The sequence below is a fragment of the Amblyraja radiata genome, chromosome 19 (genome assembly GCF_010909765.2).
Source record: "Amblyraja radiata isolate CabotCenter1 chromosome 19, sAmbRad1.1.pri, whole genome shotgun sequence".
Taxonomy (NCBI): Eukaryota; Metazoa; Chordata; class Chondrichthyes; order Rajiformes; family Rajidae; genus Amblyraja; species Amblyraja radiata.
This window is the reverse complement of record NC_045974.1, coordinates 9,362,452-9,505,984: the sequence shown is the minus strand read 5'-3', so window position 1 is coordinate 9,505,984 and position 143,533 is coordinate 9,362,452. Positions and strand designations below refer to the sequence as shown.

Below are 143,533 nucleotides of genomic sequence, written 5' to 3'. Positions count from 1 at the left end.
AATTCGCTTGGGCAACTTACAACCCAGCGGTGTAGATTAGTGACTCAAGTTATGTCATGCATTTGTAGTTACGCCCACTAGCTTGTTGGCATCGCGGTCTGCTGCATTCCTTTAGTTTAAAGTGGAACTCTTACGAGAGAAGTTGTATTGCTTTGTAATCAAGAAAGTCTATATATATCCTGATCTTGGTATAAGGCCACTGTTATTATAAGGACTACAAACGACATGGTGTCAGAGTGTATGGACTCACTCCTCAATTGATTCTATTGTTTTTATCTTAGTTTTTTTTTATACTGCGGTTATGGCTGCTGCTCTCAGGAAGCCGGAGTTCTTGGTGTTTGATGCTGACCTTGCAGAGCGATGGCGTGTATTCGAGGAGGATTTCTCAATCTACATTGATGCGGCGTATCCAGCTGCTGACCCTGCTCTTCGTGCATCAATTCCCCTAAATTTGGCGGACACTGAGGCTGCTCGACGTGCCAGAAGATTTCACTATGAACCGGCTAGACCTGACGCTAATGGTGTACAGATTGCTGCAGTCTATCCGTGATCCTGAATGACTCCTGCGTAAATTCTGACAATTATGTGAGTTACAAATTAATGTGAGCATTGAACGCCATAAATTTTTTTCAATGTGTCAAAAACAAGGTGAACCTGTGGAGCTATATGTTAATGCACTGAAGCATGTCGCTAGTCGATGCGATTTCAGAACGATTCAAGATAGTTTGGTATGAGATCGTTTGATACATGGCATATTCAGTGATAAACTACGCGATGAATTGTTGCGAGAAGTTGACCTGACCTTAGCAGCTGTTGAAAACTGCTGTCGCATAGCTGAATTAACCAATGCTCACATTAAATCACTGACACATTCTGCTGTTTGTGAAGTCAATGCAGCCAGCGTGTCTAATGAAACTCCTGCTCGCCCGTTACAAGGGCCAGCTAATAACCCGAGGTGGATTGCTAATTGCTTTAATTGTGGCAGTTCACACACTGCAGTTTGCGACCGGTGCCCTGCGTATGGAAAACTGGATTTTGCAATAAAATAAACTATTTCGCCAAATGCTGTCATTCACGCAATAACAGATTTCAAATGAGACAGTCTCAACTCGTTAAACCAGGATTAATGTCCAAGCTCCGAGTTCGCACAAACAGATGGTGATAGCACAGAGATTGATGTACATGCTTTCTCTGGCTCAGCATAACGCTGGATCCCAAGGTCGCTTTGTTCATTAACGGCAAAATTCTTTATCTTAAGGTGGATAGTGGAGCACGCTGTAATGCTATATCGTTGGCTGTCTTCCAACAGCTGAAAAACACAGAAACTCTAACTCGGACAACTGCATCACTTATCTTGTTTAATGGTTCACTACACCCTATCAGCCAAGTAAAGTTACGTTGCAGTCTCAACGCGCGTGACCACATCCTGGATTTCCACGTGGTACGCGATAAGGTATCATCCATACAGGGTGCTGATGCATGCCATGACATGGGTTTGATATCCTTCAGCCCTTCTGTCTGTCCACTGACTATAGACTGTGATTTTACACATCACATTTTTACACAATACAAGGATTTGTTTAATGACAAGCTGGGCAGGTTGCCTGTGAGATACACGATTACTATTGACCCTGAGGCAATCCCAGTTGTTCGTCCGGCTCACAAGATTCCCCATGCTATGCGGGATTGAGTACAAAGTGAATTTAACAGATTGGTGACTCTTAGTGTGATTACTCCTGTAACTCAACCCTCAGACTGGTCTCCTCAATGGTTGTCGCTACTAAGAAGAACAAAGGTGAGATACGGATTTGTATCAACCCCAAGGACTTAAATACAGTAATTAAACGACCGCGTTATCCAATGCGGTCTGTGGATGAGATTGCGGCGCAGATGTTTGGAGCAACTGTATTCACAGTGCTAGATGCCAAGAGTTCATTCTGGCAGATTCAACTGGAACATAATCCTCCAAGCTGACAAATTTCAGTACTTCGTTCGGATGTTATACATTTCTGAGGATGCCCTTTGGTATAAATTCTGCCAGTGATGTATTTCAACAATCCATGGAACAATTGTTCATGACTCAATCCCGCATAGCCAGAAGTGGCGGCGCTGGGAACGGCTGCGGCTCGCCTGCAGTCCGTTTGTTTTTACTTTTTTGTGTTGTTTTTTTTTCGTTTTGTCTAGTTGTGTTTTTGGTTTTTAGGTTGTGTTTATGTGGGGGGGGGGGTTGAAACTGGGTTTGCTGTCTCTCCCTTGGGGCGAATATGACTTTTTCGTCGTATCCCCCCTCACTGCCTCCGTCTGCGCTGAGGCCTAATGGCGGAGCTGGCGACTTCGGGACTCCGGAGGCAGCCTGTCAGGACTCGCCCTGGGTTTGCTCCCGTGAGGGCGGCCCAGCTCGGGGCTGGAACTGCGCTCCCGTGAGGACAGCCTGGCGAGGGGCCGGGACTCTCCCGTGAGGGGCTGTGGCACTCCCGTCGGAGTGGCCCAGCCCGAGGGAGGAACGGCACTCCCGTCGGAGTGGCCCAGCCCGAGGGAGGAACGGCACTCCCGTCGGAGTGGCCCAGCCCGAGGGAGGAACGGCACTCCCGTCGGAGTGGCCCAGCCCGAGGGTGGAACGGCACTCCCGTCGGAGTGGCCCAGCCCGAGGGTGGAACGGCACTCCCGTCGGAGTGGCCCAGCCCGAGGGTGGAACGGCACTCCCGTCGGAGTGGCCCAGCCCGAGGGAGGAACGGCACTCACGTGAGGGCGATCCGGCTCGGGGCTGGAACGGTGCTCCGGGGGCTGGGACGGCGTTCTGGCGGCGGTGACCTGAGTCCTGGGTTCAGCTGCGGGCCAGTGGCTGCGTCCGCTGGACTGGAGGGCGGCAGCTTCGACCACCCCGGGCCGCGGTGTTTGAGCCGGCCCGTTGCGGGGTTCGGTGAGCCGCGGGACTGATTTACCATCGCCCGGTGGGGTATCGCCTCAGCGCACAGGGAGAAGAGGAGGGAAGAGACTGCAGCCCTAAGATTTTTGCCTCCACCACAGTGAGGTGCTTGGAGGACTCACTGTGGTGGTGTTAATTTGTGTTTATTGTTGTTATTATTGTATGATTGTATGTATGACTGCAGGCACGAAATTTCGTTCAGACCGTAAGGTCTGAATGACAATAAAGGCATTCAATTCAATTCAATTCAATGGTCCATCGTAGTGGACGATATCCTTATTGCTGGAAAAACGATCGAGGAACACAATGCCAGTCTGACAAAAGTATTGAAGCGTGCTGAGGCCATCCATCACAAGTTCAATCTCGAAAAATGCAGATTCAGAGTGAACGAGGAAAAACACTTAGGCCATATATTTTCCAAGGACGGCCTGAAAACCGATCTAGCGTAAACCAGTGCTATTAATGAGCTTCCAGCACCCACGAATGTGCCCAGTTTGCAGAGGTTCCTTGGCATAGCTAACTATTTGAGCAAATTAATTCCGGATTGCAATGAAATATCAGCCCCATTGCACCAACTCACACACAAAGACTGCTTGGACTTGGCATGAACAACAACAGACAGCATTCGACACTCTTAAACGGCAGATGTCTGGTACTCCTACTCTAGCATACTTTGATCCTATACTACCTATTACACTTACTTGTGATGCCTCACAACACGGGATGGGCACTGCATGTCTTCAGAATGATGGCCATGGCAATAATCCTGTCGCTCATGCCTCGCGCACCATGTCTGACACAGAACAACAATACGCCCAAATTGAAAAAGAGCTGTTAGCGGTTGTATTTGCCTGCAAAAAAATTCAACGATTTCATCTTTGGCCACACTTACAATTGGAAACCGACCACCAACCTCTGATCAGCATTTTCTATAAACCTATTCATAGCTCTCCAGCACGCCTACAACGGATGTTACTGCAGCTTCAAAAATATGACATCGTTCTGACCTACAAACGCGGTAAGGATATGCACCTGGCGGACACTCTCACGTTCACCATGGGAGACCTGCGAGGATCTGCTCTCGCAGGATGATGACTTTATTGTGATGACTGTATCCTTTATCCCTTCATCTTGGATGGAGGACCTGGTTGCCCACACTGCCACCGACAAGACCCTACGGTTGTTAACTTCTGTCATTAAGCACGGCTGGCCAGACACACTACAACGTTCCATTGCCAGTCCGGCCATTCTTCCCTGTTCGAGATGAGCTGGTGCTACATGACGGGATTGTTTTAAAAGGACACAAGGCCGTGTTTCCTGTTTAGCTGCATCACCGGTATTTTGACGCTGTTCGTGCAGGACACCCAGGTGGTGAAGCCACTGTTTCACAGGCAAAAAGCATGTTTTACTGGCCTGGCATGGCCGAATACATCAACGAAAATGTGGTAGCTTGTGCTGTGTGCAATAGTCTGGTGCCTCATCAACAAAAGTAACCACTTCTGCCACATCCTGTACCTGCGCTCCCGTGGTCTACAGTGGCAGCTGATTTATTTGAATGGCACGGCAAGCAGTACCTGGTGCTCGTGGATTCGTATTCAGGATGGTTCGACATTGATTTTCTCAGCAGCCCCACTTCCAGCGGTGTGATTCCGAAATTATCTCGTCACTTTTCCATCCACGGATCTCCAGGCAAGCTGCTGACTGACAATGGCAGTCAGTTCACCAGCCAACAATTCAGAGAGTTTGCCAGATGCTGGAATTTTCACCACATCACCAGCAGCCCTGAATATCCACCGTCTAACATGCAAAACAGCTCATGGAATGCTCTCACAGAGCTAAATCTGACATATTCCTGGATTTACTCAATTTACGCAACATTTCCCGTGACCCTACCTTGGGTTCACCTGCTCAACGATTATTGTCAAGGCAGACCCGTACCACACTGCCTGTAGCAGATCAAGTATTAATCCCACAAGTTTTTCCGCCTGAGGAGGTTCAATCCAGGTTGCAACAGATGCGTGGCATTCAAAAGAAATGGTTCGACAAGGCGAGTATGCCACTGCCACCGCTGACCAAGGGACAGGAGGTTCGCTTACAGACTGACAAAGGCCACGACCGTATTGGGGTACTTTCTGGTCTTGCTTCGGAGCCACGCTCGTACATTGTTAGCGCCGATGGCGGCACCTACTGACGCAACAGGCAACATCTTCTGCCTGTGAACGGGCCAGCCCCTCCTCCATATTATCCGGATCATGCAAGTTAATTTCAATCTGCATCTAGTGACCCTCGAATGCTCTTGCCAGCACAACAATCCATGCCTGTGACAGTTACTCTGTCTGTTCCATCTTTGCCTGCGCCACAGTCTCCTGCTTCACCTCCAGGGACGTTGGTCCACTCCCCCTCGGCGGTGAAGTCGCCTGCTCTTTCCCTGGAGAAAAAAATGGAGATGGCCTCTATCGTACATGTGCCGGTCGTGTTTGCAGGCCGGTCGTGAAGTATCCGGACTATGACTTTCCACCAGTCTGTCATCGGTTGTGATACTTGCGTCGCTTAGTTATGGGTCTATATTGCCATTGATTCTTTAAGAGGGGGATGTAGATTAGTGACTCATGTTATGAGACATGCATTTGTAGTTACACCCACTAGCTTGTTAGCATCGCGGTCTGCTGCATTCCTTTAGTTTAATGTGGAACTTTTAAGAGAGAAGTTGTATTGCTTTGTAACCAATAAAGTCTATATATATCCTGAACTTGGTGTAAGGCCACTGTTATCATAAGGACTACAATCGACAAGCAGTATGATTTTTGATTTCTCTAATTTCAAGTAACCCTTTCATCACCTCTCCTTCCCTCCCAATCCTAGTTGTCTTGCTAGTTTCACTGTATTCCTTCATTACCACTTCCACAGCCAACAAGGGACCATTGTGGAATCCATTTTTCTTGATTCATTGGTGCTGCCTCTGTTTTATTCTGTACCTTTTCATACCTCTCATTTCCCTCTCCCCTGATCTCAGTCTGAAGAAGGGTCTCGGCCCAAAACGTCACCTATTCCTCGAGAAACGAATGAGCTCTTGTTACCATTGGACTTTGGACTCCTTCCCATGGGGGAGTGCAACAAACTATTGCTATACAGTTCAAGTTCAGAACTTCTTGAAGCAGAATTAGGTGTAATTCTATCAATTACCCCTGACACCCTTACTTACTAATCAAGAATCTGTCAATCTCTGCCTGAAAAATTTCCAGTAACTTGGCCTCCACAGATATCTGTGGCAATGAATTCCACAGATTCGCCACCCTCTGACTAAAGAAATCCTCCTCATCTCCTTTCTAAAAGAACGTCTTTCTGTTCTGAGGCCATGACCTCTGGTCCTAGAACCTTCCACTAGTGGAAACATCTTCTCCACATTCACTCTATCCAAGCCTTTCGCTGTTTGATAATAGGATGGATATAGATGGTCCAGTATCTGAAGAAGGGTCTCGACCCGAAACGTCACCCATTCGGTCTCTCCAGAGAGTTACTCCAGCGTTCAGTGTCTATCTTCAGTTTAAACCAGCATCTGCAGTTCCTTCCTACACATACATTAATTATTGGATTGTGTTCCTACCACGGCGAGGCACGATGAGAACATAGCGTTCAGCACTAACTGTAAAAGAAACCTCAAGCAGAAATATTGATCTCAATACCCTTAAAGTTCCAGTGACTCGATGATGCTGCAAGACCAAACTTTCGACAGTAAAATCGCGCTTTGACAGGCGTCGATCATCCAGTTCTTCGAATCGCGTTTCCTGGACTTGGTTGAGCCGCTTCCAGCTTTGCAGTTGCTACTACATGCCCTTCGCTCATTGTTTCAAATTCCAAAGTGTGAGGCAGTGTTTTATTTTTGTATCACTCGAGAAGAGTAATAACACACGCATGCCAGCGCACACACTCGCACCTAATCGGTTTCATTATAGCGAGAGTGATACGTTGTAACGATCTTATCGAGCCACATACCAAATATCTGTCTAATTCGCGTGTGCGCGTCCAAATTTGAAATTTACGTTTTTTTTAAAAACGCGTTACAACAACTTGTTACATTGTACGCACACCGGTGAAGACATTCCATCGGCACACGAAATATTAACAGTTTTCCCAGAAGATAGACACAAAAAGCTAGAGTAACTCAGCGGGACTGGCAGCATCTCTGGAGAGAAAGAATGAGTGAAGTTTCGTGTCGAGACCCATCTTCAGACTCAACGCGAAAGTCACCCATTCGCTCTCTCCAGAGATGCTGCCTGTCCCGCTGAGTTACTCCAACTTTTTGAGTCCATCTTCGGGTTCAACCAGCATATGCAGTTCCTTACACATTAACAGTTTCCCCAACGTTGTAGGTGCAATCTGACCCGAGAGCTTTTAGGTTTTTTTTGTTTTTTGTTTGCTGTTCTCTGTCTTGAAGATTCTCTCTCTTGGAGAATCTGCTTCAATCCTCCAAAGTTGATGGGGAGAATGATCTAACCGCCCCTCCTTTTCCTATGTCAATGTATCAGGGCAATGTTTAATTGCATCATATTTAGTTTAATTTATTGTCACGGGTACCGAGGTACAGTGAAACGTTTTTTGTTGTTGTTGCATACTATCCAGTCGGCGGAAAGATTACAACGGTTACAAAATTACCTGGTTACAATCAGGCCGCCCACAGTGTACAGATGCAGGATAAAGGGAATAACCTTCATCATAACATAAAGCAGCTGGGCTTGTATACTCTGGAGTTTAGAAGGATGAGAGGCTATCTCATTGAAACATATAAGATTGTTAAGGGCTTGGACACACTAGAGGCAGGAAACGTGTTCCCGATGTTGGGGGTGTCCAGAACCAGGGGCCACAGTTTAAGAATAAGGAGTAAGCCATTTAGAACGGAGACGATAAAACACTTTATCTCACAGAGAGTGGTGAGTCTGTGGAATTCTCTGCCTCGTGGGGCTGTGGAGGCGGGTTCTCTGGGTGCTTACAAGAGAGAGCTAGTTAGGGCTCTTAAAAATATCGGTCAGGGGATATGGCGAGAAGGCAGGAACGGGGTACTGATTGGGGATGATCAGCCATGGTCACATTGAATGGCCTACTCCTGCACCTATTGTCTATTGTCTATAAAGCCTGGTAAAGTCCGATTACAGATAGTCCGAGGGTCTCCAATGGGGTAGGCGGTAGGTCAGGACGTCTCTCTGGTTGGTGATAGGATCAGTGTAAATGCTAGATAGTTCAATTAAAAAAATAGCTTGCTGGATAGTAAAGAACAAAATCTATAAATACCATGAGGGTCTGACAGAAAAATATATGATTGCGCGCGCTTTAATGCACCAGGACTAAAAATAGAGTGGATTGCAATGTACAACGTCTACAATGATTGAAACATTTGACTTTCCTGGCATTTCACAGGGTTCAATTGTACGGGCCTCGGGATACCTTTTGTACACCTTTCCCCCACTTCACCGCATTTTCCATAACAATCAAAAATAAAATACATTTTAAAATTACTTGTTTTATTTATTTTTTCATCTCCTTGCACCTTCTTGCAATTCTGATTTGAAACATTGCACTATCACTTTGCCCAATCCCTGTATTGAGTTTTATTCCAGAAAAAAAAGAAGGTCCCTGCCACTTTTTGTTTTGCTTTATAAGGCGTGGAATGAGGGTGGGCGGCGGCCGGTGGTTGAGTGCCGGAATCTGTATGTGGGGCATGGTCTGTGGACAGTTGGTCTACTCCACGACGGGTCCAGCCAGCTTTCCAACACGCAGTGGCGTAACCAGCCCGAATACTCTGTCCTTCTTGGCTTCGGTGTCTCGCCTGACGTGTGTTGCTCGAAACAGACCATGCCTTCATACATTGTTGCAAGAGGGGCGAGCACATGATACATCTCAGCCCAGGGGGCGGCTTTAAAAGTTACCTGCAGGAAACCGGACATCCATTCGGCCGCTTGGTGGGACTGGTGCAACTACAGAGAGACTTCGCCTTGGTGGGACTAGTACAAGTTGGGTCTGTTAGAACTACCGAGAGACCTCGCCTTGCTCGGGCTAGTGCAAGTTGGGTGTGTTAGAACCACCGGGAGACCTCGCCACCATGTCCCAGTTCGGTTACAGGAAAGAGCTGGAGAAGTACGAGGACATAGACGAGGATGAAATCCTTGCCTCCCTGACTTCAGACGAGTTGAATGAGTTAGAGAGGGAGCTGGACAACATCGACCCCAACCAGTATGTTCCCATTGGGCTGAGGCAGAAAGACCAAACGGACAAAACCCCACAAGGGACCTTCAGCAGAGAGGCACTGATGGCATACTGGGAACACGAGACTCAGAAACTACTGGAGAACGAGCGACTTTGTGCCGAGCCAGGCCAGGTGAGTTGTAAACCCAAACTACTCCAGTACTTTGTGTTTGGGTTAAGATCCCAGCATGTGCAGAATTTTGTGTCTCCAATGCATAGCTTTATGCTTAAATGTAAACATCCTTTCTAATTTAAAGTATTCTTTACAGGAAGGTTCCCCGTGTGACTTTTAGGTTTGTATGTTAATTGGCTTGATAAATGTAAAAATTGTCCAGTATAAAATTGTCCAACTTCCAGTATAGTCCCTGGTGATTCTTCGCAAGGTACAAGGTATCATTTAACAGTAGGTCTGCTATTAACCATAAGTTTCTGCCCGTGAATGTTCTCGAGTGCAATATGCACCATAATCTCCTGTGCTGTGCTCTCTTCTCAAGTCAAGAATGTTTTATAGTCATATGTCTCAAACAGAACAATGAAAATCTTACTTGCAGCAGCACAAAAAGAATATGGAAACATAGTACTCTGCAAACAATATAAACAAAAGAAAGTCAAAGAGCTGGACTAACTCAGTGGGTCAATTGATATATATACAATTTTAGGGAGAGCTGTTCATTTAATGCTCGTAGCTAATTGTTCTTAAACCATCAGCCTGAACCACTGCAGTACTCCAGTGTTTGTCCGATTGTCCTAGAGTGATACAGTGCGAAAACAGGCCCTTCATCCAAACTTGCCCACACTGGCCAACATGTCCCAGCTACACTATTTCCATCTACCCATCTTTGCTCCGTATCCCTCCAAACCTGTCCTATCCATGTACTCAACTATCCCAGCCTCAACCGCCTCCTCTGGCAGGTTGTTCCATACACCCACCACCTTTTTGTGCAAAAATGTTACCCCTCAGATTCCTATTAAATCTTTTCCCCTTCACCTTGAGCCTACAGTATGTCCTATGGCTTCTGTAAATTGTCCGTCATAGGATAGAACCAGTGAACTGGTAATCGCTGAAAAAGTTCTCATACTAAAACAATTATACTGTTCCAAAACTGCATCATTCTGCCACACTTGTGAATGATTCTTCAAACCTTCTCAATAGTGGACTGCGGTGGAATGGCACACATCCTAACTGATCTGAACATAGTTTACATGAATTGCACAGCACTGCCTTGAAGAAAGGAGATTACAGATAGTGGTAAACACTGCCCGGTTCATCACAGATACTGACCTACCCACCATCAAAGAGGTCTATAGTCTGTATGGAGTTTGTACCTTCTTCCTGTGACTTGCGTGGGTTTTCTCCGAGATCTTCGGTTTCCTCCTGCACTTCAAAGACGTGTAAGTTTGTAGGTTAATTGGCTTGGTGTAAATGTAAGACTGTCTCTTAGTGCGTGTAGGGTAGTGTAAATGTGCGGGGATCGCTGGGCAGCGCGGACTTGGTGGGCCGAAGGGCCTGTTTCCACGATGTATCTCTAAAACTTAAAAAAAAACATAAAAAACTTAAATAACCCCTTCTCATATCCTTTCTAAATCTTAAGTCTCAATAAATGAGCTTCTCAATAAATAGGCAAGAGGCTTAAAGAGTACAGTGTCATCTACTTTTGAGCGTTCCTCATTAACTTATAAAGGATATGCAGCCAAATGTGTTAAGACCCAGAATTGTAGCCAGGGCTATACAGTATCTGTAGTGGTGGAAGTGGTGGAAGTGGCGGCGCTGCCTTGCAGTCCGTTTGTCTTTTCTGTTTTTTTGTTTTCTTTTGTCCTGTTTTTACAGTTTATTTCGGTTTGTTTGGCTGTGTGTGTGGGGGGGGGGGGGGGGGGGGGGGGGTGGGTGTAATGTTTTTTGACTCTTCCTTCGGGGGGATGCGACCTTTCCTGCCGTATCCCCGTCTCCGTGTCCGTCTGCGCTGAGGCCTATCGCGGAGCTGGCGGCCTCCAACTGCGACCGACCTCGAGGCTGTGGAGGCAGAGCCAGGACTTACCGGCGAGCCTGGCCGACTTCGGGGCTGTGGTTGCGGTGCGACACGGCTTCCGACCCGACTTTGGAGCCTCGGAGGCTCGGCCGCGGGCCAGTGGACGACATGATCGGGAGCTCGAGTTCTGTTTTCCGGAGCTCCCGCAACTACAGCTGCGTCCGCTGGACTGGAGGACGGCAGCTTCGGCAGCTTCGACCGCCCCGGGCCGTGGAGTTTGAACCGGCCCGTTTGCGGAGCTCGGATTCAGCCTGCGGGACTTACCTACCATCACCCGGTGGGGTCACAACATCGGAGGCTTGGATTGCCTCAGCGCAGAGGGAGAGCAAGGAGGGAAGGGACAGTGACTTTGGGACTTTAAACTGTGTTATGTGTTTGTTATTTATTCTATGACTGCAGGCTAAACCATATTGTTTGTTTTGTTTTGTTTTTGTCTTTTGTTTTGTCTCTTTTCTTATTGATTGATTGTGTTGTGATGTGTTTACCTTGTTTACCCGAGGGACTAAAGATGGAAATTAGCTACTGGCTACAATCTTGCGTATTACATGTAAATGTTTATTAATATGCACTGTCCCTGTACAAATAAAACTTAAACTAAACTAAACTATCCATTTGGATGATGCCAATTTCAATAGCAAAGCTGTAATAAATTAATTGGTAACCCAGTAATGAAGATTGAAGCAAATCAACTGTTAAATCTATTCTGGGCAGTTTTACCGAATCCCTCACGGGCCCTAAACAGAACAAGTTATTCTTTTGACTATAAATAAAGCTGGAAAAAAACCCTTGGTACGTGTATCACAGTGACTTGCAATCAACTTCTTCCGAGACTTTTGACTGCTCTGTTAATGGCCTTCATTGCCTTTTGACACGTCTGATTTCTACCCAATTTCTTAAGAGCTACTATTTAAATCACTAACTTATCCTTGAAAATAATAAACTTGTCACTTTGGCATTATTTTACCATGTACCTTTCTTCAGCTAAAATGACGTTGGTTGTTTCGTTCCTGGGATTTTGCATTAAACTAATTTTTCAGCTCATTAGGACTAAATCAACCATAACTTAGGGTGGCACAGTGGTGCAGCGGTAGAGTTGCTAACTTACAGTGTCAGAGACCCGGGTTCGAACCTCATTACGGATGCTGTCTGTACGGAGTTTGTACGTTCTCCCTGTGACCATGTGTGTTTTATCTGGGAGCTTCGGTTTCCTCCCACATTCCAAAGGCGTTTAGGATAATTGGCTTTGGTAAAATTGTAAATTGTCCCTGGTGTGTAGGATAGTGCTAGTGTATGGGGTGACCGCTGGTCAGTGCGGACCCGGTGGACTGAAGGGCCTGTTTCCGCGCTGTATATCTAAAGTCTAAAGTGTAACTACATATGGTCTTTGACGATCTTCGTAAACCTACATGATTTTAAATCCGTGCCGGCATTGTGTTTTGTTTGTGTAATGAAATCACAATCATTTTAATAATATAGTTCCAACCAAAACTGGGATTGTAACTGATAACTTGTGTAGTTTAGTGTATTATTGTCACGTATACCGAGGTACAGTGAAAATATTTTGTTTGCGTGCTATCCAGTCAAAGAAAAGACTGCATAAGATGACAATCAAGGTATCCACAGAGCACTGATAAAGGATAAAGGGTCCAACATGAGTACACGGTGAAGTCCGATTAAAGATAATTCTGGTCTTAAGAACACAAGGACCCAAGTCACCTGAAGAAATTCTCATACTAAAACAATTATACCGTTCCGAAACTGCACCATTCTGCCACACTTGTGAATGATTCCTCAAACCTTCTCAATAGCGGACTGCGGTGGAATGGCACACATTGTGCATTCATTCTTCGCTGATTCGAACACAGTTTACGTGACTTACACTTCACAGAGAAGGAGATTACAGAGAGTGGTAGACACTGCCCGGTCCATCACAGATACTGACCTACCCACCAGATCTATAGGAGGTGCTGCCTCAAAAAGGCGGCCAATATCATCTAAAGCCCCTGTCCCACGATGCGAGTTTACCCAAGAGCTCTCCCGAGTTAAAAAAAAATCAAACTCGTGGTACTTCATCACGAGTATTTTTTTACTCTTGGAAATTTTTCACACTGTTGTAAAAATGTCACGAGTTTCCGCGTTTCCCGAGTACCTGCCGTTAGCATTACGAGCCGCTACGAAACATCCACGAGCTCCGACGTACCCGCTACGTACATTCCACGTACTTACCACGAGTTTGATTTTTTTAAACACGGGAGAGCTCTTGGGTAAACTCGCATCATGGGACGTAGCCTTAAGGCCCACACCACCGTGAGCACGCTTTCACTACCAACATCAGGAAGAGATACAGGAGCATGAAAACCGTGACGGCCAGATTATAAAAAAAAGCTTCTTCATCAGGTCACATTGACATAAGTAATAGGAGCAGAATTAGGCCATTCGGCCCATCAAGTCATGGAGAAACAAACAGCACCTCATATTTTGCTTGGGCAGCTTGCACCCCAGCGGTATGAACATTGACTTCTCTAACTTCTAATAGCCCTTGCTTTCCCTCGCTCTCCATCCCCTCCCCTTCCCAGTTCTCCCACCAGTCTTACTGTCTCCGACTACATTCTATCTGTGTCCCGCCCACTCCCCTGACATCAGTCTGAAGAAGGGTCTCGACCCGAAACGTCACCCATTCCTTCTCTCCTGAGATGCTGCCTGTCCCACTGAGTTACTCCAGCATTTTGTGTCTTCCTTCGATTTAAGCCAGCATCTGCAGTTCTTTCCTACAAATATTCATATTAATATTGTATTGACGATACAGTACAGCTTTACAAAGCCCAGTGCCATTAATTTACATCCTGCCAAAGATCAGATGTAAATGAAAAGAAGATAGTTGGAATAGAATTAGTAAACTTAATGTATATAAATAAGGTATATAATATTTCAAAATGTCATATTTAAAATCCTATTTATGAACTGGATCAAGTTCATAGCCTCAAAATAAAAGATGGTAGTTTTAGAAAGGAGACAAGGACATTCTTTACTCAGAGGGTAGTGAATCTGTGGCATTCATTGCCACAGAAGGCTGTGGAGGCCATCAATGGGTATCTTTAAGACGCAGTTTGACAGATTCTTGATTAGCACGGGTGTCAGGGGTTATGGGGAGAATGGGGTTGAGAGGGGAAGACAGATCAGCCATGATTGAATGACGGAGTAGACTAGATGGGCCGAATGGCCTAATTCTCCTCCTATGACTTATGAACTCGTGAAGTCACGCCACTTACAGTATTTTTCAATGTTAATTTCAGGCAGAAACCAGTGAAGCCAGCAAAGGTGATGATGAAGATGACACTGAAACTGAAAGTGACAATGACGAGTTAGAGAATGATCTGGACACAGAAGAAGATACATCGGAAACAACGAGTGATGAAGATGATATTGTAACTGAGGAGGAGGAGGAGGAAGAGGAGGAGGGAGAGCAAGGGAAGCAGAACGTACAAGAAATCGTTCCTACCAGATCAACGAGCAGCATTGGACAGGTTGGATCACAAAGATGCAACGGGCATATTGATAACCAGCCAGTAATGAATGGCTTCAACAAAGAAAAAATCACGGATGATGATCCAAATCACAAAGTGGTCTCAAGCCTAACAGAAGATGATCCCAGTCTCAAAGCTAACAGCCACCAAAATGGAAACACAACTGTTGTTGAAGATGCTCTCGAGAGTATCCGAAATAATGACGCTGACAAAACAGACATCAATCTGAATAACATTGACAATATAAACTCCGAGACCTTCAAACATATTGCAGAAGCACTGAAGCACAATACAGTCGTTAAAAACGTGAGCTTGGCCAACACCCATGCAGATGACCGCGTGGCTTGTGCAATAGCGGATATGCTACAAGTTAATAGGACAATCACAAACCTAAATATGGATTCCAACTATATCACGGGCAAGGGGATTTTGGCCCTCATAAAAGCCATACAGCACAATGGCATATTAGCAGAACTTCGATTCCACAATCAAAGACACATTTGCGGAGGGCAGGTTGAAATGCAAATCGCCAACCTTTTGAAAGAGAACACAACTCTTGTGAAATTGGGCTACCACTTTGACCTACCTGGTCCACGAATGACAATGACGAGTGTCCTAACCAGGAATCTGGACAAACAAAGGCAAAAACGCCTCCAGGACCAAAAGCAGCAGCAGGAACTGGACAGACGCCTTGGTCTTGAGGGGCCAGCGAACCCAAGGACAAGTGCTCTGCAGAAGGACTCGCCCAGATCCTCCCCCCGCCCGTCTCCCAAGAGCTCTCCTTGGTCATCTCCCAAAGTGGCCAAGAAGGTCCTTTGCCTGAAGCCCGGCACTCCTCCTCCTCCTCCTCCTCCTCCACCACCACCCCCGCCACCTCTCCCGGAGAAGCTGGCTCTTCCCGCCCCGCCACCACCTCCTCCGCTCCCGGTGCAGCTCACCCCGAGCAGGAACATTGCCGAAGCCATCAAGCTGCAAGAGCTGAAGCTCAACAACGTCTATCAAAACGGTAAAGTCAGGAAAAGCAAGAGCGCCAAGAAGAAGCATCACAGAGAAAACAACCTGCTGAGACAGCTCAAAAACTCTCTCAAACCAATTTCGGACCAAAGATTGGAGATCGGATCAAGACCAGCGACCCCCCAGAGAACATTACACGATGATCTAATGTCAGCAATCCAGTCAAGCAGCGTAAAACAGCTAAGATCAGTAAGTTAGAATGAAGAGGAAAATGCAATGTGGTAAAATAAGAGAAAATACTTTTAACCAATTTACAGTATATAACTAAGTCCTTGGGTGTGTATAACTGGAGGTACTGTACTGTTGACATACGCTGCTAAATTGAAATGTAAATATATTAAGATCTATCCTAATAACACTGGTTCAGAAAGAATTCAAATCCTTCATGGGGTATGGAGAGATGGCAGGTACAGGATACTGAGTTGGATGATCAGCCATGATCATATTGAATGGCGGTGCAGGCTCGAAGGGCCGAATGGCCTACTCCTGCACCTATTTTCTATGTTTCAGTAAGAGGCATGTTATTGATTTAAAACTTAAATGGGGGTTCAGGTCCCATTTTGCCATATTAAGAATAAACCTGTGCAGGAAGGAACTGCAGATGCTGGTTTACACCGAAGATAGACGCAAAATGCTGGAGTATCCCCACGAGACATGGAGAGAAGGAATGGGTGACATTTCGGGTCGGGACCTAGCTTCAGAAAGAAATTTCAAACATTGATAACTCAGTGATCAAGACTGAGAGACCCGAAACGTCACCCATTCCTTCTCTCCAGGCATGCAGCCTGTCCCGCTGAGTTACTTGAGCATTTTGTGTCTATTTTAGGAATAAACTTGTCTTGCACATGTGATAGGTTCCTTGGGTGGCTTCATCTGAGCAACGTGGTTTAGTCCGAGCTTCAGAAAAGTGTTAGATGCCAAAACATTGTCTTTTTCTCATATCAGAAATTCCTCTGGCTACTCGGTTCAAAGCTCACAGATTATTCAGTGGTTCAAAAGCTAAATTGGTATTAGCCACACGATAATAATGAAGATCTATTGCCCAATTTAGTAATTCCAAATTATTAACTGTACACCTGCAATTGTTACACTACCAAAGATTTTGGAACACACTCTGATTCTTGTAACATTAGAATGGAGAACATTTTATGTCTGTGATATTTAAATCCATTAATCCCGTACAATGGTAGAGCGTGGATTGAAAGGGCTGAAAGGCCTGTTTCCATGCTATATCACAAAACTAAATTAAACTAACGAGTCGTCGCTCAAAACCAGTGGAGGTGGTACAGGCAAATACAATTGCAATGTTTAAAAAAGTATTTGGACTGAAACTTGGATAGTAGAGGAGTGGATGGATGTGGGCCAAGAGTGGGAAAGTGGGATAGTATGGATAAGCATTACAGTCAGGCTGAAGGGACAGTTCCCGTGCTGTAAAACTATAACTCCAATATATGCAATTATTTTTAATTTACTGTAACATGCCATAAATGTCTGAGTTGGAATATCGGACTTGTCTGATCATCAGCATATCTTTCATATCGGCATTTCCTCTGGCTCAAAGTTCTCAGATTATTCAGTGATTTAAAAGCAGGGCAGCACGGTGGCGTGGTGGTAGAGTTGCTACCTTGCAGAACCAGAGACCCGGGTTTGATCCTGGCCACGGGTGCTGTCTGTACAGAGTTTGCACCTTCTTCCTGTGACCGTATGGGTGCTCCGGTTTCCTCCCACACTCTAAAGACGTGCAGGTTTGTAGGTTAATTGGCTTCTGTAAAATTGTAAATTGTCCCTAGTGTGTAGGATGGTGTTAATGTACAGGTGATCGCTGGTGTGGCGCGGTTCCACCTGTTTCCACCCTGTATCTCTCAAGTCTAAAGTAATGTCTGAAGCTAATTGGTGTTAGCCCCATGATGATAAAGAGAACCTATTGTCTAATTCATTCATTCCAATTTATTAACTGTACATGCTTCTTGTTTAGGTTGATATTCCAGAATATCTTCGATGAATAAACAAGATGTATTTTCAGCAACAAGCAATGATGCTCTTCAAGAACAGCTCCTGAAAATGTGAAAACAACTGCAATGATGGAACAAAAACCAGCACCAATCTCCTCGGAAGTTCAGTAGAGCATTGTGTACACTTGTCAAGCTCACAACTCCATTAGAGCTGAGTATTCTAACGTGTGAAGTGGCCCATGACGTTTTTTGTTTTGTTTAGTTGTAGTCAAAGGACGCAATGCGTCTTAACGAGAAAATGATTATCGGAAAGTAAATGTATTTATATGTAAATAGAAACATAGACATAGAAATTAGGTGCAGGAGTAGGCCATTCGGCCCTTCGAGCCTGCACCTCCATTCAATATGATCATGGCTGATCATCCATCTCAGTATCCCGTACCTGCCTTCTCTCCATACCCTCTGATCCCCTTACCCACAAGGGCCACATCTAACTCCCTCTTAAATATAGCCAATGAACTGGCCTCGACTTCCCTCTGTGGCAGAGAGTTCCAGAGATTCACCACTCTCTGTGTGAAAAAAGTTCTTCTCATCTCGGTTTTAAAGGATTTCCCCCTTATCCTGAAGCTGTGACCCCTTGTCCTGGACTTCCCCAACATCGGGAGCAATCTTCCTGCATCTAGCCTGTCCAGCCCCTTAAGAATTTTATAAGTTTCTATAAGATCCCCTCTCAATCTCCTAAATTCTAGAGAGTATAAACCAAGTCTATCCAGTCTTTCTTCATAAGACAGTCCTGACATCCCAGGAATCAGTCTGGTGAACCTTCTCTGCACTCCCTCTATGGCAATAATGTCCATCCTCAGATTTGGAGACCAAAACTGTACGCAATACTCCAGGTGTGGTCTCACCAAGACCCTGTACAACTGCAGTAGAACCTCCCTGCTCCTATACTCAAATCCTTTTGCTATGAAAGCTAACATACCATTCGCTTTCTTCACTGCCTGCTGCACCTGCATGCCTACTTTCAATGACTGGTGTACCATGACACCCAGGTCTCGCTGCATCTCCCCTTTTCCTAGTCGGCCACCATTTAGATAATAGTCTGCTTTCCTGTTTTTGCCACCAAAATGGATAACCTCACATTTATCCACATTATACTGCATCTGCCAAACATTTGCCCACTCACCCAGCCTATCCAAGTCACCTTGCAGTCTCCTAGCATCCTCCTCACAGCTAACACTGCCCCCCAGCTTAGTGTCATCCGCAAACTTGGAGATATTGCCTTCAATTCCCTCATCCAGATCATTAATATATATTGTAAATAGCTGGGGTCCCAGCACTGAGCCACAATTTATAAAGATTTAATAGGAAGCTGAGGGGCAACTTTTTCACACAGAGGGTGGTGGGTATATGGAATGAGCTGCCAGAGGAGATAATTGAGGGAGGTACTATCACAACATTTAAAAGACATTTGGACGGGAACATAGATAGGAAATGTTTAGAGGGATATGGGCCAAACATGGACAGGTGAGACTGGTGAAGATGGGTCTATGTACATTGGTTGTCATGTGCGAGCTGGGCCGAAGGGCCTGTTTCCTAATGAACCTGTCCCACTTACGTGATTTTTTTCGGCGACTTGCCGGAACCCGTCATAGTTGCAGCAGGTCGCCGAAAATGTTCAACATGTTGAAAATCCAGCAGCGACCAGAACAAGGTACGGCTCTGTAGGCGACTACTCACGATCACACAGGCTTCACCCCCACAACATGTCGCCAGGTCGTGTATGGTCGTGAGTAGTCTCCTTAGTCGCCCAAAAAGTCGTAGCGTCTTTCTGGTCGCCGCTGAATTTGCAACATGTTGAAAATTTTCGCCGACCTGCAACGTCCTATGACAGGTGCCGGCAGTCGCCGAAAAAGTTGCGTGAGTGGGACAGGCCCATTAGTCTTCGACTATGACATTTACCGTTAAAACTTTCAATACTCAAGTTCAACTTTGAATTTATTGTCACATGCACCAATGAAGGAACAGTGATATTTGAGTTACAGTGATACTGTTACATAAGTAGTTTTTATTCTAGTGTCTGCAACATATCCTTTGGAATATATGATTTAAAATGTGTTTTCATGCCTTTCATAAATATGTAGTCATAAATAAATGTGTCTTGGAATAATACCTTGGAAGTGCAGCGTCTTTCAGTTTTGTAGTTTTACAAGCCTTTCTCAGGCATCAAGTGCCTCCCATAAATAGCTGGTTGCTACGCACCAGTCCATTGAGGAAGAGCTGTTTGTTGGACCAGGTGGAGATTCATAGCCATGTAAGGCACGACATTGAGTAAAACTCAAAGTGCTGGAGTAAAGTGCCTGTCCCACGAGCATGCGACCTGCATGCGGCAAGCACGACCTAAAGGGCCGGTCCCACCAGCATGCGCCTGCATGCGGCAAGTGCGACCTAACGTGGTCGCTTGAGCCGTACGGCCTCGCGGGGCTGGTCCCACTTTGATCGCCGGAGCCGTATGGAGTTGCGCGGAGTTGGTCCCGACATCGCGCGGGGCTCCGAAAAACTGACCGTGTTTAAAAATTCCGCGCGGAAACGGCCTTCCGGCCCGCAGCCGCCTCGACGCCGTGTCACTCACTCGACCTCCGTGCGGCTCCCGCTTCTGGTTTGGTCGCGCTTGCCGCATGCAGGCGCATGCTGGTGGGACCGGCCCTTTAGGTCGCGCTTGCCGCATGCAGGTCGCATGCTCATGGGACAGGCCCTTAACTCAGCAGGTCATGCAGAATCAGTGGAGTCAATGTGTAGGAAGGAACTGCAGATGCTAGTTTACCCTGAAGATAGCCACAAAATGCTGGAGTAACTCGACGGGACAGGCAGCATCTCTGGAGAGAAGGGATGGGTGACGTTTCGGGTTGAGACCCTTCTTCAGGCTGGGAGTCAGGTGAGAGGGAAACTAGAGGTACGAAAGGGGACAAAGAGCATGTAAGGTGTGAAAAGGACAGATCAAAGCGGACGATGAGCAATGAAAGGTATAATGGTTCATTGTTGGGTGAGGGGAAGGGGCCAACGAGGCCCACAAATGGTAAAATTAATCAGGAGGACAGTGAAACTAGTTGGAGAACTTGAGTGGGGAAGGGGTGGAGGGAGAGGGAATGCCGGGGTTACTTTAAGTTAGCGGAAATCAATATTAATATCACTGGGGTGTAAGCTGCCCAAGCGAAATATGAGGTGCTGTTGCTCCAATTTGCGTTTGGCCTCACTCTGACAGTGGAGGAGGCCCAGGATGGAAAGGTCAGTGTTGGAATGGGAAGGAGAGTTAAAGTGTTTAGCAACTGAGAGATCGCGTAGGCCAAGGCAGGTGGAGTGAAGGTGTGCAGCGAAACGATCTCCCAGTCTGCGCTGGGTCTTGCCGTTATGTAGGAGCCCACACATGGAACACTGGAAGCAGTAGGAATGGACAGACTTAATGAATGTGTGCTGCCTTTAGGTCTAGGACATAGCCTCAGCATTGAAGGACGTTCTTTTAGGAAGGATTTGGAATACATGATTTAAGGTCAGTTCCTTGGCTATATTTAAGAGGGAGTTAGATGTGGCCCTTGTGGCTAAAGGGATCAGGAGGTATGTAGAGAAGGCAGGTATGGGATACTGACTTGGATGATCAGCCATGATCATATTGAATGGCGGTGCAGGCTCGAAGGGCTGAATGGCCTACTCCTGCACCTATTTTCTATGTTTCTATGTTTCTATGAAGGAGATGAGGAGGAATTTCTTTAGTCAGAGGGTGGTGAATCTGTGGAATTCTTTGCCACAGAAGGCTGTGGAGGCCAAGTCAGTAGATATTTTTAAGGCAGAGATACATAGATTCTTGATTAGTACGGGTGCCATAGGTTAAGGGGAGAAGGCGGGAGAATGGGATTAGAAGGGAGAGATAGATCAGCCAAGATTGAATGGCAGAGTAGACTTGATGGGCCGAATAGCCTAATTCTACTCCTATCGCCTATGGTCTTAATTTGACCAAAACGCATTTCACGTGTGGCAAGGAAGAACTGTAAGCAGGTCCTATTAATGCATCCATGACACAAGTGACCTGATTTCACCTGATAGGGTGTAATCTGTGGTAATTCAATGGTTAAACATGCGTTAGATTTATCAGCGATTCCATGTACTTCTAATCCCCACCGTGCCATCTGGTGAATGTTCTGACCCTGACATCTGAGAGGTTGCTCTATAAATCTCTGAACAAAATGGTGGGGCGGGAGGGGTGCCAGAGGACAAAGGAATGGCAGAGGGAGAAGGGAGGCGGTGAGAGTGGGAGTGAACCGGGGTGGGGGGGTGGGGGGGGGGGGGGGGAAACAACGCAAGAGGAAACAGGAAAAAGCAGGACAAATAAAGGCAGAGAAACACTGAGTGCAATTTGTCACAAAAAAAACAAAAATAAACACACGAGGAAAAAGAACCCCAAGTGCTCTTCCTGCAGTGAACGCGCAGATTTGTGGGAAAATCCTCTTCAGAGTTTGTAGATCAGTGTGCCAGGGTTTCGGAGAACACTGCGCGCTGGGTTAGCTGCCTCAAGCGTTGAAACCAAAACACTGCAGAGCAGGTAGAATCTCAGGCAAACAAAGGCGGACTGAGCGAAGGTGTTCAGTGTAACGATCGCCCAGTCTGCGCTTGGTCTCGCCGATATACAGAAGGACAGCCTCGACCCGAAACATCACCTATTTCTTTTCTCCAGAGATGCTGCCCGACCTGCTGAGTTACTCCAGCATCTTGTGTCTATCTCAGGCAAACAAAGTAAGTTTCCTTTTATTCATTTGCCATATTTGAGTCTCACTGTCAGCATTTAATGTATATTCCCTAAATTCCCCTCTGGAGCTGAATATACTAGTGTTATATTGTGCATTCTAGTATTTTTTAGTTTTAGTTTTTAGTTTTAGAGAAAAGGCGTGGAAACAGGCCCTTCGGCCCACCGAGTCCATACCGACCAGCGATCCCCGCACATTAACACTATCTTAACACTAGATATGTGAAAAGAAAGAGATTAGTTAAAACAAATGTAGGTCCCTTGCAGTCAGAAGCAGGTGAGTTGATCATGGGGAACAAGGATATGGCGGACCAATTGAATAACTACTTTGGTTCCGTCTTCACTAAGGAAGACATAAATAATCTGCCGGAAATAGCAGGCGACCGCGGGTCAAAGGAATTGAGTGAAATCCAGGTTAGCCGGGAAGTGGTGTTGGGTAAATTGAATGGATTAAAGGCCGATAAATCTCCAGGGCCAGATAGGCTGCATCCCAGAGTACTTAAGGAAGTAGCTCCAGAAATAGTGGATGCATTAGTAATAATCTTTCAAAACTCTTTAGATTCTGGAGTAGTTCCTGAGGATTGGCGGGTAGCAAACGTAACCCCACTTTTTAAGAAGGGAGGGAGAGAGAAAACGGGGAATTACAGACCAGTTAGTCTAACATCGGTAGTGGGGAAACTGCTAGAGTCAGTTATTAAAGATGGGATAGCAGCACATTTGGAAAGTGGTGAAATCATTGGACAAAGTCAGCATGGATTTACGAAAGGTAAATCATGTCTGACGAATCTTATAGAATTTTTCGAGGATGTAACTAGTAGCGTGGATAGGGGAGAACCAGTGGATGTGGTATATCTGGACTTCCAGAAGGCTTTCGACAAGGTCCCACATAAGAGATTAGTATACAAACTTAAAGCACACGGCATTGGGGGTTCAGTATTGATGTGGATAGAGAACTGGCTGGCAAACAGGAAGCAAAGAGTAGGAGTAAACGGGTCCTTTTCACAATGGCAGGCAGTGACTAGTGGGGTACCGCAAGGCTCAGTGCTGGGACCCCAGCTATTTACAATATATATTAATGATCTGGATGAGGGAATTGAAGGCAATATCTCCAAGTTTGCGGATGACACTAAGCTGGGGGGCATTGTTAGCTGTGAGGAGGATGCTAGGAGGCTGCAAGATGACTTGGATAGGCTGGGTGAGTGGGCAAATGTTTGGCAGATGCAGTATAATGTTGATAAATGTGAGGTTATCCATTTTGGTGGCAAAAACAGGAAAGCAGACTATTATCTAAATGGTGGCTGACTAGGAAAAGGGGAGATGCAGCGAGACCTGGGTGTCATGGTACACCAGTCATTGAAAATAGGCATGCAGGTGCAGCAGGCAGTGAAGAAAGCGAATGGTATGTTAGCTTTCATAGCAAAAGGATTTGAGTATAGGAGCAGGGAGGTTCTACTGCAGTTGTACAGGGTCTTGGTGAGACCACACCTGGAGTATTGCGTACAGTTTTGGTCTCCAAATCTGAGGAAGGACATTATTGCCATAATGGGAGTGCAGAGAAGGTTCACCAGACTGATTCCTGGGATGTCAGGACTGTCTTATGAAGAAAGACTGGATAGACTTGGTTTATACTCTCTAGAATTTAGGAGATTGAGAGGGGATCTTATAGAAACTTATAAAATTCTTAAGGGGTTGGACAGGCTAGATGCAGGAAGATTGCTCCCGATGTTGGGGAAGTCCAGGACAAGGGGTCACAGCTTAAGGATAAGGGGGAAATCCTTTAAAACCGAGATGAGAAGAACTTTTTTCACACAGAGAGTGGTGTATCTCTGGAACTCTGCCACAGAAGGTGGTCGAGGCCAGTTCATTGGCTATATTTAAGAGGGAGTTAGATGTGGCCCTTGTGGCTAAGGGGATCAGAGGGTATGGAGAGAAGGCAGGTACGAGATACTGAGTTGGATGATCAGCCATGATCATATTGAATGGCGGTGCAGGCTCGAAGGGCCGAATGGCCTACTCCTGCACCTAATTTCTATGTTTCTATCCTACACACACTAGAGGCAGTTTACCAAGCCAATTAACTGACAAACGTGTTTGTCTTTTGAGTGTGGGAGGAAACAGAAGATCCCGGAGAAAATCCACGCAGTCACGGGAAGAACGTACAGACTCCGTACAGCCAGCACCCGCAGTCGGGATTGAACCCGGGTCTTCGGCGCTGCAAGGGATGTAAGGCAGCAACTCGACCGCTGCGCCACAGTGCCACCCTGTTTGGCGGGCAGCACTCAAACAAAAGCTTTTCAACGTATCTCGATACACGGGGCAATAATGCATCCACAAATCTGAAAAGTTGAAGAACCATCACATACATAACACCAAAACATACACTATCTTTAAGTTCCAAGGGAGAATTTTATCAGGATGCATCACAACATGGTTTGGGAACCGCTCCATCCAAGACCGCGTGAAATTGCAGACAGTTGTTGACATAGCCCAGACCATCACACAAACCAACCTCCCTTCCATTGACTCCATCTACACTTCACGCTGCCTTAACACCCGTCACTTCCTCTTCTACCCTCTCCCATCAGGCAAGAAGTACAGGAGTTTGAAAACGCACACCTCCAGATTCAGGGACAGTTTCTTCCCAGCTGTTATCAGGCAACTGAGAGAGTGACCCTGACCTCCCATCTACCTCATTGGAGATCTTCGAACTATCTTTAATCAGACTTTACTGAACTCTATTCCCTTTATCCTGTATCTGTGCACTGTGGATGTCTTGATTGCAATCATAGATAGTTTTTCACCCGACTGGTTAGCACGCAACAAAAAAGCTTTTCACTGCAGCTCGGCACGTAACAATAATAATAAAACACCAAGATATATGATGTAAATGATGTATATATCACTTAATGGTATAAAACCATCCCTCTATGGTAGCTGGCTTTAAATGCTGTATTCATGCCCTGCATGTCTGTGATGATACCTTCACTCAGAGGACTGCAGTGGTTCAAGGTGATCACCAACTCCTTTCCAAGGGTAACTTAGAATGGCCCCTAAATACTGTAATGTTTGGGGTAAAGGGTGGGGAGGGGAGGCAGTAGCTTTGAAACGTAACTGAAGTGAATTTTGCTGATGGTACATAATGATGTCGCAGTGTGTCAATGGTGGAGGAAGTGAGTTTTTAGACTGCGATGTGGAGAGTCTATCCAATTAACTTTTTTTAATAAAGTTTTTCCAGAATAAAAATACACAAAACAGAAAATCTGCAAATTCTCTTCATATATTCTCAGTGTCTCTACATTCAATAGTGTCATACTCAGTAGTGTTTGCATCTGGCTTCAAAACAAATCACCCTCTTTAGTTTAGTTTAGGGATACAGCATGGAAACTCTTCGACCAACCATGTCGACCAACGATCGCCCGAACACTAATTATCCCAGTTTCACATCCTACACACGAGGGGTAATTTACAGATGAAAAATAATTATAGAAACTTATAGAAACTTACAAAATTCCTAAGGGGTTGGACAGGCTAGATGCAAGAAGATTGTTCCCGATGCTGGGGAAGTCCAGGGCAAGAGGTCACAGCTTAAGGATAGAGGGGAAATCCTTTAGGACCGAGATGAGAAAAACATTTTTCACACAGAGAGTGGTGAATCTCTGGAACTCTCTGCCACAGAAGGTAGTCGAGGCCAGTTAATTGGCTATATTTAAGAGGGAGATAGATGTGGCCCTTGTGGTAAAGGGATCAGGGGGTATGGAGAGAAGGCAGGTACAGGATACTGAGTTGGATGATCAGCCATGATCATATTGAATGGCGGTGCAGGCTCGAAGGGCCGAATGGCCTACTCCTGCACCTATGTTCTATGTTTCTATGTTTCTATAACCTACAAACTTGCAAGTCTTTCGAGTGTGGGAGGAAACCGGAGCACCAGGTGAAAGCCCACGCAGTCACAGGGAGAACGGGCAAACTCCAGACGGACGGCACCCAATGTTAGGACCGAACCTGGGTCTCTGGCGCTGTGAGGCAGCAGCTCTACCAGCTGCGTCACTGTGCCACACAGGGCTTTTTAATGATTCCCATGACTCTGAGCACCAAAGATGCAGCAGGTGCAACTTCTGCAGGCAACTGCATTTGGGAGCTACACGTTGCATTTTAATGTACTGATTCGAACATAGCACATAAAACTGTACAAAACAGGAACAGGCCTTAACAGGAGCTGTTCTTATCTGTGCAGGAGATAAGACCAACTTATCTGCCAGCACTTAACCCATATCCCTCCATTCCCTGCATATGCATGTGCCTATTTGAAAGCCTCTTAAACACCATTCTCCTATCTGCCTTCACCACCGTCCCTGGCAGCATGTTCCAGGCACGTACTATGTAAAAAAAAACTCTCTATGTTAAAAAAAAAAGCTCTGCATTTCTCCTCCGAACATTGCCCACCTCACCTTGAAACCATAATGTGTAATCCAGTTCAGTTCAGTTTAGTTTATTCTCACGTATACCGAGGTACAGTTCAGGAACTGCAGATGCTGGTTTACAAAAAAGGACACAAGTTGCTGTGCCTTCTACTCTTTGACATTTCCACCCTGGGATAAAAGGTTCTGTGTCTACCCGATCAATGCCTCTCAAAATGTTATATACTTTCTATCGGATCTCCCCTCAACCTCCGGCGTTCCAGAGGTGTCTGTCCAACCTCGCCCTGTACCTTATACTCCCTAAAGCAGGCATCATTCTTCCTCTGCACCTTATCCAAAGCCTTCACATCCTTCATTTATTGCTGCGACCAGAACTGCCCTCAATACTCCAAATACAACTGAACTATTAAGTCTTAATAAAGCTGTATCATGATTTTGCAACCTTTATACTCAATGTCCTGACCAGTGAAAGCCAGTTTGTCATATGCCTTCTTTACCTACTCTCTGCTTTTGTTGACTCTTTCAGAGAGTTATGAGAGAAAATAAAATCTCCTAATTAAAAGCCAATTTTCCTAATGTTGCCATTGTTTTGAATCTCTCACTAAGCAAAACATATCTCAAATCCTTCAAATAGGAGTAAAATCCAATTTCCAGGCAAGATGTCCTTGTTTTAATTTATAGTATGAATATAGATTTTATAATAAAATGCAAGCATTTATTCTTGTCCCCATTCCAATTAATCTTGAAATAAAGCTGGGATAATTCTAATCAAATGAGAATTTCTTGGTATAACATCCACTCTTAACTTCCTCAACAATATGTGTCACAAGGAACTCAACCTGTTCCAAAAAATCTATTCCAATGTGATTATATCAATTATATCAAAATTAAAAATGGGCTGTAATATAATAGATGACATGGAAATTAATACAATAATGCTCGAGTCAACTTTAGCTTTCCAGTTTCGACAATCTGCACGGTGGGGCAGCAGTAGAGTTGCTGCCATACAGCGCCAGAGACCCAGGTTTGATCTTGACTACAGGTGCTGTCTGTTATGGAGTTTGTACGTTCTCCCTGTGACCATGTGGGTTTTCTCCGGGTGCTCGGGTTTCCTCCCACACTCCAAAGGCATACGGGTTTGTAGGTTGATTGGTTTTGGTAAGTTCTAAAATGGGCGGCATTGGGTGGCGCAGCGATAGAGTTGCTGCCTTACAACATCAGAGACTTGTGTTCGACCCTGACTACTGTATGCTGTCTATATGTAGTGTGTATGTCTGTACAATCTCCCCATGCATGAGTTTCCACCAGGTGCTCCAGTGTCCTCCCATACTTCAAAGACATGCAGGTTTGTAGGTTCATTTGGATTCGGTAAAAAAACTGTAAATTGTCCCTAGCATGTAGGACAATGCTAGTGTCTGCGAATCGCTGGTTGGTGCGGACTCGGTAGTCAAAGGGTCTGCTTCCGCGATGCATCTCATGAAGCTAAACTAAAAATCAAAAGCATCCTCTGGCTATGCCGTTGTTGATGGGCTTTATCTCTTAGTGAAGTGTGACGTAACCAAAACACAAAAATAAATTCTTTATCTGAGCTGTACTCAATTTTAGCTGCTGTTAGTAAGTGAACTGGTATGTTGTGCCTTCCACTTGCATGGACTAGACGAGGACAAACATTCCACCGCTGTCTGATTTTGTCATGACCTTCCTTTCCATGGACATCCTTTATACTGGTCCCAAATAAGTTGCTAGAATTAATGTTCCCTGACCCACATTTGTGTTCTTTCCCCCCCCCCCTTCCCAGTTCTCCCACCAGTCTTACTGTCCCCGACTACATTTTATCTCTGTACTGCCCACTCACTCCCCTGACATCAGTCAGAAAAGTGGTGTCGGCCCGAAACGTCACCCATTCCTTTTCTCCAGAGATGCTGCCTGTCCCTCCGTTGCGTTACTCCAGCATTTTGTGTTCTACCTTCGATTTAAGCCGGCATCTGCAGTTCTGACCTGCACATTTTGTTGATGAACACATCGTTAATTCTTGAAGATAATTCATGAGCATAATTACCTGCCCCGAGTGTTTAGGGAGTGGGATCAAATAGAATTAGTGTGAACGGGCGATCGATGGTGGACAGAAGGGCCTGTTCCCGAGTTGTGAAACTGGACTCAAATAATCATAGTCTTGCCACTGCACACAAATCCCTGACAGTTGATCCATTTGCGACCTTGACTTTGCCTTTGTTTTGCACGGGGCTGCTTAGACTGCTTAATCCTGTCAGCAGCTGCCACTTCAGTTGATAGGATGTGGTGTGACATTCCTTTGCTTTACATTTCACTCAGCAGAGCTGGCCAATTTTCCAGTCGCCCCGAGGCCAGCCCCTGGCCGTTGAGACAGAACATATTCTGACTGAAGAAGGGTCTCGACCCGAAACGTCACCCATTCCTTCTCTCCAGAGATGCTGCCTGTCCTGCTGAGTTACTCCAGCATTTTGTGTCTATCTGGAGGTCATGTTCATCACTGAACCCACCCCTTTGCACGCTTGCAAGGGATGTTACAACTCGGGTGATGGACTCAAGATTCAAGATTCAAGAGAGTTTATTGTCATGTGTCATAGGACAATGAAATTCTTGCTTTGCTTCAGCACAACAGAACATAGTAGGCATGACTACAGAACAGATCAGTGTGTCCATATACCATTATATCAATATATATACACATGAATAAATAAACGGATCAAGTGCAAATAACACTTGACCACTTAGCAGCATGGTGCGCTGACAACAACCTGGCCCTTAACTCCAAGAAGACCAAGGAGCTCATTGTAGACTTCAGGAGTACGGAGGATGCCATCTCAACGGCACTTCACTCCGCCCTCTCCCACCTTGACAACAGAGACACTTACATAAGAATGCTGTTCATCGATTACAGCTCAGCATTCAACACCATTATACCATCAAAACTGATCACCAAACTCGGTAACCTGGGCATCGACCCCTCCCTCTGCAACTGGATACTGGACTTTCTAACCAACAGACCCCAGTCTGTTAGGTTAGACAAGCACACCTCTTCAACCCTCACCCTGAACACCGGCGTTCAACAGGGCTGTGTGCTGAGCTCCCTCCTCTACTCCCTCTTCACCTATGACTGCACACCTGTACATGGTACTAACACCATCATCAAGTATGCAGATGATACAACGGTGATTGGCCTCATCAGCAACAACGATGAGTCGGCCTACAGGGAGGAGGTCCAGCACTTAGCAGCATGGTGCGCTGACAACAACCTGGCCCTTAACTCCAAGAAGACCAAGGAGCTCATTGTAGACTTCAGGAAGTCCAGGGGCGGCACGCACACCCCCATCCACATTAACGGGACGGAGGTGGAACGTGTTTCTAGCTTCAGGTTCCTGGGAGTCAACATCTCCGATGACCTCTCTTGGACCCACAATACCTCAACTCTGATCAAGAAGGCTCACCAGCGTCTCTTCTTCCTGAGGAGACTGAAGAAGGTCCATCTGTCTCCTCAGATCCTGGTGAACTTCTACCGCTGCACCATCGAGAGCATCCTTACCAACTGCATCACAGTATGGTATGGCAACTGCTCTGTCTCCGACCGGAAGGCATTGCAGAGGGTGGTGAAAATTGCCCAACGCATCACCGGTTCCTCGCTCCCCTCCATTGAGTCTGTCCAAAGCAAGCGTTGTCTGCGGAGGGCGCTCAGCATCGCCAAGGACTGCTCTCACCCCAACCATGGACTGTTTACCCTCCTACCATCCGGGAGGCGCTACAGGTCTCACCGTTGCCGAACCAGCAGGTCCAGGAACAGCTTCTTCCCGGCGGCTGTCACTCTACTCAACAACGTACCTCGGTAACTGCCAATCACCCCCCCACCCCCCGGACACTTATTATCACTTATTATTATTTATTCAAATCATTTGCTATGTCGCTCTTCCAGGGAGATGCTAAATGCATTTCGTTGTCTCTGTACTGTACACTGACAATGACAATTAAAATTGAATCTGAATCTGAATCTGAATCTAACAGATAATGGGCTATTAATGTTCAGAGTTTTGTCCGAGCCAATTTTAATAACCTGATGGCTGTGGGGAAGTAGCTATTCCTGAACCTGGTCGTTGCAGTCTTCAGGCTCCTGTACCTTCTACCTGAAGGTAGCGGGGAGATGAGTGTGTGGCCAGGATAGTGTGGGCCTTTGATGATACTGCCAGCCTTTTTGAGGCAGCGACTGCGATAAATCCCCTCGATGGAAGGGAGGTCAGAGCCGATGATGGACTGGGCAGTGTTTACTACTTTTTGTAGTCTTTTCCTCTCCAGGGCGCTCAAGTTGCCGAACCAAGCCACGATGCAACCGGTCGGCATACTCTCTCTGGGTTACTCTGTTCTCTTAGCGTGTGTCAATTAATATTGTTCTGGAATTATTTGCGTTTGCAAAATGGAAAAAAGTTCTGGCCAGGCATAATGGTGATGATGGGTGATCTTCCTGACAATCTAGCTTGTCATTTACTCTGAGATAAGAGGTTGTGATTCATTTTATCGAACCGTCCTCCATTGATTGAACTGTTTTGGAGAAAGTACCTTGCATTAATTGGGGTGGCACAGTGGCGCAGCGGTAGTGTTGCTACCCCACACCGCCAGGGACCTGGGTTCGATGCTGACTACGGGTGATGTCTGTATGGAGTTTGTACGTTCTCCCTGTGACCTGCGTGGGTTTTCTCCAGGTGCTCCGGTTTCCTCCCACACTGCAAAGATGTATAAGTTTATATGTTAATTGGCCTCGGCAAAATTGTAAATTGTCCCTAGTGTGTAGGATAGTGCTAGTGTACGGGTGATCGCTGGTCGGCACGGATTCGGTGGGCCATAAGGACTGTTTCCACGCTATATCTCTAAAGTCTAAAGATAACAAAGGCTTGGAATGTCCCGACCCAAACCGTCACCTATCCATGTTCTCGAGAGATGCTGCCTGACCCGCTGAAACAAAGAAACATAGAAAATAGATGCAGGAGGAGGCCATTTGGCCCTTCAAACCTGCACCACCATTCATTGTGATCATGGCAGATCATCCACAATCAGTAACCCGTGCCTGCATTCTCCCCCATATCCCTTCATTCCGCTAGTCCCTAGAGCTCTATCTAACTCTCTTTTAAATTCATCCAGTGAATTGGCCTCTACTGCCTTCTGTGGCAGAGAATTCCACAAATTCACAACTCTCTGGGTGAAAAAGTTGTTTCTCATCTCAGTTTTACATGGCCTTCCCTTTATTCTTAGACTGTGGCCTCTGGTTCTGGACTCCCCCATCATTGGGAACATTTTTCCTGCATTTAGCTTGACCAGTCCTTTTATAATTTTATAAAGTGCTGATGCTCCCGCACTTTGTGTCCCGTCTGCGTAAATATCCTCACTCTTAACCTTTGAGTCCTCATTTAGGTAGTTAATATCTATGCACTGTGCAAGAGAACTTACCATGGGGATTCCTACATACAGAAATGGAAACAAACTTTGTGAACTGGTAATGTATGCAGAGATAAATATAGGCAAGCACGTCGTCCCATGTTCCAATTATATGTGATTCCTCTCTGGGGTGTAAATGTATATGTCTGGGTTAATTGGGAAAGATGTTCATGTGCGTGTGGGAAAGGTGTGTGTGTGTAGAAACATAGAAATTAAGTGCAGGAGTAGGCCATTCGGCCCTTCGAGCCTACACCGCCATTCAATATGATCGTGGCTGATCATCCAATTTAGTATCCCATCCCTGCCTTCTCCCCTGATCCCTTTAGCCACAAGTGCCACATCTAACTCCCTCTTAAATATAGCCAATGAACTGGCCTCAACTACTGTGTGTGTGTGTGTGTGTGTGTGTGTGTGTGTGTGTGTGTGTGTGTGTGTGTGTGTGTGTGTGTGCGTGTGTGCGTGTGTGCGTGTGTGCGTGTGTGCGTGTGTGCGCATCAGCTGGGAGCTAATCCACATTTTTAAAGTTTGGGAAGAATATGTTGGCCAGATAATTCTCAGGTTTGATCTGAAAAGAGTATCACTCATCAGGAAGAGTTAAAAAATAATATATTTTAAAAAAATGATTCTGGGAACGAAAATAGTTTGTTTGTTATTTGGCAAGACTGACCTGTAACAGGACACACACAGCAGCATGGGAATAGCCACCGACTGCATGTTAGGAATGCCGAGAATGAGGGGCAGATATTTTGACTTCATCGGGCAGATCAATGCACAGCTCTGCAAAATGTTGAGATTATGTTGTTGTCTGTTGTATCCCAGACAACATGCTAACACATTGTGTCAAGAATTTCACTTGTCACTGGGCAACCAAAATGAGACGGCAAGGTAGTTTGTAGTTTGGTCTTTTGAAACAAATATTTGAAATGGATAATTTGTTGGCTATAAATAAATATCTGGTGAATTCACATTGGTGCAGTACCACTTCACAGAACAACTTTGATCAATCCATGTTCTCCAGAGATGCTGCCTGACCCACGAGTTACTCCAGCACTTTGTGTTCTTTTTTTTGTAAAACAGCATCTGCAGTTAGACTGGGGTGGACGGGCCGCAATGCGGAGAACAAGAGGGATCCGACATGGGGGGGGGGGGGGGGGGGGGGGTGGAGGGGGATGACGAGGGTGAAGAAGGGACCAACAATATTTAAGGGAACTTTTGTAACTTTGTCGGCAGCTCATGGCGACTCATCTGTGTACACAAAAAACAATTTCCCTGTACCTTGACAGTATATTTAACAATAAAGTATCTCTCTCTATCTATCTATCTATCTATCTATCTATCTATCTATCTATCTATCTATCTATCTATCTATCTATCTATCTATCTATCTATCTATCTTATCTATCTTATCTATCTATCTATCTATCTATCTATCTATCTATCTATCTATCTATCTATCTATCTATCTATCTATCTATCTATCTATCTATCTATCTATCTATCTAACTATTGTATCTATCTATCAACTTTGAAGTTCCTTATGTTTCAATAACGTGTAACTCAGAGACGGACCGCACATTATATTTTTTTGTGAGCCTTGGGCAGTCAGTTACAATGAGCCCTTGTGTTCTATCTACACCTGCTGATGGGAGGCGAGCAATAAAGCCGCAGCAAGCATGTGCTGTCAATTTGGGCGCGAACTTGGTCTTGTAAAACCACTCGTTTCAAGCGAAATGTTTCAGCAGCAGGAATATGTAAAGCCAACCTGTAGTACAATAGACAGGACCAGTTTCAATGCTTTCTGTTGAATCACAGTTGGCGATTTCACAAATTCACTGGGAGGGTAGGAAATTATTAATACTGCTTTGAGACCAACTCAGCTGCTTGCATAGTCATGAATAAATCTGTTTCAAATAAATCACCAAAACAAGGAAACACACTGAAGATATAATGAGGTTTTATGAGAACAGCTGGGGGACAGCTTTGCTCAGAGAATGGATCAATTAGTCCCCATATTAGTAGGCACCATGTCCAGCAGAGACAATGCGGGCCGAAGGGCCTGTGTCTGTGCTGTACTCTTCAAAGTTCCATATTTTATGTACAAGTCATGCTTAAGCGTGATTTAACCAGATTAGATTGTAAAGGAAATCATTTCCAGATTAAAACAAGTTCCACAGGGAATTAGATGAGCAAGCCTAATATTTCATAGTGTCACCTAGAGACGGCACAAGGAATCACAGATGTTGGAATTGAAAAAAATTGGAAGCAAAACAGAATGTGATGGAGGGACTCATGACATCAGGCATCTCCTCCACCCTAGTCATCCTACTAGTTCCACTGTTCGCATCCCTGTCATTAGCACATCTTCCCCAGCCAACTATGGGCCGTTATAGACTCCACCCTTACTGAGATCATCAGTTCCTGAGGGCGGCACGGTGGCGCAGCGGAAGAGTTGACACCAGAAACTGCAGATGCTGGAATTTAGTTTAGTTTAGTTTATCTTAGAGATACAGAGTGGAAACAGGCCCTTCGGCCCACCGAGTCCGCGCCGACCAGCGACCATCTGTACACTAGCCCTATGTTATATACAAGGGGCAATTTACAGAAGCCAATTAATCCACAAACTTGCACGTCTTTGTAGTGTGGGAGGACCCGGAGAAAACCCACGCAGGTCACAGGGAGAACGTACAAACTCCACACAGACAGCACCCGAGGTCAGGATCGAACCCGGGTATCTGGCGCCGTGAGTCAGTAGTTCTACCACTGCGCCGAGGTGCAGTGTGAAATGTGAAGGCCCTGATTTGGCACGTCTTTCAGGGTGTAAGCAACCATCATGCTGCTTCAAACTTCTTTCCCCTTCAATTTTACAATGGCTTAATGCATCAAAAATAGATAAAGCCCAATTTCTAGGCGATTTAATGAGCAGAGGGCGCTCGTGAATAAACAAGAGGTAATTGGATAGCAATGAGAGGAGATTGAGTTTTAGTTGCAAACACCAAATGTGTGCATTACATTGACTTCTATGGGACTGAATTCAGTTAAGTTCAGTTCAATACTAATGGTAGCTGACATTCCCCCAGTAGTTTAGTGACACTACCACAAACAAATATCTGTTCCTGCATTCATATTTTCACGGTGACACAGTGCAGTGCCCAACTTCATATTTAGGGTAACATTTAGATACCAGTGATACAATGCTACTGGATTCAAACTGGCCAGCAAAATAAAGGATGCCGAAACTTAAATTCTACTACCAGAATTCGCGGTGGGTGGCTAGATCTGCAGAGGATGGATTGACCACAAAGTTGAAATTAGTTGGATAATGTCATTTGGCAGGGTATAATCAATATAAAAGTGTACTCATGAACTAACGAGCCTAATTAAAGTCATTGAGTAATACAGCACGAAAACAGGCCCTTCGGCTCAATTTGCCCCTATGTGAACAGGATGCCCCATCTATGTTAGTCCCATCTGCCTGTGTTGGGCCCATGGCTTCCAAATGTTCACTATCTATGTACGTCCAAATGTATTTTAAATGATGGTACACAAAAATCATTGTCAGCGGGTGCAGCAGCATCTATGGAGCAAAGGAAATAGGCAACGTTTCGGGCCAAAACCCTTCTTCAGACTGATGGGGGGCGGCGGGGAGAAGAAAGAAAAAAGGAGGAGGAGCCCGAGGGCTGAGGAAGGGGAGGAGACAGCAAGGGCTAACAAAATTTTAAATGATGTTATTGTACCTGCCTCGACTACTGCCCCTGGCATCTTATTCCATGTACCCATCCCTCTCTACGTGAAAAAGTTGCCCCTCTGGTTCCTAGTAAACCATTTCCCCTCTCATTATAAACCTATGTTATATAATCTTGATTCTCCTAGCCCAGGGAAAAGACTGTAATATTTATCTATTCCTCTCCTGATCTTATACACCATATAAGATCACCCATCAGCTTTCTGCACTACAAGGAATATAGTCCTATCCTGCCCAAACTCTCCCTGTAGCTCAGGCCCTCGAATCCTGGCAACATCGTTGTAAATCTCCTCTGGACTCTCCCCCGCTTAATAGCATCTTTCTCAGAGCAGGGTGACCATAAATGAACACAATTCTCCAAGTACGGACTCTCCAACGTCTTGTACATCTGTAACATAACATACTAAAACCTTTGTGTTGGAAGGATCTGCAGGTGCTGAATTAAACCGAAGACACAAAACGCTGGAGCGACTCAGCGGGACAGGCAGCATCTCTGCTGCAGAAGGGTCTCGACCCGAAACGTCACCCATTCCTTCTCTCCAGAGATGCTGTCTGTCCCGCTGAGTTACTCCAGCATTTAATGTTTATCTTCACACTAAAGCCTATCCTATCTATGTATCTCAAATTTTCTATCCATCCATCATATTTTCTATTTAAGTCTTCTTGAATGCAGAATGAAGAATAATGCAAAACACCATGAAATTCAGAGTAAGCTTCCAATTTATTAAATGCTAGTTCTATGAATAAAATTAAGTCGTGTTTTTAAAGAAATAATACTCAATTCTAGAAGCATGCACGCCGGTTTAATGAATAGGTTCCAACTAAGTATTTCATCAGGTGGTGCAGCAGTAACGTTGCTGCCTTAAAATGCTTGTAGCACCCGAGACCCGGGTTCAATCCCGACTACCCGTGCTGTCTGTACGGAGTTTGTACGTTCTCCCCGTGATCGGTTGGGTTTACTCCGAGATCTTCGGTTACCTTCCACACTCCAAAGACGTACAGTTTTGTAGGTTAATTGGCTGGTAAACGTGTAAATTGTCCCTGGTGTGTGTGTGTAGGCTGGAGTTAGTGTGCGGGGTTCGCTGGTCGGTGTGGACTCGGTGGGCCAAAGGGCATGTTTCCACGCTGTATCTCTAAACTAAACTAAATCAACATGGAGGTCTGGAATATACAAGTGTCCAACAAGCCCTGAAACCATTAGTCTCGCACTCCGTTGCAATAGCAAAGTGAGGATTAATTTGCTGTGGACTATGACTGACCTGCTATTACAGGACCAGTGGCACGAAGACATTAATTACACCAAAATATATCCTTTCAGTCTGGCACTCCAAATGCATGCACTGGTTGAGTATCTGGCTCCCTTGCTTGCATGCTTAAAATTGTCCACCCAGATTCAGTTACAGCTGTCAGGGAAGTTTTAACATTTACATGAAACACCACAGCTGGCGGGGCAGCGACGCAACTGGTAGTTACTGCCTCACAGTGCCAGAGACCCGCACCCGATCCTGACCTTGGGTACAGTCTGTACGGAGTTTGCCTACATTCTCCCTGTGACCACGTGGGTTTCCTCCGGGTGCTCTGGTTTCCTCCCTCACCCCTAACACGTGCGGGTTGTACATTAATATGCCCCTGGGTAATTGCCCCTAGAGTGCAGGGAGTGGATGAGAAAGTTGAATTAGATGGAAGCAGTGTGAATGGGCGATTGATAGTCTCGGTGGGCTGAAGGGCTTGTTTCCGTGCCGTATCACTAAACTAAAAATGAAATGCTGGAGGAACTCAGCGAGTCAGGCAACATCTATGGAGGGATTGGGCAGGCAACATTTCGGTCTGAAGATGAGTCCTGACCCGAGACACAACTACAACTATGGCACGTGATGATTATAGTTCACATTCCTAACACAGTGGATCAAGACCTCTTCCATATAAGTCATATTCCTTATACAAGAGATAATCCACAAGCGCTGGAGGGAGCGGAAGCAATGCCAAACACGTTGGGTCCTGCAGCTGTCTTTGTCCCATACTTTTCCGTATTTTCAGTCGGCACAAATGCTTCAAAAGTCGAGGGTTTTCTGCAATGATAGGAAAGGTGGCTTTAGTGTTGTTTTGCTACGGTGCGACTTTTAAATGCTGGAAAAATATACCACTGAGATACCGATACCGCAGACCAGAATCTGACAGGGCGGGTTTGCATTAGTGCAGCATGACATTAGCATATTGTTCTTTACATATTTCTGAATGCAAATCGATGAGCAGGTATGCGGTTCTTGTCTCTTGGAGCAGACAAAAAGGCACCAAATGACACAAACATAATTTAGAAATCCATTAAACACTGAGCAATGGTTACAGCTTTGGTTTTGCGATCAGTTCCAGCAATATGTTGAACTTGTTAGTCAAAGCTTAGGCTGTTAATTAAATCCTTTAGACTTTAGAGATATAGCATTGCAACAGACCCTTCGGCCCACTGAGTCCGCACCAACCAGCGATCAACCCGTGCACTAGTACTATCCTATGCACTAGAGACAATTTACAATTAACAGAAGCCAATTAACCTACAAACTTGCATGTCTTTGGAGTGTGGGAGGAAACTGGAGCACCTGGAGAAAACTCACGCAGTTGCAGGGAGAACATGCAAACTCCATACAGACAGCACCGGTAGTCAGGATCAATGGGTCTCTGGCGCTGTAAGGCAGCAGTTCTAACGTTGAGCGATAGATTAATTGGCCCTCTGTAAATTGCCCCTAGTGTGATCCGAGTGGATGTACAAGTGGAACAGCCAAGAACCAGTGCGAATGCGTGATCGATGGACAGCATGGAGTCTGTTGGCTAAAGAACCTGTTTCCAAGTTGTATTTTGAAACTAGACTCAAGTAATCACAATCTTACGACTGCACTTAAATCCCCAGCAGCAACTCTATTACTGCACCACTGTATAACTATGCCAGACTTGGTGAGCAGAGACGCGGTCACAGGAAGACCGTGCAAACTCCACACAGACAGCACCCGAGGTCAGGATCGAACCCGGGTCTCTAACAGCTGCGCCACTGTCATTATTGAACATTCTCAAATGTTACGACGGTCTCTACTTCGGTCGGCGACTCTGGTAAATGCATTCCCCAGTCTCACACTCTATGCACGGAGAGGTTGAGAGATTGAGAAGGAGTTTCTTCCCAGAGGCCATTTGGACTGTAAACTCCTATCTCACCAGGGACTAACTTTACTGTGCCACTCTACTGCTTTTTTTTAAATTGCTGTTTTTTTCCCTTTTTCCTTCCGCCCACAATATGTAAAAGAATATACCTGATGGTATACCGGGTCGTGTTCTAAAAACCTGTGCGGACCAACTGGCAGGAGTTTTTACGGACATTTTCAACCTCTCACTTCTGAGGTCTGAGGTCCCCAACTGCTTTAAAAGGGCATCAATTATACCGGTGCCCAAGAAGAGTAAGATGACCTGCCTCAATGACTATCGACCAGTGGCACTAACGACGGTGGTGATGAAGTGCTTTGAGAGGTTGATCATGGAGCAAATCAACTCCTACCTCGACAAAAACCTGGACCCACTGCAGTTCGCGTACCGCCACAACAGATCAACGGTGGATGCGATCTCGCTGGCCCTCCACTCCGCACTGGACCACTTGGACAACAAAAACTCATATGTCAGGCTGTTATTCATTGATTACAGCTCGGCATTTAACACAATCATCCCCTCCAAACTGGTTACCAAACTCGCAGAACTGGGTCTCTGCGCATCCCTCTGCAACTGGATCCTCGATTTCCTCATCCACAGACCACAGTCTGTTCGTATTGGTGGAAATGTGTCAGCCTCGATAACAATCAGCATGGGAGCACCTCAAGGCTGCATGCTCAGCCCTCTGCTGTACTCACTCTATACCCATGACTGCGTAGCGAACCACAGTGGGAACTCCATCATCAAGTTCGCTGATGACACCACTATTGTGGGGCGTATCACTGATGGGGATGAGTCAGAATATAGAAGAGAGATCGAGCAACTGTCCATATGGTGCCAGCGCAATAACCTGGCCCTCAACACCAGCAAAACCAAGGAACTGATTGTGGACTTTGGAAGGAGTAGGAGGGGGACCCACAGCCCCATTTATATCAACGGGTTGATGGTTGAAAGGGTCAAGGACTTCAAATTCCTGGGCGTGCACATCTCTGAAGATCTTTCCTGGTCCGAGAACACTAACGCAATTATCAAAAGAGCTCATCAGCGCCTCTACTTCCTGAGAAGATGACGGAGAGTCGGATTGTCAAGGAAGACTCTCTCTAACTTCTACAGGTGCACAGTCGAGAGCATACTGACTGGTTGCATCGTGGCTTGGTTCGGCAATTTGAGCGCCCTGGAGAGGAAAAGACTACAAAAAGTAGTAAACACTGCCCAGTCCATCATCGGCTCTGACCTTCCTTCCATCGAGGGGATTTATCGCAGTCGCTGCCTCAAAAAGGCTGGCAGTATCATCAAAGACCCACACCATCCTGGCCACACACTCATCTCCCTGCTACCTTCAGGTAGAAGGTACAGGAGCCTGAAGACTGCAACAACCAGGTTCAGGAATAGCTACTTCCCCACAGCCATCAGGTTATTAAACCTGGCTCGGACAAAACTCTGATTATTAATAACCACTTTCTGTTATTTGCACTTTACCAGTTTATTTATTCATGTGTGTATATATTTATATCATGGTATATGGACACATTTATCTGTTTTGTAGTAAATGCCTACTATTTTCTGTGTGCTTAAGCAAAGCAAGAATTTCATTGTCCTATACAGGGACATATGACAATAAACTCACTTGAACTTGAACTTGAATATGTGATTCTGTTCCATTCTGTTTGTAGTTTGTTTGGTTGTTTGTTTGTTTGTCTTTTTGCACAAAGTCCGCGAGCATTGCCACTTTTCATTCCACTGCACATCTCGTATGTGTATGTGACGAATAAACTTGACGTGACTTGGGTTGCTTCTCTCGCTCTCTGCCCTAATCTCTTGCATTTAATTTTTACATCTCCAGTCTGAACTAAACTAAATTTTACAACTCCAGTTTGAATTTGTCTCCTAGTTCTGGACCCTTTACTGCAAATGTGCCGCAGAAGAGTTAATAATCCCAATAATGTGAGAGCAACCTGAAATAACAGCAGACAAAACGGTTATAAGCCTGAGCTTTGTTCCAGTTGCCTGTGTACATTCACAGCACCGTCACAGCGATTAGCTGAGCTCAATTCTCAAATGACATTATGAGGGACTTACTATTTAAAAATAAATATTCAGAATGAACTACAAAAACAATGTCAATGATAATGGCGATTCGTAAAGCAGCTTTGATCTGGAATTCTGCAGTTTAATAAACATACTGTCAGCAAACAGCGAGATGGGTAGTAACTCCAATCTTTCAACGAGTCCTAGTTTTACAGACAGGTCACCCTTTCTCCATCTGGTGAAACATTCGTGTGCACCGGAATGGAAATTTACCCTGGTTTTTCTGCGTTATATAGTCTTGTTGAAATCGGAAATAAGAGAAGAAATATACATCATAATGATGGTGTGGATTTTGGAGATATTGTATCTGGGAGTGGGGGAGAAAAATGTTCTATTTTAAAATTCATAGACATGAATGGGGAGGAACAAAATGGCCAGAATTGATTGATTGATTGATTGATTGATTGATTGATTGATTGATTGATTGACCGATACAGCACGTGAAGAGACCTTTTCGCCCACCGAGTCCACGCTGACCATCGATCACCCAGACACACTAGTTCCATGTTACCCACTTTCGCATCCACTCCCTCCTGACTAGGGGCAATGTTACTGAGGCAAATTAACCTACAAACCCACACATCTTTAGGGTGTGGGAGGAAACAGGAGTATCTGTCGGAAGCCCACAGTGATAGAGAGAATGTGCAAACTCCACATAGACAGCTCCCGAGGTTGGAGTCGAACCCGGGTGTCTGGCGTTGTGAGGCAGCAACTCTACCAGTTGTGCCATTGTTCCTCAGTGAATCTTACAAAACGGTGCTTTCATTAAATTTCATCAATGAGGACCCCCTCATCTTTCGAAACTCCAGCGCCGTCAAACGCTCATCATAAACGCCCAATCATTCCTGGGATCATTCTCATAAACTTCCTCTGAACCCTCTCCAATGCCAGCACCTCCATTCTCAGATATGGGGCCTAAAACTACTACAAATGTGGTCTGACCAGTGTCTTATAAAGCCTCAGCATTACATCCCTGTTTTTATTTGCTGAGTTTCTCCAGCAAACCCGCTGAGTTTCTCCAGCATTTTTGTGTACCTCCTGTTTTTATTTAGTTTAGTTTAGAGATACAGCACAGAATCGGGCCCTTCGGCCCACCGAGTCCACATCGACCAGCGATCCCCGTCCACTAACACCATCCTACACACACTAGGAACAATTTTCAATTACACCAAGCCAATTAACCTACAAACCTGTACTTCTTGGGAGTGTGGGAGGAAATCGAAATTCTCAAAACCCACGAGGTCACGGAGAGAACGTACAAACTCCGTATAGACAGCACCTGTAGCCAGGATCGAACCCGGGTCTCTGGCGCTCTAAGCGCTGTAAGGCAACAACTCTACCGCTGCGCCACCATGCTGGACCAGAATTATATTCTAGTCCTATCTATACCCTTGTCAGTCTGATTTTACTTAATCGTTGTGCTTCAGTTACTGAGTAAGGGATGGTAATGAAAGGTGGTTTACCCATGATGTGGCAAATCTCAGGCCATTCCCTTTGCTTCTCCAACACGGGCTTTAATTTCACACAGAAGGAAACGTAATCCACGTAGTCTATCAGCACTCGCACAACCCTTCCGACCGAGTGACTCATCCACTGCACGGTGATGAACTCGCAGAACTGCAAATAATATCAAAGATTAATCAACTTCAAGAGCGCCTCTCTGAGTTCGTCATCCCTTATCCCAGAGGCTGAGGCGTAAGGATGGGTGTAAAGATAAGTTTTCTCTCTTGGTTAAAGAGACGTTTTAAAGATGAAGAACGGGAGAGGAAGTGACAGCATGGTTCTGAGATTAAATTTCAGTCGATGGCAAGCAATGGGACTGGGCCCAGTCAGCTTTTAGTCCATTAGACATTGTGGCAGAATTAGGCCAATTGGCTCATCGAATCCAAAGATGGACTTTATCTTGGGCTAAATGTGATTCCCTTGATCCTGTATCTGTACACTGTGAATGGCTTGAATAGAAACATAGGAAATAGGTGCAGGATTAGGCCATTCAACCCTTCGAGCCAGCACCACCATTCAATATGATCATGGCTAATCATCTAAAATCAGTACCCCGTCCCTGCTTTTTCCCCATATCCCATGATTCTTTTAGCCCCAAGAGCTTTCTCTTGAAAACATCCAGTGAATTGGCCTCCACTGCCTTCTGTGGCAGAGAATTTCACAGATTCACAACTCTCTGGGTGAAAAGGTTTTTCCTCATCTCACTCCTAAATGGCCTACCCCTTATTCTTAAACTGCGACCCCTGGTTCTGGACTCCCCTGTATATATCGTGTATAATCTTTCCACTGACTGAACAGCACGCAACAATAACGCTTTTCACTGTACCTCAGTGCACGGGACAATAAACTAAACTAAACTGAAACTAAATTAAACTAAACTAATGCTGTATAATCTGAGAAAGTGGATATCGGACGGAATTGACAGAGAGGCCAAAATATGGCGAGGACAATGATAAGAGGGGTTAAATCAAAGAGCCACTGGAAATAGTTGAGGGGATGACAATGTACAGTTAACCTAAGCTACTGCTTACAGTGGAGGTAGTACATTCCAACTCATTGCTTCCAGCCCATTTGTGAGATAGCTGCTGGAGCCAGCATAAACTACACATCATCTCATCGCCTTGATCATGACAAAAATCGTCTGATGCCAGTTAAAGCTGCCCCACTCAAACTTGCATAAAGCCCCAGGATCGCAAGTGTGTCCAGGCTACAGCACTCTGAAGAAGACTCGACCCAAAACGTTTTACTCCAGAGATGCTGCCTGATCCGCTGAGTTACTCCAGCACTTTGTATCTAAATCTGGAATCTGAAGAAGGATCTTGACCCGAAATGTCACCCATTCCTTTTCTCCAGAGATGCTGCCTGACCAGCTGAGTTACTCCAGCTTTTTGTGTCCATCTTCAGTTTAAACCAGCATCTGCAGTTCCTTCTTACACATACTTTTGCATTTGGTTTATTATTGTCATGAGTATCGGTGTTACATTGGAAAACTTTGTTTTGTGTGCTGTCCGATCCAAGCAGAAAATATATACACAAATACAATCAAGCCAAACTCAAGTTCAAGATTGGAGAGAAGGATACAATGCGCAGAATACAGTTGTCAGCTTCTCAGCTCAGCTGTAGTACCAATCAGTATTGGAAGAAGTGACCACAAAATTACCAGATTGGCATAACAAAATCCCACCCTGGTCACTAATGTCCTTTTGGGATGGAGAATTCCTAACCTCACCATGTTTGCCCAATACATGACTCAAGACAATATGATTGACTTTGAAGAAAGGCACAAAAAGCAGGAGTCATTCAGTGGGTCAGGCAGCATCTCTGGAGAAAAGGAAAGGGTAACGTTTGGGTCTGAAGAAGGGTCCCGATCCAAAACGTCACCAATTGCTTTGCTTTTTGTGGCTATCCGGTGTAAACCAGCATCTACAGTTCCTTCCTACACCGATTGACTTTGATTTTGTGTTGGCCTCAGATAGTTTTGAGTTCGTTTTCAGGGGTGGGTAAAAATTGTTGGCTTTACCTGTGGAACCCACATAGCATGAGTGAATAAATATTATAAATTGAAAAACAACTACTATGAAATCCAATGATCATTTCACTGCACACTCGATTCACTGCAAAAGCGGAGAAGTGACTGTGGGTAGAAGTAGGTCACTTACTGAGGTGATGTAGGACTTTGATTCAATAACAGGATGGAGATGAAACCTTCCAAGGCTGTCGGTGTGGATGCAGTCAAAGCACATTGGTACGTCGTAGCCATTGTTGAGCAGGAGTCTCAGCATCATCTCGTCGTGTACTGCGTACTGGATGGCAGTGGGAAACTGGGTGTCATTGATTAGCGTGAAGTAGCTGTTAACGTTGGCACCATAGCGTAGAAGCAAGCGCACAAGTTCATGATTCCCTGCCCTCACCGCTACGAGGAGGCAGGACAGTGGATCTTGGTTCTGCCGTGCGCTTCCTCTCAGCAGGAGCTCAGTGCAGGCAACATCGTTATTGGACACGGCAATATACAGGGCGGTTCTGCGCTTGTCGTCGTAGGTGGCGGCTATCTCTTCGTTCATGACTGCGTTGACATCAAATCCACTTTCTATCAGCAATTCCAGGCACTGCGTACTGCCATTATCAGCAGCCAAATGGATTGGATTTATCCCACTTTTCTTAATTGCACACTTACGAGTGACTGGAATAAGAAGCTTCAAGGCCCTGCAAATAATAATATAGCATCAAACATGGTTATAGATGTAACAGAGATAGAGTAAAAAAGATTTATAAAGTAAGATGGCACAGTAGCGCAGCGATAGAGTTGCTGCCTTACAGCGCCAGAGACCAAGGTTCTATTCTGGCTGTGGGTGCTGTCTGTACGGAGTTTGCACGTTCTCCCTGTGACCGTGTGAGTTTTCTCTGGATGCTCTGGTTTCCTCCCAGATTCCTAATACTCTACATGCAGTTTTGTAGATTAATTGCCTTCTGTAAAATTGTCCCTAAAGTGTAGGATGAAACTAGTGTATGGGTGATCTTGTATGGGTGCGGACTCAGTGTGCCGCAGGGCCTGATTCAATGCTGTATCTCTAAACTAAACTAAATTATCTGTTCCTTAAGCAATAGAATTTCCTGATCACTGTGGTAGCTACAGAACATAGTACAGCGCAGCACAGGAAGGGGCCCTTCGGCCCACAATGTTAGTGCTGAACATGTTGCCAAGATGCACCTAAATGGTGGGATTATCAATCTTTGAGCACAAACATGTTGTTCACCAGTAACATGCATTTCACAAACAGTCCATGCTATTCCAATGCCACTGTTAGTGAAGGTGGTAGTCTACAAATAAATAAATAAAACCTCTTTCAAGAGGTACAAAATCCACGAATAGCATACTTTAATATGAAGTTTATGAAAATAAAAACAGAGAGGGGAGGAGCGCATATATTCAAATTGGAGCATCTGAATCCTCTTGAAGTCCTTATTAACTTCTAATTCTGCCTAATTCAGATGAAAGGGTTGAGTTTTTTTACCTTATTTTCTTCTCATTGCAATATACAGATGGGAGATTAAAAAAAGGATTCATTCCGAGTGTTACAATGATCACCAGCATTGAAAAAACTCAATAGCAGATTGCATAAACACATTGCGAGCACTTCCATTTGGTAGTCAAAGATGATTTTGAGTTTTCCAAAATGTAGAAACAAGGAACTGCAGATGCTGGTTTATACCAAAGATGGACACAAAGTGCTGGAATAACTCAGCAGGTCAGGCAGCATCTCTGGAGAATAGGGATAGATGGTGTTTTGGGTGCGGACACTTCTTCGGGCTGACTGTCTCCAGAATGTCAGTCGGGAAGAAGGGTCCCGACTCGAAACGTCACCCACCCTTATTCTCCAGAGATGCAGCCTGACCCGCTGAGTTACTCCAGCAGTTTGTGTTGATCTTGAGTTGTTGTTGGTTGTCACTTTCATTCTCTATTCCACTCCCACTATAACCTCAGTCTTTGAGCGTTTACACTGAGTCATAGAGTCATACAGCGTGGAAACAGGCCCTTCGGCCCATCTTGCCCACACCGGCCAACATGTCCCAACTGCTGCTCAAACAAAATCGTGTAGGAACAGCTTCTGCTCTGTTCTTACCACCCTCGGGGTTAGACACATAATTCAGATAACCACCCTCTCCTGTTCGTGTTAGAACGGGTCAGTTCTGATGAAGGGTCATCAGTCTGTAACTTTAACATATTCTACTTGGGTAGCTTACAACCAAACAATATGAACATTGAATTCTCCAATTTTAGTGAATGAACCTACAAATGCCCTTCCCTTTTCACCACCTCCCCCTTTCCCCCCCTCACCCCCATGACCCACTTGGATGAGCACCCATTTCTCCCATTCCCCATGTTCCATACCACCGATATTCCCTCCTCTGGCTTCACATTTCCTGCCTTTTCGATCTTTATCTCACATTTTTGGGGCTTTTCTTCTTTGGCCTTTATCCATCCATCTGCCATCCAACCCCGCCCCCCTCTCCTCACCTGTATCCACCTGTCACTTGCCAAGCTTTGTCTTACCCCCCACCACATCCCCTTCTCTTCCAGCTTTCTCCACCACCCCCCCCCCCCCCCATCCACTGCAATTAATCTGAAGAAGGGCCCTGACCCAAAATGTCACCTATCCATGTCCTCCAAAGATGCTGCCAGACCTGCTGAGTTATTCCGCATTTTGCGTCTTTTTTGGAAATCATGCATCTGCAGTTCATGGTATAGGAGCAGAATGAGGACATTCGGCCCATCAAGTCTACTCTGCCATTTAATCATGGCTGATCTATCTTTGTCTCTCAACCCCCTTCTCCACATAACCCCCTGACACCCATACTAGTCAAGAATCTAGAGATTCACCATCCTCTGATGAAATAAATTCCTCGTCATCTCCTTTCTAAAGGAACATCCTTTTATTCTGAGGTTATGGCCCCTAGTCCTGGACTCTCCATTAGTGGAAACATCCTCTCTGCATCAACTCTACCCAGGCCTTGCACTATTTGGTAAGTTTCAATGAAGTTCCCCCTCATCCTTCTAAACTCCAGTGAGTACAGGCCCAGTGCTGTCAAATGCTCATCATATGTTAACCCAATCATCCCTGGGATCATCCCAATTCTCCGTGTCTACATTAACTCAGGTTTTCTCTCCGCACATATGCTGCCTGACCTGCTACGTCCTCCCAGCATTCTGGAATTTAAATTTGGATTTCTGGCAACTACATTGTTCTGCAGCTCACAGTTCCAGCTGACTGTGCAGAACTGGGACCTCAATCCTGGCCATGTTGGCCTGGTGGATGATGTGACGTTTGTTTACTTGTCCTTCCAGTGATTTTGAAGGATTTTCTGGAAAGAGAGTTGACAGTTTTCCACTGTAGGTAGGCCACGATCTTTAACACACAACATGCGATGCAGATATAGATATAGTTGGGTGTATGATATTGATGCCAATGATTAATCCAGGATTAGAGATGTTATTCTCTGCACGCCCTACTCTCTGGGTTCCTTGGTTGACGTCAGTTGACAGCACCCACTGTCATAGGATTATAACCAGCAGAGCTGCCTTCTGCTGGATGATTCACGCTCACAAATACAAGCAAGTTAGATCTGGGACGGCTCCAGCTCCAGGTATTTTTAAAGGTACACAGCAAAGGTGGGTGAACGGACAAACTGGTTAGCGGCTCACCTAATGATCCCCATCAGCTTGCATACTTGCATACAAGAGCGAAAACAAGATAAACTGGCCCGGATAAATGCATTGTGATATTACTCACAGGTAATGTCCCTCTTGCGCTGCTCGGTGAATGGGAAGGTGACCTGCATTGTCCGGTTCATTGGGTTTGGCTCCATATTCCAGCAGCACCGTTATACAATCCGGATTCCCACCTTCGGCAGCTTCAAGGAGCACCGAGGCACCATCGTCTGCTTGTGCGTGAATGTTGCCGCCTGTGGGCAAGGCATTGATTGCATGCTGGGATAAGATGGGCCAGATAAACGGCACACTTCCTCCGCATGCCCTTGCTGAGAGATTCACACGCTCATGAGTTGCAGGAGTAGAACTAGGCCATTCGGCCCATCTAGTCGACTCCGCCATTCAAATCATGTGTGATCTATCTTTATCTCTCAACCCCATTCTCCTGCCTTCTCCCCATAACGCCCGACACCCGTACTAATCAAAAACCTATCAATTTCCACCTTAAAAATAACGATTGACTTGGCCTCCACAGCCTTGTGACAATGAATTCCACAGATTCACCACCCTCTGACTAAAGAAATTCAGAAAAGAGGGAGGGTGTTAATTAAGGGAAACAGATATCAAACTAGAAAGCAAAGTTGAGATGGGAAGGCACAAAATGCTGGAGTAACTTAACGGGTCAGGTAACATCCCGAGTGAACATGTGTAGGAAAGAACTGCAGATGCTGGTTTAAATCGATGGTTGACACAAAATGCTGGAGCAACTCAGTGGGACTTCAGACTGAAGAAGGGTCTCGACCCAAAACATTACCGATTCCTTTTCTCCACAGATGCTGCCTGTCCCGCTCAGTTGCTCCAGCATTTTGTGTCTAACCTAGTGAACTTGGATAGGTGACATTTTGGGTTGGGACCCTTCTTCAGACTGGAAAGAAGGGTTGAGCTGGGAGATCTGCCCTGATTTTAAATGGCGGAACATATTTTAAGGAGACAACTCTATTCCCATTTCCCATGCTCATGTTTTGTCCCTTGACTGGGAAAGATGCGTTTTGAGGGTACCTTTGTGAATGAGATACTCCAGCACACTGCAGTGACCAAACGCGGCTGCCGTGGCCACAGGCGTTACTCCATACCCATCCTTCTGATTGATGTCCCCATTGTTCCTAAGCAGTAATGCCACCATATCGTCACGTCCTTGCTTAGCAGCTTCATGCATTGCTGTCCATCGCCGCACACAGGGCCGGTTAATAAGTGCTCCATGTTGGAGCAACACTGATACCATCTCGTAGGCATTCTTCCTCACAGCTTGTAGGAAAGGGGCACGAGAACATGACATAGAAAGGCACCTTTTTAGAGTCATATAGTCATAAAGCATGGAAACAGGCCCTTCGGCTCAACAAAGGACAATGGGGACCCGGCATGAGGTAACCATTGGGAAGGGGGGGAAGGGGACAAAAGGGGAGCCGGCGAGCTTTGTAACTTTGTCAGCGCCATAGGTGGCTGCTATTCATATACATTGTGTATGCAAGCAAAGAATCTCACTGTGCCGAGTCACATGTGACAATAAAGTATTCCTATTTCTATTCCTATTTCTAAGTGTGTATAAGTAAGAACTGCAGATGCTGCAAAAATGAAGAAGTGTCTCAACCCGAAACGTCACCCATTCCTTCGCTCCATAGATGTTGCCTCACCGGCTGAGTTTCTCCAGTATTTTTGTCTAAGTGTGTGTAGATATTTTAGATGCTACTTTGGCATTGGGCTTGGTTTTCTTGGTTGAGCGCTTATCCTGGTGTTTTAGAGTGTTCTTTGTGTTATAACAGTAATTATCCCACTTTCTCATCCATTCCCTACACGCTAGGGGCAATTATTTACAGAGGCCAATTAACCTCTTTGGGACGGAGGAGGAAACCGAGGTACCAGGAGGGAACCAAGGTGGTTACAGGAAGAACATGCAAACTCCACACAGACAGCATTCGAGGTCAGTATCGTGCCTGGGTCTCTAGCGCTGTGAGGCAGCAGGTCTACTCGCTGCGGCACTGTGCCGCCATGTCAAGGGGAGTGATGATATCAGAGACAGCAGCATCACACCTGAATGATAATGACAATGATCTGATGCTCAAGAATGTGTGGTGCTCAAACAAGCTCAGGTTGCTATTCTTTACAATGTGCAATCTCTCAAATAAATCTACATATATGCTTGCTAAGCACATGAGTCATGAGCTTACTCATTTTAAAGGGGCCTGTCAATGACCATCAGGATAGCTCTCGTCGGGTGCCTTTGTTAAATAAGTATTTATTTAACTGTGCCTCGTTCACCTTTAACAAGGAGTTTAAAATGTGAAATGATATTATCTTAAATGCTCCCTGAGGTTAAGTTTGAATACAGCCCCTCAAATTCCAGCTGGCGTGTGACATGTTTTGGTATCTCATATCCTCAGTATGCAAAGCTTGTTACAGTCTCTAGAATCTTTTTCTCCAGAGATGCTGCCTGATCCGTTGAGTTACTCCGGCATTTTGCGTCTATCTTTAGAATCAGGCTCATGATTGTTATCATTTGGGCATTGTGGAATGAGGTTATCTAAATCATCTGAATGCTTAAGGCGTAGAGAAAATTTTCAGCAAAAGCTGTAATGTAAACAAGGTAAACGAAAGGCCAATTCCTTACATGACTTAGCAATGGGAGCTTCTGTTTAGAGGGATCATGGTGAATGGAAACAAAAACCTTGGACTGATGCACAAAAATATTCAGTACCAGGCGCCCTCTAATGTCTAATTTATGACTTCACCATGAGTAATCTGCCACTGGTTAATGTGATTCCATTGAGAATATAAAGCTTTGAAATCTGTAATGAACAAGTGAGAGGGCATGGTTTTAAGAATTTAAATCAGACAGAAGATAGACACAAAAATCTGGAGTAACTCAGCGGGACACACAGCATCTCTGGAGAGAAGGAAAGGGTGACATTTCGGGTCGAGACCCTTCTGAAGAACGTCACCCATTCCTTCTCTCCAGAGATGCTGACTGTCCCGCTGAGTTTCTCCAGCTTTTTGTGTCCATCTTCGGTTTAAACCAGCATCTGCAGTTCCTTCTTACACATTAAATCAGACTGAGATTGGAATAGCTGAATAAAATTAGCTATTTTTTTACTCTGGCGCCCACTCCTTTAGTTGGGAGCTTCATTCTGAAAGAATGTTTTTTTAAATTCCCAGTATACTCGAAAAACCTCAGTTCCAATAAATGATGACATTATAATGCCTCAAGAACAATGTAAACCAACAAGCTTCCAAGCTGACATTTTCCACAAAGACTTGCAGACAAACATGCAAGAAATAGTGTGCGTCATTGGGTTGCCTCATTAATGCTGCCTGTCAGTGTAAATGTTTTTTAAAAGCAATATTAAAATAATGATGCAATCCAATGCAAAATGTCACTGGCAGGTGCAGCACTTGCAAATTTGCACTGCAAATTTTTCCTATAGCCAGAGATACAGGATTTGAATCCGCAGAACAGGATTTGCCATGGATCAAACAGGGCTGAGTCAGCCAATATTTTAGTTTAGTTTAGTTTGGTTTAGTTTTGAGATATAGCACGGAAACAGGCCCTTCGGTCCACCAAGTCCGCACCGACCATCCGATTATTCGTACACTAGTTCTATCCTACCCAATAGGGACAATTTATGGAAGCCAATTAACCTACAAATTTACACATCTTTGGAATGTGTGAGGAAACCTGGAGTAAACCCACGCGGTCACGGGGGGAACGTACAAACTCCGTACAGACAGCACCCGCAGTCAGGATCAAACCCGGGTTTCTGGCGCTGTAAGGCAGCAACCCTACCACAGCGCCACTGTGCATTCCATAAACTCTGAACTGCATTTTATTACAAATATGATGGGTTATAGACAATAGACAATAATCAATAGAAATTAACTTTGGGGTATTTACTAGATTGTTATTGTTCTGTGATTCTATTTTGCTGTTGCCATTTTCTTTTCTACATTGGTCAACATCACTCGGTGACATGGATAAATGCAGGAAGTCAACACTGTTCATCTTTTGAACAGGATCTTTATGCAACGACTACAGGCTGTAAATAAATCCCATGGCACCACAACAGGCACAGCAGATGGAACAAATTACGAGCAGAGCAATTGCTAAAGATATCATTTTAGAATACAGGCACCTCGCATTTTACGGTGTGTTTGATTTGTGCATTTTAAAAGAAGGCGCTTGTTTCTTCAATACCAAAGCTTGATTTACACACTGGGATTTTCAGAATCACACCCTCAAAAATACCGATGTTACTGTATATGTTTAATTTAGGCTTTTTCAAGCACGTAAACCCTGTGTAAAGCACGAGGTGAATGAATTAATACTTTATTGTCACATGTGACAAGTCACAGAGAAATTCTTTGTTTTGCATGCCCAAGGTATGCAAAGAGTCACCACATAAAGGGCGTAGACGAAATTACAAAGTATTCCATGCCAGGTCCTCCTTTGTTCTCCTCCCCCCCCCCCCCCCCCCCCCCCTCACAGCAGTTCCCCCAGGTGCCTACACATATCAGTTAAACACGAGGAGAGGGGGGAGGGTTTGGAAGTGGACAGAATGGCATTGCTTCTTACGATAATTCTGATAACTCTTAGTTTAAATCCCCTAATGTGAGTGTTATTACATCTTTTCTATGTTTCTATGTTAAGGTGCAAGCTGTTCTAATTGCAGCAATGATGCATAATTGGGATTATTGACTACATTTTATTCATAAAACAAATTGACATCAGAATTTATTTCTAGTGTTAAGAATTTTTTAAGATCGGAAATCTTAATAGAGACTTCTTCCAACTTCCAAGTAAGATCTACTTCCAATCAAGGTACCAAGAGAGAAAAATTCAAAGAAATAAATTTAGGGTGGCATGGTGGCTCAGCGGTAGAGTTGTTGCCTTACAGCGCCAGAGACCCGAGTTCAATCCAGACTACGGGTGCTGTCTGTAGGGAGTTTTTACGTTCTTTCCCGGGCCGCGTGGGTATTCCCTGGGTGCTCTGGTTTCCTCCCAGACTTCATAAATGTACAGGTTTGTAGGTTAATTGGCTTTAGTAAAAATTGTAAACTGTCCCTGGTGTATAGGGCAGTGCTAGGGTATGGGATGATCGCTGGTCAGCGCGGACTCGGGGGACTGAAGGACTGCTTCCACGCTGTGTAAACTAAACTCTAAAACTACTCACCGATCAGCAGTGGTGTTTCTCCCTTGTTGTTAGTGAGATTGGGACAAATTCGCTTCTCCAAAAGAGCCTGCACATTTCCCAATATCCCGGCGCCAGCAGCCAGAGTAAGCGGAGATTCCCCATCTTCAGTCTTTTGTTGCCAGATTGTTTTGTATGAAGCTAAAATTAACAATATAGAAAATAGAAGGAACCACTTATATACTGAACATTTAAAAAAAAACTCACTGTAACTTCATTTCACCCCCCACCCCCACAATTAAAATGAACATAGAATCCTCAGCTTGAAATCGGGAACTAATGTTTCAGAAAATAATTATTCTCTGAACAAGCAGCACCTTCATGGTTTGGCCAAGACAGCCAGAGCAGCTGAAAATACATTATGCTATTTGTTATATGCATAGTAAATGAGTGAGATAATTTAATTTAGTTTAGTTTAGTTTAGAGATACAGCGTAGAAACAGGCCCTTCGGCCCACCGAGTCTGGACCGACCAGCGATCCCCACACATTAGCACTATCTTATACATGCTAGGGATAATTTACAATTTTACCAAACCAATTAACCTACAAACCTGTACGTCTTTGGAATGTGGGAGGAAACCGAAGATCTCGGAGAAAACCCAAGCGGGTCATGAGGTGAACGTACAGACAGCACCCGTAGTCAGGATCGAACCCCGGTCTCAGGCGCTGTGAGGAAGCAACTCTACCGCTGTGCCACCATGCCACTCTAATGGTCAATAAAATATCCATTTTACAGCTGTAAAGTCTTATCCGGACTGCTTTGGGGAATGTTGCATTTCAGTCAAAACATTACTCTCCCCCAGAGATTAAATATTATCCCTCAGCTTCAGGGAAGTCACAAATTCACTCTGTGGTTTGTGCTGAGTGTCTTTATATCAATCTGGGCAGCTGAGAAAGTTCATCATCTGCTGGGAAACCCGATGGGATATTTCATTCCGCCGCTATCCAGAACTCTCTGCTTGAAGAGCAAATGGGTTGACGTTCATTACAGGGCAGAATTAGATTCAACTGTAATGACTTCTAAACTGTGATATCCTGCTATTATTCGCATTTGAGGTTCTCAGACTAATAACAGACAATTAGATGTAGGACTGAAGGGTGATTTCCATCCATGGGCTCATGTTCAGTGCTTTAAGGAGGACATTCAAATTGTGCTTTGAGTCTAACGAAGGGTCCTGACTTGAAATGGCAGTCTGATGAAGGGTCCCGGCCCTAAACGATGAATCTGAAGAATGGTCCAGACTCAAAACTTCACCTAACCATGTCCTCCAAGCAGCTGATCTGCTGTATTGCTCCAGCACTTGATGAACACAACCCAGTCCATCATGGGTACTGACCTCCCCACCATCAAAGGAATCTATGGGAGGCGCTGCCTCGAAAAGGCAACCAACATCATCAAGGACTCACACCTCCCTGGCCACGCTCTCATTTCACTCCTGCCAGAACTCTGCAAGCTGTAATGTACAGGTTCAGCAACAGCTTCTTCCCAACAACCCCCTGTCTCTTGAACACAACAAATTCCAAGGAAACTCCAAACTACCAACTGCCTGGATTGCACTAGGGACTTTGGGCTCTGTTTTATTCTTGCACTATATTGCCCTTTTTATTGATTGAACTTATTTTGATTATTATGTTGACTATTGAGCACTGAGTTTCCAAAAAAACCTGTTGTGATGCTGCAAGTAAGAATTTTATTGTCCCATTCTGGCGCATACAGTATGACAATAACACACTCTGGGAGCCCCTGTCCCACTTTCACGACCTAATTGGCGACCTCTGCCGAGTTTGCCCTTGACTCATACTCGCAGCATGGTCGCCACGAGGTCGTAGGAAGTCTTTGTAACTCTTCCTCGTGCTCGTGAATGGTCTCTGCGTACTCGTGACCTCAAGTAGGTCGCGGCGTTTTTTTCCAGCCTGATACAAAACGTCCACGAGTAAAAAAAAGGTCGGCATGGAAAAAATTGATACTTTTTACTCGTAGGTAGGTCGTAGTAGGTCATGATGGTGGGCGTAGATAGTCGTAGGTCGGTAACTGGCCCGAGAAAAAAAATGGAAACATGACATCATTTTATCATGTGATAATTTCCCACTCATAGCTAGCTGTAGTTGGTTTTAGGTGTGGAAGACTGAGGTCGAAGGGGGTCGTAGGAGGTAATTGACATGGTCGTAGGAGGTGGTAGACAGTCGTAGGAGGTCGTAGGAGGTCTTTTACTTCAGCGAGTCAACACGACCTTGACATTTTTTTCAACTCGTCTAGGGTCTTCAAAACTCGTGGATTAGGTCGTCCAAGTGGGACAGGCCCTTTACTCTCCTGACTCTCTACTCACAATCTAGGACAATCTCAAGCACTTGTTGAACGGGTTGAGCTGCAGCTTCATGCAGTGGAAACCACCCCTTCTCATCCGCTTCATCCAATGCAAATTTATGTTTAATCAACTTCTGGAGTTCGCAGATTTCTCCTAAGATAATAAGAGACAAAATGATACATTAATTGAGAGCTACAGCATCGTAAAATACATAATTCAAAGGTCGGTCTGCATACCTTGCCTGATTGCTTTCACGATCTGTCTGTTTTCTTGGCTGAGTGGTAAGATGCTAAAAAAAAGAAACATAACATTGACAAAATTCTTATTCTGCATCATAGAAAATTATTGCATGGGGTAAGCAGTGTAGAAATTAGCTGTTTGGTTCATATATTCTGCAGAATCATACAGCATGGAAACAGGCCCATTAGCCCAACTTGTTCATCCCAACCAAGGTATTGAGGTTACTGGTTAAAGATATTTACAAATACATTCAATAAGGAAACACAGCAAATGTATTTTTTTCAGGGAATATTAAGAGTGTGGAACTTAGGTAGTGGTTGAGGCAGATATCTTTTATGGTTTCCTTAAGAAACCCTTTGAGCATACAAGTGGAAAACGTGACAGGATTATTGGAAGGCTGAATAAAATGAGGTGAATGCAATAGGCAGAGACATGGAGTATAAACACCGACAGGGTGGTGGGTATATGGAATGAACTGGCAGAGGGACCTTATCGAGGTGCTGCGGTCACGGAACTGGGAGTCCGCCCGCAAAACCCCAAGGCTCGGTTGACCGCGACCTTTCACTACAGCTACATTTCCACAACTTGTGGAATTGGTTTATTTTTCATATTCCATTGTCTATCCATATCCTTGTTATACCTTAGAGATGGAAAATGTGCACAACACTCCAAGTGCCGGCTGTCCCATGGTCCTGTGCATATTTAATATATCTCCATTAATTTTAATACTATGCTCCCAGAAACAAATTTGTGGTTTGATTTGAGGTGCTGCATTAAATTACTGATTCACTACTTTCTCGATATTTCTCATATTTTCCTCTTGTTGATTTCTTATTTCTAAGATGCAGATAATACTTGTACATTCATCCTGTATTAAATTTAATTTGCCAAACTGTAGAGTCCGCAAGCTTTCTTGTGCTATTTTCGTGAAACACTGGTGCCTGACTTTCTCCAATTTGAAAGGTTTCCCTTTACACCTCAACCCTATGACTTTTTTTAGATGAATGTATGCAATTTGAGAGCCTTTTTTTTTGCTTAAAATTTAGACTTAATACCACATAAAAATTACCTTTCATTACAGCGAGTTGACTGATCACTAGCTTCTAAACTCTGCTGGATTGCATACTGAGTCAGGTGGTCATTATCCAAGTTAATGTTCATATCCATTATCTGGATACAATAATCTGCACTAAAACCGAACAAGAGTTAGGATAAAATGAGAGGAATAGTTATTTATCAGGTAGGATAACCATAGGATAGCAGACAAGTTTCATAGCAACGAATAGCAAGCTTATAATGAAACCAAGAAGGCCTTTGGTATTGAAAATGGCAATTTAGAACAACAGATTGTAACAAAAGATCACTTAGTTCAAACAAGTCTGCCTATTTTTCATAAAGGTGCCCAGTTTCACACCATATTTCTTTTCAATTTAAATCTACATTTGTCTTTATAAAAAAGTCTATTTGACATCTACTTTTACAATAACAAAGCATGCCCTTGGAAAAAAAACCCATGAAAACAACCTGATATGAAGTAGCAATAGAGGAAGAAATTGGAAAGATGGTCAACAAGTGAGAATTGATTGCAATAAATGAGAATAGATTTACTGAGCATAAATATTTGATAAGGTGAGTTTTAGAATAAAACTAAATTAGTCATAAAATCTTAGAGCCATACGGACTCTCAGCCCACCTCCTCCATGCCATGTCCATGCTAATCCTGTTTACCATGTTTGGCCCATATCCCTCTGAACCTTTCCTCTCCATGTACCTGCCTAAATGTTTTATAAATGATGTACAAAACATCAGGTGCCAAAGGCTATTGGCCTTCATGCAGCTTTTAAAGTCAGATTTTATTTTGAATAGAAACATAGAAACAATTTGGCCCTTAGGTACAATGGCTTGGAGAAGGTTTATTTATTTAATATTGCATACGATTTAAATTGAAAGGATTGTGAGATTTTAAAAGGACATGCCGCAAAGTTTCACACTTCGGAAGTGAAAATGTTAAAAATTAGGAAACATTGCTACATACTAATTATGAGGCTGACAGCACAAAGTGAAAAAAATAATGGAATATTGGTGAGGCTATGATTGAAATTTCGACTGGCCAAGATAAAACAAAAGAAAGGTATGCATAGGAACTTAAAAGTAATATTGAAGATATAGAGGCCTTCCAAAAGTAAAATCATGGAATCCATTTGACAGCAATTTAAATATAAAGGAGACTCTAACATAAATATTTAATGTAATATCTTAATAGGATTTTTTTTTTTTCTCCAATAAATCCATTTGGAACAGATAGTGGGTTACTGAAATCTGGGGGGGAAAAGTGCAAACTATCATTTGGGAGGAAGTTGGTTGAGCCAAAAATTAAATTATTTGGGTGGGGAGTTTAATTAGAGTTGGAATTAATTATTTTAAGACTAGCTGATAATTAACAGATAAACAAAACCCACAGAAATCATATATTGTGAATAATTTCCTGACATAAACAATTGGCTACACAAATCCCCCTCATAAATATAGATTTCAATAAACTTGTGGAAGTTAAAAAACGTGCAGAATATTGACATTAATTTGGAAAATTGACCTCATTAGTATCTTGTCAATTATATACACATGCTATGACAAACCTTAAGGGAATTCACATGTGATTATGGATCCAGTTTTTATGCCGAATTAGAACCGGCATGGTGGCACAGCGGTAGAGTTGCTGTCTTACAGCACCAGAGATCCAGGTTCAATCCTGACTACAGGTGGTCTGTACGGAGTTTGTACATTCTCCCCGTGACTGCCTGGGTATTTCCGAAATCTTCAGTTTCCTCCCACACTCCAAAGATGTACAGGTTTGTTAGTTAATTGGCTTTGGTAAAATTGTAGATTGTCCCTAGTGTATAGGATAGTGCTTGTGTGTGGGCTGATCGCTGGTCGGCGCGGACTCAGTGGACTGAAGGGTCTGTTTCCGTACTGTATCTATAAACTATACTATCAAACAGTGCTAATAGCTGAGGACATTTGTACACATTTAATGCCAATACTGTAAACATTGCATGTTATTGTAGCAATTGTATGATCCTTTTATGCTGATTTCAGCACTGCAGACTATATGCTGTAAGGGCAATGTATTGTGAGTTTTTTTTGTACTGCCACAGTATGTGTCCATTTATGTTGTTATTTTTATTCTCAAATACAAATGTTCTAGTTTCTTTAGTTTTAGAAATACAAGGAGGAACCAGGCCCTTTGGCCCACCGAGTCCGCACCGACCACAGATGCCCGCACACTCACACTACCCTACACACAATTATGATTTACACCAAGCCGGGTGTAAGGCAGCAACTCTACTGCTGTGCCACCGAGCTGCCCCATTCAATTCATAGGAACCAAAGACTATGGAGTAGTTTGAGTGCCTTGAGGTTCTGTAAGGTGCTGCATAAATATTGCTTTTATTTAATATCATTCAGAATGCGCAGGCAGACGTGGTTCGTTTCAGAAGGTTTCAGATATTTTAAAGCAATTCTCACAAATTAAAATTTAGCTTAGAATTTCCTGTTAACATAAGGTTAAGTAGACGAGTTAACGTTAGGGTAGTTACAGTATCTGATCAATCATGATTTTATTGAATGGTGGAAGGGATAAATGGATCGTTTAGCCTTCTTCTAATCATATAGTTTGTTCCCCTCTCTCCCCAGCCTCGGTTAACACACACGCACGCACAATTTTCCTGAAATGTTGAGACAGCTGTTAGTAAAGGTTAATGCGTCAAAAAAGCAGTTAAAAGTTGAGTTGAACCTGTACAAAGCATGGGCAAGGCCACAGCTGAAGAATTATAGTCAATTCTTGTCACACACTTTGAAAAAGATGTGAAGATTCAAGGCAGGCTGTCGAAAAGATTTACTGCGACGTTTCGAAAGGCGAGAGCTTTCAGCTGTATGGAGTGACAGGAGAAGCTGAGACGGTTCTCGTTGGAGCAAAGAAGTTTCAAAGAAAGTGGACTGAAGTTGAAAAGCGAAGAAAAATTCCAACTACAATAAAAAACAAAAAAATGCCTGCATCCAGGAAAAGAGCTTGCAGGCGGCATCTAAGAGAGAAACAAGAGTTAGCATTTCATGACAATGAAGTGGCTGAAGCCAAGCGAAATTGCGGGGGGGGGGGGGGGGCTAGCACCGAGCGGTGGGGCCGAACGGCCGTCAGCTCTACTATCATCCCACAGAGGGACGGGGCAGCGTTCTGCAAAAACCAGTGGTAGCTATACCCTCCCCTCCTCTCCTCTCACACCTATCCCCCTTCCCTCCCCGTCCCCTTCCACCCCTCTCTCCGTCCTCTCTTCCCCCTCTCCCACACACCCGCCGCCATTATCATCCCGCGGTCCTCCCCGCATCGCCGGCTCGGCGCTCGGCTGCCCGGGCTGGAGTCCGGGAGCGGGAGGACCGGCTCTGCGCTCGATGCAGCGGCACTGGAGGACCGGCCCAGCCGCAGCGCCGCCGCCATGGCCGGCGTCCTCAAGAAAGTGAGTGGAGGTCAGGCCGATAAACCTACAGGGCGTGGGGTGGGGAAGGAGGGAGGAGAGAGAAGAAAAGGAATACCGAAGATGGACACAAAATGCTGGAGTAGCTCAGGGGGACAGGCAGCGTCTCTGGAGAGAAGGGACGCGGGATGTTTAGGGTCGAGCCCCCATTCCTTCTCTCCGGAGACGCTGCCTGTCCCGCTGAGCTACTTACTCCAGCATTTTGTGTCTGTCTTCGGTGTAAACCAGCATCTGCAGTTCCTTCTCAGACAAGAAAAACAAACAGGTGGAAGAGGGGAGTTGTAGGTGGAGGGGGTGATGTGGGTTTGGGGGCTGTGGAGGGGCAGATAGAGAGAGAGGTCATCGGGAGGGCGTCGGGGGGAGGAGGGTGGGTATCTGGAGAGGAAGGGAAGGTGGTGGGTGGGGAGGAAGGAGGAGGTGGGGAGGGACGGGGAGTGAAGGAGGAGGTGAGGTGGGGAAGGAGGAGGTGGGGAAGGGGGGAGGAGGAGGGGGGGAGGGGAGAAGGTTGGGGGGGGGGAGGAGGGGCGGAGAGGTGGAGGGAAGGAGGAGGTGGTGGGGGAGCAAAGGAAAAGACGGGGAGAGGGAGTAAGGAGGGGAAAGAGATGTGGAGGAGAAGTAGGAGGTGAGGTGGGGGGGGGGGGGAGAAGATGAAATGGGGGGGAAGGAGAGGGGGAGTGGGGATCAAGGGGATGGGGAAGAGGAGAACAGAAGGTGGTGGGGATCGGCAGGGGAAGGGTAGGGGTGGAGGATGGGGAGAGGTTTAAGTGGGAAGACGGAAACACGGGTAAATGGAGGAGGAAAGGTCTAGTGTGAAGGGGGGGGGGACATGCACAGCGGATGAAGGAGACATGAAAGAGACAGATGTCAGACAGAGAGACAAATATTTAGGGGAGAAAGGGAGGTCATGCAGGGATCAAAGAATTGTATCCATCTGCAGTCTATTGGATAAAGGGAGTGTCTGAAAGAGAAATATATTGGGGTAGGATAAACTTGGAAATATAGAGAGCATTATGAAAAGTAGAGGGGAAAACAATAGGTGGGGGAGGTACAGAAAGAATGAGTGAAAGAAAAAAGTGTAGTGTAAAGCAGGAATGAAATGGGTGCTGCATTAAAAAAAAAAAAAGTGTAACCTGTACAAATCCACTTTCTTTCCTGCAGACCACTGGATTGGTGGGTCTTGCTGTGGCCCAGAATCCCCTTGAGGTACAGTCTTTGTAAACTTTTGTTTTGAGTTCTGTGACTAACTTCTTGAACTGAAAAGCGAGTTCAGTATTCATCATTATTTAATTCCTTTCAAAAATGATGTGCTGGAAATATAGCTGAAATTCAAGCAATAACTTTCTTTTGAATGGCCAAGAGAGAGTGACAAGAAGGGCAGTTGTTTATTTTGAAAACTATCATTTGATTGGTCAGAATAATCCAATGGAATTTAGTTTTAGTTTAGAAATACAGTATGGAAACAGGTCCTTCAGCCCACTGACCATCAATCTGCTGTTCATGCTAGTTCTGTGTTATCCCACTTTTACATCCACTCCCTACACACTAGGGGCAGTCATTCGCAGAGGCCAATTAATCTACAAACCCGAATGTCGTTGGGACATGGGAAGAAACCGAGGTATCAGGAGGAAGCCAAGGTTGTCACAGGGAGGACGAGCAAACTCCACGCAGCCAGCATTCGACATGTCTTTGGGATGTGGGAGGAAACCAGAGCACCTGGGGGGAAACACACACGGTCACAAGGAGTATGTGCAGACATTACACAGACAGCACCTGAGGTCAGGATCGAACTCTGGTCTCTGGTGCTGTAGGGCAGCAGCTGTGCCACTGTGTGTCGCACATTTGTAGTGAATTAATATTTCTCTTTTGAAATCAAACACATATTCCTTGACCTATGCATACTTTTGGAGAAAATCTATGTTGGAATCAAAAGTTGCTAAGTATAGATGCAGAATTTGAGAGTTTTATTTGAACATCACTAAAAAAAAGTGACACTTTTCTGTTAAAATTTATGATTATTTGAATGGTTCCATAAAGTTAGTGTAAAAACTAGTGTGTGATTCTCACATAATGGGATTTTATATTGTCCTCCAATATGTATTTGATAATTGAATGCATTTGACCATTGTGCTTTCATTTAGAAAAATTTTGATTCATAATTTTGGAAAATAAGACATGGAATGCTGTACAGCCCTACTCTTTGCACCAATGAATATTGGAGTGTAAAAAAATCAAGACCAAATGGTCTTTGTAAGCAAATTGTGTATACGCTGAGAATTCTCTGGAGGGCGAAGAAAACAAATGACAATAAACCACAAGTTCATGCTTCAAATATTTTTTTTTCCTTTTCAGAAACTAAGAATTTTGTACACCAGAGTCCTCACTGCACTTGAAGCCATCCCTCCAGATGCAGCATATAGGAAGTACACTGAACAGATCATCAATGAAAGGTTTAATTTGATCAAATCAGTAAGTTGGCTAACATTTCCCGGCATCCTTTTGAAAGACATACTTATGGTTAAGTGAAAATGGTCACTTAGTGTATGCTAGATTAAAAAAAAAAAAAAAGATAATGGATGTTGTTCCAAACAGTCTGTACACCTCCATTTAGTCTGCAGCAGTGACCCCGAGCAAAACACCTTTGTTTCGTTCACAAATGTAATCCTGAGTTTTTAGTTGCTTCTCACTTGAATTTTCTGCTCATCTCCCAATCTGAAATCTGTCTTTGCTGTCAATGCTCCACCACTGTCCAATGTTAGCTTGAAACTCAGCTTTTCATCTTCAGTCTGGAGACTTGATATTCAACTTAAGAACTTCAGCTAATTACTTTTTTTTGTTTTTGCTGTCTCTCTTCAGATGTGGCTTCACCTTTCTATGTCCGTTTTTTCTTCTTCATCTTCTCTGCAATATTTTAAAGTAATTGTTAACTTGACATTGACTGCACCTTAACATAGATATCCCCTCTGTTTTCTGCACCTCTCCCCATCTCTGCATCTTACAAGGGCACTTTTCCAATTCCTTTGAAGGATCCGTGACCTGAAATGTTCACATTTTCTCTGCACTGTTGTCGACTGATTTGCTGCGTGCATCTAGTAATTTCTGTTTTTGTTTTGAATTTCTAGGTTTTGTGGGTTTTTTTTGCTATAATAAGCCATCTTTTCAGTGTTTTGACAAAATGTGCTTTAGTCACCTTTATTAGCATTGATCTCTGCATCTCTCTAAAATCCATACGCAAAAATATTTGTATATTGCATTTTGTTATTGTGATTACCATTAACAAACGCCTTCTCTTGGCTTCCTCTTGAACTCTCACAGAAATTTGGGCGGCACGATGGCACAGCTCGTAGAGCTACTGTCTCAGCACCACATACCCAGATTCGATCCTGTGTGGAGTTTGCACATTCCCCCTGTGACTGCGTAGGTTTCCACTGGGCGCTCCTGTTTCTTCCCACATCCTAAAGACTTGCAGGCTTTTTAGGTTAATTGGCCTCTGTACATTGTGTAGGGAGTGGATGTGTAGAAGAAAAAATTAAAATCTTCATTTATTTAATTTTGATCAGAATTAAATAAGGTCACGAAAGAGTGTGCGGATGTGGGAATTGGCATCTCTTGTTGACCAGCTGCAGAAGAATACCATGGGAGTTTCAGATTCAAACAAATTTCAGACGCATTATCACTTGTAGAATTGTTTTCTCTTGTCTGGAAATGCGTAGCGTTGGTGAATAAAGCACAACAAATTAGGACATAGACAAGGAAGCTTGTTTCTCAGTGGAATGTACTGAATGCTGGATCGCAATAGTTAACCCTGTAATGTTGGTAAATATGGTGATTAAAGCTGGGTAGACCTCCTACCACTAGTAGTGCAGAAACGCTGCAGAAAATGGGAGCATATGGCTGGCTCAGGGAGGAGGCAGTGGTGCGGTCTGCTTGAAAGATGAGATAGAATAATGTTAAGATGCCCTTGTATTATGTTTGACGTATTAACCATCTGTTGTTGAATGAGATTAACATAAACAAAAAGTATATTATGACTAATGAAATAATTAATACCCATGTAGTGGATAGTAATAGGAAAACAAATAGCCAAGGACGAAGTATATTTTCGTGTAGTTGTATCTAACAAAACAAAAGTTGTTTACTGCACTGTATAACTGTCGGCTAATTCTGCTGCGAAGACAGAGAACTGGTGAGCAGTCAACTGCCGCCATCTCTCCATGCAATAAAGTCTCTTGAAGCGAAACTCGGTCTCCGTTTTTCCTTTAATTTTCCTCTGTCAATTTCCTCGACAGGATGATAAAATGGGATAACATAAAACTAGCGTGAACAGGTGATCATTGGTTGAAGTAGACTCGGTGGGACAAAGAATTTGTTTCTATGCTGTTTATCTCTAAACGTTAAAGAACAACGTGGTGACTACTGAAAATGCACATTTCTTTGCATTTTATATTATTATTGAACTATGATTTTCTCTACTATATCTTGCAATAGTGGCAGATACTTCTACTTTGACTCTCCCTGGCCATGATGGTGGAAAGCAGGGGGTGAATGATGAGGGGAAGGCCTTGCATTTCAAGTCACCTCATGTGGTTTACATTGCAGGAGCATGATGTTCAAAAAGTAGAAGAGAAAATGAACTCTGGCCAGGTAGAAGAAATTATTACGCAGGTATGTCTGCTATATAACACTCACAGGAGAAAGCACTGAATATATTTATTGCAGGTTCCCTTGTGTTTTAGAAGCTGTAATTTAGTCGATCTGTGTCTTTTGTTGTTTGGCTTGTGCAGTGATTTGTGTTACATAGAAATTAGGTGCAGGAGTAGGCCATTCGGCCCTTCGAGCCTGCACCGCCATTCAATATGATCATGGCTGATCATCCAACTCAGTATCCCAGTCTTATTTCTGTTTGTAGAGTATTGTCTCGTGTTTTAGTTGCATGAATGCACATTTGGCCACATTGACAGCTTATCTCATTTGTGTGCAATTCAAGACATAACCTGATTTTGAGCATAAATTCCTTATTGTTGCTCATCCACGAGGCTGTATTCCTAAATTCATTACAGGAGAAAAATTAGATCATTTGGCCCATCGCCTGGTCCGCCATTCAATCATGGCTGATTTATTTTTCCCTCTCAATCCCATTCCCCTGTCTTCTCCCCATAACCCCTGATACCCGTACTAATCGAGAATCTGTCAATCTCCGCCTTAAAAATATCTATTGACGGACTCCACAGCCTTCTGTGGCAATGAATTCCACAAATTCCTGTGGAAATCCTCATCCTCTTTTCTAGGTACATCCTTTTATACTGAGGCTATGGCCTCTGGTCTTAGATACACCCACTAGTGGAAATATCCTCTCCACGTCCACTCTAACCAGACCTTTCACTATTCGGTAAGTTTCAATGTCCCGTCCCCCCCATATCTTTCTAAACTCCATCGAGTACAGGTACAACGGCGTCAAACGCTCATCATACGTTAACCCAATCATTCCCGGGATCATTCTCGTAAACCTCCGCTGGACCCTCTCCAATGTCAGAGCCACTTGACGGTAGTCATTAAGGCACGATCCCATGCTTTTCTTGGGCACTGGTGTATTAGTGTTGGTCTTGAGGCAGGTGGGAAACTCAGAATGCAGTCGAGGAGGTTAAAGATGTCCATGCCATGCAGATCCTGAGGATGTGGCCAGGGACCCCATCGGCCCAGTCACTCATGGATTCACACACGGGTAGGCAGATCTGACATCTGCTACAGTGACCGTGACTACAGGTGCACCCGAGGCTGTCGGGGTGGATGGCTTCTTTCTATCACCTTCTGTTCAAAGTGACCATAGACTGCATTGAGCTCCTCGGTGAGGAGTGCGATGCTGTCAGACCTGCTATAGCAGCTAAAGTGTGAATATAAATTACTTCGAGGCAGCATCTAGGGTTCTTGATATCCTTCAAGAAAGCAGTGGCTGACAGTCTTTTTTAATATGGATCGGAGTTGATTACGTTTTTTTAATGTTTGTAAATGCACTTGTTTATTTATTTTTATGTTTGATTACAGGCAGAGAATGAACTTTCACTTGCCAAGAAAATGGCCAAGTGGAAACCCTGGGAGCCTTTAATAGACGAAGCCCCTCACAACCAATGGAAATGGCCTATTTAAGCTTTATGTGAAATTCTGGTTGTGCAAACTTTCTTATATCTTGTTAATTCTGTGCTGTACAAATGTCATTAAAATGGTTCCCTGAAACGTTTTGAATTTTAGATGCTATATTTTTATCACTAACCTTTTATCATGAACAAGCGTTTTCCCTTCATTCTGACTATTTCCCCCTCACCCCCTCAAACCTATTGGATCTCATTGGCTTAGGAAGGGTTCCCTGGTGTTTTTATCTAGATAATCGTTTCTGTGAGTTGTTGCCTTGTCAGTTACTATTGTTACTCTTTGCAAAGACACCCAATCCTGCTAAATGGAAATCTTCCTAAGAATTGGCAGAGGTGCATTGGCACAGCTGGTAGTGCTCTGCATCACAGCATAGGAGACTCGGGTTCGCTCGTGACCTTGGGTGTAGTCCCTGTGGAGTTTGCACATTCTCCCTGTGACCATGTGGGTTTCCTCCAGGTACCCTGGTCTCCATCCACATCCCAAAGACGCGTGGATTCGTAGGCTGATTAACTTCTGTAAATCACCCATGTGTGGAGAGCGATGAAGGCCAGCATGCCAAAAGCTTTGTTTCTGTAGCTTCCTCCCATGAAACCAATTCTGCATCCAGTCTGAAGAAGGGTCCTAACCCAAAAGGTTGCCTATCCATTTTCTCCATCGCTGCGACCTGACCCGCTGAATTACTCTGGCACTTTGTGCTCTGTATCCATAGCCAGTTCCCCCTGGATTTTTCATGTGATGTAACCTTTCAGAACAGCCTACCATGCAGAACCTTATCAAGACCAACCCTCTTGCTTTCCCTCTCTCTCTGTCCCTCCACCACCCAATTTCTCTGACTAGTTTGACTGTCCTGATTAATTTTACAGATTGTGAACCTTGTAACCTTCCCCTCAGCTAACAATGAACCATTGTACATTTCCTTATCACTATCTGCTTTGATCTGTGGTATGCACACCTCACCTTTCCATATCTGTAGACTCCCTCTCCCCTGACTTTCAGTCTGAAGAAGGGTCTCGACCCGAAACTTCACCTATTCCATCTCTCCAGAGATGCCGCCTGACCTGCTCAGTTGCTTCAGCATTTTGTATCTATCTTCAGTGTAAACCAGCATCTGCAGTTCCTTCCTAATCAGAACATGACCATCTACCAGCATAGCGCATTTTCAGTACCAGACCATGAACATCTACTGGCATGGCGCATGCTCGGTACCAGGCCGTGAACACCTGCTGGCATGGCGCATGCTCAGTACCAGGCCATGAACATCTACTGGCATGGCGCATGCTCAGTACCAGGCCGTGAACACCTGCTGGCATGGCACATGCTCAGTACCAGGCTATGAACAACTGCTGGCATAGCGCATGCTCAGTATCAGACCACGAAAAACTTGCTGGCAGGGCGCATGCTCAGTACCAAGAAGACGCGATCGTACCTGCGCATGCTCGGCTCTGGGACCAGGCGGTTGCCATGGTGTCGCCGACAACAGCCTGTTGACAGGAGGCCGGGAGCTGGAGCAGCAGGTAGGAGCAGGAGGGCAGTCACACCCCCGGGGCCGGTGCACAAAGTGTTCCCAGTATCTCCTTATTAAACCTCTGCAGCTCGGGCGCAAGCTTGTGCCTTCGCTTGTTTATTGTCCCGAGGTTTGGGTGGGTTCCGGGGTTCAGCGGCGGGGAAGGAGGGATGTGAGAGATAGAGGGAGGAGGAGGAGGGGTGAAGGAGGAGGCGGAGGGGTAGAGGTGAGGGAGGAGGAGTAGGGGTGAGGGTGGAGAAGTAGGGGTGAGGGAGGATCGGAGGTGGGAAGGGAGGGAGGGAGGGGGTGGGGAGTGGGTTTAGGAGAGGGGAGGGTGGAGGAGTTGGGTTGAGGAAGGGATGGAGGGGAGATGGTGAAGGAGGAAGGGGAGTGGAATGGAGGGGAGGTTTACGGAGAGGGTGGCTGGGGCAGGAGTGGAGGGGGAAAAGGAGGATGGGAGGGGAAGAAGAAAGGGGGGGTTGGAAGTGGTGGGGGGGGGGGGGGGGGGAAGTGGTGGGGGGCAGCAGATGGAAGTGGATATCCTGCCATGAGATGGCAGATTTACAGGGAGCCTCAATGCTGCAGTCTGGTTGCCTGTATTTGTATCAGCAGTACCCCTGACCTGTCCTGTCCTCATTAGGCCCGACCAACAACCTGATGCCACATCTGCACCCACCTTTCCCCTAAAACAAAATTAAAGATATCCTTCTCCCCTTCATACTCTGCTCCACTCTTCTAATTTCACCAATGGTCCTTCTCAGAGCAATACTTGCTCATCTCGTGGAAATCCCATCACTGGGAAGGTGGGCAGGAAGCTCAGCATAAGAGCAGCCTTCTTTCTATGTGATCCAAGGACATTGTTTAAATTTTGGGGCTTTCTAGTTACTGTCCTTCCCTGAATTCAGAGGTATCTTCCCTAATCTTTGAAAAATTAAGAGGTGTCCAATTTTGGGGCAGTTATATGGCGAATTTTAAAGGTAACATTTTAGAACAACTCTTGGGTGGCGTAGCAGCAGAGCTACTGCCTTACAGTGCCAGAGACCCACGTTCGATCCCGACTATGCCTGTATGGAGTTTGTACGTTCTCCCCATGACTGCGTGGGTTTTCTCCCGGATCTTTGGTTTCCTCCCACACGCCAAAGATGTACAAGTTTGTGGGTTAATTGGCTTGGCATAAATGTATACATGTAAAATTGTCCCTAGTGTGTGTGGGGTAGTGTTAATGTGCGTGGATCGCTCGTTGGTGCGGACACGGTGGGCTGATGGGCCTGTTCCCACACTGTATCTCTAAACTAAACTAAACTAAAAAACAAAACTAAAACATCCTTGTACAAGCAGTAGGCATGTTGGTTGGTCAGTTCTTTATAAGGGATAGGAGTAGAATTAGGACATTTGGCCCATCAAGACTACTCCATCATTCAATCATGGCTGATCTGTCTCTCCCTCCTAACCCCATTCTCCTGCCTTCTCCCAATAACCTGTACAAATCAAAAATCTATCTATCTCTGCCTTAAAAATATCCACCGACTTGGCCTCCACAGCCTTCTGTGGCAAAAAATTCCACGTTCACCACTCGCTGACGAAAGATATTTCTCCTTATCTCCTTCATAAAAGAACATCCTTTAATTCAGCGGCTCTGACCTCTAGTCTGAGACTCTCCCATAATTCCATATTTCAAATGCTTCCTGTACCATTGACAAAAGGACACTATAAATCGAAGTGACACCACTAAATAATAATACTATCCCTTTAGTTTCAGAAGGGAACAGCAAATAAGATATTAGAACATTTGCATTTATGTATCTTATTTTTCAAACTCAGGACATTTACTGAAGTCAATTCATTACTTCAGTGCAGTACTTTGAAAATTAATCATTGTTAAAGAATAGTAAGGAAGAAGATTAATATCCTGTCACATATCTTTCAGAATTTTATTCCAGTGGAAATATATGATGAGCCATTTTGGATTGGTGCAATTATTGCTGCAATCCATGTTTAAAATATACTGTGCCATTAGAAAGATTACAAACTTACTGAAAGGCAATGCATAGATTTAAGTAACCAGGCTGCTCTCATTTCTTGGACTAGTTGTCATAAGTACTTAACCTTTCTATTTGATGTAGAGAAATGGCAGAAAATGAAAATCCTACACAGGAACCCCAGGAGCAAAGCGATGCGCTGGAGGAAGAAGATCCTACCCAGGTCCCACAAGAACAAAGCGGTGAACCTGAGACAGTGGAAGATCCTTCCGAGCTGCCCGCACCTACTGGAGAAGTGTCAGAAGAAGGTCCCTCTGAAGAACCTGCAGATGGAATAGTTGATACATCCACCACTGTCCATAGTGCAACTGAGTTACCTGCAGGTGAATCAAACTTCAAAGGTTTTATTTTTACTTACCACTTGGATGAATATTTACCAACTTGTCTAGGAGGATAATAACATACCATTTTTGCTGTGCAGAATTAATTCATTCTGTCAAAGTGAGATCGTAACAGGGAAAATATCTTGAACATGTCAGAAGGGACCTGTAAGTTGTAATAAAATTACACAGCAAGTTTGGTTTCTTTTTAGTTTAGTTTCGAGGTATAGTGTAAAACTTTTTTGTTGTGTGCTATCAAGTCAGCAGAAAGACTATACATGATTAGTTTTGTTTAGTTCAGAGATACATAGTGGAAACAGGCCCTTCGGCCCACGGAGTTCACACCGCCCAGCGATCCCCGCCTACTAACACTATCCTACACACACTAGGGACAATTTCTACAAATATACCAAGCAAATTAACCTACAAACCTGTACACCTTTGGAGTGTGGGTGGAAACCGGAGCACCCGGAGAAAACCCAAGTAGGTCACGGAGAGAACGCACAAACTCCATACAGACAACATCCTTAGTCGGCAGCAACTCAACCGCTGCACCACTGTGCCGCCCTGCAATTGCAATCTAGACGTCTTCGATGTACTGTACAATACAGGATAAAGGGAATAACGTTTAGTGCAAGATAAAGACCAGAAAAGACCGATTAAAGATAGCCCGAGGGTCTCCACTGGTAGGTCCAGACAGCTTTCCAGTTGGGGATAGGATTCTTAAGTTCCCTGATAACAGCTGGTGAGAAACCTTCCCTGAATCTGGAACCTATCCTCCATTTCTGAAACCTGCATACTTATTTTAGTTGTTTTTTATAATATATTTCTGTCCCACGGGTAGGAACTGTATCAAATTTCACACCAAATTGCTGATCGTACATTCAGCGGGACAACAGGCACTTGGGCCAATTTGTCTGTGTCAACCAAAATGCCCCAACTACACTAGTCCCACCAGCCCTTGTTTGGCCGACATCCATCTAAACATTTCCTATCCATGTACCTGTCCAAAAAAACAATTTTGAGATTCTTTTGATAGAATGTTTATAGAATTACTGAAATTTATACCACAGAAGCCAAAAATAATATTTGCTGTTTATGCTAAGTGAATGAATGGATCCAGCTTTTCGCTCTTAGTCTGTAGTTTTGTAAGTGTTTAAATGTGGTGACTCCCCAGACTCAATCTGAAGAAGGGTCTCGACCCGAGACGTCACCCATTCCTTCTATCCAGAGTTTGTTTGTTGGTTGTTTTTACATATCTTCATGGAAAGGTTCTTTGTCTTCCTCCAGCAATGCGACTGAAATCAGCCAATCATTGTGAAAAGATACGGAGGCGCACGTTGGTATACACCAACTCAATAGTGTTTGTTTCAGTGACAGTGTATACATCTGCTGGCATTGCCATCAATTATTTTGACATTATATCATTAGGTTACATTGTTCAGTGTCTTTCAGAAATGTAGTACCTGAACTATTTATAGCAGAAACTAATTTTACTCAAATTAATTTGTTGGAGTTGAAGATGCTGAAGGTTCAGACCACGATAAGGAAGGTCCAACTGAAGAGATCACGGCACAAGAGGAAGTGACAGCAGATGAACCAGTGGAAACAGAGAAAATTGTTACGCCAGATCACACTGAGGTCGCCCAGCCAGGTATCGCTGATGATATCTATTTTGATTCCTGATGTTTTGTTGCAGTATATCGGACCCTTGATATGATGTGGGTGTGGTCTGTAGAAGAGACTTAGTGCAGTGGAAAACAGCTGGTGACCATTTTACAATGCATGTCAGTTTGCAAGGGTAACACAAACGATCCCTTTATCGCATATCACTTTAATTCTCCTTTTATCTTTCACTCTGACCTACCTTGGACAGGTAGTGAGTAGGAAGGAACCGCAGATGCTGCTTTACACTGAAGATAAACACAAAATGCTGGAATGAAAGAATACAAAATGAATGAATGAATCCAGCTTTTCGTTCATAGTCTGTAGCTTTGTAAGTGTTTAAATGTGGTGAGGCTTTCTGTATCTCCCACCTTTCAGGCAGTGTTTCAGACTACACCAAACTGTGGATATTATTTTCCCCTCTATTCCCTTTTAAACATTCTTTCTACTCAATAAAATACATCCCCCAGTTATTGAATTCTCTACTAAGGGAATTTCTTTTTCAAATCATCATCTTCAAATCTCATTCTATGCGCCCTGATTAAATCATCTCTCAGCCTATTCTGTTCCAGTGAAATCAACTTAAACCTCAGCCCGGTTCCAATAACTCAGCTTCTCCAACTCTGACAGGATCTGTGTGATTCTCCTCTGAACCTTGTCTAATGCTGTCACATCTTTCCTGTAATGTGGTGACCAGAACTGCATGCAGTGCTGTAGCAGTGACTGGGCCAATCTTTTACACAATTCTACCGTGACCTTCATGTTTATGTTCTCTGACTCGAGCACATAAAGCAAGTATTCAGTTTGCTTTCTTGCTGCTTTGGCTTCTATAGGGATCTGTTGTTCAGCTCTGCTACACTTACTTGTGTTCAACCATAAATTATTTATTTCCTGAAAAACAGTGGTCCATCAAGCAGCGACAAGGTAGTGCCTGAACTATTTATACCAGAAACTAATTTTACTCAAATTAATTTGTTGTAGTCGATGATGCTGAAAGTTCAGACCATGATAAGGAAGGTCCAACTGAAGAGGTGACGACACAAGAGGAAGTGACAGCAGATGAACCAGTGGAAACAGAGCAAATTGTTACGCCAGATCACACTGAGGTCGCCCAGCCAGGTATCGCTGATGATATCTATTTTGATTCCTGATGTTTTGTTGAAGTACATCGGACCCTTGATATGATGTGAGTGTGGTCTGTAGAAGAGACTTAGTGCAGTGGACAACAGCTGGTGATCACTTTACAATAGGACTCTATCTCCTACTCCCAATTCCTCCATCCACGCCGCATCTGCACCCAGGATGAGGTGTTCCAAACCAGGGCATTGGAGAAGTCCTCATTCTTTAAGGAACGGGGGTTCCCCTCTTCAACGATATAGATGAGGCTCTCACCAGGGTCTCGTCTATATCCCGAAGCTCCACTATCACTCCCCAACCCCCCACTCGTAACAAGGACAGAGTCCCCCTTGTCCTCACCTTCCACCCTACCAGCCGTCACATACAACAGATAATCCTCCGACATTTTCGCCACCTCCAACGGGATCCCACCACTGGCCACATCTTCCCATCTCCTCCCCTTTTGGCTTTCTGCAGAGACAGCTCCCTCCGTAATTCCCTGGTCAATTCGTTCCTTCCCACCCAAACCGCCCCCTCCCCTGGTACTTTCCCTTGCAACCACAGGAAATGCTACACTTGTCACTTTACCTCCTCCCTCGACTCCATTCAAGGACCCAAGCAGTCTTTCCAGGTAAGGCAGATGTTTACCTGCACCTCCTCCAACCTCATCTATTGCATCCGCTGTTTCAGGTGTCAACTGCTCTACATCGGTGAGACCAAGCCTAGGCTTGGCGATTGCTTCGCCCAACACCTCCGCTCAGTTCGCATTAACCAACCTGAACTCCCGGTGGTTCAGCACTTCAACTCCCCCTCCCAATCCGAATCCGTCTGGGCCTCATCGATGGCCAGAGTGAGTCCCACCGCAAATTGGTGAATCAGCACCTCATATTTCGCTTGGGTAGTTTACACCCCAGCGATATGAACATTGACTTCTCCAATGTCAGGTAGTCCTTGCTTTCTCCCTCCTTCCCCACCCCTTCCCAGCTCTCCCACAGCCCACTGTCTCCGCCTCTTCCTTTCTTCTTCCCGACCACCCCCCACCCCCACATCAGTCTGAAGAAGGGTCTCGACCCGAAATGTCCTCTATTCCTTCGCTCCATAGATGCTGCCTCACCCGCTCAGTTTCTCTAGCAATTTTGTCTACCTTAGCTTTTTCCAGCATCTGCAGTTCTTTCTTACAATACACGTCAGTTTGCAAGGGTAACACAGACAATCCAGTTGCATGTCACTTTAATTCTCCTGTTCTCTCTCACTCTGACCTAGCTTGGACAGGTAGTGAGTAGGAAGGATACACAAATGAAGATAGACACAAAATGCTGGAATGAATTAATGGAAAATGAATGAATTAATCCAGCTTTTCGCTCGTAGTCTGTAGGTTTGTAAGTGTTTAAATATGGTGAGGCTTTCTGTATCTCCCACCTTTCAGGCAGTGTTTCAGACTACACCAAACTGTGGATATTTTTTTTCTCCCTCTATTCCCCTTTAAACATTCTGCCTACTCAATAAAATGCATCCCCCTGTTATTGAATTCTCTACTAAGGGAATTTCTTTTTCAAATCATCATCTCCAAATCTCATTCTTTGCACCCTGATTAAATCACCTCTCAGCCTATTCTGTTCCAACGAAATCAACTTAAACCTCAGCCACGTTCTCATAACTCAGCTTCTCCAACTCTGACAGCATATGTGTGATTCTCCTCTGAACCTTGTCTAATGCTATAACATCTTTCCTGTAATGTGTTGACCAGAACTGCATGCAGTGCTCTAGCAGTGACTGGGACAATCTTTTACACAATTCTACCATGACCTTCATGTTTATGTTCTCTGACTCGAGCACATAAAGCAAGAATTCAGTTTGCTTTCTTGCTGCTTTGACTTCTATAGGGATCTGTTGTTCAGCTCTGCTACACTTACTTGTGTTCAACCATAAATTATGTATTTCCTGAAAAACAGTGGTCCATCAAGCAGAGAAAATAGAGAAATAGAAGAGTTACAATTTGATGAGACCAGGAAATAGTTTGTTGTATTTTATCAATGATTGCTTAAATGTAGAATAGATCCTAGCTACCAATGATCTAGTCTACATTTTCCTTGATCTTTATCTCTTTTGATCTCTACACTTCCTTATCTTTGTGACTCCAACTCCCCAGACTCAATCTGAAGAAGGGTCTTGACCCGAGTTTGACACGCATTCTTATCCAGAGTTTGTTTGTTGGTTGTTTTTCTATATTTTCATGGAAAGGTTATTTGTCTTCCTCCAGCAATGCGACTAAAATCAGCCGATCATTGTGAAAAAATATGGAGGCGCATGTTGGTATCCACCAACTCAATAGTGTTTGTTTCTGTGACAATATATGCATCTGCTAGCATTGTAATCAATTATTTTGACATTATGTCATTAGGTTACATTGTTCAGTGTCTTTCAGAAATGTAGTACCTGAACTATTTATAGCAGAAACTAATTTTACTCAAATTAATTTGTTGGAGTTGAAGATGCTGAAAGTTCAGACCACGATAAGGAAGGTCCAACTGAAGAGGTGACGGCACAAGAGGAAGTGACAGCAGATGAACCAGTGGAAACAGAGCAAATTGTTACGCCAGATCACACGGAGGTCGCCCAGCCAGGTATCGCTGATGATATTTATTTTGATTCCTGATGTTTTGTTGAAGGACATCGGACCCTTGATATGACGTGAGTGTGGTCTGTAGATGAGACTTAGTGCAGTGGAAAACAGCTGGTGACCACTTTACAATACACGTCAGTTTGCCAAGGGTAACACAGACGATTCAGTTGCCTGTCACTTTAATACTCCTTTTGTCAATCACTCTGGCCTACCTTGGACAGGTAGCGAATAGGAAGGAACCGCAGATGCTGGTTCACACCGAAGATACACACAAAATGCTGGAGTATCTCAGCGGGTCAGGCAGCATCTCTGTAGAAAATAAATAGGTGACGTTTCTAGTCTGAAGAAGGGTCTTGACCCGAAACATCACCTATTCCTTTTCCCCAGGGATGCTTCCTGACCCGCATAGTTACTACAGGATTCTGTGTCTACCTTGGACAGGTACATGGATAGGAAATGTTTAGAGGGATATGGGCCAAATGCTGGCAAATGTGACTATCTGAGGTGGAACATACTTAGATAAGAGGTGTGGGATATTCACCCATTTCACAAATGACCTGTTAACATATTGATTTGCTCCCATTATACAGCTGATTCTTGATTAGTAAGGGGTTATAGAGAGCAGGCAGGAGAATGGTGTTGAGAGGGGAAGTTAGATCAGCCATGATTGGATGGTGAGGTAGACTTGATGGGCCGAATGGTCTAATTCTGCTCCTAGAACTTATGAACCTATGAAGTTATGAGCTTCTAGGAACAAAAATAAGTACAAATGTGGACCGAGGGAAATCATTTTTTCATATTTTGGTTTGGGGGAAAAGTGTAACCTCTTAGTCCTACTGCAACTATCTTGCTGAAATCTGCACACATTTATGGGCATGCGTGGAACTGAATCGAAAAACATCAAAACTTGTCAGTTTCTTTGACAGTCTAAGTGGTGAATAGCAGGCCAATCGATCATGCTGGGTGTAACTGGCCAGTTTGTGAAGCGCTTTGGACAGTTATCAGCTCGGCAATCAATCATTCCTGGGTTAAGGATAGTTAGATTATGTTCAGCAGTGATTTTCAAAAGCTCGGCATTTATTCAATTTGTAATGCAAACTCACGACTGTTCTTTGGCTCAACGGAACAGAAGATTCTGAAATCGTAAGCCCTGATGTTGGGGATGGTCCAACTGCAGAAGTCAAAATGGATGAAACAACGGGAGCAACGGACATTACACCAGCAGAGGCAATTGTGCGACATCACGCTGATGCAATAGGTAATGATGACATTTGAAAATCATTAACTTGATATTCAAATCTGGATTTTGCTACCTTTAAAGTGTGAACATTTGGGTTACACACATAGACACCTGATTATGGTTGAACATCATTAAACTCCAATAAAGCTAGCAAAAACCTAACAAGGCATAAATGACGATGATCGATCACTATTTGCATATTTTGTAGGAATATACTAATGCTATCATAGCCTTAATAAAGACCACAGTCATGCTTAGTTCAGTTTATGAATACAGCACGGAAACAGACCCTTTGGCCACCGAGTCTGCGCCGACCAGCGATCGTCCCATAACTAGCATTATCCGACACACTAGGGACAATTTACAATTTTACCAAAGCCAATTAACCTATAAACCTGTACAATTTTGGAGTGTGGGAGGAAATCGAAGATCCCGACGAAAAAACACCTATATCACGGGGGGAACGTACATACACCGTACAGTACAGACAGCAGCCATGGTCAGGATCGAATCTGGGTCTCCAGCGATGTAAGGCAGCAACTCTGCCACTGTGCTGTCCCACAGAGTGTTAAGGTTACAATGTATCTCCTATCTGGAATCAGTCAAGGTCGCTGCAGATCTGATGACTGCCAAGTGCTCATCTCCAGCTAAATGGAGTCCTGTGTACAGTTTATATACCTGGTCTACACATTAGCATTCAATGTGTAATTTATCCAGGATGATTAGTCTCACAGGTCATGTATCTTCTCGTTGGGGAACAGTTCTTGGGGAGAGCTCTAACCTGCCAAGCTCCTCAAAATCTTTGTACATAAATTGTTATTGATAATGTTTTACTGGGCAATTGGCAGCAAACATCAAAGGGCACCTTTCTTGTGAAACCTTGTGCTAATTTGTTTATTTATTTTAGTAATTCCCTGCCAAATTGTGCAGATTCCTCCAATGGGCTACCTGGTGTCTCAAATCAATGCCATCAAACCAATTCTGAAGGGGTGCACAAGACTGCACAATATTGTTGATTTATATGTTGATTTTTACCTCCTTTTCTGCATTGACAGCCTTGCTTACTGACCGGTATCCATTCACATGAGCGAAATGGGCAAAAATAATTTTGAACGTAGGGTGGAAAGAAAGATTTGTAGCTTTGAACGTATTAGAGCATTTACTCTTTGTTGCACTCCAATTTGTTGACCCACTGTAGATTTTCAAATTCATAAAATGTCAACAGTATTGAAGAAACACAGTGCACCCCTTTAGAATGCATTTTAGATTAACATTTTCACTTCTCTTCCCTCTTCTATTGAATCCTGAATTGATGAATATGAGTAGGAACAAAGCTAATTTTGGACTGTAGCAAAGTTCCGATGGGTGGAGGAGTTATAGTTTTGGACTGTTCGAAATATACTAGCACAGACGAACCAACGCCAGATACCTCTGGTCCATCAACTGAGACGCCAGGAGGTAATGTAAACATTTACCCAGTAGCAAGGTGCCTTTGAATTATTTGGCTTTACTACACTCAGATTACCGGCTGAAATTTGTAAACAATAATTATGAGTTTATACCTCACTATAGTATCGTCTCGCTATGTCTCACTATCTTAGTTTAGTTTAGTTTATTGTCACGTGTACCGAGGAACTCAAGATTTACAATCTTTCGAAAAAAGAACATTCATTTCACCTCGGTCATAAATCTGTTTATCCTCAGATTATGTCTGCTCTCTAGGTTGACTTTCCAGACTCGGGAAACAGCTTCTCAATATCTACTCTGCCTTTTAATGAATTCAAGCCAATCCTACTTGATCTTTTCTCGTAGGACAACCCTCTCTCTGAGGATTCAATTAAGTGAATTAGTGCTGCTATGTGCTTGGAAATTGGATCATTTCTAAGCAGGAGTCCGAATGCTGCACTGCACAGTTAACCCGTGCCTCTTTGTACTAGTTTAGTTTGGGCAGGGTTTCATAGGGAAGTTGTGCTGGTGCATTTGATGCAACTACATAGATCTATTACAAAATATAGAATACCCATGAACATTTTTTAGCACAAATTCAAGTTAGGGGTTCTGCCCTTAAAAGGCATCCTCCATTATGTTTCAGATTAATTGGACCTGTCTGGTGCTTTGGGTTTCTTTGCAAATGTGGCTGACTTTGAGGCACTTAAGTTTAGTGTAATTTAGAGATAAATGCTGGAACAAGGCCCTTTGGCCCACCGAGTCCACGCAGACCATCGATCCCTAGACACAAGCACGATCTTACATACTAGGGACATTTTACAATCTTTACAGAAGGCAATGAACCTACAAACATGTTCGTCTTTGGGGTTTGGGAAGAAACTCCAGTGAGTACAGGCTCAGGGTAGTCAAATGCTCATCATATGTTAACCAACTCATTCCTGGGATCATTCTTGTAAACCTCCTCTGGACCCTCTCCAGAGCCAGCACATCCTTCCTCAGATATGGTGGCTAAAATTGCTCACAATATTCCAAATGCGGACTGACCAATGCCTTATAGAGCCTCAGTATCATATCCCTGTTTTTGTATACAAGCCCTGTCGTACTTGAGGTGAGGAAGTTCACAGATTTCAAGTTCTGTCTGTGGATGAGGTAGAGGCATTGAAAATGGCCTATGTGCTTGGAGTGGCTGGATGTCAGCCAGAGTTCATATGACGAGAACAGAACAGCCATCATGGATATTTGGAATAACTGAGAGCCCATTATTAATATTTGTAGTATTTTATTAGTAACTGCCAGTGAACTGAAAATAACCTGTTTATTTCTGATCTTTTTAGCGTTCTTTAAATCAGTCCTCTTTCAATGTTAATGCAATTTTCCCAATCCCCAGATTAGCGTGATACTTCCAGAAAATGCAAAAATAATATGCTTGTTTTCTCTTGCTTACTGTGGTAATCCATTCAATTAGAAAACATTCAATTGGATTTATCAAACTTTTCCCTTTTTATGTTGGCTCAGCCTAAGTGCATAAAGATAATTTCGGTGCCATGACTTAAGTAACTGGTTATCTTGAAGAGCAGTTACATTTGCTAGCTTTCATCCTGCTGGGACAATTCCAAAAATAATGTTTAAAGACGATATTTGCACTCGCCATCCATCGGAGCGTGGTGGAAGCCAAGGGTGGCCGTGGAGTCAGATAGAAAAGTGGCATTTAAGAATCTTTTAGATCGGCACATGAACAGGCAGAGAATGGAGGGATACAGATCATGTGTGGGCAGAGGTGATTAGTTGGCATCACGTTTGGCACAGATATTGTGGGCTAAAGAGCCTGTAACTGTACTGTTCAATGTTCTATGTTCAGCAGCCATTTTTCCGTAGCACCAGGATACAAATAATCAGGTCTTGATATTTTATCATCTTTTAGTCTAGTTTTTTTTATCTTGAGTGATGTCAATTATTTTAAATTCCTCAAAACTATTAGAACCCTGGATCACTACTTTGTCTGTTGAGTTTATTGTGTCTTCTACAGTGAATAATGACACAAAATATTTGTTTAGTGGTTCAACTATTTCTACAATCTGCGTTAAAATCGCTTCATCTTCCGCCCTCAATGGGGGACATTTAATATTGCCGCTCTTTCTTTCTGCATGATCACAGAAACTTTTAGACAGAGTCTGTATGTGATGAAAAAATAAGTAGATGCAGAAGTGTAGTTGGAAACAAATGCCAGTATCGAGTGCATATGGTACACAAAAATGCTGGAGAAACTCAGCGGGTGCAGCAGCATCTATGGAGCGAAGGAAATAGGCAACGTTTCGGGCCGAAACGTTGCCTATTTCCTTTGCTCCATAGATGCTGCTGCACCCGCTGAGTTTCTCCAGCATTTTTGTGTACCTTCGATTTTCCAGCATCTGCAGATCCTTCTTAAAAACATCGAGTGCATATGGTTGGCTATTGATATCCAAAGCAGCATTGAGTCCAGTAATACATATTTTCACATCTCTTCTTTTGAATCTTCTCAAACTAATACATACAAATTCGACAGGAGGAACTGCAGTTATAGATGACAGCAGCATTGGTGTGAAGGAAGGTGCTACAGGTTTGGATTCTACTGGACAGACTGCTCCAAATGCCGCTGATCAATCAGCTGAGCAAACAGTAGGTAAGGTACAATTTTAATTAATGGCAAAGTACTTTCCAGATTTTAATTATAGTTCAAATTACTAGCTGGGATTTGTAAACAAAAGCTGTGAACATGAGCATCAACGTTATGCGAGAACATATCCTCCAAGAAATTGCAATATTTCACAATGAACGATGATTTAAGATTAGTCGTGCAGCATGGAAACAGGCCCTTTGGCCCAACTTGTCCATGCCAACCAAGATGCCCAATTTATACTAGTCCCAGATACCCGCGTTTGGCCCATACCCCTCTAAACCATTGGTTCTTAACCTTTTTGGTATACGTATGCACATACGCGAACAAAATACTGTATGTGGTATGTACCTTTATTAGGTTCCTAAAAATGGGCTCAACAAATGGATATGTTATTTATGACCCCTTCATTTTCCCCAGTAAAGCCCCAAATTACCCCCTATGGGGGTCCCGGCTCCCAGGTTAAGAACCACTGCTCTCTAAGCCTTTCCTATCCATGTTTCCGTCCAAATGTATTTTCAAAATGTTGTTATAGTACCTGCCTGAACTTCCTCCCATGTTAGCTTGTTCCATATACCCACCACACTTATGTTTGGAATAGTTGCCTGCAGGTCCCTATTAGCTGTTTCCTTCTCACCTTCTCAGTTTTCCTCAATGATCTTTCCTATGTCTTTGACACCCACTGCTTGACCTGAGCGTAGTTTACAACTAGAATTGGAAACTACTGTTCGAACCTTCTTTTCTCACCTCCTCCACCACGACAAAACCCCATAAGATTCCAGCGTAGACGAGTGAGAAGACTAACGTTAATCAGAATATGTCAGGAGGGTACAGGGCATGCACGCACAAGAGAGCAGCTTCAAAAAAAGGTCAGGATAGGAAAGGATGGTAAGAGAAAATTAAAGCTGTTTATTTGAATGTCCACAGCATTCTTAAGATGATTTGATGGCCCAGATAGAACTAATCTCTCAATTGACTCCCATCTGTCATTCCCCAGTTCATTTCCCTATAACCTATTCTTTTTCATGTGCCCATCAAGTCTTGGTTCTCCAACCGCTCGGGATAATTCACTGTTACCAGCTAACCTATCAGCATGCCTTTGAGACACAGGAGGAACTGGAGCGCCCAGTGGAAATCCAAGTGGCGTTTGGGTGGAATTGCAACCACATAGCATCGGAGGTTTGGGTCAACCCCATCGACCAGATGTGTTCCAATAGCCCTCATTTCTGTGTCATTGTACCCTGCTTATTCATTTAGCGCTGACAGTTCATATGTTCTAGGAGCAGAATAAGGCCATTCGACCTATCGAGTCCACTCCGCCATTCAATCATTGGCTGATCTATCTTTCCCTCCCAACCCCATTCCTCTGCCTTTGCCCCATCACCCCTACTAATCAAGAATCTGTCAGTCTCTGCCTTAAAACTATCCATTGACTTGGCTTTCACAGCTGTCTCCAAAAGGAGATGTTGTTACCTGAATGGGTGAGATTTGATGGACACTTAGGGCTTTTTCCTCTGGTCTTTATGAATTTCTGAATCCATTTGTTGGTATGACTGCAACTGTTTCTTGGTGTATTGCCTTTGTTCCTATTACTCAGGTTATACCAGCAACAATTAGGTTTATCTTTCTTTGTTCCTTTCTATTACAATTATTACTTTAACTTGTAATCTTGTCCAGGAATTGAACCTTCTTTAAGTTGTGAAGAATTGAAAGAGAAACTGGAAGCACAGATCCACGCTATTGAGGAAATGCACGGTAAAATTGAACCAGCAGAGAGCGAGGTTCAAGTTTCCAAAAAGAGAGGTAAGCAGACAACTGAGGGCTTGAATTCACAGTTAATTTATAAGGAAACCCTATTGATATGATCACAATTATTGGGCATGAATCAAATAGTTTTCACTAATATGCACTGAATCTCTCGTTTTCTGTGAATGTGGGTTTAGTTTAGTTTAGAGGCACAGCGTGGAAACAGGCCCTTCGGCCACCGAGTCTGCACCGACCAGCGATCCCCACACACTAACACTAGCCCACACACTAACACTAGCCGACACACACTGGGGACAATTTACACTTATACCAAGCCAATTAACCTACAAACCTGTAGGTCTTTGGAGTGTGGGGGGATACCAAAGATGTGGGAGGAAACCAAAGATCGCAGAGAAAACCCACGCAGGTCACGGGGAGAGCGTACAAACTCGGTACAGTCAAGCACCCGTAGTCGCGATCGAACCCGGGTCTCTGGCGCTGCAAGCGCTGTAAGACAGCAACTCTATCACTCCGCCTCCGTGTTGCCCACGGGCGTCCTGTTCCCAAGGATATTTTATGTTTAGCCGATTGCTGGTGTCTTGGAGTGGTACTTAAATCTCAGTCCGCAACGATTTAAAGAATTAGTGAGCGGAGTTTGTGTTAATGAACCTATCTTCAGTTAAATGTTGCAGATTTAACAACTTATTCTTGATTTGTCAGAGTAAACAGGCTTTGGGGCATCATGAAACTTTAGATGACCTCTCAAAGTACCATTATTTTATCAAAACAATAATGTAAATTCTAAATTCTGCCCTGCAAGTGGGCGTTGAATCTAAAAATGGATCAGAATAACCAGATTAAAATTGAGAATGAAGGGGACTCAGCGGAGGATTGGAGGGCTACTGCCACGAACGGCGACAGGCAGTAGACATGAATTTTCAGTGAACTTTTGGAACTTTGTCGGCACCAGATATGTGGCGACACTTGTACGCAGCGTGGGTGTGGTCTTGTGCGCAGCGTAGGCATGGTCTGCTGTATGATTTTACCGCATTTCGCTGTACTTAGGTGCATGTGACAAGGAAGTATCATTGATCAGCCTGAAGAAGGATCTCGACCCGAAACTCCACCCATTCCTTCTCTCCGGAGATGCTGCCTGTCCCGCTGAGTCACTCCAGCATTTTGTGTCTACCTTCAAGTATCAGTGAATATTGGGGTGGGAGATTGCAACCTTCACGTGGTCTGCCCTGTTTCGACAAATGCAATTAACAGGGCGTGCACAATCAAATGAGATCAAATAGAACAAGTTGTCCTACAACTTTAGGCTGTGCATGCCATACGCAAGAAGAAGTGAATATTGAGTAGAATCATTGAATATTTGTCTATGGCACTCCGAGAACACCTTCAAAATCTGTGACAACAGATTTTTCCTGACCAGGAACTAGGACTGACTTGTCCTGACTGGAAATAGATTGCCATTGTCTAGGAAGGAACTGCAGATGCTGATTTAAACCAAAGATAGACACAAAATGCTGGAGTAACTCAGCGGGACAGGCAGCATCTCCGGAGAGAAGGAATGGGTGACGTTTTGGGTCGAGGCCCTTCTTCAGACTGAGTTCCAGGCTCAGCATCATCATCATCATCATTGTTGAAAACATCAATGGGCACGGTGCCTTACAATGCAATGTGCGACAGTGATTGCAACTTCTACTACTTGCACCAGGCACACCCTTATTATCACCAGAGATTAATTCTGGGGCACCTTTTTCAGCAGAACCATCAAAAAAGAATGCTATGGTCACATAATACACCTGCCCAGCACCTTCACAGAGACAGATAAGGTTGGGCAATAGATTCTAGCCTTACCAATGCTGACCACGTTCTCTAAATGAATATATTTTAAGACATTGTTCACCATTATCAGTAAAAGTGACTTGTTTGTTGAAATTAATTTTAATAAGATTTTGTCAAAAGGAATTAGTAAACTGGAAAAAAATGAGCAATGGAAATGTAATGATTTTCTTTACATTTATTTTCCATGTAGCTGCTGAATGTTTGATTTTACAAACACCTGGTACTGCTGCTGATAGAGACCTAAAAAAAAGATTAGTAATAAAGTCATATTCTGCTAAATCTAAGACCCCATCTCCAGACTTAGCCAACAGCACAGCCACAGGTAAATTCTTAAACCTATTAATTTGGCGATGATACTCTGTCACTGACTGGTCGAAATAAATTGACAGATACAGTTGTAATTTTATTTTAGAATTGTAATCAGTATTATATATGCCAATTTGTCGTATATAACGGTTTAAAATATGCATGTTACTTTTGGATATTTGTATGTTGGTCATCAATAGTTCAATAGTCCTTTATTGTCATGTGTACCCTAAGGTACAATGAAATTTGATTTACCATACAGTCATACCAACAAAAAAGCAACAATGACATAACAATTAAACATGAACAGCCACCACAGCGGCGTGTGAGAATCCCCAGGACACACAGCATAAGCGGAGACCCACAGCCATCAGTCCAATGTCCGGGCCACGCACATGCTCCTTCACCGTGATGTGACCAGAGTTGCACCGACCGCTTGTCGCTCTGTCTGCAGTCCCTGTCTGCCTGAACAGTCAGAAAGCCGTCCGCAATCTCATCAGACTCCAGGACGCTCCCGTGGCACGACATCCCCGCAACACCGAGTCCACCCCACTTACGGCAATCCCTCTGAGCCCCCACCAACGCAGGCAGCATCCATCTTGCTTTCAGTGACCTCACATTCCTCACTGTGATGGAAGACGAATAACCTTTACCTTCTTCCTCCTTTTCTCCCACGGTCGGGGCGATCAAAACATCCGCAGTCAGGGCGATCGAAGCTCCCGCAGTTGGTGATCGAAGCCCCCGCAAGGTGGGCGATCGTGGCTCCCGCGATGGAGGCGGTCGAAGCCCCCTGCAGCTGGAGTCCCTGAAGTCGGTCCCTAACAAAGGGACCGCCAGCTCCAGAATGTTAGGCCGCAGTGTGGACAGAGATACGATCGGAAAAAGTCGCAACTCTGTTGTAGGAAGAGATTTTAAAAAAGTTTCCCTCAACCCACCCACCCACCCACATAATACAAAAACTAAAGATGAACTAAAACATACAAATAAAATGGACTAAAAACAACAAAGAAGAAAGGGGCAACAGGCTGTTGGCGAGGCTGCCACTCAAGGCGCCACCCGGTGGTGAAGGTGTATGTGCAGTAGTTTTAGTTTAGTTTGGAGATACACCATTGAAACAGGCCCTTCCACGCCAACCAGCAATCACCCGTCCACTAGTTCTATCCTATTTACAGAAGCCAATGAACCTACAAACCAGCACGTCTTTGGAATGTGGGAGAAAATCGGAGAACCCGGAAAAAAACTATGCAATCACAGGGAGACAGTACAAACGGCATACAGACAGCACTTGTATTCAGGATCGAACTCAGGTCTCTGGCACAGTAAAGCAGTAAGACTGCTATGCCACTGTTCCACCCCTGTAGTAGTGAATTGTAATGAAATTGAAGAATTTTGGAATTTACACATGTAAACTTCCAGTTAATTGTTTTAATCCTAGCATTATACTCACCTACTTTTTGGAAGGGATTTTGATGAAATTTCTAGCGTAATGTTAAATACCAACTGGCAATTTTTTTCCTCTGCATTTAAACAAAGCATTACCATATCCAAATGAATACTGTTGGAAGTTTTGTCATTCAATGAGTGGGCAAACTAATTTATTGTATTGCTTTTTAATTCAGGTATAGTCACCCTACTTCCTTCATGTGATGTTATGACAGTGACGCTACCCGTCTGCATTCCAATAAGGAAACTAAAATCACGATTTGCAAGACAGTTCAAATTGCCCGTAAAGTTGTTGCAAATAACATGTAAAGGTAAGCCTGAGTGATAAAATATCCTTGTGGTAATATATGTAAAAAACAGTAATTAACATTGCTAAATTGGTATCAAAGTGTTCGGCAAACCATAGATTCTTCTTGATCAACCTTTTTGGCCTGTCACATGATAACATTTTTATTACCAAGTCACCTAGACTCGGATCCGCTCCCTAAATAATCAATATATATAATATTATTTGCAAGCACTTGCCTTTTGAAAGTTCTCATAGGTTTTATCGCAATAGGACTTTTTTTAATATTGTAACCTCTCAATTTGTGATTACCTTGAAATACCTTTTCATTATAATTTTACTTGAAGGCTAACCTTTCCTTTTCGTCATGGCCTTTGCTGGGTCATTCTTCTTCTTGCGTGTGGCGTGCACAGCCTAAAGTCGTAGGACAACTTGTTCTATTTGATCTACATGTTTGTGCACCTCGGCTTGATTGCATTAGTCAAAACAGGGTGGACCAGGTGAAGGTTGCAATCTCCCACCCCTGCTGGGTCATTGTTGAACAATTGATGAGAATACATTATCTATCAGTCCTGACCTGGATGACACCAAGGTGTGAAGTATTTGACAGTACAGATAATAGCCCAGAGTTTCCTTGAGGCAGCTTGCTAACCATACGTGTTGCCCACCCACCCAAGCTAACTTTCCCCCAGCCAGGGCCCTATTTATGGTTAATTCTACAGAAATACGTATACCGCAGCTGGACAGGCTGTTCAATAGATTTTTGAATGATAATTTGAACAGATCTTGCTAACCCTAGCCCAAACCCAGACATTGAAACCGCAGTAATTGTCAGACTATAATGGCACTGTAAGGCAGCAACTCTACTGCTGCGCCACCATGCTGCCTGTTGTAACACCTTGCTCTAGGTGAGCCTGGTCTTGCTAGAATTCCCCAGCAATGCACCAGGAAAACGCCTCACAAGTCTTCTACCAACAGACTGCGTTTGGCCCATATCCCTCTAAACCTTTCCAACCCATGTACCTGTCCACATGTCTTTTTAAAAAAATTGGCCTAATCTGAATTATTTCTAACTTTTTAATCTATTTGTAATTAAACTTCTATAATTTAACTAAAACAGGCAGTTTTCAATATTAATAGCTCAACATTAAAGGGATGCAAAAACTCTTAAAAATCCATGGCACCATTGACGGAAATGCATTAGTCCACCCTTTATCTCCTTTCGGAGACACGATAGGGTTGGAATCTTCCCACTGTGGTGCTCATGACTCTGTTCTTGTTGCCTGACTAAAACTTGCATAGTGCCTCTGCATTTCCGCTGAGGCAGGTGTACATGAGAAGGGCAACTGAAGAGAGCAAACTCTGCCTGTGTCATTTTTGACTCAAAATTATTTGGAGATAACATATTGGCATTTTATTCAAAACAGAGTGTTAAAAAAAAAAGTTAAGTAAATTAGATTTTATATTTTTATAGTGTTATGTTCTACACTTTTACTTGTGTTGTGGATGCTGTGCACTGAATGAATGAATATATTGTTGAGATTTATTGAATTTTAGCCCATGCATTCTCAGAAGTCTTCCATTAAAAACCTGTGAACTAATAGTATCCTCTTGCGTTGTAGGTAGAATAATAAAGGATTCGGAAACGCTGGTAGATTTAGGAGTCAGACCACACGGTGCTATCGAGCTGGAGCTGGCATCTACTGACCCTGAAAACTATGTTATTGAACGCATCAAACCACAGCAGGAAGTCACCACGTCCTGTGTCATCACTGTCAATGTTCAGCTAGGTACTACAAAATCTACACCCCCATTAATATTTTAAATTTCAGCAGGTCAATTTGGATTGAGCCTATTTAATGTTGCCCGTAGACTTATCAGACCAGGTACAAGAAAAAAATGCATGTTCCAGATTTAGAGCTGTTCAAATTAATTTTGTTTTCCAAGCCAAGTCGGGAGTCATTACATTTGTGATTGCTGGCACTCATTAGCTTCTCCACTTGGAAACTTGCCTCCAGCAATTGATAGAGACTTGGTATTGGAACTCAAAGTTGCTACACTAACTTGGCTTATTGTTTAGTTTAGAGATTCAGTGTGGATACAGGCCCTTCGACCCACCGTGGGTGGCCCCTGCCGACCAGTGAGCACCCATACACAAGTTCTATTCTCTACACTAAGGACAATTTTACAGGACAATTAACCTGCAAACCTGTACGTATTTTGGATGTGGGCGGAAACCAGAGCACCCGGAGAAATCTATGCGGCCACAGGGAGAACATGCAACCTCTATACAGATAGACTGGTACTAGGTTGATTCAATTGGTCATTGTGAGCAGTTTGGGGCCCCATATCTGAGGAAGGATGTGCTGGCATTGGAGAGGGCCCAGAGGAGGTCTATGAGAATGATCCCAGGAATGATTGGGTGAACATATGATGAGCGTTTGATGGCACTGGGCCTGTACTCACTAGAGTTTAGAAGGATAAGGGGGAACCTCATTGAAACTTACTGAATAGTGAAAGGCCTGAATAGAGTGAATGTGGAGAGAATGCTTCCACTAGTGTTAGAGTCGAAGACCAGAGGCCATAACCTCGGAAGAGAAGTACGTACATGAGAAGGAATTACTTTTAGTCAGAGGGTGTTTAATCTGTGGAACTCATTGCCATAGATGGCTATGGAGGTCAAGTCAGTGGATAATTTTAAGGTGGAGATTGACAGATTCTTGATAAGTATGGGTGTCGGGGGTTATGGGGAGAAGGCAGGATAATGGGGTTGAGAGGGAAAGATAGATCAGCCATGATTGAATGGGGGAGTAGACTTGATGGGTGGAATGACTTAATTCTGCTCCTAGAACTTACGAAAATGATTAAATACATTAAATCTAATTTATTTTGGGAAATTAAAACATGAACATTATGTTGTCATATACAGGAGTTAGCGATTTGCATGTCTTAGGGAGCTAGAGGGTGGTGCTGTAGTCAGGTGACATTGGGATAACATCTTCATCACCTTGGATGTGGAATGATGAAAGGTATCCCTGAAATGGATAGCATTAGAGATGAGAGCATGAGACCCCTGTACCAAACCCCAGACTGCATGAATAGCAAGGGGTTTTACTCCATTAATTCAATTGGGATTACAGTGGGGGGGGGGGGGAGAGACTTTTAAAAATCTCTTTCCTTGAGATGCGACTTTTTCCGTGTCATATCTCCGTCTGCACTGCGGCCTAACATCGTGGAGTTGGCGGCCTCTTGTTTGGGACTTCTAGAGCTCCAAAACCGTGGAGCTTGCAGACTTTAACAACTTGAAGCGGGCGATCCCTTTGCCAGTGGTCGGCCTTTGGTGCGCCAACCTGCGGGAGATGAGGATTTTAACATCGTGAAGCTCGCGGTCCCCGGTTAGGGACCGATTTCGGGCACTCCGAGCCGCAGGAGTTTCGACCATCCCAATGCAGGAGCTTAGTCCACCCCGTCGTGGGAGCTCGATTGCCGCCTGCGGATGGCTCAACTCCCCCGACCGCGGGAGGAAAGGAGGAAAGAAGATAGGTCCATCACAGTGAGGAATGTGGAGGAGCCGCTGTGGTGGTAGTTCATGTCAAATTTTTATGTAGTTGTGTGTCTTGATGCTGTTTTGGTATGACTATGGCAATCCAAATTCCTCGTATGTTGCGAAACATACTTAGCTAATAAATTACAATTGTAATTATGATTATTATGATTTACTGTTGTGGTTAGTACACTATTTTATGATTTCACGTATAAAATCAATATCTGGTATACAAATGGAGTTAAATTGTTAAAACAAAAGACTTCCTGCAGGACCAGCCTCAGCATGTGGTGGTAAGTGGTTTTAAATCCAAGAACATGATTTTAAACACTGGTGTCCCCCAGGGTTGTGTTTTATCACCGATTTTATTTTCCATCTACACAAACAACATAACAAACAATAACAGTGACATTTCCCTTTTTAAGTATGCAGACGATATGGCCCTGGTGGCCCACATCAAGGATCACACTTCTCTGGCTGCCTACTATCAGCAGGTCAACACCCTGATGCTGTGGATCAAAGAGAGCTCTCTGGAGCTTAACACCTCCAAGACCAAGGAGCTGTGTTGTGGGGGGAGGCGAACGTCTTCCCCCCAACCTCTCTTTGAACTTCTGAGGCTGAATGGGCAGACAGTTGAGCAGGTAGAGGCCTTTAGATACCTGGGCACAGAGATTGACGCCCGCCTGTCCTTCTCCCAGCACACAGACTCTGTGTACAAGAAGGCACAGCAACGCCTGTTCCTGCTGAGGAAACTCAGGAGCTTTGATGTCAGACAGGACATTTTAACAGCTGCCTATAAATCACTTATAGAATCTGTACTCACCTTTAACATCACATCCTGGTTCACCCTCACCTCTGTCAAAGACAAATCAAAGCTTTCCCGGATCATCAATCAAGCAAGCAAAATAACTGGCAAAACTCAAAATCAATTATCAGTACTTCACACCCAGGCAGTTAAAAGGAAAGCCAACCTCATTACACAGGATCCCACCCACCCCCTGCACAAGTCCTTCCAACTTCTGCCATCAGGCCGCCGATATAAAGTCCCCCTATCCAAGAAAAACATCCACAAAAACTCATTCATACCCATTGCCATAAACAGCTTAAATAAAAAATGAACAAGGGACAAATTAACCCTGACGCACTACTTTACACGTATCCACAACTTTTATCTTGTCTATTTTTACAGTTTCTAATCCTTATACAGGTACTTGCTTTTAAGATCTATACACACTGTGTGTGCTCGCAGAAATCTGTGTTGTATGACTGCTTATCAGTACATTGTCCTGGTTGTATGTTGAGCCACGTCAAAGAAGATTTTCTGTTACGACAGACAATAAAGTTTTCTGAATCTGAATCAGAATTAGAAATGAACACTAATTTAAAGAGACCATGGTCAATTCATTTACTATGGCCTCTTTAAATGTTTCTGTTTGATCTGATTTTCCTTTACAAATTAACTAAATTTGTATACCAGATACTGATTAAACATGAAATCATAAAATATTATACGAATCACAATCTTCTCTCCCCACAGCCACTTATTGACTTAATGAGTATGCTCAGCATTTTCTGCTTATATTTTTGGATTATCAGCAACTAAGATTTTTGCTTGAACAAAAAAAATTAAATTTCTTAAAAAATGATAGCTCTGATTTTTTTTACAGATGCCAAGACATGTTGCACTGTGGACGTGGAGATTGTGAGACATCCATATCACAAGCCCTATTTGGGTGGCTATAAGCACAAAATTACAGGAACAGAATTCCACCATGCAGGAACACAGACTCCGTCGAAGAGAACTTGTGTTTGCGTGGAGAGGTTCTGCCGAGAGACACAGGTAGAGGATACAGACACCTAATGGCTGTGGAGGCCAAGCTAATGGATATTTTTAAGGCAGATATAGATAAATCCGTGATTAGTATGGGTGTTCGGGCTTATGGGGAGAAGGCAGGAGAATGAGGTTGAGAGGGAAAGATAGATCAGCTGTGATTGAATGGCAGAGTCGACCTGATGGGCTGAATGGACTAATTCTGCTCCTGTCACTTACGGACACGAACCTCGTGTTTTACATGTGTTTAATTTATGCGTTTTTAAAATAATGTGCATGCTCCTTTCATACCAAAGCCTGATTTACACGCTGGTATTTTCGGATTAACACACTCAAATTTACTGCTGACAATGTGGTCGTGTATTTGTTTAATTTATATGGGCAGATGCTGATTTATTCCGAAGATTGACACAAAATGCTGGAGAAACTCAGCGGGCCAGGCAGCATCTCTGGAGAAAAGGTATAGCTGACCCGAAACGTCACCTATTCCATTTCTCCAGCTCAGGATGCTCAGCCTGACCAGCTGAGTTACTCCAACATTGTGTGTCTACTGTTTAATTTGTGCTTTTTTTAATTGCGTGCCGCTTTTCAAGCATGTAACCTCCTCGTAAAATGCGAGGTGTCTGCACTTGAATAAAAGCTTCAGCTGCTATTCTGCCCCATTATTATGTTAGGACTTATAAAGAAATTCTGCAACGTTTCAAACGTTTCTTCATATCCGGTGATCTCTCAGAGGTGGCACGCATGTTTCACTGCAAAATTCACCACGTTGGTTTAAACAGTGGCAGAGACTATAAACCAGGCAGTGAGAGGACATTTTTGGTTAATTTCCTTATCCCTAAATATAACACAGTATTCATTTGAAATATTCCAACTAATAAAATGTTAAGAGGATGAGATGCTCTCTTTTTCAATTCCTTTTTAGCATCTTGGTAAATTAGGCAAGGCTAGCATTTATTACCCTTCCTTGATTACTAACTGCCCAATGAAGACATTTAAAGTGACTGGAAGCTCTTATCTTTAAATGAGAGTTGGAGTTAGAAATGTCGTAAAATACAAGTGGATGTCAATAGAACTGCATATGTGGTTATTATAAATGCAGCTCCAAGTCCTCACAATAGAGGTGATCACATTTAGTGATCATATTCCATTAATGTCCAGTGGCATTGTGCTTCATACTGCTTTTTTTTTAAATTGCTGTTTTTTTCCCTTTTTCCTTCTGCCCACGATATTTAATATGAAAAAGAATATGTGATTCTGTTACATTCTGTTTGTAGTTTGTTTGGTTGTTTGTTTGTTTGTCTTTTTGCACAACGTCCGCGAGCATTGCCACTTTTCATTTCACTGCACATCTCGTATGTGTATGTGACAAATAAGCTTGACTTGACCTTCAAACTTAGTCATCAAACTAACTACCTCCAGGTGAGCTGAAAGGAAATAACTATGTAAATTGTCATGCACCTTCGACTGGCTGCTTACCGCCCTTGGCGGACCATGGCCATTTTGACTATTGACCACAATTATCAGTTCAGTGTATTAATGAAAATAAAGAATAGTTTTTTACCATAAGTTCACTACAACTCCGATAATTTTTACTTAAGTAAATGTTACCATCTTTGGGAAATTTCCATAGCAAATGTACATTTTTTTTCTACAGACAGTTTCTGAAAGAAATAAGTATCAGCAAACAACTAATAATACTTCAACACAGATGACCAAAATCGGCTGCTATGTGACCAACATCAAAGATAAGTTGCTCACTCCAGGAAGGTACTTCACTGCTGAAGAATACCACGAGTGTCGGTTGAATGCGGTAAGTTATAATTTTATTTTTGAGATACCACGCGGAAGTATCATTGAATAAATAGGATCATTGAATCATTGACTCGGGTGCTGTCTGTACGGAGTTTGTACCTTCTCCCCCTGAGCTCGTTGTACATTTTCCTCAGGCTCTCCGGTTTCCTCCCACACTCCAAAGATGTACAGGTTCATTGGCTTCAGTAAAGATTGTAAAATGTTCCTAGTGTGCAGGATAGTGCTCGAGTTCGGGCATCACTGGTCAGCACGGACCCATGGGACGAAGGGCCTGATTCCGCGCTGTATCTCTAAAACTAGAAACTTAAGATGACTCTTTATTCCTGTTCTATATTTGGATCATAACATAAATGTGCTAGCCTATGAATTCAGTGATTGCATAAAAAAGCATGAAAACCCTCACAGAACAACTTCTTTTTGTACAAATATCAACATTAATGGAAAACTACAATTTGCTGCGGCCTTGTGACTTTTGCCTTCAAACTTAGCTGCAACATTAGCTTCTCATATTTCAGGTCATTGTGATACAGACCTACTTTAGACGCTGGTTTGCTAAGAATTATGTTCAACAACTGAGAATACAAAGGGACAAAAGGCTACAATGGGAACAGGAGCAAGAAATGAAATTGAAAACGGAAAAAGACGATTATACAAAGAGACAATATGAAAGGAGAATGAATCCTAAGACAAGAGAAGACTTTGACCTACTCTTTCATGCACTGGAAGGTACATTTTACCTTGTTGACATTTCCCTTTGATTAAGTTTTCCAGTTCTGGTCTTCAGTAAATCATTTTTATTTTAAATGCTATTGAATATTTAAAATGGTCAATTTTCATAAGTCCTTATCGAGTCCACATCACAAGATTAGAAGTTGTTCAGCCAGAGAACACACTTCTCGGCATCTGCATACAATGGTGTCTGTCTTGTCGCTTCTTGTGCTTGGTGGTGGAAAGATTGGTGGAAACAAGGCCCGACGTGAACGCTCTTTCCTTGACTCCAGTTCATAAATGATAGGAGCAGAAATAGGCCATTCGGCCCATCAACTCAATGTAATTCTTTCTCTCCCTCATAACCCCATTCTCGTGCCTTCTCCCCATAAATCCTGTCTTCTGTTAAAATTCTCCAGTTTTCTACATGAAAATTTTTATTCATTAAAAATTTCTGATGATGTCCAATCATGTTTTATTTTCAATTGCAGCTCAGATGGTTTTATTTGAATGCTAGTTTCCGGTGCGAGTAGGAGAAATGTGTTTACTTCATGGCAGTTGTGTTCCTTCTGTGAATATTTAGAATGGAAGAAGGAGGAGGTGAGAAACATAAACCAGACCCTGACTGGACCTGAACGAAAGGCAGCTCTTTACACACTCCTGGAAGAAGAGGCAAAGCTCATTGCATCTATTGCTCGGCATCGAGTAGATGCTGCGAAGGAAACTGGACCAAAATTAATTCAGAATCTTTTGAATAAGGTCAATGAACTAATATGTTACTGCATTAATATAATTCCGTAAAGAAATGATAATGTCTCACAACATGGTGAGAGAATGTGATCTCAACTATCAGTTTGGTGCTACTTTGGGCAAACCTAGTGGGTACATGATCTGTTATTTAAGCTGTGGAAATGATAGCAAATGTATTGAGCCAGTGGAACAAACTCAATTTATTAAAAGTAAATTATTATGCTTGTCTTTCTCACTCAGAGCTGCCCCCCTGTGGTCAAATGATGGGTTTATTCTTCCTGCGCTAGGACTAGACTTGGCACAGGTTCAATAAACCAATTACCTAGCTAACTGCTGGGGAGATGCGGGACTTTTTTCTGCACTTCTGGGTATATTGTGGAAGTCAAATGTCAGAGTGCAGTAAGAAGACTACCAGCAGATCTCAGCTGACAAGTTCATGAGCGTTGACACTGATGAGTGAACAGATGCCAACAGGTTGTGTAGAAAGGAACTGCAGATGCTGGGTTAAACCGAAGATAGACTCAAAAAGCTGGAGTAACTTTGCGGGTCAGGCAGCATCTCTGGAGAAACGGAATAGGTGATGTTTCGGGTTAAGACCCTTCTTCAGAATGGAGGTGGAGAACTTCTTCAAAGTAGGCATACCTTGAGGAGATTTTGCAGTGGAGCAGACAAAATATATAGGAAGGAACTGCAGATGCTGGTTTAAATGCAAAAATAGACACAAAAAGCTGAAGTGAAAAGAAGGATCTCGACCAGAAATATCACCTATTCCTCTTTCCAGACATGATGTCTGACCTGCTGAGTTACTCCAGCTATTTGTGTCTATCTTAGATGCCAACAGTTTGAAGTGTAATAGTGAGCATTTCCAGTCAAATTGCTGCCCAGTCCAATATAATGATCACAAGGTGTCACCAAATTGACTCTTTCCAAAGAAAAAGTTCTAATTATAAGTGTGTTTGTATTTAAGTATTTGTTCATTGTTTAAGTTTCAGCTGTGAACTAACTTGCATTTTAACTGGTGTAGTGTGCAGATCCCATAAGATGGAAGGCATTTGATGGGCGAATCACTGAAATGGACACCCAGTTCACTCTTCGGGCCAGAGAGCTGCGTGAAATTTACAACAGTATTAATATGAAATACCTGACCACGGATGAGAGACTGGATGCTCTATTGACTTTAAAACACACAGTCAAGGTATGAACGTCATAGAGTCTTACATCATGGAAAAAGGCCCTTCAGCTCAACTTGCCCACACCGACCAACATGTCCCATCTACACTAGTCCCACCTGCCCACGTTTGGTCCATATCCCTTTAAACCTGTCCTATCCATATACCTGTCTAATTGTTTCTTAAAAGTGGCAATAGTCCCTGCCTCAACTACCTCCTCTGGCAGCTCATTCCATACACCTACCACCTCGTGTGTGGAAAAAGTTACCCCTCAGATTCCTATGAAATCTTTCGCCCTTCACCTTAAATCTATGTCCTCTGGTTCTCGATTCCCCTCGTCTGGGCAAGAGTTCTACCCGATCTATTCCTCCCATGATTTTATATGCCTCTACAAGATAACCCCTCATCCTCCTGCGCTCCAAGGAATTGGCTTTGGTAAAATTGTAAATTGTCCCTAATGTGTAAGATAGTGCTAGTATACGGGTGATCACTGGTTGACATGGACCCGGTGGACTGAAGGGCTGGTTTCCGTGCCGCATCTCTAAAGTCTAAAGAAACCGTGAAACGCATCTGTTCCTGTCTGTTAAAGCTCTGGTCACAGATTTTAACTCTTTAGAAATTTCTAATATCAATTATTCTTCCTATAAAGGAACATGACTGTAAGTTAACGCAGGAAATTATGGATTTGATTGACCGAGAAGCAGATCTTCTTATGAGGCAAGTGAAGGAAATATACCTGGATGGACTCAGACAGAGAATATCAACACTCTTTCTTCAGTACATCAAAACACCAATGTTTAACCCAGAGATCGCCAGATTCCTTAAGGTACAAAAATGGGCAAAGTTACTTTAAATGTGCTGGGGTCATTCAGCAGTGTAATTTTATGCACTTTCCCTTTTATTGACACAATAGATGGTCTGAAATGCTTAATCTTTTCAAAATCTAGCATTTAGAATTATATTCATTGGCTTTGCACAGAACAATATGGTTCTCCAGAATCTCATCTGGTTAGATATTAATATCCCTGCATAGATGGCTGAACACAGAGTAGCATCGGACAGGTTCCATGGGCATGGCCGCCCTGTTGGAGCTGTAGTTAATATTGTAGTCATTGTCTAGACAGGCTACCAAACATTTGCGTTAAGCGACTATTTACCAAAACAAAATCACATAGAATTGGAGATGACCTTCTGAAATGGATTGTTAAATGTCTGAGAAGTGGGTTGTGATAAAATGAACATTTTGGATTTGAGGTACTCCTCGAAAGACTGTAACGTTCTTCACCCCGTGTATCAAAGCTTGTAGGAACAAAGATAAGATGAGAATCTAATGGACCAGGAATCTAGCATGGATATAAACAAAATATATAGTACCTAAGATGCTGGCAAATGGAATTCACTGTTGACTATTGGCTGACCAAATGGGTGACCATTTTTTATCTAAGAAATGGAAATACAAGGATTTAATGTTGTGAAAGTGGGAATTTTGTTGTAGAGGTATACAGGGCAATGATAAATACAAGTGTGCAAGTACAAAAAAGAAGCCAAAGAGGCTAAAGGGATATTTCCAATTGCCTTAAATGGACTGGATTACAAAGGGCAGGAATTATATTTGAGATCCAGAGAGTCATTCAGCACGGAGACAGACACTTTAGCCCAACGAGTCTGGGCTGACCACCAAAAACACATTTACATTAACCCCATGCTATTCCAATTTTATTTTCCCCATGTTCCCAACAGCTTGTCCCTAAGTCTACCACTCACCTATACACTAAGAACAGTCAACCTTCCAACATGTAGATCTTGGGGACTGGGAGAAGGAACTGGCACACACATACAAAATCCGTGTGGTCACAGGGAGAACTTTTCAGCTCTGGAGATCAGGATTGAACCTAAAGTGCTGGAGCTGTGAGGCAGCAACTTTACTAACCATTCCATGGTGGGGCATTTGAACACTGTAATGTGGGCAGTGTCATCAACGTTTAATGTTATGCTGCCTTCTGGTGATGGCATCACCCAGTCTCAACTTCTTGGTTAATGAGTTCAGTCGTAGCCATACAGCAGGGTACCAGGCCCTTTGGCCCAACTTGCCCATGCTGACCAAGATGCCCCATTTACGCCAGCCTGTTATAGTCTCATATCCCTCCAAACCTTTCTTATTCATGTGTGTGACGTGGTTGCCACTGTTTATATTTGTGTTATGTGGTTGCAATGGAATATATTAACTGGGGAACCAACAAATTATCAGTTTGGTTGTTGAATAATAAGTTCCACAGCGCTTTATTACAGATATATTCATAAATGCAGCATGAAAACCCGACCTAAATTTAATTCTGCTTTGGATGTGTGGAAAGTCTGATCAATTCCATTGATATTAGTGGGTAAAAAGTACCATTGGAGAACGGTCTTTGTTTGTAGACTTGAAGACCAAGGAAAGATATCCTTTAAACTCTGAACCTCTCTATAATGTGAACTTTGTACTATTCTAGGTTCCACAGGATCCAATGCAGTTGCGCAAAAACATTTTTTTCTGCTCAAGCTGTGGGAGTTACATACCGTCCACAGACTTCCCTCTGTCAATGACGTCAAGGGGTCTCCACTTATGCCGACAATGCATTAAGCAGAATAATGAAGCTCGTCATCGCGAAGAGTCAAGCCAGTACAAACTGATCATGAAACAGCTGAGGAAAGCTGAGGCAGATTTTGGAGATGGATCGCAACTTGCATTCTTGGTGCAGGTATTGTATGACTTTGCTGCAAGATGCTTTAAGCAAATGGCGTTGTGCACACAAAATCTATAGGAAAGAACTGCGGAACCAAAGCTAGGCCCGAAATACTGGAGTAATGGCGCAGTAAGAATAAACCCATCATTTGACCACAGGGGGGCAGCTCTGAGTGAGAAAGACAAGCAGAATAATTTACTTTTAATAAATTGAGTTTGTTGCAATGGCTCAATAAATTTGCTATCATTTCCACAGCTTAAATAACAGATCATATACTCACTAGGTTTGCCCAAAGTAGCACCAAACTGATAGTTGAGATCACATTCTCTCACCATGTTGTGAGACATTATCATTTCTTTACGGAATTATATTAATGCAATAACATATTAGTCATTGACCTTATTCGAAAGATTCTGAATTAATTTTGGTCCAGTTTCCTTCGCAGCATCTGCTCGATGCCGAGCAATAGATGCAATGAGCTTTGCCTCTTCTTCCAGGAGTGTGTAAAGAGCTGCCTTTCGTTCAGGTCCAGTCAGGGTCTGGTTTATGTTTCTCACCTCCTCCTTCTTCCATTCTAAATATTCACTAAAATTGCCCTAAGACAACCGGAATTTCCCGAATTTCAGGTAATTCCCTTCAAAGTGGAAACACTGTGTTGCGTGCTAACCAGCCAGCGGAAAGACAAAACATGATTACAATCGAGCCATTCGCAGTGTACAGATACATGATAAGGGAATAACGTTCAGTCATGAAATGTCTTTCATAGTAAAATCTACGATTTAATGCATTGATCTGTTATCTTGGATAGCTAACATTGTTTCGACATTAATTTACAAAGCAGTATTATTTTGGCAGGAACAAGATATGAAATATCTCGTTGACAGTATTTGGGGCACGCAGTCTGCGTTGAGTGCCAACACAAGTATGAAGGATCTGGTAATGATAAGGTGGGATAAAACAATGGAGTGGTCACCCTGGAATTGTATCATCCTCACAGAGGAAGAAGCTGAAGCTCACCTTAAACTTGATAACATCTACAAGGTATATACATTTATTTCCTCTCTTATTTTGTAAACTTATCACTCTATATTTTCTGCATTTGTTTATTTCTGTTGTGTCTCATAATTTCCCACTGTTGCTCTCTGAGTTCAACTTTGCTTATTTATTTACCCACTCATGGGCTCATTAGTTTACTCATCTGTCTGCATTGTTCCTTGCATAATCCTTCCATTCTATGTTTAAGTTTAGTTTAGGGATACACCGAGTCCACGCCAACCAGCGATCGCCCCATATATACGCCAGCACTATCCTACACACGCCAGGGGCAATTTACACTTTTACCGGCCAATTGACCTACAAACTTAAACGCCTTTGGAACGTGGGAGGAAGCCGGAGCACCCAGTTAAAATCCATGTGGTCACAGGGCGAAAGTACAAACTCCGTATAGACAGCACGCGCAGTCAGGATTGAACCCGGATCTCTGGTGCTGTAGGGCAGCAACTCTACTGCTGTGCCACCATGCCGTCCCACCTATGATGTCCATTCAACTTCTTAATTGCAAATTTGATAGGCCAATGTTTTAAGGCACCGAGGAAAGCTCTGATGTGTTTGTGTGTCCTCAATTTAATGTCCGTACAGTGATTAACTCTGGACTAGACATTTGTGGATGTTGACTTGAGGGCCTGAGCTGTAGCGAGAGGTTGGGTAGGCTAGGATTCTATTCTTTGGAACACAGGAGGATGAGAGGTGATGTTCTAAAGGTGTATAAGTTCATGAGAGTAATAGAGAGGGTAGATACACAGACCCTTTTACCCAGAGCAGGACATTGAGGAACCGGAGAACATACAGTAGCTTGAAAGTGAAAGGGGAAAGATTTAATAGCAACCTGAGGGACAACTTATTCACACAGTGGTGATGGGTATATGGAACAACCAGCCAGTGGAGGTGGTTGAGGAAGGCACTATAACAATATTGAAAGGACAGGTACATGGACTGGAAAGGTTTAGAGATATGTGTCAAATACGGTCAGGTGGGGCTAGTGTAGATGGGGCATCTTGGTCGACTTGAGTAAGTTGGGCTGGAGGGCCTGTTTCCATGATGTATGACTCTATGATTCCATGAGTATATTGTTGTTCGTCACACAGGACTATGAGGCCACGTTTATTCGCACCATCAAGCACCGACACACTTTGGGAAACAGTTATTTTTCTCGGATTCCTGAAATTGTGAAATACGCGCGCACTTGCCTGATGAAAGACTCGACTTCCACAGACGACCTCATAATTACAAATTTACTTCAAGCTAATTGAAAACCAGCGTTTGCAAATTACTTCAGTGGATGATGTCAGAAGGACACACTTCAAAGATTAATTTCAATTAAAAAAATTACAGCTTTGTAGAAAAGAATGTTACATTGTTTTATTAATCACTGATCATAAAACAAAAAATAATTGTAACCTCTTTAATTTATAATCGATTCTGTGTTTGTAATTAATCCCTCAGACTAAAGAATGACTGAATGAAATGTAATTGGATTCATAAATGCAATCCTTTATATATTTCAATATAATCTTATTACAATTTGCTAATATTTGCACTTTACAACAGCCATAACACTGGGTCCCTGAACTGAAGCTTGATGTATTGCTTAAAATATCAGGCATAGTCTCAGTCATTAAAATATTGTGCTGCCCAAATTGTCCCAGCTAACCCTCATGTGAAGGAGGGACTGTAGATGCTGGTTTAATATTTAATATGAATATTGATTTCTCTAACTTCAAGTAACCCTTGCATTCCCTCCCTCACCCAAGTCGTTGTACAAATTCCAGTCATCTTGTTGAGTTTCATTGTCTGTAACCCATTTTCACCTAGCTAGCAGTTAACAATAGCCAGTTTCCTTTATCATCATTACTTTTTTGCATATCTTTCATTCATTTATTCCATATCTCTCGATATCACCGTCCATATCTCTCGTTTCCCCTTCTCCTGACTCTCAGTCTGAAGGAGGGTCTCGACCCGAAACATCACCTATTCCTTCTCTCCAGAGATGCTGTCAGACCCACTGGTTACTCCAGTTACTCCAGTATTTTGTGTCTACCCCTCATGGGATCCAGATGAAAACACAAGGCGTCAGCTTGGTATACATACAACATAGTACAATACGTTCTATGTTAACAGTCTCATAGATACAGTCTCTTCAGCCTGCAATGTTTGTGCCAAACATTATGTCAGATAAACATATCTACCCTTCCTGCACGTGATCCATATCCTTTCATTCTCTGCATATCCATGTAATTATCAAAAAGTCTCTTAAATGTCACTATAGTAACTGCCTCCACCACCACCCCTGACAGCACATTCCAGTCACCCACTACCTTCTAGGTAAAATAAATTACCCTGCACATGTCTTTTAAACTTTGCTTCTCTCACCTTAAAACACTTCCCTCTAGTCTTTGACCCTGGGAGAAAGGTTCTGACTGACGACCCAACCCATGCCTCATAAATGTTATATACTTCTATCAGGTCTCCCCATCCAACCCCCACATTCCAGAGAAAACAACCCAAGTCTGCCCTTATAGCTAATACCATCTAATCCAAGCAGCGTTCTGGTAAACCTCTTCTGCACCCTCTCAAGGCCCCCGCATCCTCCCTGTAAAGGGGTGACCAGAACTGCACACAATGTGCTAAATGCACCCTAAAGGGCCTGTCGCACTGTACGAGGTAATTCAAGAGTTCTCCCGAATTTTTCCCTGATTCAAACTCGGAGAATGTCCATAGCGGGCCCGTAGGATTTCGTGGATGTCTCGTAGCGGTTCGTACGAGTAACGGTAGGTACTCGGGAAATCCGGTAAACTCGTGATGTTGTTTCAACACTGAAAAATATCCACGAGTAAAAAAATACTCGTGATGCAAAAAAATTGTTACTTTTTACTCGTATGAGCCGCTACGCCACTAACTCCTACGGATATTCTCCGAGTTCGAATCGGGAAAACTTGGTAGAACTCTTGAATTACCTCGTACAGTGGGACAGACCCTTAACAAAAGTGCTGGAAAGCTGCATCATGATTTCTTGACTCTTCTACTCGATGCCCCATTGCATGAAAGCAAGCATATCGTGTTCCTTCTTTATCTCTACTTGTGTTGCCACTTTCAGGATGACATAGACTTGGATCCTGAGATCCCTCTGTACATTAATGCTGGAAACGTTCGTGCCATTAACTGTATACCTTTCCCTTGCATTCAACTTCCCAAAGTGCAACACCTAATATTTTCCTTGGATTAAACTCCATCTGCCATTTCTTCGCCCATTTCTGTAGCTGATCTATGAATGAATGAATGAATGAATCTCTTTATTGTCAATGCACATGGTACAACGAAATTTAAAAGTCAATCCCACGGTCCGATTCACAAGAGCAATTTTAAATATATAAGAAAAGGTAAAAATATATACATATAAAAATTAAAAAAAAACTACAGATAAATAACAATAGCAGCTGAGGTAGAACCATTCAGTTGAATGTGAGTGTTATTTCTTATTTTGCATTGTTAAGTTCACGTATGGCTATGGGATAGAAGCTGTCTCTGAGTCTGTTTGTGCGAGTTTTGAAAGACCTGTACCGTCTGCCAGAGGGCAGCAGGTGGAACAGGTTGTGTCCAGGGTGGGAAGGGTCCTTCAGGATGTTGGCTGCCCTGCCAAGGCAGCGAGAGCTGAAGATGTCCTTCAGGGAGGGCAGTGGGCAGCCAGTGATTTTTTGTGCGGTGTTGATGACCCTTTGTATATCCTGCTATATACTTTGACAGAAATAATTCTATTGAAAAGTAGGTCAATACCAAAGGATAATAATATAATGATCATAATTCTTTTGTCTTCTTACAATGGAATCATAACGGTCTGGAATTATTTGCACAAATGCTCGACCTCTGAAGTGCATTAAAGCAGTGTGTAAGCTGATTGTATTTTCCAAGTGGAGGCATGTCACAATACAGAACTTTCAATGGTTCAACGGAGCATTATTGTTCATATGTGCAACTGCACGGTGAAATTCTTTTTGCATATTTACACATGGAGATGCCGCCATGTTTTGCCGCCATTTCCAAAGTGCAAAGTCTGGCCCACCCACGTGCTCAGTCTACTGAAGCAGTTCCTGATCCAGGTGAGCCCCATGCTCCTGCAGGGCCTCCTCCATCGCCTTCAACCAGATCGGTCTGCAAACAGTCAATGCTCGCCATCCACCATCCGTACACTAGTTCTATGCTATCCCATCCTACACACTAGGGGCAATTTACAGAAGCCTATTAACCCACACACCTGCACATCTTTGGAATGTGAGAGGAAACCGGAGCACCCGGAGAAAACTCACGTGGTCACAGCGAGAACGTACTGACTCCGTACAGACAGCATCCATGGTTAGGTTGATCCCCGGTAGATAGACACTAAATGCTGGAGTAACTCAGTGGGTCAGGCAGTGTTTCTGGAGAAAAACGATGGGTGACGTTTCGGGATCAGGACCCCTCCGAGTCCATATTATTCCATATAACCAGGGCCTCTGGTGTTGTGAGGCAGCAGCTCCACTAGTTCCATCAGTTAAGAGTAGGACTTCGCCTCAGATGCCCCACATGATCACTGATGTTCAATGTTGAACAAGTACGGCTGAGGGCTTTGGCAAATGCTTCCAGTGCCAATTTTGCAGGTAAGTCACAACTGCCTGATTCATACTTTGTGGGTGTGACACCAGTTTGTTTTAATGGTTGATCCAACCTGCAGGCATGGGCTTGTACAATGCAGCCTAGTGTCTCTGAATGCTACTGAGTTTTCAAAGCTATTAGTGGTTGTGGTCAAAAACGAGTTTAACACATTGGCCTTCTTCAGTCAGAGTACTGAACGACTGAGTACTACTCAGTCGGTAGGTCATGTTGCAGTTCAGATTCAGATTCAACTTTAATTGTCATTGTCAGTGTACAGTACAGAGACAACGAAATGCAGTTAGCATCTCCCTGGAAGAGCGACATAGAATATGATTTCAATAAATAAATCTATTTACATGCATACAGTCATAGTGTTTTTCCTGTTGGAGGAGTGTCCGGTGGGTGAGGGGGTGATTGGCAGTCATCAGTTGTACAAGATGTTTTGAGGCCACATTTAGAGTATTGTGTTCAGTTCTGGGCACCGTGTTATAGGAAAGATCTTGTCAAGCTGGAAAGGGTACAGAGAAGATTTACAAGGATGTTGGCTAGAGGAACAAGGCTAGAGGGTCCGAGCTATTGCGAGAGATTTAGTAGGCTGGGACTCTATTCCTTGGAGCGCAGGAGGATGAGGGGTGATCTTATAGAGGTGTGTGACATCATGAGAGGAATATATCGGGTAGATGCAGTGAATCTTGCCCAGAGTAGGTGAATTGAGGACCAGAGGGCATAGGTTTAAGGTGAAGGGGAAAATAATTAATAGGAATCTGAGGGGTAACCTTTTCACACAAAGGGTAGTGGGTGTATGGAACAAGCTGCCAGAGGAGATAGTTGAGTCAGGGAATATCCCAACATTTAAGAAACAGACATGCTCTATAATCTTTGGTCTCTGCTGCTGCTGCTGCTGCTGCTGTGGGACACACCCGTGGACTGATGCCGATCTTCCTCGCAAACTCCCACCAAACTCAGTCACGTTACCACTTCCACCTCTACTGACGAGGGCTCGATCGATAAGTGGCTCAACCACCAGATGGCGACACAATGTCATCAGAAGAAGTAAAGTCAGTTCAAAACTTGATTGAAAAGATAAGTTTTTAGCTGCCGTTTAAAAATGTCAACCGAGTGGGCGCCTCTGCGTGCCCTGGGTCGGGTATTCCACAGCTTGGGGGCGTCATTGAAAAAGGCTGCTTCGCCAATTTTCTTAATGTTTAACAAGGAACTGCAGATGCTGGAAAATCGGAGGAAATAGGCAACGTTTCGGGCCGAAACGTTGCCTATTTCCTTCGCTCCATAGATGCTGCCGCACCCGCTGAGTTTCTCCAGCACTTTTGTCTATCTCCAATTTTCTTATTGCTGCGGCATTAAGAGGCTAACAGGCCGGCATCAGAAGACCTGAGCGTGGGGAAGAGTAGGGGCATAGGGAAGGAGGGACTCTGTAAAATATGCTCCTCCAAAGCCACTATGGGCTTTCTAGACAAGAAGGAGGACTTTATAGTCTCCCCTGGATCTCACAGAGAACCAATGAAGAGAGTATAATACTGGGGGGATATGTTCCCTTTTCTTGGCATTTGATAAGAGCAGGGCTGCAGCTTTTAGAATGAGCTGTAACTTGTTGGAGGGTTTTGAAGGCAGACCGGTAAATAAGGCATTACAGTTATCAAGTCTGCTTGATATGAAAGCATGTATGAGTTTTTTACAGTCACGTTGAGGCCGTACTTTAGCAATATTTCTGAGGTGATAGAAAGCACACTTTGTTACATTAATTATGTGAGATTCAAAATTAAGATCATTGTCAATTTTTACCCCCAGGCTTGTGACTTCTTGTTTGACATAGGCAGTCAAATTTCCCCGTTTACCAAGTAACATCTCTCTCTTGGGTGTTGATCCAAGTAATAACATTTCTGTCTTGTCATCGTTGATTTTAAGAAAGTTAGCATTCATCCATTTTTTTTAAATGGAAAATAGGCAGGAGGTCAAAGTACTTCGGGCATTTGCATCAGTGGGTTCGACAGAGAGGTATAACTGAGTGTGATCGGCATAACGTAGAAAACTTACATAATAAGTGCATGCTACCACCGTTAGAGTAGAGCTTCACCTTCAGCGAGAGAAAGGAGAACTTCACCTTGGGGGACAGATAGGACCTCACCTAGAATGTGAGAGAGAGAGAGAGAGAGAGCTCGGACTGTGATGTGAAGCTGGTACCAGCCAGTGCAGAGAGGAGTCTCGAATACACAGAGCAGCATAAGCAGTTATTTTGTATTGTCACTTTATTGATAGTTTTTTTCCCCCACTTGTACTTTGCTTTAATGAAGAGTTATTAATGCTCTGCAGGATGTGCTTTATCCATTCAATGATTTGAATCCTGCAGATATTTTGTTAAGTCCCAAACCTGGACGCATTTGTGCAGCAAAATGTTGGCACCAAAAATCATGATTAATAATGTTCTAAGTGCTATGTCTCACACAATTATGCACAATTTGTGATGTACCAATACGTTTTCATTACACCTGGCCCAGAGCGGAAATATTCATCCCTTACCTTTTGGTATTTGTATTTTGCTATTTGTATTAATTCATTTAAAAATTTAAACATATAATATTTTTCAAAATTGTTGTGATTTTTAAAATTTTTTAAATTTTTTTATTAGAAGCAATTGTACAAAGACAAAATATTCGGTGTCTAAAATTATACAATTATTGTACAGCCTAATTTTTAACTTTATAACTAAAAAGTGAGAAGTGATGTAAAGACATATTTTCATTACATTGGCCCTTCGAGGAAGCATTAATCACAAAGGTCTTTGTTTTAGTTTATTTCAAATTTAATCTATTTATTATTTTTTAAAATCTGTTCTTTTGAGACGTACAGATATATTTTCATTACACCTGGCCCACAGTGGAAACATTCACCCCACAGGTTTTTGTTTTAGTTTATTTCAAATTGAAAATCTGTTCTTTCGTGGAGGATCATTGAAAAGAATGGGCATTCTTGACGCAAGTTTGTCTTGGTGGTGAACAGGTTAATCAGTAAACCTTCTTATCGCTGATTGCAACTGCGCACACACCTTTGTTTTCTGCTATTCCACAGCACACTAGAAATTTCTAAATTATTTTGAATCTTTTTTCTGCAAAATGTCATTCAATTAAATTAGCTTTCCCTGTCTACGTTGTGGCGTTTATACCAAAACAAGAAGGCATCAGGGAAAGAATCTGGCTGAATCTGGACATGCGTGTGTTTCATTTTAAGCATATGCACATTTTTACTTTCAGTTTGCTTTAATCAGGGGCAAGTTCTCTTCAAGGTGTCATGGCTCAGGATCGTTGGTGTTTGCAGCCATTGCTGTGGTTCACTTTAACTAACCTTTTCCAGTGTACTCCTGCTGTGGAGCATGTCCCTGTGCTGGTGTGGTCGACATTTGGGTGAGTTTCTGAACAAAATCTAATTAATACCAATGGTGTTTTTCCCATCTGGAAAGTTACCAAGTTTCAAGTTCCTTCTATCCATGGACCAGTAGCTGCTGGAAAACCAAGTTCGAAGCTGAACAAAAGTCACAGTTATTGGAAAATGTCAGGAAAAAAAATCAGAATCTAATTTAAAGTAGTTTGTCTTAAGTGTTGGGCTAACTTTGTTTGGGTAAATTGCCGGCTTCAACTTCAAAATGGTGCTGTTAAGGGAATACTAACTTCACCAACCTTGTTTTCTATATCACGTCTCAATACCACAAGACGAGGCAACAGACTGTGTGATTTCCAGTTAACTTTTGAATTCTACTTAACTAATTGTGTAATTGTTTGTAACGCCCAGTGTTTTTCGTTTTCTTTCGTGGTTCCTGAAAGAAGAAAAATCTTCCAAAAATCCTGAATTGCAATGCTGGTGGTAGTTACTTATTCTGAGCGTACTTAAGTCAAAATGGAATATACTATTTATGGTTATGTGTTTGCAAAAAACTGTGGGGCACAATGATTGAGCCATGATGTATAGATACACTCCAAGGGTTTATTAATCAGACATCCAAGGATTCATAAATCTAGGATCAGCATTGATACCTAAATTCAGTCTGGAAGAATTACAAAAGGCTTCAACACAATTAAATAAAAGGGGCGGCACGGTGGCGCAGCGTTAGAGTTGCTGCCTTATGCCTCTGTCCCACTTAGGAAACCTGAACGGAAACCTCTGGAGACTTTACGCCCCAACCAAGGTTTCCGTGCGGTTCCCGGAGGTTTTTGTCAGTCTCCCTACCTGCTTCCACTACCTGCAACCACCTGCAACCTCCAGGAACCGCACGGTAACCTTGGGTGGGGCGCAAAGTCTCCAGAGGTTTCCGTTCAGGTTTCCTAAGTGGGACAGGGGTATAACAGTACCAGAGACCCGGGTAGGTTCCTGACTGCAGGGGCTGTCTGTACGGAGTTTGCACGATCTCCCCATGACCTGCGTGGGTTTTCTCAGGGAGCTGCGGTTTCCTCCCACACTCCAAAGACGTACAGGTTTGTAGGCTAATTGGCTTCGGTAATGTGGTAAATTGTCCCGAGCGTGTGTAGGATAGTGTTAGTGTACGGGACACGCTGATCGGCGCGGTCTCTGTTGGCCGAAGGGCCTGATTCCGCACTGTGTCTCTAAACTAAACTAAACTAAAATATGCCAGAGTTCTGTTTGAACTGTAAACTTGTTAGTATCTAGTAAACAGAAGATCCTTCCCTGTTCTGTGTGGTTGCATGAGCACAAATACCTGCCTGACTGGTAATGGGCAGTGACTGTGTGCAGTAACAACATTTACTTCTTAAAAGCTGTCCAAAAACCACCCCATGAGGGGGGCACTGATTGATGCTCAAGACCTTCAATGGAATCATTATGTGACTTCATACAATCATACAATATAATCAAAATAATATATGTGCTATCAATGGAGTGGATTCACTGCAAGAGTTTGAGAAAACGACTGCCCACTCCTTTTTCTTACATTCTTGACATTAGCTTCTTGACATTGCTCCAATTCTCCTTGGCAAATATTTATTCCTAGAATATTTCCGCAGTTTTCTCCTTGCTCTAAGCCCCTCCTTTCTCATTCTCGCTAATTTTTAGAAGCACCATCTAGTTATTATTTAAAAAAATATATTAAAGCTGCAAGTAAAATCCATAAATCCCAAAGGAAATATTGATCTGCATCACAACAAGCTGCTGGACAGAATATATTTGGGACTGTGAGTGGAACCTGTGTGTATGTAAAAAGTAGGTTAGTGATTAATTACCGCTGAGATTACTCCAGTAGAGCAGTAGCATCTCAAAGAGAGGCAATAATATTGCTTTTTTTCCCTTTCTTTTTTTTTTATTTTCCCCTATTTTTTCCTTGGAACATTTTTTTCTTTTCCCACTATTTTGTTCTGGGAATTGCTGAATAATGTAGTCCTTTATCAACGTATACGAAGGTACTGCAGATGCTGGTTTAAACCGAAGATAGACACAAAAAGCTGGCGTAACTCAGCGGGACAGACATCATCTCTGGAGAAAGGGAGTAGGTGATGTTTCGGGTCGAGTCTGAAGAAAGGGTCTGGACTCGAAAACGTCACCTATTCCTTTACTCCAGAGATGCTGTCTGACCTACTGAGTTACTCCAGCTTTTTGTGTCTTTCTTTAATCTTTTATAAAGTCAGCATTGCTGCAAAAATTGTTTGCAAAATGCAAAGTTTTCCCCCATTCATAAATGGCATTTGATATGTAGGGAGAGGGGAAAGCAACAGGAAGTAACCACTCTGAGTTATTTTGCGTCTTATTGTCAAGCTTAAAGGTCTTAAAGATTATTTGCATTGAAAAGGCAGTATCTAATGCCTGTTTCCACGTTGTATCTCTGAAGTATAAAGCCTGCAGTAAAATAGAATTTCCACTCATTCACAACAGTCAAACCTTGACTCCAAGACTGAGTGGTGCAGAGCCTGGAAATATGCCAACATCAACAATGGAGCGGTCTTCACAGACCCCACCGTGAAACCACCTGGTTTTGACCTCCTTCGCAAGCCATGGCTATGACCCTGAACAGAATCCGCACCCTCCTTGCAAGAACAGCCCCTCACCTGCATAAGTGGGAGATGACAGACAGCCCTGCTTGCGACTGCAGACATCCAGACTAGACCATCCCACACATCGTGAATGACTGCCCACTGAGGCTTTTCCCTAGGGGCATCAAAGCCATCCACCCAGTGACTGATGTTGTCCTGGCCTGGATGTCTACCCTTAATCTACAACGTAGGCTGTGCATGCCATAAGCGAGAAGAAGACCAGTCAAACCAGGACAATCTTGGTGAAATTTATCGTTTTGGGGTGGGGGAGGGAATTGAGGGGGGGGGGGGCGGGGGGGAGGGGGGGGGCTGGGGGGGGGGGGGGGGGGGGGGGATGAGAATTGGTGGCGAGAAAAGACCAGGCCAAACCAGGGTCGGCAACAGATTACCTCAGGTAGGATGGTTTTGCCAATTGTTGGCTAGGGAAAGCAAAGATCCTATAGTGGAGCAAGATCGACCACTCCTGCTAAATGCAATGGGCTGACGTGTAGTACGCAACGGAGCAGAACGTGGGGCTTTTTTTCATCCATTTCAGTAACCCGACCCGACTCGACCCGACTTGCAGTGTAATCAGCGTTGCGGGGGAACAGTTTGTGTTAATAAATTATAATTCTGAAAATGAGGAGAAGATTTTTACCAAATAATTTTTAATTTTTACGAGGATGTTTCCGTAACCGGCTTCCGTCTCTGCACTAGTATCTTTGCTCCGCTACGGGATCTTTGGTGCGGAGACGGAAGCCGGTTACGGAAATGTGGCCGAAAATTACCCATGAATCTGCCCATGACCGTACTACGTCTTTTTCGTCGAGTGATCTATCTTGCTCGCTGTAGGATCTTTAAGGGAAAGTGTGATCTCAAGAAAGAAACAATGTGAAGAACTGTGCGACTGGTTAAACAAGTCAGGTGGAGGAGAGAGCAAGGGGGGAGGGTGGGGAAGGGAGAAGGGGTGTGTTGAGACATTGCACAGTGAAAAGTCAATGTAAATCAGTCTATGTTTTAAATTGCCACGGGCGTAAGCTCTGCATAATTGCTTCCCTCTTTTCCTCAGTCCCGCTTCCTTCTCAAAAAACGCCTTTAAACTCACCAACACCTGTCTGAACGGGTTATGTTGCTCTTCTGAAGTGTCTTAGTGATTTTTTTGTATATTGTTACCAATGTGGTGCCTATGTGGTCAATGTCACAGAAGATATTGTGGCTTTTCCCCTCCGTTCTCAAGCTCCTGAACAGCTCTTCCATAAGCTTGCTAGAATTTAGAAGCTTGAGGGGGGTTCTTCTAGAAACGTACAAAATTCTTAAGGGGTTGGACAGGCTAGATGCAGGAAGTTGTTCCCGATGTTGGGGAAGTCCAGAACAAGGGGTCACAGTTTAAGGAGAAAGGGGAAATCCTTTAGGACCGAGATGAGAAAAACATTTTTCACACAGAGAGTGGTGAATCTCTGGAACTCTCTGCCACAGAAGGTAGTTGAGGCCAGTTCATTGGCTATATTTAAGAGGGAGTTAGATGTGGCCCTTGTGGCTAAAGGGATCAAGGGGTATGGAGAGAAGGCAGGTACAGGATACTGAGTTGGATGATCAGCCAATATTGAATGGCGGTGCAGGCTCGAAGGGCCGAATAGCCTACTCCTGCACCTATTTTCTATGTTTCCATGTTTCTAAGCTAGGGTACATTGAATTGAATTGAATACATTTTATTAGCCAAGTATGTATACATACAAGGAATTTGCTTTGGTGCTTTGCACGATATACAGTAGACAATTAAAAATAAAACATTATAATTTAAACATGTGAAGAATAAAATAAAATACCAGAGCCAAAGGAGGCTACAGACTTTTGGCTGTTGAGTAGAGCTACTGCTCGTGGAAAAAAAGCTGTTTTTATGTCTGGCTGTGGCAGCTTTGACAGTCCGGAGTCGCCTCCCCGAAGGAAGTGCTTCAAAGAGTTTGTGGCCAGGGTGAGAGTGGTCAGAGATGATCTTGCCTGCTCGCTTCCTGGTCCTTTTAGTCAGTTCGTTGATGGGTGGAGGGTTTCAGCCAACAACCTTCTCGGCTGATCGAACGAAGCGCTGCAGACTCCGGATGTCGTGCTTGGTGGCTGAGCCAAACCAGACCATGATGGAGAAGGTGAGGAGAGACTCTATGATGGCAATATAAAACTGGACCATCATTGCCTGTGGCAGATTGTGTTTTCTCAGCTGCCGCAATGACTCAGTGCCGCAGATTGTGTTTTCTCAGCTGTCTCAGTGGACCACCAGTGAGTGGCACCCGTAATGGCTGCCTCGCCAGCAGTCTGTCTTGTCCCTTCTCCGTTTTTATTATTTTAAGTATGTCTTGAATGTTTGTTTTAATGTTTCTTTAATGTTTATGGGAGGGGTGCGGGGGGGATCGGGGAAAACCTTTTTCAGTCACTTACCTTAAAGGATAACTCAGTTGCTTTTTCTAGATTCCAAAAATATACTGGTACTATATTCCAAGGACATTAAACTTTCCTGGCAACTTTAAGACCAGAGATTTTCTTTTCAACAACTAATATGCCAGTGCAGTTAGAATTGAAGAAAATTATTGGAAATTAATATGTGTCGACGTTAAATGCTATGCGCATTTGTTTTAATAGTAAAAACTGCAATTGATTCTGTTGTTCCTGGTGAAATGTGAAAATTACTTCCCTTTCCATTATATTGAACTGTTTATATTTCAAGTACATGTTTTATAATAGGAATATAGATAGATAGATAGATATTTATTGCCACACAACCAGGGTCGGTGGAAATTTGGGTTGTCAGCAGCAGTACAATAATAAAGAACACACAATAAACCTAACACAAACATCCACCACAGCATTCATCACTGTGGTGGAAGGCACAAAAATTTGGCCAGTCCTCCTCCATTTCCCCCCCGTGTACAGGACCAGAGTCCAGAGTCAGTCCAGGATCGGCTCTTCCTCACCAGAGACCGCGGCTTTAAGTTGTTGTAGGCCGCAGGCCGGCGGTCGAGATTTAAAGTCCCCGCCGCAGCCAGAAGCACCGTAGACTGCAGGGCCGGCGGTCGAAGCTCCCCTCCAGGGGTGATGGTAAGTCCATGCTGGCCCCGCGGTAGAAGTTGGCCGCGGGCCGGCAGTGATGGCTTCTTCTTCCCCCGTGTCCCCAATGTGAGATCCCGGGCTGTAGACGCCGCACCAGCTGGAGCTCTGCAGACCGCGGCTTCAGGCTGCGACTTCAGACTGCCGGCTGCCCCGGGCCAGCGAAACGGAGCGCTCCCCTCCAGCGCGCCCTAGCGAGGGCTCACCCGTTCCACGCCGAGAGTCCACGCTGCGCCCGTCGCTGAAGCCCCGGGCGCGTCTCCGGGAAAGGCCGCGTCGATCCTTGATGTTAGGCCACGGGGGAGGCGACCTGTAAAACGTCGCCTCTCCATGGAGGAGGCGACCGAAGCGGTTTCCCCCTTACCCCCCCACACCACCCCCCACACAAAACACACAAAGGAACATTAAATGCAGACTTTAAAACATACGAAAAAAATAAAAAAAGGTTGAAAAAACTGACGCACTGCTGACATGGCTGCTGCACAGAGCAGCGCCCCCTCTCGATGAATACTTTATTGTCACATGTGACTAGGCACAGTGAAATTCCTTGCTTGCACACACTATGTATACAATAGCTACAAGAGGCACAAGATCTTTTTAAAAATGGTTTGTGTTTAATGCAGCTCTTTATGGAACCTGGAAAAAAAACCACACGAGGGTCATATCGTTAAAAACGAGGAACTACAAACATTCCTGAAACCAATTTTTAACCAAGGTTCCCAGAACGTTGTGCTATTTCTTCAGGATGAGGTTAGTGAAGGCTATTTATAACATCAGAGTTTATGCCACAGTTTTTGTTAAATGCGCTGTGATGTGTACTCCTTGACCTTTCTGTTTGCTTCATAGCTTAGTGTTGAAGACTTCACGCAGTATAGCCCTGAAAATGGAGATGATGAAACATTCGGCAATGTACAGGTAAATATGGCCTGTTGGTATTCGGCTGAATATGAAATTGAACTAATGTAAGTGGAGTTGATATTTCAACACTTGTAACCTCAGGTTATAAAGACAAAAACATACTGTAGTTTCTGTCCTGAGAATTCCATTAAATTGCAATAACGTGTGACAGATATTTAAAAAAACCCATTAAAAATGTGAGAACAAAATCGCATTGCATTTGTATAGATTTGTCCATTTAGAGATACAGCATGGAAGCAGGCCCTCCAGCCCACCGAGTCTGTGCTGGCAATTAACCTGCATGTTTTTGGAGTGTGGGAAGAAACCAGAACACCCAGATTGTCCTTTCTTGTATTAACCGGCATCCGCAATTCTTTGTTTCTACCATACCCAGCAGGCATCTTTAAAGTCTGAAGAAGTGTCTCGACCCGAAACGTCACCCATACCTTCTCTCCAGAGATGCTGCCTGTCCCACTGAATTACTCCAGCATTTTGTATCTATCTTCCGTTTAAATCAGCATCCGCAGTTCCTTCCGACATGTTTATTTTATTGATATAATAGACCCATAGTTTCTGCTGGTTCTTGTCCCCCCAAACTTATTTCCACATATCTCAACTCCATCCTATCCCCACCCCCCCCTCGCCAAATCCCTCCCTATCTATGTCCAAGACACCTCACACGTTCTTCGTCTCCTCCATGACTTCCTTTTTCCAGGCCCCCACTCCCTCATCTTCACTATGGATGTCCAGTCACTCTATACCTCCATCCCCTACCAGGAGGGTCTTAAAGCCCTCCGTTTCTTCCTCAACCGCAGAACCAACCAATACCCGTCTACTAACATTCTCCTCCGCCTAGCAGAGCTGGTCCTTACCCGCAACAACATTTCCTTTGACTCCTCCCATTTCCTCCAAATCCAAGGCGTAGCTATGGGCACGTGCATGGGCCCCAGCCATGCCTGCCTCTTTGTAGGGTACGTCGAGCAATCCTTGTTCGAGGCGTACCGTGGCCCTATCCCTGAACTCTATCTCCGCTACATTGATGACTGCATTGGTGCTACCTCCTGCACCCATGCAGAACTCACTGACTTCATCCATTTCACCACTAACTTCCATCCTGCACTCAAATTCACCTGGACCATTTCCAACATATCCCTACCGTTTCTAGACCTCACCATCTCCATCGCAGGTAACAGACTACTGACAGACATCTACTACAAACCCACTGACTCCTACGGCTATCTGGACTACACTTCTTCCCACCCTGCTTCCTGTAAGGACTCTATCCCCTACTCCCAATTCCTCCGTCTACGCCACATCTGCACCCAGGATGAGGTGTTCCACACCAGGCCATTGGAGATGTCCTCATTCTTTAGGGAACAGGGGTTCCCCTCTTCCTCTATAGATGAAGCTCTCACCAGGGTCTCTATATTCCGCATCTCCGCTCTCACTCCCCATCCCCCCACTCGTAACAAGGACAGAATCCCCCTTGTCTTCACCTTCCACCCTACCAGCCGTCACATACAACAGATAATCCTCCGACATTTTCACCACCTCCAACGGGATCCCACCACTGGCCACATCTTCCCATCTCCTTCCCTTTCTGCTTTCCGCAGAGACCATTCCCTCCGTAACTCCCTAGTCAATTTGTCCATTCTCACCCAAACCACCCCCTCCCTTGGTACATTCCCTTGCAACCGCAGGAAATGCTACACTTGTCGCTTTACCTCCCCCCTCGACTCCATCCAAGGACCCAAGCAGTCTTTCAAGGTGAGGCAGAGGTTCACCTGCACCTCCTCCAACCTCATCTATTGCATCCGCTGTTCCAGGTGTCAACTGCTCTACATCGGTGAGACCAAATGCAGGCTTGGCGATCGCTTTGCCCAACACCTCCGCTCGGTTCGCAATAACCAACCTGATCTCCCTGTAGCTCAGCACTTCAACTCCCCCTCCCATTCCGAATCCGAACTTTCTGTCCTGGGCCTCCTCCATGGCCAGAGTGAGTCCCACCGCCAATTAGAAGAACAACACCTCATATTTTGCTTGGGTGGCTTACACCCCAGCTGTATGAACATTGGACTTCTCCAATTTCAGGCAGTCCTTGCTTTCTCCTTCCTTCCCATCCCCTTCACAGCTCTCCCACAGCCTACTGCTCCGCCTCTTACTTTATTTTTCCCGCCCCCTCCCCGACATCAGTCTGAAGAAGGGTCTTGAAGCAAAACGTCGCCTATTCTTTCGCTCCATAGATGCTGCCTCACCCGCTGAGTTTCTCCAGCTTTTTTGTCTACCTTCGATTTTTCCAGCATCTGCAGTTCTTTCTTGAATATATAAGAGCTGCTCTTATTATTTAATATGAAGCAAATTTTAGTTTTAACACCAACGTGAGTTTCTTCCAAGATAAATGTGAGTCACTCTGTAGGAGAGGGAATCACTGCATCTCTAATTCACTAACTCACTCCAGAGGATTATATTATGGCTATTAATTTCCTTACCATTGATCAAATACATGGACTGCTAAGTCTATGACGCCTAAAGAGATTATTCAAGGCAGAATAAGATTGTCATGAATTCAGCATTTAAATAATGATGAATAATGAAAATTAGTTTTCTCATCTTAAGTATCTGGTCACTGATGCAGCAGATGTCACCGCCAACTCTGATTAAGATGAATGATTTATCGCAATTAATCCAGGTTTAAACACAACCTACAAGAGACTGATTACTCATAAACTGTGAAATGTTGTACAAGCTAACTTTCTAATCTGTGACAAATCATTGTCAGCTACTATTAGCAAATATTCCTTGCTATGGCGGCACAGGTAACTGGGTACACCTCTTCTTTGGTCAAGTTCCACTTATGCAATGAGGTGTGACTGACGTCTTTACATCAGGGGGGCTACTTTATATGTAGGGAAATGAAAAATGGCTTGCAAGGTATCATGGGCTGCACATTAGATCATAAGGTCATAGGTGATAGGAGAAAAATTAGGCCATTCGGGCCATCAAGTCTACTCTGCTGCTCAATCATGGCTGATCTATCTCTCCCTCCTAACCCCATTCTCCTGCCTTCTCCCCATAAAATTGGGCCAGAATGTCTGCTGCCCCGCACTATCTCTACAACGACACTTACTTTTTTTGTGGTCTAATGGAACCAAAGATATTTTCAAGCCTTGAGCAAAACACAAACTGCTGGAGGAACTCAGCGAGGCAGGCAGCATCTGTGGAGGGAAATGGACACATGATGTTTCGGGGTGAGTCTGAAGATGGGTCAAGATATTAAACGTTGCCTGTCCGTTTTCCTTCGCAGTTGCTGACTGACCTGCTGAGTTCCTCCAGTGCTTTGCCTTTCGCTCAAGGTTCCAGCACCTGCAGTTCCTTGTGTCTCCAGTTTTTTAAGTCTTGTCGCCACAGCTGTGTTTTAAAGCGATGTGGTTTGTGAGCAGTGACGGGGCATCATGTGTTGGATCCCATGACCCTGTGCTCAAACCAGCCTGAGGGTCCTTGACAGGGTTAGACTTTAGACTTTGGAGATACAGTGGGGAAACAGGCCCTTTGGCCCACTGAGTCCGTGCCGACCAGCGATCACCCTATACACTACCACTGTCCTACATACAAGGGACATTTTACAATTTTACCAAATCCAATTGACCTAAACCTATATGTCATAAGATCATAATTGATAGTGGTAGAAATAGGCCATTTAGTCCTTCGAGACTACTCCGCCATTCAATCATGGCTGATCTATCTCTCCCCCCTAACCCCATTCTCCTGCCTTCTCCCCATGAACTTTGACATCCATACTAATCAAGAATCTATCTATCTCTGCCTTGAATATATCCACTAACTTTGCCTCCACAGCCTTCTGTGGCAAAAAATTCCACAGATTCACCACCCTCTGACTAAAGAAATTCCTCCTCATCGTCTTCCAAAAAGAACAACCTTAAATTCTGAGGCTATGACCTCTGGTCCTAGACTCTCCCACTAGTGGAAACGTCCTCTCCACATCCACTCTATCCAAGCCTTTCACTATTCTGTACATTTCAATGAGGCCCCCCCACTCCTCACTTTTTTTAAATCCAGCGAATATAGGCCCCAGTGGCTCTTTGGAGTGAGGGAGGAAACCGGGGCACCTGGAGAAAACCCACGTGGTCACAGGGTGAACATACAAACTCCGTACAGACAGCACCCATGGTCAGATTTGAACCCAGGTCTCTGGCGCTGTAAGGCATCAACTCTACCGCTGCGCCTCTGTGCCGCCCCTTAATGGGGGTCAGTACGCAAATTCAAAAATAGTTAAATATATTTGCATAATAAAATATGAAATACTATATTAAAATAACAAATTTAGTTAAAATACATTTAAGTGATAGAAATGAAAAACATTGAGATTTTAAAAAAATAATAAAGAAAATCACTTGCGTAGGAAGGAACTGCAAATACTGATTTATAACGAAGATAGACACAACATGCTGTGGTAACTCATCAAGTTAGGCAGCATCTCTGGAGAAATGGAATAGGTGACATTTCAGGTTGGACTCTCAATCTGAAGAAGGGTCTTGACTCAAAATGTCACCGATTCCTTTTCTCCAGAGATGCTGCCTGATCCGCTGAGTTACTCTGGCACTGTGTCTACTTTAAAGAAAACCACTTTGTTGATCTTTTTTATATTGGGTTGGCAATCCCATTTGAATGAGTGGGACAACATTAGAAATGCCAGCTTTGGCTGACAATTAGTTGAGAAGCTGGATGTGAATTGCATCTGAAGGAAAGAGACAAAGTGATGGAGTAACTCAGTGGGTCAGGCAGCAACTCCGGAGAACATGGATAGGTGACATTTTGGGTCGGGACCCTTCTTCATACTTCCCTTCAGGCCTGCAGCTGAGTCTTCTGAGTTAAACCCTCAGGCAATCCTGATGGTCCAGTGTGGATCGAGAGGTTATATGTGCCAGCATCTCAGTTTCAGTTTAGTGTATTGTCACGTGTACCGAGGTACAGTGAAAAGCTTTTGTCTTTCCCCTAACCAGTCAGGGGAAAGACAATACATTATTACAGTCGAGCCATTTGCAGTGTACAGATACATAAGGGATTGATGTGTAGTGCAAGGTAAAGCAAGTAATGTCTGCGAGGAGATCAAGAAGTTCATAGTTAAAGTAAGAAATATTGCTGTAGATGTAGAGATTCAAAAGTGTAGAGCGATTGGAATATGTGATTGTAGATCTGCTTCTGTGGCCAGCACGCACATAGTCGCGTGGGCTGGGCGCCATCTTGGTCCATTTCAGCTCAACTCGGCATAGACACAGAAGTCAGTTTGTTTGCTCGTGTGTCAGACGACGTATTGCTCGCTGTTGGCTTCTGTCGTCGTTCAACATGTTGACAGAATTGGTCGCCCGACGCGTCAGAGTGCATCGTGCCGTCGTTTCCGAGGATCGCCACGAGGCTTCTGTCATGATCCCTATAGAAGTCAGTGACAAGTGTGTAAAGGGCCTGTCCCACGAGCATGCGACTGCATGCGGCAAGTGCGACTTAACGTGGTCGCTTGAGCCGTACAGCCTCGCGGGGCCGGTCCCACTTCGATCGCCGGAGCCGTATGGAGTCGTGCGGAGCTGGTCCCGACATCGCTCGGGGCTCCGAAAAAGTGACACTGTCCAGAAATTCCGCGCGGCAACGGCCTGCCAGCCCGCAGCCGCATTGAGGCCGTACGCACCCCCTCGACGGGCGTGCGCAGCATCTCGACGGCGTAAACAGCGTCTTGACACCGTACGCAGCGCCTTGACGGCGTACGCCTAGCGCGGACTTCCCGCCGACTTCGCTCGAACTTCACGTCAACTCGTACGGGATCACTTGACCTTCGCACGGCCCCTGCTTCCGGTTTGGTCGCGCTTGCCGCATGCAGTCGCATGCTCGTGGGACAGGCTCTTTACTGCATGCCTTTGTGTCAATTAACTTGGAGCTTCTTTTGGACAACAATTGGAAAAGAAGGAAAAGAAAAGAATCTTAGCAATTGTTACTACTGGAAGGGGATTCAACTGTTCCTTCCAAACCCAATTCACTTGAAGCTTTTATTCTGATTTATCTACAGATCAGGGACTCACTTAGTTTGAAACAACAGAATTAATTTGAAAGGGAGTCAAAGAAAACTCTGTTCAGGAATGTTTCAAGTAATCATGTAATATGAATCAAGCAAGATGGCAGCGACTTCACTGTGATTTAATAGGTGATGCATCAATTCAACGCAGTAATGGAAAACAACAATTCCGATGCAGCTGAAGAACAGGGAGAACATAATGAGAAAAAAAATGTATCGTCTGGAAATCCGATTCGACTGGCAGCACAACTTTTAATTAATTTAAACTTATTTTATTCTTATGTATGTGGTGTTGCTGGCAAGGATAGCAGTCATTATCTATCGCTAATTGTTCTTGGGTGGCGCAGCGGTAGAATTGCTGCCTCATCACAGCGCCAGAGACCCGGGCTCGATGTTGACTACGGGTGCTGTCTGTACGGAGTTTGTACGTTCTCCCCATGACCGCATGGGTTTTCTCCCGGTAGACAGTACAGTGATGGTGTCCAGAGTTGTATCTAATATCCAGCTAAGGCTTGAGCTAAGACTTCTGGAGATTCAGAATGAATGGGTATTTTACATTGATTTCCCCTATTTACAATCAAATATTACACACATGTATTTAGTCAGTTTATCAGCTTACCCTGCCATCTGCATGGATTTGTGAATATGCAATTTCAACTTGAATGCCTTGATGAAGTATCCAAGGTGCGTCCTCCTCACAATAGTATCATTTCTGTTCATGTGCTTCTCTATGTTTTTCCCCTGCAATTAAATTATTTTAGACTTAAATACATATTTGCCATCATCAAGGCATTGAGGTTGAATTTAAGCAGTTTCACCAAGGCCTGCTGGGTCTCCCGGTTGCTATCTACTTTAACACCTTCCCATTCCCATGCTGACCTTGCTGCCCTGGACCTCCTCCATTGCCAGAATGGAGCCACATGTAAACTGGTGGAATAACATCTCATGTTCCACTGAACATTGAATTCTCCAATTTTGGATAACGCCCCCCCCCCCCCCCCCCCTTTCTTCCCCCACTCCTCTCTTTGCCCCACTTGAGCTTACATCCATTTCTCTCACAATCTCAGCCCACTTTCTCCTTCCCCTCCCCCCATCCCCTCCACCTTCCTCTGGCTTCACATTTCTCACTTCTTCTTTCTTTACCTCACATTCCATTGTCTCCTTTTTATCTCCAGCCTTTGTCCACCCACATCCCAGTCAACCCCCCACCCCCATCTCCTTCAATAACCTGTCACTTGCTGGGCTTTCACCCACCGCAACCTTCTTCAGTCTGAAGAAAGGTCTCGACCCAAAACGTCACCCATTCCTCACCAGAGATGCTGTCTGACCCGTTGAGTAACTCCAGCTTTTTGTGTCCCCCAACTCTCCCTCCTCACCTCCTCCACTTCCCTCTCCCTCTCCCCTCCCTCTATCCCCCTACGCCCCTACTCCTCACCTCCCCCCTATCTCACCACCCCCGCAATGAAAATTGCGATTTTTTTTTTTTGTTGATAAATGAAACCTCTCCCCAAGAATTTAAATAAAATGAAGTTTTATGTAAATGAGAATCGGGATCCCATTGTGACGTTATACGCTGCTAACGGGCAGTGCAATTGGAAGTGATTTTTGTCAAAGTGGTTTTTGTAAAGTTTATAATGTGAATAACTTGTAAAATATGCAATTAATCTGAACAAAACTTGCCACAGCGCACCACAGGACAACGATGAGTAAGGTGGGCCAAATATTGTAGTGCTATGATGTACCGTTTTGCCGTGATTTCGGGATTACACTCATCACGCAGCCGCACACGCACACACGTATACATACAAACAAACAAGATGCGAGTTTTAGTAATATATATAGATAATTAATATATTTTTAAAAATAAGTTCCATTAAATGAATTTACCTAATTATTTCCCCACATGAATAAACTAAAATATATCTGAACAGATGCACTTCAAATATTAGCAGAGTTTGTTCATTACTCACCTTTTCTTCCACCTGCATTAAAATGTGATAAACTCCAATTTGCTTGCTAATCAAGGAATACATACTGGTGAAATGGAACATTTTTCTCATTGGTCTAATTGAATTAAAAAAAATTAAATCATGCTTCTTTGCAGACAAAATCTCAGTCTTAATCCATGATTGGGTGTTTAGCATTACCACAGCATCTCCCTGCTATACTGGGCGGCACGGTGGCGCAGCGGTAGAATTGCTGCCTGATAGCGCCAGAGACCCAGGTTCAATCCTGACCATGGGTGCTGTCTGTATGGAGTTTGTACGTTATCTCTGTGATCGCATGGGTTTACTCCGGGCACTGCAGTTTCCCACCCCACCCCCCCCACTCCAAAGACGTACAGGTTTGTAGGTTAATTCGGTAAAATTGTAAATTGTCCCTCGTGTGTAGGATGGTGCTGGGGTATGGGGTGATCGCTGGTCGGCGCGGACTCGGTGGGTTGAAGGACCGGTTTCTGCACTGTATATCTAAAGTCTAAAGTAAAATCTAAAGCACATTGAGTTTGATCAATGAAATGCATTTTCATTCCAGCAATTCCTGGAAACTTCAAACTCATCGCTGGTTCTGCCATCAGTAGATTGGAGGGCCATTCAATATCTAATGGAAAATCTAACTTGGACCGAAATACACAATGACATTGATCATGAAATGGAACTGGAAATGGATCCTTCAAAACCAAACCTGATTGTAGTAAAGTTGGCACCTGTTGATCGGTACGTGTTACAACAATTCACCTTATCTGAATGATAAATTAAATGAAATATCTGGCTAATACTGTAATAGACTTTTTCCATGGCTTCACACCTTTCATTATCATTGAAACTAAGTGTTATGCCATCAAACAGACTTGTGCATTGCTTAATTCCAAGATATTGAACTGAATGAAGTTGCAATGTTTAATTTTTTATAAATTTTATAGTTTTCGATCAATAATAACAGATAACGTTGGAAAACTTCAATCCTGAAAAAGTAATCCCTTAGTCAACAGGATTCCCTACAGTGACCTTTAATTTGAATCTCCATACAATCTTCTGACGTTCTAAGTCTTATTTCTGAAGATAACTATCCAAAAAAGTTCACAATATACCCCCAAAACGATGGTGCAGCAGTAGAGTTGCTGCCTTACAGCGAATGCAACGCCGGAGACCCGGGTTCGATCCCGACCTCGGGTGCTGTGTGTACGGAGTTTGTACGTCCTCCCCGTGACCTGCGTGGGTTTTCTCCGAAATCTTCGTTTTCCTCCCACACTCCAAAGACGTATAGGTTTGTAGGTTAATTGGCTTGGTAAATGTAAAAATTATCCCTAGTGGGTGTAGGATAGTGTTAATGTGTGGGGATCACCGGTGGGCTGAAGGGCCTGTTTCCATGCTGTATCTCTAAACAAACAAAACTAGAAAAAATACAAATGTTTCCAGTATTCATATTCATCAGCTGTATACCAAAAATAAAATTACCACTGAGTTACTCCAGCACGTTGGGTCTTTTTTTTGGGGTAAATCAGCATCTGCAATTCCTTGCATCTAAAATTATCACTGTTCCTTTACACATTTTCAAATGAATAGGTTCATTCTCTGCTGTTAATGATGCTGTTTTTTTCAAAAAAAAGATGATAATGATTATGTTGGATTTAGACTTTCATTCCTCCTGGTAAAATTAATGAGGGCCTTCTCAGTACATGTTTTCTTAGCTGCATTGATCAATAATCACACTTTGCAATTTGCTGCTGCATTCCTGTGATAAACTGCTGGGTTTTTCAGAGCTACTGCATCCTTTAAACAGCTCATGAATCAGTTGTTTTTCTCCCTCCATTCACCTACTCTAGTTCAGTCTCATTCCTTTAAATACGATTGCTTTTTCGTGTTGATTATATAATCCCTACTTGACAAACTCGAATGTTGCTCATTATTAACTAACAAATGAAATGTTTCGTTTTTTAGTTTAGAGATAGAGCGCGGAAACAGGCCCTTCGGCCCACCGGGTCCGCACCGACCAGCAATCCCCGCACACTAACGCTATCCTACACACACTAGAGACAATTTTACATTTATACCAAGCCAATTAACATACAAACATGTACATCTTTGGTGTGTGGGAGGAAACTGAACAAAACCCACACAGGTCACAGGGAGAACATGTAAACTCCATTCACCCGTAGTCAGGATCGAACCAGGGTCTCTGGCGCTGCAAGGCAGTAGCTCTACCGTTGTGCCACCATGCCACCATTCCATGCTATGAATCCTGAGTTCATAGAAATACATCTATGCAATTGACAGGTGTCTATTGGTGCAAAGTCTAACTATGTCTGTTCGTAGAAACATATGTTTAATACTCCATTGATGTAGGAGAAAATTGGATTTATAAACAGTCGTAATGTGTTCTGGGAATAACCAGACTGGTATTTTGGAATCTGCAACTGCACCTTGGAGAGAGTGACAGAAATGGGAATCCCAGTGAATTCCAAGCTGAACTTTCTCATTACCAAACGCATCTAAATCAAAAAACCTGCAACAGTCCTTCATCGGAAAGATGTATGCTTAAGTGTCACTCAGAGACCTTTACAGCACGAAAGCAGGCTCTTCTGCCCAATATACACCACATTCCATTTTATATTACATACAGGGAGAGGTTGAGTAGACTGGGACTCTATTCCTTGGAGCGCAGGAAGAAGAGGGGTGATCTTATAGAGGTGTATAAAATCATGAGAGGAATAGATTGGGTAGATGCACAGAGCCTCTTGCCCAGAGTAGGTGAATAAAGGACCAGAGGAGATAGGTTTAAGGTGAAGTGGAAAAGATTTAATAGGAATCTGATGGGTAACTTTTTCACACAAAGGGTGGTGCAGGCAGGTGGGACTAGTGTAGCTGGTAGATTTTAGCCGGTGGGGGCAAGTTGGGCCAAAGGGCCCATTTCCACGCTGTATGACTACATCACCATCTATATCTCTCGGTTTCCTTTCCCCCCACTCTCAGTCTGAAGAAGGGTCTCGCCCCGAAACGTCACCATTCCTTCTCTCCAGAGGCTGAGTTAGTTACTCCAGCATTTTGTGTCTATCTTTGGTTTAAACCAGCATTTGCAGTTCCTTCCTACACATAGATTCTTTGAAAGTTTGGCTAGCAGCATGGTCGAATTAATTCTTCATCATCACCCTAATAAAAAAACTGAATTATCTTGTTATTTACAGTTCTCGTGGTATGGCAAAGAATTAGATATTGGTTTAAATATGCAACAAAAAATAAAGTGTCATTTAGTGAACAATATATATTAGTTTTGTTTAAGATTGCCATGGTAGCACACTCAAGATAAAAAAATAGTAATTTGTCTCTATCTTCATGAACAGCATGACTAACGTCAAAATGGCACAGGGTCTGAGCAACAATGGTAAGACTGATTTTGATGTCACGTTTTTTTTTGGCTAAGACTGAACTTAAGGGCCTGTCCCACAGGCATGCGACTCCATGCGGCAAGCGCGACCTAAAGGGCCTGTCCCACCAGCATGCGCCTGCATGCGGCAAGCGCAACTAACGTGGTCGCTTGAGCCGTACGGCCTCGCGGGGCCGGTCCCACTTCGATCGCCGGAGCCGTATGTAGTTGTGCGGAGCTGGTCCCGACATCGCGCGGGGTTCCGAAAAACTGACCGTGTTCAAAAATTCTGTGCGGCAACGGCCCGCTGGCCCGCAGCCGCCTCGACGCCACGCACGAACTTCCCGCGGACTTCGCTCGTACTTCATGTCACTCACTCGATCTCCGCGTGGCCCCCGCTTCTGGTTAGGTCGCGCTTGCCGCATGCAGGCGCATGCTGGTGGGACCGGCCCTTTAGGTCGCGCTTACCGCATGGAGTCGCATGCCCGTGGGACAGGCCCTTTACTGTAGTTGCCCACCCAGTAGGTTCGATAGATCAATATTCTATGGAGCATTATAAACATTGTACATGTGAAGCTGGATGAAATATTGAATTACATGCTGCCATGTTTTTGTGTACCTCTTGCTTAAACGGGAGTCACTTGCAAAGAAAAATTGGGGATATAATGTGAATATTATAATGTTAGTAATTTTCTTCCATGCTTCTATTGGGCTAATGCCTGATACACTTGGTGTATACATGCACCTGAATTATATCTGTGATTATTTATCTCATATATTTGTAGCCCATGAACAGATTAAACCGTAAAAGCATTCATTGTGCTTGTGAGATCTATTTTAATAGTCTTACTTAAATGGGCATTGAACCCAATGCTTGAAAACGAACTTGGATCGCGTCATGGAATCATACAGGGTGGAAACAGGCCCCTCGGCCCAACTTGTCCACTCCGGCCAATGTCCCATCCACACCAGTCACACCTGTCTGTGTTTGGCCCATATCCATCCAAACCTGTCCTACCCATGTACCTGTCTAACTGTTTCTTAAACGTTGGGATAGTGCCTTACAGTGATGGAGATGGGAGGCCTCATAGTGAAATACTTACCTAGTACTGATGTTTCTATCATTTGAGCTCCCTAACCTCCCACCCTTGTTGTGACCCTAAGCTACTTAACCATTCTCACATGATAGCCATGTGAACATGTCCACTCACCCCGCCCTTCTCCATTCATACAATCCCTCACCTGATCCATCTAGTGATATGCTATTCATCCTTCCAACTATTTGCTTTCTCAATACCTACCCTATCTGAGGACGGATGTGCTGGCTCTGGAGAGGGTCCAGAGAAGGTTTACAAGAATGATCCCAGGAATGTGTAGGTTATCCTATGATGAGCGTTTGTCGGCACTGGGCCTGTACTCGCTGGAGTTTAGAAGAATGATGGGAGACCTCATTGAAACATACAGAATAGTCAAAGGATAGAGTTTCCACTAGTGGGAGAGTCTGAGACTAGAGGTCGTAGCCTCAGAATTAAAATACATTATTTTAGGAAGGAGATGAGGAGGAATTTCTTTAGTCAGAGGGTGGTGAATCTGTGGAATTCTTTGCCTCAGAAGGCTGTGGAGGCCAAATCAGTGGATATTGTTAAGGCAGAGATAGATAGATTCTTGATTAGTACAGGTGTCAGAGGTTATGGGGATAAGGCAGGGGTATGGGGTTAGTAGGGAGAGATAGATCAGCCATGCTTGAATGGCAGAGTAGACTTGATGGGCCAAATGGCCTAATTCTACTCCTATTCCTTATGACCTCAATATTCTGCCTCTCAAAACCTACACTGACAAAGGGTCTTCGTCCTGATGTGTGACAAAGAATCTTTGACCTGGAATAACCATTGTACTCTGTCCATGGATCCTGCCTGACCCGATGAGTGAGTGAACAGGATTTTCTGTGATTATTTCAGAATTTCAGCATCTGCAGTTTTGCCTTTTGGGATTTTCTTTTCTACACTGATCCCGACAACTGTCGGCATCCCTTCCCAACCCAACACCTGATCTCCCCCAACATGCCATTGGATCCACACTTGTCTACCGTGACTTCCGCATCTCACCCCCAAGGCTCAGAGCTTGTTTCTCATCCTACCTATTTCCGAATCTCTCTCCGCCATGACGTCCCCCTTTCCCAGACATAGACCAAGATGCACCTGATTTTACAAACTGCAGTGGATCATGGCTTGGACCAGTTATGCTACTGAACCTTGTGCCAGGAAGTCCATGAACAAAGCACCCATTTGCCCTTCTGTGCCAATCACTTTGAGCCATACCACATAGAAACAGGCCCTTTGGCCCAACTAATCCATGCTAACCAAAAGGCCCCATCTAAGTTAGTCCCATTTGCCCACATTTGGCCCATATCCCTCTAAACCTATCATAACCATTGTACCTGTCCAAGTGAATTTTAAATGCTGTTATAACACCAACCTCAACTATCTCCTCTGGCAGAAGATGGACACAGAATGCTGGAGTATCTTAGTGAGTCAAGCAGCATCTCTGGAGAAAAGGAGTATGTGACATTTTGAGTTGGAACCCTTCTTCAGTTTGAAGATTGGTTGAAGAAGGGTTTCAGCCCAAAATGTCACCTACTCCGTTTCTCCAAAGATGCTGCCTGACCCGCTGAGAGGCTCCAGCATTTTGTGTCTATCTTCGGTTTCAACCAGCATCTGCTGTTCCTTCCGACACATATCTCCTCTGGCAGCTCGTTCCATGTGCCCACCACCCTTTGAGTGAACACGTATATTGTTCCTTTGGAGGTTCCCTTTAATTTCTAGACAGTGGCCTTGTCTGTGGAAGACAGGAGATCAGTGTTATTTATGGAGATTAGGAACCGATGAATATTGCAGATCATGACAATATTATTGATGCATAACCTTCCTTCAAGATATGAAATTGATAAGATCAGGTAGATTATGAAAAAAGCATGGTTTATTGTGTTCTTAAACATTAGTGTGTTCGTATTCCTAATGGCACCTCATATTTAACTGCCTTCATCCCATTAAGATGCCCATTAAAAACAAGCTAAGTGATATTTTAAAAATTAATCTGTTCAACAGCTGCCTTGGGAGTGCTCTCATGGGCATGTTGATGATTTAGAAAACCAGTGATTAGATGTTAAGGTTTGCATTAAAGAAACGATGAACTAACATAAATTTGAACCAGCAGGTTTGGAATGGAAATGAAGCTGGATATTTTCAGCGCCTTGTCACACTGCATCTTTAATTACCTTTGTCACAGTTTAGACTTTACTTTAGAGGCACAGCACGCCAACAGGCCCTTCGGCCCACCGAGTCTGCGTCGACCAACAATCGCCCCTTACACTAGCACTATCCTGGATGCGAGGGAGAATTTACAATTTTACCAAAGCCAATTAACCTGTACGTCTTTGGAGTGTGGGAGAAACCTGGAGAAAGCCCATGCGGTCACAGGGAGAATGTACAAAGTCTGTACAGACAGCAGCTGTAGTCAGGATGAAACCCAGGCGCTGTAAGGCAGCAACTTTACCGCTGCAGCACACTGCCGCCCCAGTTTTAATATGGTCTGGGCGCTAAACTTTACCGAGTTTCTCAGGAACACCATTGTTCTTACAAATGGAAAGAAGTCAATGCTGAAATGTGTTTAACTCAGTGCAAATTATTTAAAGGTTAAATACTAACTTTAGATAATTATTTCTTCACAATGCAAACACTTAGCAACATCTTACACTCTGAAGTTAAATAGGTGAACTATTTCCTGCCAAAGATTATATTACCCACTTTTATAAATAACTTGTAAATCACCATTATTGTTCCACGATACCTTAGAAATGTGTTTTTGCTCTTATTTGGACACTGTGGGAATGATTTAAGCACAAGCTGGAACTGGTCCTAACTGGTAGCCTGCAGGTTAAATCTGAGTTGGGTTTTTTGTATTCATTCCAGTTCAATTAATTATTATAAAGTCAGAGAGATTGTAATTGTAATTAATTGATTTATTAGTCAAGTATGTGAAAACATACAAAGAATTTGATTTGCCATACAGCCAGACCAAAAAAGCAACAAGACACACAACTACATAAAAATGAACATAAACATCCACCACAAAGCACTTTGATGGAAGGCAATAACGTATTATCTTCTTCCCTCCATTTCTCCCGCGGTCGGGGCCATTGAAGCTCCCGCGATCGGGGAGGTCGAAACTTCTGGAGTTGGAGCTCCCAAAGTCGATCCCTAACCAAGGGACCGCGAGCTCTATGATGTTAAGTCCGCAGGCTCCCGGATGCAGCACGGAAACAAACCCTTTGGCCACCCAGTCCAGGGCAACCATCACCCACCTATTTACACTGATTGTGCATGAAACATAACAATTTGCCCCACGCTCCCTACTCTATAATCAGACTGAATATGGTCCCGACCCGAGACGTCACTTGTCCGGAGATGCTGCCTGACCTGCTGAGTTCCTCCAGCATTGTGTGTCTATTTTTTACATGAATCCTATTTTTTTTTAAATTCTCCCCACATTCTTATCACCTCTGTCTACTATTGTACCACTCACCTTCATTTGTTTTACTAAAGTGGTAACCTTCAAGTCAAGACTAATGATGTGGATATAGAAGATCAATTCTCTTAATAAGCTGATAATTAATAACCTAGAAACTGTATAAATATATTCCTAGCCATGGTGGCATGGTAGCGCAGTAGTATAATTGCTGCCTTACAGCTCTTACAGCTCTAGGGACCCGGGTTCGATCCTGGCTACGGGTGCTGTCTGTACAGAGTTTGTACGTTCTCCCTGTGACCAGATGGATTTTCTCCGAGATCTTCGGTTTCCTCCCACACTCCAAAGACATACAGGTTTGTAGGTTAATTGGTTTGGTATAATTGTAAAATTGTCCCTAGTGTGTGCAGGTTGCTGTCAATGTGCGGGAATCGCTGGTCGGTGCGGACTCAGTGGGCCGAAGGGCCTGTCTCCGTGCTGTATCTCTAAACTAAACAATGATGACTATAATCTACAAGGCTGTTGCCAGTATGTTTGTGTTTACTAATGGTATAAGAGCACTTAACTAACAAATGTACTCGGAGAGAAATTCTCGATACATTCAAAGCCTTTTAAACAAAGCATCGCCATCCAAACAATATATAACAAGACCATACAAAATGATTAATGATTCATATATAAAAATTCAAATGCAGCATAGAGCATGTTACTGAATTATTTCTCAAGTTTGAAGCTCATTTTAATCTGTGGGCAAATCCATTAATCTAACGACACACTACGAAAATAGTGCCGCAATAAATAGTATATTTATTAAGTAACAACCATGATTTATTTCCTTCATTTCACCAAAGCAAATACAGTTTGATTGTGTTAGGGTCAACTGACCTGTTTTTGTTTTAAGTTGTGTATGTTTTGAACCTCGTATATCATTTGAATCCCATTTCTAGATAAGGTAATCGGGGGGACAACTAATACTTTGATACGGAAAGGAATGCAATTTTCTGCTATTTACACAGCTTTGAGACCTTCTGTGGTGAGTAATGACACGAAATACAGACATATGGCAGGAAATGCATCCAGGTTTTCTCTCTGCCCATTTGGCCATCTTTGGCTAATGTGGTCTTTATCGGATAAAAAGGTTTCTCCTTGATGTTCCATTGAATTATTTAGCAATGGCAGATGTTATCAGTGCCTCTTTAAAACAATGTCTCTTGTTTGCTTGTTTTCCTTGCAAACTTAATGGTAACCCGTTTAAGCTTTGGATCACAGAGAGGTGGGAGTGGAACAGAGGACTAAGCAGTAGCAAGTTATTACCGGCAAAAACAAAACGATTTGTGTTCCTGTGTTTTAGAATAAGGAAAGTTACGTGCGTTGAGGTACAGTGAAAAGCTTTTTTGTTGCACGCCGTCAAGTCAACGGAAAGACTACACATGATTACAATCAAGCTGTCTACAGCGTACAGACACAGAATAAAGGGAAGAAATATCTTTAGTTTTTTACTAGACTTTATCTTGCACTAAACGTTCTACAACTTATCCTGTATCTGCACACCGTGGACGACTTGATTGTTATCATATCTTTGCATGTAATGCTTAAGAAAGAACTGCAGATGCTGGAAAAATCGAAGGTAGACAAAAATGTTGGAGAAACTCAGCGGGTGAGGCAGCATCTATGGAGCGAAGGAATAGGTGACGTTTCGGGTCGAGTCTGAAGAAGGGTCTCGACCCGAAACATCATCTATTACTTCGCTCCATAGATGCTGCCTCACCAGCTGAGTTTCTCCAGCATTTTTGTCTACCTTTGCATGTAATGCAATCTTTTCGCTGACTGGATAGCACGCAACAACAACAACAAAAGATTTTCACCGTACCTCAGTACATGTGACAATAATAAACAAGACTAAGCTGAAGTTTGATTCTGTTGGCTGCTTTTCCAAGGCAGAATGAAGTATGAATGGAGTCAATGGTGGGGAGTGTGGTCTTTGTGAAGAGCAGAATTGCTAACTGCAGTCACAAAAGTTTGTGAGAGTACGTTTTAATTTGGCTAATGGTTAATCTAAGTAACCATAACAATTTTTAACCAAGAATTTCACTGAGAGAAAGCAGATGCTCGTGATTTTGCCAAGCTATCCTGGCAGACTGTGGGGCCATTGGATTTTCAAATTCAGCAGTAAGAATCAGAATTTGATGATGAATATGTAACGTTCACAAACAGCGCAAGCAAATATCAGACAATGGTGGGGAGTCTGGTCTGTGTGAAGAGCAGGATTGCTAACTGCTTGGCAGACCACACTCCCCACCATTGACTCCATCTACACTTCATGCTGCCTTGGGAAAGCAACCAACATAATCAAACTTCAGCTTAGATTAGTTTTAGACTAGTTCCGGTGCTGCATTCGCTGTAAGGCAGCAACTCTACCGCTGCGCCACCGTGCCGCCCTGTGAAAGTGAAAGCAGAGATTGTGTATTTACAAGGTTTTTTATCAGGAGATTTTCTTCAATTCATTACCATGAGAATGGAACAATTGGGAATGAGCTGACAGGAAAGGAGCAAAGAAACTAAGCAGAGACCAAATCAGTACCGCAGGGAATTGAGGGAATCATCAGTCATCTTTGGGACAGGATAGAATGAGAAATTTCAGCATTTGGAAGCCTTTGCTTCCAATAGTTTGTCTACTCCTTGATCTCGTGATTTTATTTTAAATAAATAAAGAATTGTATTTATTTAGGCTAACTATATCTAGCATTATGTTATTGCAGATTCAATACTTCATAAGAGATGTTGGAAGTAACCTAGGGGGCGGTACGGTGGCGCAGCGGTAGAGTCGCTGTCTTTCAGCACTTATAGCGCCAGAGACCCTGGTTCAATGCCGACTACAGGTGCTGTCTGTACGGAGTTTGTACGTTCTCCCCGTGACCGCATGGGTTTTCAGTTTCCTCCCACACACCAAAGACGTACAGTTTTGAAGGTTAATTGGCTTGGTATAAATGTAAATTGTCCCAAGTATGTGTGGGATAGTGTTAATGTGCGGGGTTCGCTGGTTGGCGTGGACTCGGTGGGCTGAAGGGCCTGTTTCCATGTTGTACCTCAAAACTAAAGTAAACTTAGAAAGCTGGTTTAAAGCAATAAAAACTATAAAGATGCAGTAAGATTATTAAATACATCAAATGCTATAATATAATATTAAAAAAATTATTGGAAGTTACTGTTAAATAATATTTTTTACTCTTTCTTCTCTCGGTATTAAATATTGTATATATCAGTGGTTTGCTGTGTGGTATTTTGTTACCAAATCCACACAATAATTAAAGAAATAGATGCTGACTGCATCAAGGTGACTTATTGTGTATATAGTAACTCCATGCAAGAGCAATTCAAGGTTTAACCTTGGTTCTGCATCTTAAAATAGCTGTTTAAGAAGGAACTGCAGATGCTGGAAAATCGAAGGTAGACAAAATTGCTGGAGAAACTCAGCCGGTGCAGCAGCATCTATGGAGCAAAGGAAATAGGCAACGTTTCGGGCCAAAACGTGTCTGAAGAAGGGGTTCGGTCATCTCTTGTCATCTCTTGAAACATTCAATGCTCTCAGCCTCAATCATCTCTTGTGAAAGACTGTGAAGAAATCTTCCCAACAACTTCTCTCATTCTTTTAGCGTTATTTTTAATTACTGATCACACCTTATTTTCTTTTGAAAATCGTGACTCTGAATACTGTCTCAAGGTACTGCTGCTATATACTTGTACTATATCTGAGATGCTTATCTAACGTATCGAAGTGCTTATGTATAGTGATACTTGTCCTGAACTGTAGCCAAAAATGAAATTCATTGTACCTCAGTATAGGTGACAAATAAAGCATATTCCATACCATACTATAAAGTGCTGTACCATACCTTACCATAAAGCACCATACCATACCATAAAGCACCATACCATAAAGTATTATACCATACTATAAGGTACCATACCATATTTGTTTTCCTTCTTTTCTCTGAAGGAAAACTGTAAGACATATCCATTGTACCTTTCATCTTTGCTGCAATGGGAATAATCTTGATGCCTTAATTCTCTCCACATTACTATGGTTTCCACTTAGTTCAACACAATGCTCTATATTATGCTTTCTGTAACGTGGCAACCAAAATCATAAGATCATACATGATAGGAGTAAAATTAGGCCGAAAAGTAGACATTTGAAAGAAATGTGGCTGCAATATGTGATCGTGGCAGGTTTAACATCAAGTAATGTCTCTTTGTAAACATATGTAGTATATTAATTACGAAATTCAGTGTTTTTAGTCATAGAGCTATTCAGCATGTAAACGTGTCCATGCTGACCAAATTGGTATGCTGGGCGCTTGACAGCACTGGGCCTCTACTCACTGGAGTTTAGAAAGTTGAGGGGGGACCTCAATGAAATGTACAAAATAATGAAAGGCACAGATAGAGGGATGTGGAAAGGATGCTTCCACTGGCGGGAGAGTCTAGGATCAGAGTTCATAGCCGCAGAATTAAAGGGCGCTCTTTTAGAAAAAAGGTGATGAGGGACTTCTTTAGTCAGAGGTTAGTTAATCTGTGGAACTCATTGCCACAGAGGGCTGTGGAGGTGAAGTCCATGGATATTTTTAAGGCAGAGATAGACAATTTCTTGATTAGAACGGGGGCCGAGGGTTATGGGGAGAAGGCAGGAAAACAGGATTAGGAGGCAGAGATCAGTAATGATTGAATGGCGAAGTTGATTCGATGGGCCGAATGGCCTAATTCTACGCATTTAACTTGTGAATTTGTGCACTTGTTATTCCCATTTGCCTGCATTTGGCTTACAAGCTTCTAAAATGTGCTATCCACATATTTATCCAATTGTCCTTTGAGGAACAAACAAGGACATTTGTATTTAATTTTAACAGCCAGGCTAACTTTAATATTATAAGTAGAAACAGTAGTAAAGACAATGTGTAATTTTTGATCACATTGTACTTTAATCACTATGTTAGCAATTAATTTGTTCTTGTTAAATAAAACCAAGAAAATAAAATCACACAAATATTGTCCTTAATTCTTTGTTGCAAACAAGATAAGCTGGCTTTTCATTGAGTGTATTCTTTCAATCATATCTTAATATCAGTAAAACACATGAATAATTTCTTCAAACTGGTAACCTAAAACTCGCCCTAGTTAATGGGAAAGATTAATGGAGCGACAATTGTACTCTTTTTACACACCAGATTTTTGGAATTCAATGGAGCTGAGATAATTAACTAATGTTTACAGTGAGAATTCCTGAATCTTTCACCTGGAACTGATATCCTATCATATCTGCAATTTTCTTTGGTGTTGTTTTCTCTGGGAAGCTCCAGTTCCTCTTTCCATTGGTTTCAGGAGCCATTTGCAGTCCCCATTCCTGATTTTACGTTGAATTTGTAATCGGGACTAAGACAAGGTTTCTGACTCATCCTTATGAGTGTGCTCTGTTGAACCAGTGTAAAAGCTATTTGAAAATTGATGTATCTCAAGTGAGTTTATTGTCATGTGTCCCTGTATAGGACAATGAAATTCTTGCTTTGCTTAAGCACACAGAAAATAGTAGGCATTTACTACAAAACAGATAAATGTGTCCATATACCATGATATAAATATATACACACATTAATAAATAAACTGGTAGTGCAAATAACAGAAAGTGGTTGCTAATAATCAGAGTTTTGTCCGAGCCAGGTTTAATAGCCTGATGGCTGAGGGGAAGTAGCTATTCCTGAACCTGGTTGTTGCAGTCTTCAGGCTCCTGTACCTTCTACCTGAAGGTAGCAGGGAGATGAGTGTGTGGCCAGGATGGTGCGGGTCTTTGATGATACTGCCAGCCTTTTTGAGGCAGCGACTGCGATAAATCCCCTCGATGGAAGGAAGGTCAGAGCCGATGATGGACTGGGCAGTGTTTACTACTTTTTGTAGTCTTTTCCTCTCCAGGGCGCTCAAATTGCCGAACCAAGCCACGATGCAACCGGTCAGCATGCTCTCGACCGTGCACCTGTAGAGGTTAGAGAGAGTCTTCCTTGACAATCCGACTCTCCGTAATCTTCTCAGGAAGTAGAGGCGCTGATGAGCTTTTTTGATAATTGCGTTAGTGTTCTCGGACCAGGAAAGATCTTCAGAGATGTGCATGCCCAGAAATTTGAAGTTCTTGACCCTTTCAACCATTGACCCGTTTATATAAATGGGGCTGTGGGTCCCCCTCCTACTCCTTCCAAAGTCCACAATCAGTTCCTTGGTTTTGCTGGTGTTGAGGGCCAGGTTATTGCGCTGGCACCATATGGACAGTTGCTCGATCTCTCTTCTGTACTCTGACTCATCCCCATCACATATTGCCAAACAAATCCATGGCCAATCCTGAAGAAGGATTGTTAGGGGTTGGCACATATGATGGGGATGTCTTCACAATACCCAGGACTGCAGCAATGAATTGTCTCCCTTGAATTCTCGTAAGCATGGACAGGTACTGTATTAGCTGCAGTTGTAAGCACATAAACTGATCTAACACTGCCATCTCCAACTTTGCCACAGGGAAAACTATATCACTTCCACCACTAGGGCAGCATCCAATGCACAATAGACATTGACCTCAGTTACGTAGTCTGGTTGTTCATAGGTTACAGGAGCAGAATTAGGCCATTCGGCCCATGTAGTCTATTCTGCAATTCCATCATGGCTGATCTACCTTTCCCTCTCAACCCCATTCTCCTGCCTTCTCCCCATAACCCCTGACACACGCACTAATCAAGAATCTATCAATCTCCGCCTTAAAAATATCCATTGACGTGGCCTCCACAGCCATCTGTGGCAATGAATTCCACAGATTCACCCTCTGACTAAAGAAATTCCTTCTCATCTCCTTGCTGAAGGAACATTATTTTATTCTGAGGTGATGGTCCTAGACTCTCCCACTAGTGGAAACATCCTCTCCACATCCACTCTATTCAGTAATATTGAAGCACTGACATTGAATACGTTAACACCATAACGTGGATAAAAATAGAATGCCTAAAATCGCTATGAGACTGTCTTAAATTGGCTAGATTAAAGTAACTGCAATGAAAGATGTTTTATTAATTGTCTCTGAGTCAAGCATGTGCAACTTGCTGGGTTCATTTGTTATTGCTTGTGCAAAGGAATGGTTGCAGAATTTTAGTATATTGTTAAATAAGTCCTATGTCCAAAGTGAGGGGGGAAAGATTTAATAGGAACCTGAAGGGTCATGTCATGTGATATTACCAGAATTAGGCCTTTCGGCCCACCAAGTCTACTCCACCGTGGCTGATCTATCTCTCTCTCCTAACCCTATTACCCCTGACACCCGTACTAATCAAGAATTTGCCTTAAACATATCCATTGACTTGGCTTCCACAGACTTCTGTGGCAAAGAATTCCACAGATTCACAACCCTCTGACTAAAAAAAATCCTCCTCTTCTCCTTCCTAAAGGAACATCCTTTAATTCTGAGACTATGACCTTTGGTCCTAGACTCTCCCACAAGTGGAAACATCCTCTCCACATCCACTCTATCCAAGCCACAGGGTAACTTTTTCACACAAAGGACGGAGGGTGTATGGAACAAGCTACCTAGAGGTAGTTGAGACAGGTACTTTTGTGACATTAAGAAAGATATAGTCTGGCATATGGATAGGACAGGTTTAAAAGATATAGAAGTGTGAACATGCACATGTCCAGATTCAGGGACAGTTTCTTCCCGCTGTTGTCAAACAACTGAACCATCCAATACGACGTAAATCCCTTATCATGTATCTGTACATTGCGAATGGCTCGATTGTAATCATGTATTGTCTTTCCGCTGACTGGTTAGCACCCAACAAAAGCTTTTCGCTGTACCCTGGTACACGTGACAATAAACTAAACAGAACTGTAGACGTATATGGGGTCAAATGCAGGCGGGTGGATCTCATGTAGGTCAAGTTGGGTCAGAGGGCCTGTTTCCACACTGTATGACTCTCTTTAATCCCGATTTATGAGTTGCATTAACTAATTGCTCCTGCCTTCAGTAGCTTCGTCTGACATTCTCATTTCAATCTTCCAGGTTATTAGAGGCAGCGCTGAAAGAATGATTCACACTGGACGGAGATTGATGGCCTCAGATTCAACTCGTCCTATGCCGTACCCACCAGTGAATGTGACAAATGGCACAGACACTTGCATTCTCTTTCACGCTACCAGCCTGCAACTAAAAGTCAATGGAACACTCATCGACTTGACCAATGAAACCTTTATTTCCAGATCGGTGGACACCGATAGTTCCATGTGTTCAACCGATAATGTCACGTAAGTTGAAGAAATAACACTAGTAAACCTAAATATCAGCTCACAGAGGTTTTCCTTAAAAACACACTTTGTGATTTAAGTCTATAATGGATTTAGACACTATTCCTTTTTAATTGTGGGCTGCACAGTGGTAGAGTTGCTGCTTTAAAGCTACAGAGACCAGGGTTGGATCCTAACTATGGGTGTGCTGTTTGCCCTGTGAACACGTGGGTTTTCAGCTCTGGTTTCCTCCCACTCTCAAAAAATGTGTAGGTTCTGTAAATTGTTCCTAGTGTGTAGGATAATGCTAGTCTATGGGGTGATCGACGGTTGGTACGCACTGTATCTCTAAAGTCTAAAGCAATAATCCTATTAAATGGCAGAGCAAACTCAACAGCTGCTGTCGACATTCTCCGGTGGACCAGATACCCATGGCATGAACTGTCTATTTAACAATTAGATGGTTTGGCAGCCTACTTAGTCAATGGCCAGACGCTGAATTCCTTTTCCCAAAAGAACGCTAGTAAACCAGTCTTTTTTTTCACGAAAGCCTCATCGATATTAACTCTTAATTCTAATTGTATTTAGCGAGCTGTGTTCCATTTCCTCAATTGGATCCTGAGATTTCAATGTGATTCATTTTGCCTGTAGATTATTGAACAATAATACAACTACACTACACTGCCCAACGTGTAAACTTCTGTTCAACTGTTTTTATAAATATTCTTTATTCACATTTTTAATGTTCTTTATTTCAGGTTATCACTCAAGTATTCACTCCAACAAAGTCCAAGTCTCAGTGTTAAGACTCTAGAAATCAGGTAAGTCACTATCATTTTATAAGTTCATAAGTTATCAGAGCAGAACCTCTTGGAGCAGAATTAGGCCATTCGGCCCATCAGATTTACTCCGCCATTCAATCATTGCTGATCTATCTTCCCCTCTCCTGACTGGGTGCTGCCTGTACAGAGTTTGTACGTTCTCCCCTTGACGTGCGTGGGTTTTCTCCGGGTGCTCCGGCTTCCTCCCACACTCCAACGACATACAGGCTTGGAGGCTAATTGGCTTTAGTAAAATTGTAAATCGCCCCTTGTGTGTGTGGAATAGTGGTAGTTTGTGGGGATCGCTGGTCGGCGCGAACTCGGTGAGCCGAAGGGCTTGTTTCCTGGCTGTATCTCTAAACTAAACTAAACTAAAAAAAAATCCAAGATACCGTAACTTATTAATTCTGCTTCTGAATAACATTATATATATATTTTTTTTTTTGTGAAGTTACAGCCAATATAACGTGGTTTGAACACACAATAATTCACGAAACAATTTATTCAAACATTGTTCACTGATTCTGCTTTCCTTCCAAGGTTTCTGATGAGGAACCGTTTCTACACTGTATCAGCTCGGCACTGGTTTACTTTAGACTTTGTTGAGATATTGCAGGATGAAGTGAATGTTGCAGTGTTTAATGTATCCAGCATCTCAGCCCCACATGAATATTCCTTCCACTGTCAGCTGGTCGGAACCAGTGGGCTCTCTGGGGTAGTGTTTATTCCAGCTAATGTTGCTGCTGGAGCCTGGACCATCACAATTTCTGAGTTTCAGGTAAGTTGGTAATATATTGATTGGTAATATATATATGTGCAGTGGCGCAGCTGGTAGGGCTGCTGCCTCACAGCGCCAGAGACCTGGATTTGATCCTGACCTCGGGTGCAATTTGTGTGGGGTTAGCACGTTCTCCTTGCGACTACATGGATTTTCTCCGGGTGCACCGGTTTTCTCCCACGTCCCAAAGACATGCGGGTTTGTGGGTTAATTGGCCTCATTAAATTGACTTTAGTGTGTAGGGAGTGGACGAGAAAGTGGGATAACAAAGAACTAGTGAAAGAGTGATTGATGGTCAGCATGTAATCTGAGGGCTGAAGGGCCTGTCACCATACTATATCTCTAAGCTCTAAAATGAATGGCATGGTCATCGGCAATGGTTTGTCCCTGTAAATGTTCAGATGTGGGCATAACATTGGACCTGAAGGCGCAGTCTAAGGTGAATGCCTCGCCCTGTGTCTGATTTTATGCTTTAACTCTGAATCACGATTCCAAACCCACTTAATAAAATGTACAAGGCGGGCATTGTTCTAACGTTCCGTACGAAGCCAAAGATAACCTTTTATGCAACTGGATCAGGTCTTAATTAAAAATACTAATCTGTACTTCATCTGTTCTTTTTTTTAATCTCTTCTTGCTTCAACAGATTCAGGGTTTCAACGTGGAGGACAACCGATTTGCTTATGCCAGTGACTGTACTTCCTTCTTTACAAGGGCTATTTGGATGGCCCTGATAACATCGCTGATTTTTTTGTACATCCTCACCTTTGGCATACACATGATTATGCACTTGACAACAAATGACCGCTTTGATGATCCCAAAGGCCCAGCCTTAATAGTTCCCCAGACTGACTAGGTCAACCTGAGTTCTCAAGCTCTCTCTCTTGTGTTAACTGGTGTAGGGAGGAACTGCAGTCACTGGTTGACACCAAAGATAGACACAAAATGCTGGTGTAACACAGAGGGTCAAACAGCATCTGTGGAGAACATGGATAGATGAATTTTCGGGTTGAGACCTTCTTCAAAAGAAAGATATCGACCCGAAACGTCACCTATCCATTTTCTCCAGAGGTGCTGCCTGACCTGCTGAGTTACTCCAACATTTTGTGTCTATCTTCTGTTGTTAACTAAATCGAATTATTGCTGAATATGTGAGTACAGATTTCCCCATTCACGGTATAATCTGGTTAGTTAGAATTTTGAGTGTTAGTTTTTGAGTGTTAGTATATTCCAGTTTGAACATGAATTAATTCTGTAGTTTTCAGCATCTGATGGATAAAGTTGACCGGAAAGGATGATGTACAGGTCACTTAATCATAGAGTCATACAGCATGGAAACATGCCCTTCAGCCCAACTTGCCCACACTGTCCAACATGTCCTATCTACACTAGTCCCACTTGCCTGCGTTTGACCCATATCCCTCTAAACCTATCCTATCCATGTACCTGTCTAAATGCTTCTTAAATGTCACGATAGTCTCTGCCTCAACTACCTCCTCTGGCAGCTCGTTCCATACACCCACCACCCTCTGTATGAATAAGCTGCCCCTCAGATTCCTATAAAATCTTAACCTCTTCAATTTAAACCTATGCCCTCTGGTTCTGGATTCTCCTACTCTGGGCAAGAGACTCTGTGCATCTCTCATGATGTTATATATCTCTATAAGATCAACTTAATCATAAAGGTTATTCAATGGACCAAAGTGTAGCTTTAAGCAGAAACTTCCTACCTGGAAAGGAGATGAACAAAACATTTATGGGCGGCAGGCACAGTGGCTCAGCTGGTAGAGACCTGGATTCGATTCAGACCTCAGGTGCTGTCTGTGTGGAGTTTGCATGTTCTCCCTGTGACCGTGTGGGTTTCCTCCCACACTTCACAGACGTGTGGGTTGGTAGGTTAATCGGTCTCTGTAAATTGCCCCCAGTGTGCAGGGAGTGGATGAGAAAGTGGGATAACATAGAACCAGTGTGAACAAGAGATCGGTGGTTGGATGGACTTGGTAGACAAAAGACCTCTTTTAGGTCTACAGCGTGGAAACAAGCCCTTCTGCCCACCGACCATCGATCACCCGTACACTAATTCTATGTTATCCCACTTTTGCATCCTACACATTAGGAGCAATTTACGGAGGCAGAGAG

The 143,533-nt window shown here is 43.7% G+C and overlaps 5 protein-coding genes across 7 annotated transcripts; 4 read left to right on the top strand and 1 right to left on the bottom strand.

Annotated features, from left to right (window-relative positions):
• Nucleotides 1–8,640: 8,640 nt before the first annotated feature.
• lmod2 (leiomodin 2) lies at nt 8,641–18,015 on the top strand. The gene is made up of 3 exons (XM_033037634.1): nt 8,641–9,296; nt 14,484–15,917; nt 17,704–18,015. Exons 1-3 carry the CDS (start codon nt 9,021–9,023, stop codon nt 17,728–17,730), a joined length of 1,737 nt encoding a protein of 578 aa, XP_032893525.1. The 5' UTR covers nt 8,641–9,020; the 3' UTR covers nt 17,731–18,015.
• Nucleotides 18,016–36,794: 18,779 nt separating this feature from the next.
• Nucleotides 36,795–60,790, bottom strand: asb15 (ankyrin repeat and SOCS box containing 15). Of its 3 annotated transcripts, XM_033037630.1 has the most exons (11): nt 60,711–60,790; nt 60,216–60,445; nt 57,433–57,552; nt 56,360–56,412; nt 56,145–56,276; nt 53,799–53,957; nt 49,636–49,881; nt 48,659–48,830; nt 45,029–45,572; nt 42,830–42,983; nt 36,795–38,161 (listed from the first exon to the last, which is right to left on the bottom strand). In XM_033037630.1, exons 3-11 carry the CDS (start codon nt 57,528–57,530, stop codon nt 37,986–37,988), a joined length of 1,734 nt encoding a protein of 577 aa, XP_032893521.1. In that variant the 5' UTR covers nt 57,531–57,552; nt 60,216–60,445; nt 60,711–60,790; the 3' UTR covers nt 36,795–37,985. The 3 variants fall into 3 exon arrangements, with proteins under 3 accessions (XP_032893521.1, XP_032893522.1, XP_032893523.1); XM_033037631.1 differs by lacking the exon at nt 60,711–60,790 and having other exon boundaries at nt 60,157–60,643; XM_033037632.1 differs by lacking the exons at nt 49,636–49,881; nt 60,711–60,790 and having other exon boundaries at nt 60,216–60,643.
• On the top strand, nt 60,748–67,124 carry ndufa5 (NADH:ubiquinone oxidoreductase subunit A5). Its single transcript, XM_033037633.1, has 5 exons — nt 60,748–60,874; nt 62,051–62,095; nt 63,242–63,358; nt 65,489–65,554; nt 66,932–67,124. Exons 1-5 carry the CDS (start codon nt 60,854–60,856, stop codon nt 67,031–67,033), a joined length of 351 nt encoding a protein of 116 aa, XP_032893524.1. The 5' UTR covers nt 60,748–60,853; the 3' UTR covers nt 67,034–67,124.
• A 1,144-nt stretch (nt 67,125–68,268) lies between these two features.
• Nucleotides 68,269–102,273, top strand: iqub (IQ motif and ubiquitin domain containing). The gene is made up of 21 exons (XM_033037629.1): nt 68,269–68,550; nt 70,664–70,902; nt 72,413–72,553; nt 73,546–73,683; nt 76,167–76,304; nt 77,433–77,561; nt 78,870–79,001; nt 81,535–81,651; nt 83,323–83,448; nt 85,433–85,564; nt 87,168–87,302; nt 88,900–89,067; nt 92,489–92,661; nt 94,310–94,465; nt 94,983–95,193; nt 95,759–95,934; nt 96,950–97,120; nt 97,744–97,920; nt 99,584–99,832; nt 100,673–100,858; nt 101,962–102,273. The coding sequence occupies exons 2-21, from the start codon at nt 70,668–70,670 to the stop codon at nt 102,124–102,126; spliced, it is 3,255 nt and encodes a 1,084-aa protein (XP_032893520.1). The 5' UTR covers nt 68,269–68,550; nt 70,664–70,667; the 3' UTR covers nt 102,127–102,273.
• A 6,265-nt stretch (nt 102,274–108,538) lies between these two features.
• Nucleotides 108,539–142,827, top strand: LOC116983797 (V-type proton ATPase subunit S1-like). The gene is made up of 10 exons (XM_033037628.1): nt 108,539–108,918; nt 115,248–115,374; nt 115,471–115,539; nt 124,136–124,317; nt 126,942–126,982; nt 132,436–132,521; nt 139,575–139,816; nt 140,554–140,616; nt 141,157–141,394; nt 142,041–142,827. The coding sequence occupies exons 1-10, from the start codon at nt 108,806–108,808 to the stop codon at nt 142,248–142,250; spliced, it is 1,371 nt and encodes a 456-aa protein (XP_032893519.1). The 5' UTR covers nt 108,539–108,805; the 3' UTR covers nt 142,251–142,827.
• Nucleotides 142,828–143,533: the final 706 nt, after the last annotated feature.

Bases quoted from the DNA above. Each gene is read 5' to 3' on its own strand.
- lmod2 (XM_033037634.1), top strand. From the start codon at position 9,021: ATGTCCCAGTTCGGTTACAGGAAAGAGCTGGAGAAGTACGAGGACATA. The intron at 9,297-14,483 runs GTGAGTTGTAAA...TGTTAATTTCAG, and splicing joins TTTGTGCCGAGCCAGGCCAG to GCAGAAACCAGTGAAGCCAG. The intron at 15,918-17,703 runs GTAAGTTAGAAT...CTTCTTGTTTAG, and splicing joins GCGTAAAACAGCTAAGATCA to GTTGATATTCCAGAATATCT.
- iqub (XM_033037629.1), top strand. From the start codon at position 70,668: ATGGCAGAAAATGAAAATCCTACACAGGAACCCCAGGAGCAAAGCGAT. The intron at 77,562-78,869 runs GTAATGATGACA...GAATATGAGTAG, and splicing joins ACATCACGCTGATGCAATAG to GAACAAAGCTAATTTTGGAC. The intron at 79,002-81,534 runs GTAATGTAAACA...CAAATTCGACAG, and splicing joins ATCAACTGAGACGCCAGGAG to GAGGAACTGCAGTTATAGAT.
- LOC116983797 (XM_033037628.1), top strand. From the start codon at position 108,806: ATGGCTCAGGATCGTTGGTGTTTGCAGCCATTGCTGTGGTTCACTTTA. The intron at 108,919-115,247 runs GTGAGTTTCTGA...TGTTTAATGCAG, and splicing joins CTGGTGTGGTCGACATTTGG to CTCTTTATGGAACCTGGAAA. The intron at 124,318-126,941 runs GTACGTGTTACA...CTTCATGAACAG, and splicing joins AAGTTGGCACCTGTTGATCG to CATGACTAACGTCAAAATGG.
- asb15 (XM_033037630.1), bottom strand. From the start codon at position 57,530: ATGGATATGAACATTAACTTGGATAATGACCACCTGACTCAGTATGCA. The intron at 49,882-53,798 runs GTGAGTAGTTTT...CTTTCCTACAAG, and splicing joins AGAAACACCACTGCTGATCG to CTGTGAGGAAGAATGCCTAC. The intron at 48,831-49,635 runs GTACCCTCAAAA...CCTTGCCCACAG, and splicing joins GGAGTATCTCATTCACAAAG to GCGGCAACATTCACGCACAA.
- ndufa5 (XM_033037633.1), top strand. From the start codon at position 60,854: ATGGCCGGCGTCCTCAAGAAA. The intron at 62,096-63,241 runs GTACAGTCTTTG...TTTCCTTTTCAG, and splicing joins TGGCCCAGAATCCCCTTGAG to AAACTAAGAATTTTGTACAC. The intron at 65,555-66,931 runs GTATGTCTGCTA...GTTTGATTACAG, and splicing joins TAGAAGAAATTATTACGCAG to GCAGAGAATGAACTTTCACT.